This window comes from Lampetra fluviatilis, chromosome 9 (genome assembly GCF_964198595.1).
Source record: "Lampetra fluviatilis chromosome 9, kcLamFluv1.1, whole genome shotgun sequence".
In the NCBI taxonomy this organism is placed as follows: domain Eukaryota; kingdom Metazoa; phylum Chordata; class Hyperoartia; order Petromyzontiformes; family Petromyzontidae; genus Lampetra; species Lampetra fluviatilis.
The window spans coordinates 16,266,752-16,410,930 of record NC_136283.1 but is presented as its reverse complement, the minus strand read 5'-3'; the positions used below and the strand labels follow the sequence as shown (position 1 = coordinate 16,410,930).

The following is a 144,179-nucleotide window of genomic DNA, read 5'->3' as shown; positions in this document are numbered from 1 at the left end:
CCTCCTCGCGTTGCGTCGTCGCGTCGGGGATGCTGGGCGGGGGAGGGGTGATGCCGACGCATGGGAAATGGTCACGGGTCTGCTGATGCATTGGGACAGGAAATCCCATCGACACCGGCTGGTGGTCCCTTCTGGGTTACGGGGTAAGGTGGTGTGGGCCGCTCATGAGCGCCTCCTCCACCTGTGGACCCAAAAGACCCTCGCCTTGCTCCAGCTTGATTTTTTTTGGCCGGGCATGACAAGGGATGTCGCAGATCTGTTGGGGTCATGCCCTCGGTGTGCGCAACGGAAACCACCAGCACGGGAGTCTAACCCGCCTTTGCAGTCTATTAGAGTCTCCAGAGTCAACGAACTTGTCGCGCTGGATATTCTGGGCCCATTCCCCGCCACCCCCAGGGGCAATAGATATTTGTTGACCGGGGTGGAGTACTTTACGCGCTGGCCTATGGCCTGGCCCCTGGCCAACCAGTCGGCGGCAGTCATCGTGGAGTCCTTTGTCCAGGGATACGTCCTGGACAAATGTGCTCCCGAGCGGCTGCTGACCGACCAGGGCAAAAATTTTTCCGGCAAACTGCTCCAACAAGTCTGTGAGCTCCTGGGCACGAAAAAGATTCGTACCTCTCCCTATCACCCGCAAACTGACGGGATGGTCGAGCGTCTGCAGCGAACCATTACGTCCATGTTGTCACAGCAGGTTTTGGACTCACAGACCGATTGGGACCTGCAAATTCAAGGGGTCCTGGCAGCATACAGATTGGCCCCCCATGCGGCAACGGGATTTTCCCCCTTCTTCCTCATGTATGGCCGCGAACCTGACCCACCTGTTCGGGCCCAGCTGCAGATCCCCGCGCCGCAGGGTAAAACTCAATTGGCCGACCATGTTAAATTTAACCTTGCGAAATTAACAGAGGCACGGGATGCTGCCATGCAAAATTCAGACCTACGTCAGAAAGCTAATGAGCAGCTCAGACTGGGTCGCGCGCACGTGCTACAGTGGAAGCCGGGGGACAAGGCATGGCTGCACTGTCCCCAGGTACCACTCGCGACCTCCTCTAAACTGGTGCGGCCGTGGCGGGGCCCCGTCGAGGTGGTTGAGGTTTTGCGGCCTCAGTGCGTACGCATCAAATGGGGGAAGCGCCGGTGGTTTGTGCACCCCTCCAGATTGAAACCCTTCGTTGCGGTGCGAAGTCCCACTCCACACACGCGTGGCCAAACATGTGGGGGGTCGACCGACTCAAAGGGTCCGTCTCCGCTGCTCTCACCTGACGTGTTGCCAGCTGTCCCGCCCCCAGGTGCACCAGGAATGACGGGCTCACGCCCGACAACCCCTACGGGGGATGCCGAGGGTCTCGCGACATCGAGAGGAGACTCACTCGGAAATGGACAGTTGCCACCCGACGGCCCGCCATCCGGGGTTGCCCCGTGTGACGGGCCTGCTGCGAGGACACCCGCAAGAATGCGCAGACTCTTGTGATGCACAAAAAGAAAAAAAAAATTGTTATTTTTCACATGTTATGTTCACTGTGTGTTGCGTCGGTGGTGTGTTCCTGGCACATTGGATTGTACGTATGTTGTGTTCACTGTGTGTTGTGTGTGTGCTGGGGTTCCCTGCAAATTGTATATACGTTGGTTTTACGGAATTCGTATTTATTCGGGGGTGGGGTGCGTCGGGTTATTTTCCCTTCTTGCTTTTCTGGTTCTTGTTGTTGTTCTCGTTCGCGTTATTGTTGAAAAAATTGTGAGGCACACGCGGGGTCGAGGGGTAAATAAACTTTTATTGTCATTGTTGCAGCCGGGACGGCTGCGAGCTGTACAGGGGGGGGGTGATGTAGGGGTGTTACGGAGGGGCTGTATACATAGGATCACACGGGAAACAAACACAGTGGGCGGGGCTTCGTGAGTGCACGGGGAGGTGCTCTCAACGACGTCCGCACAGGGCAGCCTGGGGGGCTGGCCCCACCCCTCAGCGGGGGGGTTTTGGTATAAAAGGGGATGAGCCGGAGAGCTGGGGGAACAATGTTAAAGCTAAACCAGTGAAGACCGAAGATCGTCTAGCTAGAGCCCTGGACTCCCCTGGGTCGCCGCCCTTGTCAGGGCCTCGCAGGACCGAGCCAGCGGCGTGGTCCCGAGAACCAGAGCTAGTGCTCTGGGACTCCGGGTACCGTAGCCCGACTTACCAGTGTCGGGCCAGACAGCCTCCCCTAGCCCGTTAGTGGAGGACTAGGAGGTAGGTCAGAGATAGCTAGCAGTGTATTCCCAGCTAGCCGGGTGAGGGGGCCGATACCCCCTCCAGTGTTGTATGTCCACGGTTGTGACAACTGTTGCGAAATAAATACGTGTGCCTCAACCCCGTCGTCCAAGAGTCCTCAACGATATTACAATCGCAACAGTATCAACCGGGGCTTATACAACATACAACATATAACCTCATCCAACTGAATAGCAATCCGAATATAAATGCACTTACTGTCATTTAAATTGGGTTTCCTACTCCTCGGCTGTCTGTCACTGACCAGCACGGGAAAACAGCAGGCAGCCCCTCCAGAGATCAGAGATCACTCTGTTATTACCCCTCTATCATTTACTCAGCGGTGCGTGTGCTGGGGATCTACATCCCCAGCACACAGGAATATCACTGGGAGTGGAGCCGAGGGGCAAGTGAGGGAGCTGAGGGAGGGAGAGCCAGTCAAGCGCAGCCAGGGGAGGGCTGGCAGCCTTAGGCCTGGGGGGCAAGTCCAGTCAATTGGCCCATTGAACCATTCACCAGCGCAGCCCAATGAGTGCCCACCGCTGCAGCTCAATCAGTGCCCACCGCCGCAGCTCAATCAGTGCTCACCAGCGCAGCCAAATCAGTGCTCGCCACCGCAGCCCAATCAGTGCCCACCACCGCAGCCCAATGAGTGCTCACCAGCGCAGCCCAATTAGTGCTCACCAGCGCAGCCCAATTAGTGCTCACAAGCGCAGCCCAATTAGTGACCATGGGCCGGATAAATGTCCTCGGCGGGCCGCATGTGGCCCGCGGGCCGTAGTTTGAGGACTCCTGGGTTGGAGGGATGACGTCCTGCTCCGCCTCATCGTCCGACGACACAGCAGGTGGGTTTTTTTCGTTTCGTCGCCGACTAAGACATGACAACTAAGGTTCGTTGGGACTTCTAACACCAAATGTAGTGTCTTGAAAAATCACTCAGTCGGACACGTTGCTACAGGTCACCTGCTTACACTGTATTACTCTTGCACCAGTTGTAGGCACTCCTGTCTCTGTCTATATGGTCACTTTTGTTAACTAATTTCCCCTATCAGGCTGGCGCCTGTCAGGCCATCAATCACCTCTTATAGCACGTCTCCCTAGTAACACCTCCGGTGTCAGCGTGCAGCCCCGGGCCGACCCCATCTGCACCCGATTATCCCCTTGATGAGGTGGAGGTTTGCTCATGCAACCTCATGTTGCACACGCGCACCTGCCTGCCCTCAGTTGCCATCAGCCGACAGTGCGCACCGCGTATTTTACTACACTACATATACATAACACAGCCAAATACTGAAACACCTGTATTAAGACTTGATCCAGACAGTCAAACATGAAGAATGATTTGTTGGAGTCAATCTTATTCTATGCCTAAATAGCTTTTGATATGTATTACATGTTAAGTTCAATAAAAATGTATATATAAATGTGTAATGAGATAGTGACATCTACTGGTTGGTAAAGGGTAGCACGGGTACAGGCACCATTATAAACATTATCCAATCCCCAAAGGGGAAGGTATCTAGGCCAAAGGGGAAGGTATCTAGGCCAAAGGTGAGGGGTAGGGCCAGCCGAGAAACTCCGAGAACTGGCTGGAAAGTTCCACGAGAGGGCATGGCCAGAGGCGGAGCCTAGGCGCGCCTGCGAGAATATAAGCGGAGGAGGACTCGTGGTCGGTGTGTGAAGTCTTGGGTCCAGACTGCGTCACTGCTCGCCATCATCTCTCTCTGTCGTTCGGCCACGTGGCGGATCTCCGGCAAAGCTCCACCACCCTCCCCGGCACGCCGTCAGCCAGCGGCGAGACCGAGAGCGGACGGGCGGAACCAGCCATGTGATCAACCGTGTGTGTAGTCTGTAGAACGTAACATCTACATGTGTGCCAATAACGTTGGCCTGTTCCGTGCCATACGTGGAATAAAGAAGAGTACCCTCTACAAGACGAGTGATGGAAGTCGCTCATTACAAATGGATTGTCTGTCAATACATTATATGTGTAGTGATTTTATTTCATGTGGACAACTTCTTATTTTCCTCCTGTGCCACTTGTTATTGAATAGAACTCCTCGCATTCGACACCCTGTAACTCCGTCGTGATTTTCCCGCTTGCGCTGCTCGCCTGCTTCGCTTCGCTTCGCTCTCTCCGCTCCCCCTCTCTCTATCAGCCTCTCCACGGCTTGCCTTCTCTCTCACTCTCCTAGCCTCTCCACTGCTAGCCTGTTCTCTCACTCTCCTAGCCTCTTCACTGCTATCCTGTTCTCTCTCACTCTCCTAGCCTCTACACTGCTAGCCTGTTCTCTCTCTCCTAGCCTCTCCACTGCTAGCCTGTTCTCTCTCACTCTCCTAGCCTCTCCACTGCTCGCCTTTCTGCCACACTCTGATTTGCTCTTTCCGCTGCTGGCCTACCACTACACACTCTGCTAGTCTCTCCACTGTTAGCCTATACTATACAGGGCAACAAGGCGCAGATGAGTGATGGGAATGAAACGACCAAGTCCATGATGCGTCGCGACTCGCCTGTGGTCCTCGGGACGAGGAGAAGTTGACGCCGTAGGTCGCAGGAGCTCCCGGCGGACCGCCAACGCGCAGCCAGCAGTTCCTGGCGATGTGGCCCATCCTCACGCAGTTGTAGCACCCGCGCGGGGCATATCACCTCAGTGGTCCGCGACGTGGTGACCACCCAACCAGCGATTGATCACCCCGCATCTCTGCACGTCGTGGACTTGAAGATCCGGTTGCGTATCCCATGCTGTTGTTGCTGGCCATCGAGTTTCCTTCCACCGTTGTGCATGCTATCGCAGCTGGCTCTTCCCTGAGGCCCAGATGCGCCTGAATGTTCTTTGCCACTTGGAGGGACGAGAGATCGTTGGCGACGGAGAGGACGACCCCCAACTCCTTCGCCACCGTCAATAGCCGTTCCAGAGCGAGCGAGTCGAGAGTTGCCCGATCCATGGAAGGATAGGCCGCCTACCTGAGGGCTAACAGAGCGCTGCGGAATGCCAGGGGCGACTCCGTGTCACCCCGCTTTCTGAGCTGGAACTTCCTTCGGATGGTCAACGATGGTTCGTAAATAGCCGCCATCGCAGCACAGGCACCGACGAGTGATGATCGGTCGGCCTCGAGGATGGAGTAGAAGACGGCCAACGAGTCATCATCGAGGGCCGTCGGCAGGACCCGCAATGCCTCGTGCTCCGACCAGTCGACGGAACGTATGATACACAGCCTTGAAGCGGAGATGAAATGCCATTCAGTCGCCCTCGGTCGCGGATAACGCGCGGACCTGCGGCAGCCAGCACAACGAAGCTGAACACACCGCCGGCGGAGTAGATGCAGAGCCCGACGCGACTGATGTAACGGCAGGCCCCGTGACCGCTCGCCCGGATGCGATCGGCGCTGTTGATGCGACATGAAGAGCAGCCGCATCCGTCACCACCCCCGTAGACGTCGTCCGGCCCGCCGCCATCAGCATGTTGAACATGTATGTAACCGCTGCCAACGTGGTCTCCAAGTGCACAGCAACGTCCCGCCAACTTCGTCTCGTTGTGCTGGCCGGAGGTTCCTCATGCTCACTCCCTTGCGCCGAGGGCAGCCGGTCCTCTGGTTCTGCCGGCTGAGCAACATTCTCGGGAGCCGTGGCTGGAACAACCTCATCATTCTCATCATCGGAAGAGTCAATGGGTAAGTTCTTCCGTTTAGCGGCTTTTTTTGACATGGCTGCGTAGTTTTTTTACTGCTTCGACACCAAATTTAGTGTTTTTATTTCACACCGACAACTTCTTCTCTTCCTCCTGTGTCACTTTTTATTGAACAGAACTCCTCGCGTTTGACACCCCGTAACTCCGTCGTGATTTTCCCGCCTGCTTTGCTCCGCTCCGGGGCAAAGGTAGGTTAACGACGAACTGGGAAATCTCTAGATTGTCAAACAACTGCATGACATGATCTCCCCGGACGTTTTGGACAGTTCAGAAACAATTCTGCAGAGCCGTAAAACACAGGCACATAGCAGGGACAATCGGACGTTACAACCGGCATTTTTTTTAATAGTTCGAAGCTTGTCTATAAGAATAAGTCGACATTATAGACTGAAGTATTACTTATTTTATTTCTTATTGTATATTTATATCTACATGACTTTACCAAGAGAACCAGGGAATATGAATTCCGGCAATCACGAAAGCTTAAGTCCAAACTATGCTATACAGTGAGGGAAAAAAGTATTTGATCCGCTGCTGATATTGTACGTTTGCCCACTGACAAAGAAATGATCAGTCTATAATTTTAATGGTAGGTTTATTTGAACAGTGAGAGAGAGAATAACAACAACAAAATCCAGAAAAACGCATGTCAAAAATGTTATAAATTGATTTGCATTTTAATGAGGGAAATAAGTATTTGACCCCTCTGCAAAACATGACTTAGTACTTGGTGGCAAAACCCTTGTTGGCAATCACAGAGGTCAGACGTTTCTTGTAGTTGGCCACCAGGTTTGCAAACATCTCAGGAGGAATTTTGTCCCACTCTTTGCAGATCTTCTCCATGTCATTAAGGTTTCGAGGCTGACGTTTGGCAACTCGAACCTTCAGCTCCCTCCACAGATTTTCGATGGGATTAAGGTCTGGAGACTGGCTAGGCCACTCCAGGACCTTAATGTGCGTCTTCTTGAGCCACTCCTTTGTTGTCTTGGCCGTGTGTTTTGGGTCATTGTCATGCTGGAATACCCATTCAAGAGGGAAGGAGGTTCTCACCCAAGATTTGACGGTACATGGTCCCGTCTGTCTCGCCTCACGGCAGATGTGGAGCGTACGTTCACAGGAAGTTCCTGTTTATTTATGCTAATTTTGGTCACGTGACCAGGAAGTTACGATTTTAGATTTCCACTGTACCACGCGGGCGTCGGCCATTACACAGATAAGTCAAGATGGCGGCACGCATCGCATCTCAGTGAGACCACAGCCGCACTTGTCTATTGTGGGAGCTTAAGAAGCATTGTCTGTAAGTTGTTTATATTCCTATAATATTGACAATGCTGTTGTAATGTTGGAATGACCGTTATAGTGATGTAAATGCCTTTATGGTGCCGTTAAGTTGTTGTAGTAAATACGAGGCCTAGTTAGTAACGAAGCCTGCGACTTTCCTTATTGTGGATGTTACTTGTGATTTAGTAGGTCGAATCAGACTTGTGCCTATGTTGCGATCCTGAGAGTAAAGATACGAAGTATCTCATCCACAGTTTAGTGTTATGTGTAATGCTGTACATTTGGGGTGCAGTGGGATGAATACACGATGTGCCTGTATGCAACGCACCGGCTTGTGCTTTTGTCTAGTTGTTCAGTGGTAATGTAGGGGCCTGGTCCGTCCAGGATCTATTGTTATCTAAGACAATGTTCTGATGCTGTGGTGTTCATTGTGTTGGTGTTTCCGGATTATAACAGATGCTGTATCTGTGTTTTCTCACCAGTTTTACCTTGTTACAATCAATAAATGACGATTGGAGTTGGACGTTCATCCTGGCTCCGAGGGTTTATTGAACGCAAGGTTATCTACTCGACTAGTGGTGCAACGCAGCGCACAGCGAGGCCGAGATAGTAAAAAGACAGTCTTCTTTAAGCTCCCAACCGGTGCTGCAGCCAGCCCTGCAGCGAGTAAAAAGACACTCTTCTTGGAGCTCTCAAGCAGTCAGCCTGCAGCAAGCAACCAGCTCTCAAGCAGTCAGCCTGCAGCAAGCAAAGGCGCTCTCAAGCAGTCAGCCTGCAGCAAGCAACCAGCTCTCAAGCAGTCAGCCTGCAGCAAGCAACCAGTTGTCAAGCAGTCAGCCTGCAGCAAGCAAGGAGCTCTCAAGCAGTCAGCCTGCAGCAAGCAAGGAGCTCTGCAACGAGTCTACATTAAAATCGTGCTGCAAGCATCGCAGCATGGAAAGCCACAGTTCAGCAGGGAGAGATACTGAAGAAGGTGATTTAAGCAATCCAGGACCTCCCATCCTGCCTCAAGAGGACCAAGGGAGTTCAAGGCCCCAAAGAGAGGTCAGGTTGACACAACGGGCCTTGGAAAGCTATGAGGCTGAGAAACAGGACCTTGATGCCAGGATACAATGGGCATGGGACCGGGTTGAAGCAGATTTATCTGAAGCTTCAAACGCCTCAGACACAGTGGCCTCAATTCAGCGGGCCATCCAGCGAGTGAAGGTGAGCAGCTCAAGCTACAAGCTCCTGGCAAATAAATACATCTCCCTCCTGATGAAGGTGAAAACAGATGAGGGCATTGAGGGAGTGCGCAGACAAGAGCACTTCCTCGAACTGCTCGATGATAATGTGCAGGCAGTGATACAAGATGCAATGGACCGTGTGGAGGGCTTAAGAGAGACACGATCTCAGCACTCTGTCTCATCCAGGTCCACCACAAGATCTAAAGCCTCAGCACACTCACATATATCATCTACTAGTATGACAGCAGCTCAGGCACGCGCCGCAGCAGAAGCAGCAAACGCCCGTATCTTCTACATGGCTGAAGAGGAAGCCATGCTAATTGAAAAGGCTCGCATACAAGAAGAAGCAACCATAGCGACTGCTGCCGCACGGAGGAAAGCAGAGCAGGAAGAAACAAGCATAGCAATTGCTGCCGCACGGAAGAAAGCAGAGCTTGAAGAGCAAGAGGGTATATTAGTGGCTACCGCCACGCGGAAGAAAATTGAGCTGGATGCTAAGTTAAGCACCCTCCAACTCAAAAGGGAAGCAGCTGCTGCAATGGCCCAGGCAGAGGTGCTCGAGGCAGCAGCCAACCTGGATAAGGAAGAGTTGGAGTGAGTTTGGCATGCAGATACCTGTCAAGGACCGTGATCAACTCACCAGAAAAAAAATTTTGGACTGGTCTGAAGGAGCATCAATGCTCCTCCACCAAACGATACTGAACAAAGGGTGGACGTTCAGGCATCGCCATCTCCACACCGAATGAACATGAATGCTGTCTATGGGAATGGTGGAAATGCATATCCTGCCCTGAGAGTTAGTCGCCGACTCAGCATCATGCACGTGGGGTCAGACGTGGATGCACCAAGTCAGACCCACATTCCAGATAGTCACATAAGGGGATCCAACCAACGTGATCGAAACCCTTTGGGCTCACAGTCCAACGCCATCGCGAATGACGGCATGCAAGGCAATACAGCCAATAATGCCACCTCACAAGCGCCAGTATGGACACACCCTGGATCAGCAGGACTAGGGGACTTTGCTAGGTACCTGGCTCACCGCGAACTAATCAACACAGGACTCGTTAAGTTTGATGTCCACTCTGAGAACTATCGAGCCTGGAGATCTACCTTCAGGAATGCAATCCGAAATGCAGACATCTCTGCAAGTGAAGAACTCGACCTGTTGGTGAAATGGTTAGGAAATGCGTCTGCAGAGTACGCAAAGAGGATCCGGTCAGCAAACATTGACGACCCCACCTCAAGCCTGCATGCGGTGTGGGAGAGGCTCGAGGAGTGCTATGGTAGCCCAAAAACCATTGAGAAGGCTCTCTTCAAGAAGTTGCAGAACTTTCCAAAAATCTCTGGTCGAGACAATAAAAGGTTACGGGAGCTTGGAGATCTTTTGATGGAGCTTGAATCAGCCCAGGCTGACCCCTACTTACCAGGTCTCATTTTCTTGAATACCTACCATGGCGTGAACCCCATCGTAGAGAAATTGCCATTTGACGTGCAGGAAAAATGGAGAACAGCGGGTTCAAGATACAAGTCAGAGCATCAGGTTGCATTCTCCCCATTCTCTTTTTTCTCAAAGTTTATTCGCAACCTGGCTAAGACTAGAAATGACCGGAGTTTCATGTTTGGCACCACGGGGATTTCCAGTCCAGATCTCCCAAAAATGGAAAGAGCAATGGCGAAACGAGGAACAGCGAGAGTGCCAATTTCCGTACACAAGACTGAGGTCTCTCCTGCGACATTCGCAAACTCTGTCCAGGCAACCACCACAAAGAAAAAGATAGAGGATCCAGAGAAGCAATGCCCATTGCATGATAAACCTCACTCCCTCCAGAAATGCCGTGAGTTCAGGAGGAAGCCATTGGAAGAGCGGAAGAACATGCTGAAAGAATTTGGAGTGTGCTTCAAATGCTGTGCTTCTACAAACCACCTTACAAGGAATTGCAAGGCAAATATCAAGTGCGAGGAATGTGGCAGCGACAAACACGCAACTGCTCTGCACACATTTTACTCGAAACCCAGTGGCACTAAGGCTTCTGATCCCGAAGCAGAGCACGGCGGGGAGCAAGGCGAGACCGCCGCACTCACTTCGTCAATCACAACCAAATGCACAGAAGTCTGTGGAGAAGGCTTCAAAGGAAGATCTTGCTCAAAGATATGCCTCGTCCGAGTCTATCCCAAAGGACATCCTGAAAGGGCAGTAAGGATGTACGCCATAATGGACGACCAGAGCAACAGGTCTTTGGCAAGGTCAGAGTTCTTTGATCAGCTAAGTGTAGGTGGGAATTCCTTTCCATACACGCTCAGAACATGCTCAGGACTGATGGAGACAGCGGGAAGAAGAGCGAGCGGCCTCATGGTGGAAGCCATAGATAGCACCATGAAGCTAGCCCTTCCTACGGTGACAGAGTGCAACGAGATACCGGATGACAGGAGTGAGATTCCCACGCCCGAAGTCGCACGTCAACACCCACACCTGAAACCCATAGCAGAGTTCATCCCGCCATTGGATCACACGGCACAGATTTTACTTCTGCTCGGCAGGGACATGCTGGGAGTCCACAAGGTTCGCAATCAACGCAATGGACCTCACGACGCTCCCTACGCCCAGAGACTCGACCTAGGATGGGTCATTGTAGGTGACGTTTGTCTCGATGGAACACACAAACCAGACCACATTAGCACATTCAGAACGAGTGTGCTCGTGAATGGACGCACGTCGCTCTTCAAACCGTGCCCCAACCACTTCACGCTGAAAGAGAAGCTCGGAGACAGAAGCGAATGCTGTACCGTGCAGACTTACAAAGAAACCACCATGCTGACCACAACTTCGCACGTACATCCACCATCTTCGCTGGATTTTGTTCCTCCACGTTTCTCCAATCCAGTCCTCACTGACAAGAGGAAGCCAAAGATGAAGCCGCTGCTCGTCGCTCTGCTGGTGGTCGTGGCGGTGGTGGCTGCAGCCGTGGCCTCTTTGTTCCTAGACCTGGAGCTGTCATCCGAGTGGGAATCCTGGAAGGAGTTCCATGGCAAGGCCCCACAACCGGAACATACCATCCCAAGGCTTGAGCTGTGTGGAGCGGTTCTTGCTACAGAGGTGGCGGAACTGATCTTAGACGAATTGGACGTCAAACTGGATGCGGTCAAGTTCTACACAGACAGTAAGGTCGTACTAGGCTACATAAACAACCAAACCAGAAGGTTCTACACCTACATCAGCAACCGGGTCGAGCGCATCAGGAGATCGACGCAGCCGGAGCAATGGAATTACGTTCCAACTGACCAGAATCCAGCAGATTTCGCAACTAGGTCCGTCCGTGCATCTCTGCTGAAGCAAACCATCTGGCTGACGGGTCCAGCGTTCCTTTAGCGACGTGACGGTGGCCCATGTACTACCAAAGAGACCTTTGGACTCATAGAGCCCGAGTCAGACAAGGAGATTCGTCCTCAAGTGACAACTTTCGTAACAAATGTGCGACCAAGAAGTCCACTGAGTCCACACCATTTTGAACATTTCTCGAAATGGACGACGCTCGTGCGAGCGATAGCACATTTAACGCATATCGCAGACTGCTTCCATCGCCCGATGAGAGGCACCACTGGTAGCTGCAATGGATGGCATCACTGCACAGTGCCACGCACTGAAGACGAGCTTTCCAGAGCAAGGAAATCAATCTTCCGCTGTGTGCAACAGGCAGCTTATGCAAGTGAGATCAATGCCATCAACAAGGGAGAAGACCTTCCTAGGGTCAGCACCCTCAGGAAGCTAAACCCCAGGATGGACAAAGACGACTTGCTCAGGATCGGTGGTCGGCTAGGAAATGTAAAATTAGATGAGAATGAACGAAATCCCCTCATAATCCCAAGCCAGAGCCACATCGCAATCTTACTTGTGCGCCACTACCACGAGAAGGTCAAGCACCAAGGTCGGCACTTCACAGAAGGAGCAATCCGATCTGCAGGGCTGTGGATCGTTGGAGCAAAGAGGTGCATCGTCAGCACAATCCACAAGTGTATCCGGTGTCGCAAGCTACGTGGAAAACAGGAAGAACAGAAAATGGCAGACCTCCCAGCCGATCGACTCAGTGTGGAACCTCCCTTCACCTCTGTAGGGATCGACGTGTTCGGACCATGGACAGTCATCTCCCGCCGCACCAGAGGAGGGCTCGCGAACAGCAAACGTTGGGCAGTGCTGTTCACCTGTATGAGTACACGAGCAGTGCACATCGAAGTCATTGAGTCCATGGACTCTTCGAGCTTTATAAATGCACTCCGGAGATTCTTCGCCATCAGAGGGCCAGCCAAGCAACTCCGTTCTGATTGTGGAACCAATTTCACTGGAGCATGTAAAGAGCTTAAGATCAATACGGAGAATAGCGAAGATGATTCTGTCAGGAAATACCTTAGTGAGCAATGCTGCACATGAATCTTCAATCCTCCCCACTCTTCGCATATGGGTGGAGCCTGGGAACGCATGATCGGGATTGCTCGACGCATTCTCGACTCCATGCTATATGATGTCGGGTCCACACGGCTCTCTCACGAAGTCTTGACCACTCTCATGGCCGAGGTCTCAGCCATAATTAACTCAAGACCCCTGATCCCCGTCTCAACCGGCCCAGAGTCACCATTCATCTTGACTCCTGCTACACTTCTTACCCAGAAGACAGATGTGCTCACAGCACCTACCGAGGAGGCCAGCACTGCAGACCTCTAAAGACGTCAATGGAGACAAGTGCAGACCTTCGCGAACACGTTCTGGCGTCGCTGGAAAAACGAGTACCTTACGACACTCCAAGTGCGCAACAAGTGGCAGTCTAACAGACCAGACATCCAAGAAGGCGACCTCGTCCTACTGAAGGACAACCAAGCCAAACGGAATGAGTGGCCAAAGGGCCGCATCCTCAAGTCAATTCCAAGTGCCGATGGAAAAGTTCGAAAGGTCGAGGTTATGATTGCGAAGCAAGGTGTCGCAAGAACTTTCATCAGGCCCATAGTCGAGATAGTACTACTTCTCTCTCGCAAAGATATGGACAAATAAGTCGACCCGTTGAAGTTGTTATACACTTGTTTATGAGATAGGAAATAAATGGTGGTATCTCGTAGATACCAGACGGGGAGTGTCTTGCCTCACGGCAGATGTAGAGCGTACGTTCACAGGAAGTTCCTGTTTTTTGATGATAATTTTGGTCACGTGACCAGGAAGTTACGATTTTAGATTTCCACTGTACCACGCGGGCGTCGGCCATTACACAGATAAGTCAAGATGGCGGCACGCGCATCGCATCTCAGTGAGACCACAGCCACACTTGTCCATTGTGGGAGCTTAAGAAGCATTGTCTGTAAGTTGTTTATATTCCTATAATATTGACAATGCTGTTGTAATTGTAATAAGGGATTCGATCCTGGTTCTGTCTCCGTCGTCCTTTATTCAGGTTCTTACACCTTTCCCGCACGGCCCTCACTCAGAGCTCTCCCCTTGGCAGCTCCATAACTGCTCTCACTCCCGTAGCCTCCACACCTCTGCAGCTCTGCTGCAGATCCCCGGTGCAGTCCTCCGGCTGCCCTCACTGCAGCTCCACCGCTGCCCTCACTGCAGCTCCACCCCTGCCCGTCGCTCCTCCGTGCTTGGTCACCGCTGGCCGACGGTGCTAAGTCTTATCCTCCGTGTATGTGGCGATCTCGCCACTCCTCGACCTCCGCCCTGCGTGGCCTCACTCTAACTCTGTCTCCCACACTCTCTCTTCCACCCCGCTGGCTGGCGCCGTCATGAGCCCCTCAGCCACCAGGCTGAGGCACGGCGACCACCCAACGTGTTCTCCACTCTTCACTCCCCCGACTGCCCCAGATGTCTTCCTGTCTCCCCGCTATACCATCTCCCCCCACGTGACCCTGACTCCTCCCTCTCGGATCGTCACATCCGGCCCGTCCATTTACGCCCGCATTACACCACCCTCCCCCGTAGAGAAAATTCCAGCCGTCCTCGGCTGAAACAGAACAAAATAATGCGGGCGAAGGCATCACAATCAGGACTCCCCCAGACACAACGGAGATTATAACAACACAAGTAACGAAAGGGGAGGGATCAGGAACCGGAACAGAACAACAAGAATAATAATAGCACAAAGCACAACAACGGCAACCGACACGCAAGAATGGCACACGCGCACAACCCAGAAATGCGGTGTCTTAGAGCGTGTCCATGTTGTTGTTCCATCCGCTCGGCTCAAGTCCAACATCAATAAGCAAGTGGTAGAGCAGAATGACGAACGGGCGCTCAATTGCTCCTTTAAGTCCTCATCCAGTTAGCACACCAGGTAACACCCAGTGTGGCAGGCGCCGAAGATCTGTGACGAGAAGGAGAATCCAATCCCCTGAAGCACAGCACAACAACGCACATCCGCATGTCGTACACGACAGCCACCCGGCCCCAGGGTAGTGGAGATGATGTAATTCCGGCCCGCTTAAGAAAACCCCAATAATTACCCAAAATAACGCGATGGATGCCCCAGTATTTACATTTTAACAACAATATTATTTACACGTGACAACAACAACAAAAAAAAATTCTGCTCTTGCCCACCAGCAGTCCTCCCTTGAGGACCAGCACAGACATCACACGTACACAGCATGTACCCACAGTCACTCTCAACAAAACCCCTAGTCGCACACCCTAGCGTGGAGAGAGCCACGCTCCCCAGCGGTAACGTTTAACTTGCCCTAACCCTCACCATGGTCGTCAAACCACAGCAACATCCACTGATCAAACTCTCGGCTAGTGCAATTTCGGGGATGAGCAGCAACTCGGCCATGCTCCTCCCTTACTATCCCATCAGCGATGGACACACACCAGCCTCTTATAGTCTAACGCTTTATAGCCAAGGGAAGGTTAATCCCTCGGCAAGGCCAGACACCAACGACCCCCCCACGGGGTAATGTTCTCTTATAGAGACAATAACACCCTAACCCAGATCCCCGGCACACCAGGTTCAGTCTGCCACCGCACAACTGAACCATGACTCCCCGAGCCATATGAGCACACGGCCCATTAGTTTGAGACATACCACGGAGGTTTCGCCTCCGGGCCGTCAGGTCAGCCATCAGCCATAGGCCGATGTGACCACAGCTCGTGCATCACCCAATCAACAATGGCAGGCATAACAGATGGAATATTTGCCCCACCGAGGTTTTTCTCGCGCGCTCCAAAATGGCGGCCCCCTTCGCCAAGCGTGTTCTCGCAATATCTTGCGCGCATTCAAAATGGCGGCCCTTTGCGCAAAGCGCATCGTCGCCATACCCCGCGTGCGCGCAAAATGGCGGCCCAACGTGCGAACACGTGGCCAGTTTTCTCCGTGCGTGCACCCCAGCTTCCCTTTGCTGGGGGTCACAAGACGCATCCCCCGTCACGTTGTAACAACCCCACCAACGATAGACGCACAGCCCCAGCTTGCTGCGTACAGCAGTCATATCGGGGAATTTTTAACCAATATTTTACCAAAACACATTGGTTACACACACCAACCCGCAAAGCAACTCCTGGCTGCATGCAATCAACCGAATGAGCGACGCCACTTGGCGCCAATTTACGGCCCCATCACCCTTAACATCTGATCCACCAACAACGGCGTCATCGCGCACTCTCATCGCGCGCTCTCTCTCTCAAAAAGCGCAATTACCTATAATATACATGCAATCTCGTGTGCATAAACACCCATACAACCAGAGTTTTGGGTCCCCCTCGAATTTGTTACCAATTTCCAAACAGGTACGCACAATTAATAAGAATCCCAACCCCAATAGTCAACCAATGCATCGCACCCCGTAACCTTACAGAACAGTGTAACCAGCACATGCAGTCAGCATATCGCAATCACACGCGTAAATTTAAGCACAATAGCAAGCAGATCTGTAGGCAACCAACACACCATTAATCCAGTCGTAACATTGCAGCAACAACACAATTATTCTCTCTCTTACAAACAACCACATCGCACATAGCACCTCGCAGCACAATACACCAAAAAAAAATATTTTTCAATTAAGCCCGTCGCACACGGTAACCCACGAGATGGTACAGCGCAGGATACCCGACGCTCCCGAGTTAATAATTAACTTCGCCATCAAGATAACAACTCCACACCGCAGCGCACACACACTATTTGACACTCAGCAAGCACAGCAGACTCGCCGTCCATCCTCAACAAACACACACACTAATTGACACCGAGCAACAAGCAAATAGCGCGTTCATCCAGAACACACACACACACAGCCCGAACCGCGCTCGAGACATGACAAAAATCGCCCCCCGGCACACGAAAGATGGGTGAGGTGTGTGTTAAGGCCGGGTGCGTATCGTTACGACTCACCCGGGGCTGCAGCAAGCAGAGGACAGCAGGGTGGTAACTTGAGACGCCTCGCAGAACTCGAACGATGACTTGACTGCTCCGTTGTCTCGCACCCGAGCCAGGGCGGGAGAGCTCCCGCCCCAGCAGCTGCAGCGTCGGCGTCCTCTCCTCGCAGCTCCTCCTCAAAAACAGCAGCTCACAGCAGGCTGCTCTCCCCGCGGCACCTCCAGATGGCAGCGCAAGGCTGCCTCTCCGCCGCGATGTTGAAGATGGCGGCGTCTCCCTGCCGCGGTGAAGACAAGATGGCGGCTTCCCGCCGTTTCTCCCCTACCACGCCCAAGATGGCGTCTTCGTGCCGCGTGGCAGATGGCGCTGGCAGCGCAGGCAAGGCGGCGGCCTGCAGACCACCATCGGCTCTCCCCACCGCCGTCCTCGGCGTGGTGAGCTCACACAGTTGCGCCAGCACGATTTTCAAGGTCTCCAGCTGCGCCGCCATCTGTCTCAATCGTAAGTCGGATGATGTAGCAGATGATGGCGCAGGAATATTCTTTCTTCTGAGCTGTTTTGACATGCCGTTTCACTTCTGACACCAGTGTAATAAAGGACTCGATCCTGGGTCTGTCTCCGTTGTCCTTTATTCGGGTTCTTACACTTTTCCCACACGGCCCTCGCTCAGAGCTCTCCCCTTGGCAGCTCCATAGCTGCTCTCGCTCCCGTAGCCTCCACACCTCTGCAGCTCCGCTGCAGATCCCCGGTACAGTCCTCCGGCTGCCCTCACTGCAGCTACACCGCTGCCCTCACTGCAGCTCCACCGCTGCCCGTCGCTCCTCCGTGCTTGGTCACCGCTGGCCGACGGTGCCAAGTCTTATCCTCCGTGTAGGTGGCGATCTCGCCACTCCTCGACCTCCGCCCTGCGTGGCCTCACTCTAACTCTGTCTCCCACACTCTCTCTTCCACCCCGCTGGCTGGCGCCGTCATGAGCCCCTCAGCCACCAGGCTGAGGCACGGCGACCACCCAACGTGTTCGCCACTTTTCACTCCCCCGACTGCCCCAGATGTCTTCCTGTCTCCCCGCTATACCATCTCCCCCCACGTGACCCTGACTCCTCCCTCTCGGATCGTCACATCCGGCCCGCCCATTTACGCCCGCATTACACAACCATAGACAACGAAGTCGAGGTTTAGCATAATTACACCACACTTGCATAACTTCATACAATTCATTGTATTATTCCGATTGATAATACGACCCTAGACAACGAGGCAGAGAATAATTATCATAACCACCTGCATTAGCATGATTACATACATTTACATAACACTTACACCTCCCTAATTCAAATAAATACTGTGCATAATTACATAAATAAGCATTATTTCGGATAATTACGTATTTACCCATTTTTCATTTACATTTTATTATTTTTATTTATTTTTCAAAACCCGACATATGCAACACCACCTCCCCATCCCCGCCCCCCAAGAAAAAAATACAAAAGCCTCGTTTTATACTTGTTGCATTGTGTACAGTCTGGAAGCTACCCACATGCCAAATTTCAAGTTTGTTGCATGTCGGGAAGTATGCTAAACATTTCGAACACACATACATATTCACAAATTTCCCTTTAATATATAGATGAAAAAACAAACAAAAACTCTTCGATTGGGTTCAGCTGAAGCCGTTTAGTTTCGGTTCCGCATTACTGCAGTACACAATAACAGGACCCTGCGGGGTGGGCTGCTAGGAACGAATAACCAAAGAATACAAACATAATGTATTATTAAACTTGTTTAGCCAGGAAAGCCCCACTGAGTCTAAAGGTTTTTGTAGGGTCCTGCCAAGTGTTTGCAGTAGGGGGCGATGTTGCTACACCGAATCGGACGATACGAAGGGAGAGTGTGAGGCCTAGTTCTAGGCTTGAGGCCTAGCTGTAGGCGTTAGGCCGCTGTGAGTTAATTTTTAATTTAAATGTTTTAATTATTTATGTAAAAGCTTAAAATGTAAATGTTTCTATTTAAAAACATCAGGGAATGTAACATTGTTAAACATTAACTCCCTTTCACACACGCGGGGGTACGATACGAAGGGAGAGTTTGAGGCCTACTTCTAGGCTTTAGGCCTAGCTGTAGGCTTTAGGCCGCCGTGAGTTAATTTTAAATTGAAATGTTTTTATTATTTATGTAAAAGCTTTAAATTTAAATGTTTATATTTTAAAGCATCAGGGAATGTAACATTGTTAAACATTAACTCCCTTGCACACACGCGGGGGTACGATACGAAGGGAGAGTTTGAGGCGTAGTTCGAGGCTTTAGGCTTAGCTGTAGGCTTTAGGGCGCTGTGAGTTAAATTGTAATTTAAAAGTTTTAATTGAAAGCTATCTCAGTGAATTATAAGGGAATGTTACACTTGTTTAGCCAGGAAAGCCTAATTAATGTAAATGTTTTAATTAAAAGCTATCTGAGGGAATTATAAGGGAATGTTACACTTGTTTAGCCAGGAAAGCGTCACTGAGTCTAAAGGTTTTTGTAGGGTCATGCCAAGTGTTTGCAGTAGGGGGCGATGTTGCTACACGGACGGACGGACGAACGATATAATCTATTGTAGGCTGGTCCACTTCGTTCCTACCAGTATAAAGCATCTAAATACTGTAGATAAGTAATATATTGTGCTCTACAGCACAGTAAATGTATTTATGCGCAACGCAAAGTAGTTTGTGTACAGGGTTCGTGCAGATGAAGGCCGAGGCGACAGATGCACGGAAGGGTGGATGATGCTGTGTGAGCGACGTAGGTATAAGTTGAGGCGATGCAAATCGGGTCGTGATATTAATAAAGTGACGACATTTGCGAAATTACTTAAAAGGGAGAGACGTACATCGGGATATGACTATACTATTAGACCCATATTATTCAGCAGCACGTGTTTAAATCAGCAAACTCTGGACCAGTGTCATCCTTGAGGGTCTTATCAGAGGTGAGGGTCGTTAATTTCTGAAAAGTTGCCATATCTTGTCAACAAGAGCACAAGTCAATGTAAAAAAGTGATGTCTAAAAAACTCTAATAATTTACACTTTAAAGCACCTTTTACCCATATATAACAAGGCACTGTACAAAACACACATACATGCAGACTCGCATCAATAAAATGCAACTCCAAAACAAAGGAATCAATAAATAGGAAAGGCCCTTAGATATAAGTCCATCTTAAGGCGAGATTTTAATAAAAGAGGTGGGAGTCAGCAGAGCGAACGTCCAGTGGAAGTGAATTCCACAGCCCGCAGGCCACATGAGACAAGGCCCGATCACCCATCATCATCGTAGAGGGGCGTCACCTCAGCACACATAATAGTTCAGACTCAGAGGACCAAAGTACCCTTGTTAGAACATCATGGAGCATTATTATTGGTAATATAATAAACCTCCGATTTAGTATATCAGCCAAAAAGCTTATAAATCTATGGATTGTCCTTAAACCATTTTTACAATTCGAGTTTACTCTCCAACACACTGGTGTGCTGAACTAGTATCTAATTTGCATATTTTGTTTACGTGACAAAACCGTACTAATTCACTGTCGGTAGTGTTTAACAACAAATTTATTTTTAATCGATCTAACCCAAAAAAACCTCCATTATGGACATTGGTCGTGAAAGCCTGCGAGATAAACAGACCTATGGACTAAACATTTTAATGCGGAGACAAAGTCTATTTAATTTCCCATAATATTCCACAGTAGCATGTGATGAGTCTTTATACAATCTTAAAACTAAATTTTGAGAACAATAATTATTATAAAAGCATACAACAGGCTAAGGTTTATGGGCGGTGTTGGTGTTGGCCACAGGTGGCAAGTAGAGTCTAAGATTTGACTGGTTGGGGGTGGAAGGAGATAATAACAGCTGAGACGAGGACCACTCTGCACTGGTTGCCACTTGTCCCCTTGTGTTTGCACTTGTGAATGTGCCTCGAGTGTGAATGTGTCTCATATTAATGGAAGCCATCTGAGATGTGAATTTCACCCCTCAAGGGTGATGTACCTCACACAATTGTGCACTAATTGCACCTTGTTATACAAGAACTCCAAACTATTTTGTGTCAATTCTCACTAGGTCCTTTAAAACTGTATAAATGAACTTATCAACATCGTTATCTTTGTCCCAATATTATTGCAATTGCGGTACAGTATTTACTCGTTATTCACGAACTTGCTATCCGCGATTTTGGCTATCCACAATTTGCATCTGGAACTCTACACGATTGCATCGAGAGAGAATGTGATGAGATAAAGTGAGAGAAAATGTTATGCGAGAAAGTTATGAGATAAAGATATGAGATAAAAGTAAGTTAATTTATAAACTATGATTTAATAATTCTAGATTTGAAGCTTTCGTGACTGCAAGGAATCATCTTCTTAGGTTTTTTCGGTAAAGTCACGTAGAAAGTAAAATAAAATAAAAACAAAAATCACGACGTTTCGGAGGCAACACAAGTCTCCGTCATCAGGTGGGACCGTCACAGCCAGATTAGCTGTATCAAGTGAGGCAATGATTCAAGATGTAATCCCTTAAAAGCGAGTTGAGGGGGGAGGGAGAGGGAGGGGGGAGCTCATCAGACTATGGTAGCCAATGATAGCTTTATTGTATTTAATATCTTATTGTGTATTTATTTAACGTAATTAATACAAAATATCGATTTTCCTATCATTGGAAAGTAACTATTTTTGCTGCAGTCAAGTTGTGTTGGATCGTAAATGGGGCAACAAGGTGACGAGACGTTAATTACCTCGGCTGGTATACAGGAGCTCGTGGGTTCTCCCCGTCATTGCGTGGACTTTTCTCCGGGTCAACTGTTTTTTCCTCCACATTTCGAAACATGCGTGAGAGTATTTGGCTGCTGTAAGTTTCCATGTGATAAGCCACTTCGTTGAGCTATCATTTGTGGCCAGGTAGTTTCTGATATAGAGCTGTATAGCTTAGTGGGCCTTATCTGGTTCATTAAATACATGTAATTCATGTATGTTATTTCATCACGTAAATGGATGGTTCTTGTCAATATCACCTGGAAATACAATACATACAGTTTCAGCAATGTTAGGCATGATTTTGCTCATGAGACTCAAAGGCATAACTAATCAAAACGAGCTCAGTTAAAATATTGGGTCAGAAGACCCACAGGCTGATGGATTTTTTTTCCTATATGCAGGTGGTTTGTGTCTTAACGTATGTGATACTTGATAGTTGCTTTGAAAAAAGAAATTGATGTGAAATTTTTTTCTATTAAGTTATTTCATATTTGCGATGGAGCGTTCATTCTGTGTAACAGCAGACGTGTGACAACACTGCCATCTGAATACAACTATAAATAAGAGTCCAGTGCTAAATAGTCATAATCACCTACAATTTATTGGGATACATGGCATAAATAAGCCATATGTTCGACTAACGGGAAGCAAATTGTTGACATCCATTGCTGTGCACAGCAGAGGAAAATTGCACCCATGCATGAAATGTATTAAATGGTCAGTGTCCAATTCACGAACCAAAGGTGAATGCAAAAAAACACTGCTGTAATTACAAGAAATTGGCAAAGAATGTTGATTGGGTGCTGGGCTTCCCCTGGGTAGACTCAGCCTCAAATGAGTACCTGGTGCGGTATGTAAACATCACCACTGGGAATTAAAGTCGGCCGAGCATGGTTTTGGCCACCCACCCCTCCTGTGCCGTGCCGGCCTCCATAGGTGCTTGCTAACAGCACTTGCTCCATCAGTATGTTACGTTTACACAGGGGATCATTGTCTTTGTGTGTGCGCGCGCGTTCCCGCGTGTGTCTGTGCAATTGTGGTGACTCGCCCCTTTTGACAAGCAAGCCAGCATCGGGACTCAAGGTAAGTGAAAATAAAACTGATTTTTAATACTTATTGTATTTTTTATTTTATTTATTGAACAGTATTCATTACAGTATTGCATGAAAATATACAATATTTCTTCTTATTTATGAGTTTAATAATGCTTCCCTTTTTGGTTAAACCATAACAAATTTTACAACACTTAACTTATGCGCATTCAAATACAGCACAATGTTGTGTTCCGACTTACGAACCGTTTGACTTACAAGGACTGCCCGTACTGGACAAAAGGGTCCCATGAATCAAATATGGCTTGGTGTTGGAAGGAAAATGGATTGAAATTTATTTAACTTCATTCACAAACAAGGACACCTTTACAAATACCTTTTTAATGACACAATTATTGGAGGCCATGCTAAAGAAAATTGCAATTGAATGCGCATTCATGTTGTGTATGCGCATTCATGTTGTGTATGTGCATTTGGGCAATGGAAATGGTTCTCTGTGTCAGAATGGCAATTACCGGATATATATTGGGTAAATTCATGTGATTGCCAATATTCCTTTTTGCCAGACGATTGGTGAAAATATCTCAATGTCTCCACCACCAACAATGCGGAAAATCACAAAGGTGATGAGTGTTGGATATTTTTAAGTGATGTACATTTAGTGGCAGAAAAACGTTTTGCGATTGTGTTTGCTGCTTTGTGTGAGTTTGTAATTTGATAAGCTTTTTTTCTAAAAAAATAGTTGTTTTGTATATTTCAAAATAAGTTTTGTTATGAATTTTAAACATTTCAAATTGTATGCGTTTATTTTTGTTATGACAAAGGCTATTTGTCATGTATATTACAAAGAGTTTTAGATGAACTGACAATATATATTTTTTAATAGCTTCATGTAAGAGTTAAGGGATTGCATGTGTAGTGGTGTAAACTCACACGGAGACGAGATTCTCTGTAAGGGCTATTGCCAGTTTATTAACTACTACACTCACGTACAGAATCACCGGATCACACCAGAGGTAGACACTTCTACACTTGGTCCTTCCCGTGGATCGTCCTGGTACCCGCTTAACTCCTCGGCCTATCCTCACCTAAGCTCCCCACTAATCCTACTTTTTCCTCAGCCTAAGATCTCGGTGCCGAGCAGCGTGTCTTCCGTTCGGCGTGTCTTCTGTTCCCTCGAGACCTCCATTCCCTTGGCTCCCCACAACGACCCCGCCCCTCGGCCCGGAGTCCCCCTTAAGTACACCTCCCCTCTGGGTAACATGAAGCAGAGGTGTGGACTCGAGTCATGTGACTTGGACTCGAGTCAGACTCGAGTCATGAATTTGATGACTTGCGACTCGACTTGGACTTGCATAACAATGACTTTGTCCCACCTATGAGATGTGGACTCGAGTCATGTGACTTGGACTCGAGTCAGACTCGAGTCATGAATTTGATGACTTGCGACTCGACTTGGACTTGCATAACAATGACTTTGTCCCACCTCTGACATGAAGTCACTCTATGACGTAATCCAGTTCTTTCTTTCCAATGCCCTCACTTCCTCCCACTACTCCTCTACATCACCCCCCCCCACCCCATAAAAAACCACAGCCGTCCCAGCTGATAACACAACTTTAGGCCCGGCAGACAACCCGCAACGCCAGCACCCCGCAATTGGTAATTATGACCAACAAGAGAAGGAGGTCCGGGGTGCCAAGGCGGAGGTGATGTCTGAAACGGGGAACAACACAGAAGACAGGCAGGATGGCGGGGCGGGAAGGCCCCCTCCCCAGGGCGGCTGGCGAAACAATGTCTGCGATTGCTGGCGGCCGGCCGGCCGGACGACCTCTGGCGGTCAGCGAAAACGATTGGCTCTGGAGCGCGTGTGCGCTGCATGTCCGCTACCATGGGCGGCATCCGGTATCGGGTGTGGCGAGGCATCTGCTGGTGCGGTCCCGTTGTCGTGGGCCCCATGCGTGGGATGGCGGGACTTACTTGGAGAGGTTCTGTGGGCATACAGGCAGGTGAATTATTCCGCATAGCATCCTGGGCCGGGCGACTCGGCTCGTCGGACGCATCACAAAACGGCCGCTCCATGAGTGGAGATGGACTAACCGAACGAGGTGGCACATACCTCTTTAACCTAGAGGGGTGGACTATCCGTTGGCGGCGACCGAATCGAATGCGCACACATTGTGGCCTGTGGGCCTTAATTACATTAATGGGGCCTTGCCAAGGGCAATGAAACTTAGGCGATGTACCGATGGGCACTTGCGGGCAATGGAGCCACGCCTTGTCCCCTGTGACCCATGGAACCCCTGAAGCCTGATGCCTTGGTAGGTGTTCGTTAGCCGCTTGGCGACTGGCCGAAATGTTGATGGCTGCCTGTCAAGCATCGTGCAGTTTGTTGAGCGTGCCCCTCATTGGTGAAAACTGATTCCAGCCACAGCAAGTGTTCATCAAACGTATGGCTGAAAACAATGACGTCGTCTAAATAGATCAAACAAGATTCCCACTGGAGACCTGCCAAAACCATCTCCATAAGGCGTTGGAACGTGGCAGGGGCCCATAAGAAGCCTATTCAAATGGAACAACCCCTGAGGTGTGTGGAATGCGGTTTTGGGTTTGGAAGCCTCGTCCAATGGCAATGGCCAAAGCCCGAAAGCAAATCCAGGGTCGAAAAGAACCGCGTGCCGGAGAGGGCGTCAAGCAAATCATCCATCCGAGGCAGGGGATAGGCATCTGCCACGGAAATCTTGTTTAACTTACGGAAATCAACGCAGAAACGGAGACTCCCATCCCGTTTCTTGACCAGAACGATAGGGGCTCCCCACGGGCTATTGGAAGGGGAGATAATGTCCGCCGCCAACATGTCATCCACGGCTGAGCGGATATGCTCCTTCTCCGTTGGGCTAAAGCGATGGGAATTTAAGCGAATGGGGGCTGCATTCCCCGTCTCTATGTGATGTTCTAGCAAGGACGTGCGGCCGATGTCGAATTTGCTGTGACTAAACACGTCAGAGAATTTGTTGATGAGTGTTCGAAGCTGGCGCCCAGGACGTGTCGGACTTCCCCTCAGGCTGCACAGCCGCCGCCAACCGGCGTTGCCTTGACCGGTGGGAGGGCCGGGGACGTGTGTGCCACAACAGTGCCCGCCAGGACTGTTACCTGCGAGGGCTCCGCATTGAGAATTTGTAGGAATGGCTCTTGATTTTTTGCCACAACCGTAAGGGCACCCACAAGGGAGGGTGTTTGTGAGAAATAGTTGGAGGGCATTAAGAGGATGCCCACCTCCAGAGTCTGAAATGTTAAGTTCCCGCGCATCCTCAAGGGTATTAGCATTTGAGATCCCGGCGGGATAGTCAAGGAATCTCTAGCCAAGGCACGAACACTGGTTACACTGGCCGCAAGAGGGGTCAACACCGTAGGAGAATTCAAAAAGGTAAAGCGCTGGCCAGATGGTAACTCGACGCTACCCTGGTCCATGAGTATCTTCATGGGCATTTTTGCTAGGAAGTCTGTGCCCAAGAGGCATGGCACTGCGAGCGTCTTAGAAACCAAGACGGGACCTTCCAGTTGAATGTCCCTAACCTAAATTGATGCCACAATATGGCCCAATATACCCAGACTGCCCCCATTTGCGGCAACACACGCCCCCTGCACAGCTCTCAGTGGACCAACGCTGCATGGTAGCAACTTGAAAATGCATTCTGATATAATGGTGGCTGACGCCCCCATGTCCACCAAAATGCGAACCTCCACCCCTTGTATGTACCGTGCGACCACGGCGGAACCCGCCGCGGCCGCCACTACACGATGTGCGAGCGTGGCCCACTGACGAACACGTCTGGGCCACCCAGATACCGAAGGCGAGCGAGTACGGCGCGAGACAGAACTTTTGTAGGTGACCCAGTGAGTATGAGCCCTATCCCCACTGTGTGCGTGAGGTGGAGGGAGCGGCCAGTAGGGTAATGCGTTGCGACTTGCCTGCGGCCCTGAGGACGACACTGGTGTAGAGACGGAGGATTACGAAGATCCACCGAAGGTCCCCGGAGCGTTGCAGCAGCCCACCGCAATGTGGCCCGCCTGACCGCAACAGAAGCAGACGATGGTTGCCATCCGCTGTGGAAGGGATGATCTTATTATTAGAAAATAATAAAAAGGTAAAAAACCATGACGTTTCGATCGCAACACAAGCGATCGTCTTCAGGTGAACAAATACAGCTGGCGGACCATTGAAAGAAATATAGCGAGAGAACTGCTTGAGCCAAATGCAGAGCCACTGCAACCAAAGGTTAGAAATGCTTGGAGTAGGCGGGGCTAGAGATGGAATTTGCAAGTAAATACAAAATCGCAGAGCTAGGAATACCTCGGCTAATTATGTCTGTATTAACCACTATACTTGTTGTCAGAATGCAACTAAAAATAAGGCGATTGAATATGAATTCCTTATGTCACGAAAGCTTTAAGTCAATATTTAACTGCCTCTACGAGGAGGGTTTCCACACAACCATTAGATATTTTAACAAATAAATGTATTATTTGATGATTCGCTTCCACACAGCACTAAAGCGGTAGCTATCCGAACGGTTAAAATTAACCAACAAAACTTCCTTATATAGTCCACCTTTGCTTCCCGCCTTTTTACCTTTCAAATATTTCCACCAATCCCTTCCAATCTTGCCTCCCAACCAATCACTGTAGAGGCCTCTCTGCACCAATGGGAGGCCTTGGCCTTCTTCCTGATTGTCTGACCGTACATTTGTGTCAGATAAGGGGTCTGTTCATAATGTAATAAAGGACTCTGACGACACACAGCTTGGTCTCCGTCTCTGTCTTTATTCTTGTTATGCCGCTCACACTCCGCCGGTCCCGACTGTGGACCGGCTGTTCCACTGGCGCGCCCCGCGCGCTCTTCCCGTCAGTTGCCCTGCCGCACACCGTTGGCTGACGGTGTGCTTGGAGCCGTCTCCAGCTACGTGGCCGATGGCGCTGGAGACCTTCCACGGCTCGACGTGGTCCCACTTCGAGTCTATGCCAACTGCCCCGAGCCTCTTCCGGATCCCCCTTATATTCCCCTCTCTCGTCATCCCGTCTCCACCTTCCACCACACCCTTTCCAAACCTTCCAGATCACGGCCCTTCACTTAGCGCCCCCCCCGGCTCCGCCCCTAGGCTCCGCCCCTGATCATCCGGGCATCCGATTGGACCGGAGGTGGGCGGCGGACCTCCCCATACGCCTACCTTACTGGGCCCCGCCCCCAATACTTCGGGTCGTCTGATTGGCCCAGAGCTGAGCGGCGAAACCTCGCTTACGCTCGCATTAAATTAATAAAGGGGTCTGTAATTTCGGTTTATTACACATCCCTGGGCATTGTGTGTATGATCATCTCCAGTTTGACAGCAGAGGTTTCACTCCAAATCAGTCGAGTAGCATGTTGTCTCGCTTGTATCACGCTGTATGGAAGCTATCTGGCCTGTCACTCCACATGAAGCTTCGGGTCTTCTCGGCCAGTCATGTGCTCCCTTATTTTTGTTTGCAACACGTGGACCCCCCTCATGGAACATCTGTATTTTTTTGAAACATTCAGGTTGGCCTGCCTACGATCCACCCTGGGGTTAACCAGGCTGGATTGTGTGAGGAGCTCACAAATATTTGAAAGATCAGTGAGCTCCTCCTGCAGGCAAGGCTGCGTTGGCTGGGGCATGTAGCCTGCATGCCCAGCCACCGCGGGCCCAAACAGCTTTAGTTCATATCATATAACAACATGCTTCGGAAGTAGCCCTTTGACATTTAAAGCAATGGCACTGCAATTATCTGTTAACATAAATACATAATTAAACACATCTGAGCACTACTCACTTTTATGAATGGTCAAACATAATAGTGTTGCAACTCTTTTGCACCATTACCCCTTATTCGACGATTGTAACATGCCTAGGAGAGCAAAAGCACACGTTTACTGTTGCATGCCCTCCGATTCGATTAAAATCTCAAAACAGCAACCCCCTCCTTTGCACAAACGCTTTTCTTTGCCTTGTCAAAAGCTATTTTCTGTCAACCTTGGTACAGACATGAAAGCACTTTCAAAATAATTAACGTGAATTTTTCCTTTGAAACCTAAATTCCAGTCCCTATTCGCCTCTCGGACCACAGATGATTTTAATAATGCACTGTGTTTAGTGTTTGATATCTTTTTATATTCTTTCTATTTACTCCCAAGATACAATTAGTAAAATATGACTTTTTTCCGTATGATTTTTTTACACACTGAAATTTTCTGTTTTGCTGTTCATTTAAACTTTGGTTTCCCTTGAAATATTATAATTTGTATCTCATTACACTCTTACCTGGGCAAATTAAACAATCTACCAATAATATAAATATAAGATATCACCTGTCATAAGTTGCCACATTCGTTGTGCGGCACATACATTGCTAATTAAACAGGGAACACATTTCTGGTACAAGTGTAATGTTTCGCATATAGGCCGCGGCAGAGATGTAGCAAGTGGTGTGCTGGTCTTTGGCGTTTCATGAATGCTCGGGGGAGCTGGGAGGAGTGAGCCGAGTTCAGGCAGAGGGTGGAGCAGGGTGCGGGGCATGACGCGAGCACCCACCCCGGGAGAACGTGTTGCTCCTCGGGTTGGAAAACCTGGGAATAATATACTCACCAGCGAGGCAGTGGCTTCTAAATATTTGGAAATAGGAGTGATAAGCGGGTGATCCTCACTGCTCTACCAAGATGAGAGGGTTGCTTGTTTAGCTGAGTCCTCCTGCGACAATCGATGAATGTGCTGAGGCATGGCCTTTTCGCCACGTGGCCAGCCTGTCCTTGCTTGCACGACATTGCCTCGGAAATGTCTTCTCAACGTCTCGACGACCGAGGCTCTGCTCTTTTAGTGTAGACCCTGTCCTGCGCAACACGGTTTGTGCCGAGTGTGCGCCGCGAGCCTGCAATTTTGTGGATTTAACTTTGTTTTACTATTTTGCCCAGTTTGGGCCCAAGTGAGACGAGAGACACGGTCAGACAGACACAGGGACAGGAGATGCAGAGACGGTGAGACAGCGAGATGGTGGGACAGAGAGGCGCAATAGACATTACGATACAGAGACAATGCAAACAGGGTGAGATAGAGAAACAGAGCCACACAGACACAGGGAGACACAGGGATACACAAAAAGACAAAACAGGGACACAAGGAGACACAAGGTGACAGAGATCTGGGTTACAGAGATACAGGAGTAACAGAGGGCAGTGTTCCAGTTCGACTTGATGTCCCGGGGCGGCTCGCTAAGCACTCGACATACCTTGTGACATGACCCAGTGTGACAAGGAGCAGGCACATAAATACAAAGTGGCGTATCGCTTAGATTCAGTGGGACAGTGAATAAGGAATCCCAGGAAGAAACATACCGTATAAAGCAGCATAATATCGCATAGTTAAAGTTTTGGCATAACAGTAGAAACCTAGGCCGGGAAATAGCAGGTTGTTAGCCGTTCTTAGTCACTGCGTTGCTCCCAGTGTCTCTCCTCTCAATCATTGTATGCAGGTGACAACACGGCTCACCTTTGACGGCTATGGTCAGCTTCGGCACATGCAACCCTGGTGTCTGACTCAGCATGGTACTGACCCCCTATGCGCCGGTGCCAATGCCATGCATCTCGGTGGATGGAGTCCGTCTTGGCTCTGCTCTCACACATCCACGACCTGCCCCGGCCTGGAGCTCACGGCCACCGGGTACCCAGGGTGCTTGCGTGACCCAGTGCTCGTGAACCCAAGCCCTTTGTGGGGGCCAACGTCCGCCCCACTGCCCTCGCTGGGTAGGTGGGATTCTACGTTCACCCCCTCCACTCCCTCCTCCACCGCCTCGCTCAGCTCGTACTTGGCCCCCGCCGATCGGGTGATCGGCCCTCCTGCGCTTGCGACCTCTCTGAGAGACATGGCTGACATACTGGCTTACCGCCGTACAGGATTAGTCCTCACTCACTTGCACACACCACCCCTAATGCTCACGCGGTTGGCGAAAACGCGCGCGCTCCTGCTGGCGATTATATTCTAATATGCGCACGCCCCACAGTCAACACTACAGCGGCTGCCCGAACACGCGCGCACTCCTGTGGGAGATTATATTCTAATACGCGCACGCCCCACAGTTAACACTACAGTGGCGGCGCGAATACGCGCGTTTCTGCGGGCGATTATATTCTAATATGTCCACGCCCCTCCAGTTAATACTACAGCAGCTGCGTGAACGCGCGTTCCTGCGGGAGATTATATTCTAACACCCGCACGCCCCCACAGCTAACGCGACAGCAGCTGTGTGAATGTGCGCGCACCTGCAGGCGATTATCTCAACGAGCGCTCGTGCTGCAGCTCTGCCCTCACTCTTTCCGCGCGTCTGCCCACGCAGCCGCTCCACGCATAAATTACTCACACCACACCGAGGCTCTGTGTTAACGTTTATTCACGGCGAAAACCCTGCCTTGCCCGGAGGGAATATTCTGCGATGAAAGCCAAGTCCCCAAACTCACACGCCCTATCATGTACCTCGCAGCTGTACTCACGGCGTCACACGGACGCTGTGAGAGTCGGAGGGAGGATGACAAAAAAAACCTTGCTTATCACTGCCTCGTAGCTGGCATCACACGGATGCTGCGAGCGGCTTTAGGGGGCAGGACGGCAGGGGGGGTCTTGGCGACCAAGCTGTTGAAGAGGAGAACTGTCCTGGACCGTTTCTGGCAACCCTTTTAATGCCCCTTGATAAAAAAAAAACATCCGGGTTTACGTTATCCTGCGCAGCCAATCGTGATTTTCAAACGTTTTTCTATCCTTATGTAGAGGTGTAATTGTGTATGGGCACGGATGGCTAACAAACACAAGGGGCGTGGTTAAGGCCGTACACAGAGGAGGTGCTCACACCGACGTCCGCACCTGCATCCCCCACGGGCCCCTCCCGGGGGCCGAGTACTATAAAAGGTGGTGAGCCGGAGGGCTCGAGGTCGAGTATTAGCTTAAACCAGCTAGAATAGGCCCCGGAGCTCCCCTGGCTCGCTGTCCTTGTCAGGGCCGACCAGGGCAAGCCGGTGGCGTGGCCCCGAGAGCCCAGACTGACGTTCTTATAAGAGCCGGTCTGGAGACTCAGGGTGCCGGGATCCCAGCTTGACCAGGGCTGGGATAGGTAGCCTCCCCTAGCTCCGTAGTGGAGGACTTGGGCGTAGGTTAGCGGGGTTAGATGTTGTGTCTCCCTGTTAGCCGAGTGAAGGGGACGATACCCCTTTAAGTACTGTGTGTACCCATTACTGTGCACAAGTTGGTGTTAATAAATAAGTGTGCCTCCGACCCCGTCGTCAAAGCCTTCTGAATACTTACTACATCTGGGGTCAGAAGTGAACGTTCAACGATGGACACACGAGGGACGACACGTACCAGGGAGTCAGAGATGGAGGACACCGCGGCCGAATCGCCACCAGAGATGGCCGAGGTCGGATCGGAGCAGCCGGGGACGAGTACACCCGCGCTGCTACGACAGAAAGGGGGGGATGCGTCGGCAGAGGGACTTCGGCTGGCTCACTCCCGCCTGGCGGAGCTGCTCTACGCTGCGGCCGCCACGTTGGAGGAGATCACGCGGCTGGGGGCTGGAGGGGCTGCGCGGGACGACGAAGGCAGCCGATGCGCGGCGACATTTCCCGCCACCCCGACGCAGCTCGTGGTTAAATTTCCCACCATCACTACAGTGCGAGCAGAGGGCGGGGCCGGCCCGCGTCAGGTGACTGCTGAGGGCCAAGCACAAGCCGTGACATCATCAACACCGGCCAGCGCGTCAACAACGGAGCGACCGGCGATGCCATGCTCGCAGCCCGCCCACACTGTAACGTCTGCTGGGAACGACGGAGCGCGATCCGCAGCCACGGACGTCGCGTTACAGCAGCAACTGCCGCCTCTCAAAGAATTCGTGGGCGCGGACGGGGACTGGGGCGGCTTCAAAAGGCGGTTCATCGCTCATCAGGAGATGGCGAACTGGACGGACGCCGAAGCACTACGCGCGCTGCCGGCGATGCTGGACAACGACGCCCTGGCTACTCTCACCTCGGCGCCTAAGGAAAAGCGCGCCACGCTGCACTTGGCGCTGCAGCTGCTGTCAGCTGTCTACGGCCCGCCTTCGGACTGCAGGCAGCGGTTCCACGATCGTCATCGGGGCGCCAACGAATCGCCTCTGGCCTTCCGGACGGCTCTCCTGGCCCTGGCGAAGGCAGCTTTCCCGCGGATGGACGAGGAGGGAGTGGACGCTATGGTGGCTGAAAAGCTGCTGCTACTCGCGGACGAGCTGGACGTCGCCGTCTTGGCTCAAGACGACGCAGAGATATCGTCCTTGCTGGTCGCGCGCCACATCCACGGGGGCTTGCGGTCCCTGCGTCGCAAGGCCGCCAAGGGGGTGGCCGGCCATGCCATGGCGGCCACCACCCTCCCATCGGAGGAGGTCTGCGGGGTGGAGCGGCGGGGGGAATGGAGATCGGCGGCACCACAGGCTCGGAACGGACCGAGCCGCCAGGAGCAGCCCAGGCCATCTGGGGCGCTCACACGCTGCTACAACTGTGGCCTTCAAGGCCACGTTGCTTCAGGATGCCGGGCTCCCCGTCAGCGCGGGGCGACACCTCGTCAGGACGCCGCGCCGTCTCCACCCAAGCTCCAGCAGAGAAATACGGCGAGTCGTGGCACCTCACACGTTTGGCCCATGCACACATCCGACACACACTCACGTGCTCAACCGAACAGGGCTCGCAAATCGACAGCCGTTGCGTCCGATTGTTCTGAAATGCGGCGAGCGCTCCAACCGGGTCAGTGGTCGGAGCTCGCCCATCGTGTCTTTGCAGCGTCGGCGGGATCGTCGGTCGTGGTCGGTCATATTGATGGGGTAGAGGTGCGGATTTTAATTGACACAGGAGCATCGGCGACCATTATATCTGATTTGATTTATAACATTCTTCCCGTTCAAAGTCGTCCCTTGCTCCCTGTTGACGTGCCATGCTATGCTGCTAACGGGGGCTCGCTAGGCATCATTGGGCAAATCCGCGCCAAAATTTGCATTGGAGACATTAAATTATCCGGCCCTGTTTTGGTTTCCTCCTCACTGGCGGTTCCGTGCCTGTTGGGGACGGATTTCTTGGCCAAAATGCCCATTTGTATCTTGATCGACCAGGGGTGCATCGAGCTCCCGTCGGGTCGACGTGTAACGTTTTTGTCTTCCCCTGCCACGGAGCGTCGGGCGTTTGCGACCGTGCAGGCGCTCGTGGCAAAAACTGTGCGCGTACCCCCGGGGGCTCAGATGCTCGTCCCTCTTAGGTTGCGTCGGCCGTTTGCTGAGGGGGTTGCGGATCGGGGGGTCTTGTTGGGACCATCTTGGACCGGGGTCAATGGCCCCGATTTACAAGCGGCTCAGACCATGGTGAAAGGGGATGGGGACCCCTTCATTGCAGTCCTTAATGTAGGATCGCGAACGGCCGTGGTTCCTCAAGGGACCGTGCTTGCACACGCAACGCCGGCACCCTATGAGGAACCACTCGTGGGTCAGGTAACCACCGATCCTCCGTCGCGACCGCATTCGGACTGTGATGACGGATGGCTGGATGCACTTTGCGCGGGATCAGTGGACCTGTCCGACTCGCAGCGTGCGCAGCTGCGAGTTCTCCTGAAAGAATTTGCCGACGTTTTTAGTCAACACAAATTTGATATTGGTTATACTAAATTGCTGCGACACCATATTGACACGGGTGACAGCGCGCCAATCCGCCAAAATCCCTTTCGGCTGAGTCCCGCTGAAAAGGATCATGTCAAATCGGCCGTTGATGACATGCTAGCCGCCGATATCATTTCCCCTTCCAACAGCCCGTGGGGCGCGCCGATCGTTTTGGTGAAAAAACACGACGGCTCACTGCGGTTTGGTGTCGACTTTCGGCGATTGAACAAAATTTCTGTGGCAGATGCGTACCCGCTTCCTCGAATGGATGAGTCGCTCGATGCCTTGGCGGGGGCGCGATTCTTTTCCACCCTGGATTTACTTTCTGGATTCTGGCAGCTTCCTCTGGATGACGAATCCAAACCTAAGACTGCTTTCCATACACCGCAAGGTCTCTTCCAATTTAACCGCTTGCCGATGGGCTTACATTCTGCACCAGCAACTTTTCAGCGGTTAATGGAACTGGTCTTGGCAGGCTTGCAATGGGATTCGTGTTTAATTTACTTGGACGATGTCATCGTCTTTAGCAAATCATTCGAGGAACACCTCCAGAGGCTGCGTGCTGTTTTTCTCAAAATGCGGGCTGCCAATTTGAAATTTAAACCGCAGAAGTGCCATTTGCTCCGCGAATCGGTGCGGTATTTGGGTCACATTGTTGGGCGCTCGGGGATATCCACTGATCCCGCCAAAACGGAATGCGTCAGCTCCTGGCCAACTCCCACCTCGGTGGGAGAGGTCAGGAGTTTCATTGGGTTCGCGTCGTACTACCGACGGTTTGTGGCTGACTTCGCTACGATCGCGAAACCATTGCATGCCTTGACGTCCAAGGGAGTCAGATTTCATTGGGGGCCGGAGGAGGAGGCTGCTTTTCGCGCCCTCCAGAATGCCCTGGTGGGGGCTCCGCCGTTGAATTACCCCGATTTCTCACAACCCTTCTTGCTGGATACAGACGCAAGTAACACGGGCATTGGGGGCGTGCAGTCCCAGCTCATTGGTGGCGTAGAGCATGTGGTGGCTTACGGTAGTCGGGTACTGTCTCCGGCGGAACAACGGTACTGCGTTACCCGTCGGGAATTATTGGCAATTGTTTATTTCGTTCAGCAGTACCGCCCGTATCTGTACGGTCGACGTTTCACCGTCCGTACAGATCATGCGGCTCTGCAGTACGCCCTGCGGGTTCAACAACCATCCGGGCAGTTGTTTCGATGGTTGGAGATTCTCCAAGACTACGACTTTGTCACCACATATCGTAAGGGCGTCCGCCACACGAACGCTGACGCCCTGTCGCGGTTGCCACCCACTTCGGAGTGCGCTTGCCTCTTGGGTTCGGGGCGTTGTAGGCCCCCGAACGTGACCACTGATTCGGTCCTCGTGGCCACCGCCGATGCGCCTTCGGCTTCGGGTCCTATCGAGCAAAAAGAGAGGGATTCGTTGCTGGGGTTGTCGGTTGCGGAGTGGGGATGCCTCCAAATGGAGGACACCTCCCTCCTCGCTCTGCGCCGTCGCACCGGGGGTGGCGAACGTTGACTCGTGGGGGTTGTTCCAGGGGCTTTTAATGCACTGGGACGGAAAATCCCGCCGCCAACGGCTCGTGGTGCTTGCAGCATTGAGGGGTAAGGTGGTATGGGCTGCGCATGAGCGGCTCCTACACTTGGGGGTTCACAAGACCTTTACCATGCTCCAGCTCGATTTCTTCTGGCCGGGCATGGCAAAGGACGTGGGGGATCTCCTGGGGTCGTGCACGCAATGCGCGCAGCGGAAGCCACCAGCGAGGGGGTCCAACCCTCCGCTGCAGTCCATAAAGGTTTCCCGGGTTAACGAGCTCGTTGCTCTGGATATTCTCGGGCCATTTCCCGCTACACCCAGGGGAAATAGGTATTTATTGACAGGGGTCGAATACTTCACGAGATGGCCCATGGCCTGGCCCCTGGCCAACCAGTCGGCAGCAGCCATCGCGGAGGCCTTTGTCCAGGGCTATGTCCTCGACAAGGGTGCTCCGGAACGGCTGCTGACTGACCAGGGTAAGAATTTTTCGGGGAAACTCCTCCGCGAGGTGTGCGACCTCTTGGGTACGGAGAAAATTCGGACCTTTCCGTATCACCCACAAACTGACGGGATGGTGGAACGGCTGCATCGGACTATCACGTCCATGCTGTCCCAGCAGGTATCGGAATCCCAGACAGATTGGGACCTTCGCATTGCCGGTGTGTTACAAGCCTACAGGATGGCTCCCCATGTGGCCACCGGATTTTCCCCTTTCTTTTTAATGTATGGCCGCGAGGCTAATCCCCCTGTGACGACCCAGCTGAAGCTCTCGGCGCCTCAGGCGAAGTCTACATTGTCCGAACACGTTAAATTTAACATCGGCAAATTATCTGAGGCGCGGGAAGCGGCCGTGCAAAATTCTGAACTCCGCCAGAAGGCGAACGAGAGGCTTAGGCTGGGGCGGGTACATGTGTTCAAATGGAAACCGGGGGACAGGGCATGGTTTCACTGTCCCCAGGTGCCGCTGGCGACCTCGTCAAAGTTGGTACGGCCGTGGCGGGGGCCCATGGAGGTCGTACAGGTCTTGCGGCCGCAATGTGTTCGCGTCAAATGGGGGAGGCGTCGGTGGTACGTGCACCCCTCAAGGTTGAAACCGTTCATTGCGCCGCCCCATGGTTCGCACACACACATGCATGGCCAAACGTGTGAGGGGTCTGCCGACTCCCCGACGTCGCTGCTTTCGCCTAACCTGACATCAACTGTTCCATCTCCAGGTGCAACAGGAGTGACGGATCCACGACCGCCAACCCCTCCCGGGGGGGTCGGGGGTCACTCGGCGGCGAAGCCAGACTCTCTCGCACCCGGACCGTCAACAACCGCCACTGAGCGTGCCGGGACGGGCCCTTGTGACGGGCCCGCCGCGAGAACGCGCGCCAAAACGCGCAGACTTTTGTAAGGTCGGCCGTTGGGGGGCCCTTGCGGACGGTGGGGGGAGGCGTCCGGAGCGCGTGTATATATGTTGGTATTTATTCGGGGGGGTGCGTCGGGTTATTTTTTTTCTTCCTGTTTCCTGTTGTTGTTGTTATGGTTGTCATTGTTCTTGTTAAAATTACGCGAGGCACACACGGTTTTGGGGAGGGATGCACCTTTATTCTGATTTTTTTGCAGCCGGAGACGGCTGCGAGCTGTACAGGGGGGGGTGATGTAGAGGTGTAATTGTGTATGGGCACGGATGGCTAACAAACACAAGGGGCGTGGCTAGGGCCGTACACAGAGGAGGTGCTCACACTGACGTCCGCACCTGCATCCCCCACGGGCCCCTCCCGGGGGCCGAGTACTATAAAAGATGGTGAGCCGGAGGGCTCGAGGTCGAGTATTAGCTTAAACCAGCGAAGACTGAAGACCAGCTAGAATAGGCCCCGGAGCTCCCCTGGCTCGCTGTCCTTGTCAGGGCCGACCAGGGCAAGCCGGTGGCGTGGCCCCGAGAGCCCAGACTGACGTTCTTATAAGAGCCGGTCTGGAGACTCAGGGTGCCGGGATCCCAGCTTGACCAGGGCTGGGATAGGTAGCCTCCCCTAGCTCCGTAGTGGAGGACTTGGGCGTAGGTTAGCGGAGTTAGATGTTGTGTCTCCCTGTTAGCCGAGTGAAGGGGACGATACCCCTTTAAGTACTGTGTGTACCCGTTACTGTGCACAAGTTGGTGTTAATAAATAAGTGTGCCTCCGACCCCGTCGTCAACGCCTCCTGAATACTTACTACACTTACATGGAGCGTTACGTTATTTTTCGGCCCATTGTCTCTGCGCCCGTACTCATTAATCCCTGACCCAGCCGGTTTAATCTGGGAGGGCGTCCGGCTGGCGAATACACACCCGGCTAGTGTGTACTTGGTCAGTGGCGCTGGGGTCCCCTGCCCTCATCGTCTGCTCTGCTCGCCTAATATTTCACCCCAGCCCTCTCCCCGATGTCGTGCGTGACTCATTGCGGCTGGCCCGGTGAACCTTTGTACGCCCATAAAATGTTAAGCCAATTTACGGGCTCCGCAATGTGATTTGTCCTGGGAGGGTCGGCCAATTTCCTGGCACCGGGAAACCGCGGGACTTCCCACCTAGGAGCCATTCGGATGAAACCCCTTTGTGCCAGGTGATCCCCTGCTGGGACACTACGTGTATGTGTGTGCTGCGTGTGTGCCTGTGCTCGGGGGGGGGGGGGGGGGTCGCGGCGCTTGCGGAGTTGCTCCGCGGTCGTGGCACCATACCTGTTTTGCTTACGAGATGTCCCCTGGTAACTTGTGTTCTCCTAGAGTGAGGAACCGTTCACAAGGACCTAGGACTTGAATGGCAGATGCATACAAATGTGCAGGTCTGTTGTGATTTTTTTTTTGTGTTTGCCCCTGATGCACCTTTGCCATTCAGGATTAGGAATTCCACACTGACACGTGATACACTTAGTTGTGGTTGTTGGTTATTAATAAAGAGGTGTTATTGCAGCCAAGCTTGGTGAGCGCCGGGAGGAACCCTGTGATTGGATGTGATGGAACAGAAAGAGAGGGGAGGGAGACTTGCACCTCAATTTCTGCCACAAAGTGGCAAATGCTCGCTGACATGAGGTCAAAGGACAGACCCATGCGCTTTCTACCCTCTACCAGATTATGCAGCTGCTGCACAGCAGACACGTGACCTCGAAGATCTGTCCAAACTTGACGAGGGTGACTGACTGGCAGGTACACTGCCCACAACTAATTGTATGTGTTGTAGCTGCCTGGCGCTGTATGTGTCACTTCACCTGTTGTTACTGCAAGGGAGGCTCCCAGCAGCCGTCCTGAAGCCTCTAATTAGCTTTAACGAGCTGTCTTGTAGCGTCGATTTAGGTGTTCATTGACGCCAATAATACCGCTCTTTGGCAAGACCAGTCAGTTCCTGTTGTACCACAGCCAATATTTATTGCTTTTCTCCAGCCTGCCATTTGGCCACACACACGCACTGACATCCTGCAAGCAGCTCGAGCCCCCATAAGAAATAACCACCATTGATAGTTGTCTGTTTTTTTGTTGCCCTCCACTCCCTCTGGAATTGTCTTTTTCCACATAACATGAACAAAAAAAAGGTGCTTCTTGTAGAATAACTACTTGGAGAGTGTCTTTCCAGCCTTGGCTCCAAAATTGACAAAAAGTTACCACGATATGGATTTTATATTCCCCATTCCTGCCACTGCCAGAGCTCTACTCTCACCGATGGGGCACGTTTCCTGTTTGTACTCCTGCATGATCTTTGTCGTGGATAAGATGCTTGGTATATTTGTGTTTATACTCAGTACCAACAAAAGCTCCAGGGACACGACGTACCCTCTCGCAAACATAACCCTTCTGAGTCTACCATTACACTGCTCATCCATCTCTCACCTCTAACCCCGCAATAAAATAGTCTTGACCCATGCATTGTACTGCTTCTGCTTGTGTTGACATTGCAAGGACAAGGAAGTGGTAGTGCAGTCTTTACATTCCTTTGCAATGTAACAGTGACAGCTGAACATATAGGTCAAAAACATATTTCAGTGGTATTTATCTCCATAGGTAGTCTTCAGCGAGTGATTGAAATATCTCATTCCTGTGGGGAGGACCATTTTTTTGTCCACAGTACAATCACCATTAAATTTCCACCAAGTGATTGCTACCTGGTCCAGCTCTTTTATGAGCCCCAAAGAAAAAAGAATGATGATCCTGAGTTGACCTTGGCCAGTATTTGTTTTTGGACAATGCCAGCAGGAGACTTGCTGCTCTCAACTGACTTTCTGCCCCATAAGAGCAGCAATATTAACATCCAAAGAAAGCCTTATTTCTCTCTGCAAATTTACCAGCTCTGGAAAAAAAATCTGGCTGTTATAAAATGAAATCTAAATGATTTGTGTGTAAAAGTCTCACCAGAGTGCTGCCATCAGGCCTAACGAGAGAGGGAGAATGGGAGCACAATTGTACTTCGTGCCCAAGCACAGGAGGGAGCACCCATATTTGCACAATTTTTTTTACGTAATTTACCGGCTAATTTATTGTGTAAATCATTGTAATCCAAGTACCGATATCTGCTGACAAGGCCGTCCATAGGGGAGGTACTGGGCCCAGGGGAAAATAACACTGTGTGGGCCCTGTGACTGATGCCTTCAAACTAAAGCGGAAGTATTATATCTGACACCGTGATGTTGAAGCGTGGGGCCCGGGGTGGTCGTCCAGATTCCCCGTACCATAGGGATTGCTCTTTTTGCTGGAAATGGGAGTCCCCAGCCAACATTCCCTAATGTGGCCCCAAATTTCTCCTGATGGACCTGGCTACCATGGGGTGTTTCGCCAATTCCTTTTTGAGTATTTTTTTTGTTATACGCTTGGCATTGAATGATAATTGTTATAAATAAGTGGTAAATTAAGGTATAATGACAGCTGTCTTCCAAACAAACTCATTCTCATAAAAAATAAATAATATTTCAAGATCCGCATTCATTGCATGTGAAAAGAAGACAGCCCTTAATACGTTCGGTGTGAAAGACATTCAACATATATACTTATGCCATGAAGCAGTCCTTGGAGCCGCAGGTTGCCGACCCCTGATCTAGGTGTTTTAAGCAAATGTGGAATCGTTAATTATGTTATATAATTTGGCATCAAACTAGGACCCATATCTTAAAGAAATAGTTCTTGCTCATAGCATCTGGCAGTTTGTCAGCTCTGATCCAAACAAGCCGGACTGCTGATGAGACACCTGCGAATCCAGTCCAGAGTTTGCTCATACTGAATCAACGCTGCTGAAATTATGCACTCCTAGAAGATTGTGGAGATGTTATTGAGACAGTGATATGAAAGAGACAGTTTTCTTATATAGTTAATTTTCATTATGCTAATAGAAATAGGAAATTTGCCATTTAGCCTATTCTGAAACAGTATGTCTTACTCCTGGGGAACTGCCAGATGTTACAGGCAAATACTAATTAATTCCATATAAATGTATGTATTAATTTACTAAAAATTCCATTAATGTGCATACGATTGTATTAACAGCATGTCAACATTTGGTCGTAATTTGAAACCATTTTACTTTTTGGACATATGTTAGTTATTATAAATTACAGTCCATGTTATTTGTCCACACAGCAATAAAGGGAAACATAATCAAATGACGTGCGGTTCATCTCGGATCATAATCTATAATCCATAATCTGCATGTAGGCATTAGGCATGGATTACAGCTCTTTATAACCTTGGGCGCACAGGCATGCCATTGTCTCAAGATTACAAAACAATGTGAAAATGATAAAAGACTGGTGAAAAACAGTTAAACATGACACCTGATTGCATAGACCTCCAAGGTGACCGATAAAATGTAATCTTCACGCATGTTTGCTGCATCTGCATTCATCAAATAATCATAGAAGCAAAAACCACTGTTACCAGATGGAAGCAGCAATAACAACTTTAAAACTGCTGTCAGAGCATCCAGATGAATGAGACCCCTGACCTACTGGTTCTTAAACCTAAGCAGTTATCGCCCTGCTCTCGTCTTCTACAGACATTGGTAGAGCGTGTTAATCTATTTCACAAATCACTGATACAAGATACTGAATGTACAAAACTGCCGTTTCATCAAATTACTGGATTGGCTTTTGGGAACATACATTTGTTTCTCATGGTCTGATCCGATAAGCATTTTGGATTTTTTCTAAAGTTGCAATTCACTTATGAACCAACATGTATGCATGTGGAAATGGAGAAGCTTGGAATACATCTGAAGTTCATCTTCTTGGTTCGGAATGACGCTGTCTTTCCGACAGACCTGTTCTTCACCTGAGGACGGCTGCTTGCGTTGTGGCCGAAACGTCGTGAGAATTGTATTTTATTATGTTTTATTTTTATTATTTTATTATTTCCCTTCTACGTGACTTTACAGAAAGAACCAAGAAAATGAATCCCTGCAGTCACGCAAGCCTTAAATCGAAATTTTACATCTGAAGTTGTTTTGTGCACGACCATGAATACTTTATTTGAGTACTAAATGTATTGCCAAATCCAGTCCTGAGAACATTCAATAAAGAAAGACAAAGGCTGAACATAAATTAATGCCCAATAAAACTGATCCTCTACCAATAACCTGATACATTTGTATCTGCCATTGAACTCGTGTGCAAGTTTTACCCACTACACTCAAGCTCACGCTACAGCCGTAAAATTAGGTTAAACCTGATGAATACATGTTTAACGATCACTGTTATAATTATTTAAGTGAACATTGTAAAATGATGTATGAAATAATTTTCACTAGGGGGTAGTGCTTGTTACTATATGCAATTACATTTTTACGTATATATGTGACATCACAATGGGTGCAGGAGCATAGTCTCATAAAAGCAGTTGAAAAACGCACAATGTTACCTTCAACTTTTTGCAACGATGTAATAAAGCACAATTTACTTTCAGTTGCAAGGAAATTCCAATATCAATTTAAATGGCATCTTTAATTCATATAGGTTTTTGTGTGAATGGCCATATATGTGTAAGTACAGTACGGGGTGATGTAGGGAAAGTACAGCTCCCCGGGACCATGGTTACTAATTAACGTAACGGGAACAGACAGGATCATGTTAGGGTAATGTGGGACCTAAGTGGTTGCTAATAATGATTGATGGGACAAGCATTGACAGGGTCTTGTGAGGGGAAGCACGGGACCCAACGGTCGTAAATTGTAATAAGGGCGGAGAGAGACAGGGCCAGGTGCAGTGAACGAGAGTTCGGGAACAAGGGCGTGGCCGGGTCGTGAGAGGGATAAGAGCCAGTGCAGACCGGACCTGGGGGCTGTTGTGGGGAATCGCCGTCGTCACCTTGGAACGGGTCATCTTCATCACCCTGGAGTGGGCACCGTGTAGTCTTGAAGGGTTGGAGTTACGTTGTCTCAGAATAGAGTATCTAAATTGCCCAAGCGTATATACTCACTCGCGGTTACTCGTTAAATTGTCAGCGGACTTTATTCATAATAAATATATATTAAAACAAGACAGTGTCTCTGAGAGCTACATTACAGTGGCGTCAAAAGTGGCTATTGCAAAATGTCTAAGAAGAGGAGGAGCACTTCCAAGGGGCCCCCAGACGGGGTCCTGGTGACAATCCCCACGGGCGCAGGGAACACAGTGCCGAGGATGGAGATGTCGGTTGCCTCGCCGCCCCAGCTACATGCTCTGGTGGAGTTGCAGGCGCCGCCGGTGAGGGGAGAGGCGGGGGCCGCTTCTCCCCAGCAACACCTGATGGAGGGATGGCGAGAGCTGGTGGCGGAGGTGGATCGGCTCCGCTCGACCGTCGCTCAATTAGTGGCTTCAATGGGTGCGGCGACGTCGAGGGCGGAGGTGGCCGTGGATGAGTTGCTAAATTCGCAGGGATGGTGGAGTGGCCGCCTGCGGTTGGGATTCCCGCTCTGGGGACCACGCGGTCGGGAAACGACACGACCGAGGGCCGCCATTTTGGAGCCTGCGCAAGAGGCAGTAGAAGCGGCACACTGCCTCGCCGCCGATCGACCACGAAGATTGCCCCCGGTGAAAGAGTTTACAGGGGCAGGGGGAGATTGGGGTGCCTTCACCCGCCGGTTGGAAGCAGCGTACCGGTCAGTTGACTAGATCAGGGGTCCTCAAACTACGGCCCGCGGGCCACATGCGGCCCGCCGAGGACATTTATCCGGCCCATGGTCACTAATTGGGCTGCGCTTGTGAGCACTAATTGGGCTGCGCTGGTGAGCACTAATTGGGCTGCGCTGGTGAGCACTCATTGGGCTGCGGTGGTGGGCACTAATTGGGCTGCGGTGGCGAGCACTGATTAGGCTGCGCTGGTGAGCACTGATTGAGCTGCGGCGGTGGGCACTGATTGAGCTGCGGCGGTGGGCACTCATTGGGCTGCGCTGGTGAATGGTTCAATGGGCCAATTGACTGGACTTGCCCCCCAGGCCTAAGGCTGCCAGCCCTCCCCTGGCTGTGCTTGACTGGCTCTCCCTCCCTCAGCTCCCTCACTTGCCCCTCGGCTCCACTCCCAGTGATATTCCTGTGTGCTGGGGATGTACTGCGATCTGTGAACAAAACTGCAGGTGTAATTAACTTTTTAATGGCACCCGCACCAGTGTGAGCCTGGGGTAAAAGCGGAGTTCCCCCAATCAGACTGCATTGATGGGCAGTGCAGTCTGTATGTCTCTGTGTGGGCAAAGTTATTGCTGGTATATTGTTTTTGTAGCGCTGTACATATATATATTGGTATTTTACTAATAGCAATTTTGACTCCCTAGGAAACTGATGTCAAGAAAGAGAAAAATTTACTCGGAGTGTAGGATATTCAAAGAACAGTGGACTTATGATTACTTTTTCATGCAGTACAAGGAAAGAGCTGTGTGTCTGATATGCCAGAATATAGTTTCTGTGTTCAAATAATACAATTTACATCGACAATATGAAACTCAACATAAAGATAAATATGATTGTTTGGTTGGAGAAGTGAGAAAAGATAAAATATTAAAACTGAAAAATACATTAACAACTCAGCAAAATACTTTTGTGAAGCAGAAGCAGCTAAATATTTCATCACTGCGAGCAAGTTTTCAAGTTGCCAAGCTAATAGCGTGCACTGGCAGACCATTCGTGGAGGGAGAATTTGTTAAAGAATGCCTTCTTTCTGTTGCCAAAGAGATGTGTCCAGAGAAGGCCGATTTATTTAGTACAGTGAGTCTTTCAGGACCTACAATTACACGGAGGATTGAAGAAATGGGAGACAATTTGCATCAGCATTTGCAAAACTTTACAAAAAAACTTTCCTATTTTTCCTTGGCACTCGACGAAAGCAATGATGTTCGTGATTCTGCACAACTTCTAATTTTTATTCGTGGGATGAATGACTATTTCGAAGTCACAGAAGAGCTTGCTGCACTGCAAAGCATCAAAGGAACAACTACAGGAGAGGATATCTATGAAAAGGTTTGCCAAACTGTGAATGGTTTGGAGCTGAATTGGGCTAAACTAGCCAGTGTGACAACTGATGGTGCTCCTAGCATGGTGGGGTCTAAGAAAGGAGTAATTGCTCACATTAACCAAGAGATGGACAAACATAACCATTCTCATCCAATAGCCATACACTGCCTCATCCACCAACAAGCGCTGTGTAGTAAATCACTGACGTGGAACTCTGTTATGAAAATTGTGGTATCTTGTGTTAAATTCATTAGAGCTCATGCACTAAACCACAGACAATTTCAGGAATTTCTGTCTGAACTAAATGTTGACTATGAAGATGTTCTGTACCACACAGAAGTCCGTTGGCTGAGTCGAGGGAGAGTTTTGAAACGTTTCTATGACTTACTTCCACAGATTACAGCATTTCTGCTTTCAAAAAACAAAGTACCAGAGCTCAATGATGCAGACTGGAAATGGCACTTTGCCTTTCTGACAGATGTAACAGAGCAACTCAACAGTTTCAATGTGCAACTTCAAGGAAAGGGGAAGCTCCTCTGTGATATGCAATCACATGTCAAAGCATTTGAAGTAAAATTAGGCCTCCTCATCAAACAAGTTAAGGAGGAAAACTTCTGCCATCTCCCCACAACTCAAAATCTGTTAGCGAAAAAACCATTGGTTGCAATTCCCAAACAAAACATGTGTGGATTCACTGGAAAAATTGCAAAAGGAGTTCCAATTTAGATTTAAAGAGCTTCATCTCCATGAACAGGACATACAGCTTTTCCGTAACCCATTTTCTATTGACATTGAAAATGTGAATACAATTTACCAAATGGAACTGGCTGAACTGCAGAATTGTGACTCTCTGAAAGACGCATTCAAGTCAAGCAGCCTTCATAATTTCTATGCATCTCTCCCCTCTGAGACATATCCTCATCTCAGGAACCATGCACTCAAAATGGCAACCATCTTTGGCAGCACTTATGTCTGTGAACAGACTTTTTCCAGAATGAAACATTTGAAATCTCCAACCAGATCTAGACTAACGGATGCACACTTGCATCACTTGTTACGACTAGCAGTGACAAATATGGAACCGGACATTGACCATCTCATTAGCCCAAAGCAGGCCCATAGTTCCCATTGAAATACTGGCAAGTTTGTTGATTGAACTTTACTTGTTCTTCATTTTAAATATTGTATTTGTTCCCGTTTTGTTTCTTCACTTCAAAATAAGATATATGCAGTGTGTATAGGAATTTGTTCATAGTTTTTTTTAACTATAGTCCGGCCCTCCAACGGTCTGAGGGACAGTGAACTGGCCCCCTGTTTAAAAAGTTTGAGGACCCCTGGACTAGATGGAGGAGGAGGCGTTGAGAGCTTTACCTATGGCTCTTGACGATGATGGCCTCGCGGCGTTCCAGGCCATCCCTGTAGAGATAAGGGCTACTCTTCAGGATGCCTATAGAGAGATGGCCGCAGTATACGACCCACCGTCGGCTACACGGAAGAAGTTCCTCCAGCGGTGTCGTGGGGAAGCTGTTGACAACCCTCACCTACCGCGGCGCGCCGATGGCATTGGGGTTGGCGGCCTATCCATGGTTGGATCAAGCAGAGCTCAACTCTCTCGTGATGGAGAAAATGTTGGAATTGGCCTCGGAAATGGGAGTCGTGTTACCGGTGATCGACGAAGATGCTCATACATCCTTGTGGGCCGCCAGGTGCCTGCAAGCACACGAAACCCTGCGAAAACAGACTCGGGTGGCTGCATGGACCGGGAAGCCGTGGACTGGAGATGGATCGAACAGCTGACCATCACGGGGCATAGAAGAGCCGACGGAGGATGGCGTTGAATCTACGGGGGAGGTGACGGCAGCAGTTCATGGTTGGGAGCGGTGGCGAGTCGAGATGCCATGACGGAACCGGGAGTGGCGATCCCAAGTCGAGGCAGCGCCGTTGCCACGAGTGCCCAAGCCCGCCTGCTTCCATTAAGGCCAGCTTGGACACTTTGCGCGGGGATGCCAAAACATCGCTCGGACATCGACGGAGTTCCACACATCCACTGCCTCGTCGACCACCACATTCCAGCCCCCCCAGGCAAGTCACGATGCACCAGACACCTGGCTGCTAAAAGCATATCACGCATCGGGGCCACGGGGACAATTTCCACCCCCCATTCTCTGGTCAGGGTGGACGGCCAGCTAGCATGGCCGACACAGGGGTGGGCAAACTCGAGCACGCAACGGCGAAAGCTGTCGCGCCGAGTAGTAGCAGCGGCGGCTGGCTCATCGGTAATAGTCAGGTTTGTACAAGGAGTGGAAGTTCGTGTGTTGGTTAAATGGGTGCCTCAGCTACTATCATATCTGAGGTTATTTTTTAAACGTTACCTTTGAAAAATCATCGTGTAACGCCGGTGATGAATGCCTGTGTGGCGGCAAATGGGGGAAGTATGGGAATTGTAGGACAAATAAAAGCTCGCATCAATTTGAGGGAGATTAAGATGTCAGGGCTGGTGTTGATTTCAAAAAAACTGGCTGTGCCCTGCCTCTTGGGCACACATTTTTTTAGCAAGATGCCCTTACAATTTTTTACCGACCAGGGTTGTGTTCAGATGCCGTCAGGACAACTAATGTTTTTCTTGGACTCCCCGCATCGGCCTGCAAAGCAAGGGATGTCGGTTCAGGCTCTAGTCAAGGAATCTCTAGAGGTCCCACCCAGTACGCAGGTATTGGTCCGGTTGCGTTACCACAGACGGTTGGACCTAACAGATCAGGAGGCAGGGGTCTTCCTTACCCCGTCTAAAGCAGTGACCCAGGGGCTCACACTGGTCGGTGCGCTGACGCTGTTGAGAGGAGATCTGGAACCATTCCAGCAAGTACTCAATGTGGGAGTGGAACCGGTAGTGGTTCAGGCGGGAATGATGCTGGCCCATGCAATGTTAATGGGGAGCGACGCGCTCGATTCCACCATGGAGATGGTGGTAGGAGGAGTGGTGCATGCGGTGGAAGCTGATGAAGCATGGATGGATAAGTCGTGTGAGGAGAACCCTAAGTTTTCTGTGGCGCAACGGGCAGAGTTAAGATCCCTCTTATGGGAATTTTCAGAGGTGTTCAGTAGGGGCAAATTTGACATCGGGCACACTTCCCTACTGCAACACCGTATTAACATGGGCACGGCAGCCCCCATTTGACAAAAATCCCTATAGATTGAGCCCGTGGGAAAAAGAAAGTGTACAACTGGCGGTAGAATAAATGTTGGCAGCAGACATTATTTCCCCCTCCACCAGCTTTGGGGTGCTCCCGTGGTGTTGGTGAAAAAGGCTGATGGCACGATGCGGTTATATGTAGACGCCTTTTGGCGTCATCTGGTCCAACCCATGTGAGACTAGGCTCTAAGGAAAGCTGTCTCGGGTGTGGACCAATCAACTTCAAGGACAGTGCATACATTATCAGAGTTATGTTTTTGTTTGCATTATGACTGCAGGTATTGTGGTCTATGCAAACATGACTCCTTGTAAAAAAGGTGTCGGTTTTGTTGCCAGATAGAAGGGTAAAAAATCAATTATCAAGTTAAATAAAGTTTCAGTCGTGGACTCGTACCCGCTCCCTGGACATGCTGTCGGGTGCTCGATTTTTTTCTAGCATGGACCTTTTGTTGGGGTTTTGGCAACTTCCCCTGGATGAGTCGTCCAAACCAAAGACAGCATTCAGAATGCCTCAAGGGTTGTACCATTTTAACTGCCTTCCCATGGGCTTGCATTCGGCCCCGGCCACCTTTCAGAGATTGATGGAATTAGTCCTAGCTGGGTTGCAATGGGACTCTTGTCTCATTTACCTCGACAATATGATCATGTTTGGCCGCACCTGTGTTGTCAAGGTACGGTCAACCAATCTCAAATTGAAACCTGCAAAGTGCCACCTGATACAAACCTCCGTGCAGTATTTGGGCCACATCGTAAGCAATTCCGGGATAATGACGGACCCCGACAAAATGGCGTGTGTGCGCAACTGGCCAACTCCTCAGTCGTTGGAGGAGGTGCGCAGTTTTGTCGGTTTCGCGTACCATTACTGAAGGTTCATTCCGCAATTCGCGAAGATTGCAAAGCCTCTCCATGCATTGATGGAGAGAGGGGGAGGAGGCCGCCTTTGTTGTGCTGTCCGAGAGCCTTGCCAACACGCCTCCCCTAGAGTATCTGGATTTTTCCCTACCGTTAATTTTAGACACAGATGCCAGTGCACGGGCATAGGGGCTGTCCTGTCGCAGGTCAAGAATGGTATTGAAAGGGTGATGGCGTACAGGAGTCGCGTCTTGTCAACTGCGGAACAACGTTAATGCATAAACCAGGAGATAACTTTTGGCCATGGTGCACTTTATGCAACAATACAGGCCCTACCTTTACAAGAGGGACTTCGTGGTCCATACGGATCATGCCGCCCTCCAGTTCTCATTGCGAGTGGATCAACCCTCCGTCCAGCTCTCACGTTGGTTAGAAATATTGCAGGAGTACTCGTTCCGGGTGGTTTACCGGAAGGGGTCACGGCACAGAAATGTGGACACACTATCCCGATTGCCGTGGCGGGAACGCTGCACTTGTTCAACGGGCGTGGGGTGGTGTAGGCCGCAGGGTGTGAAACTGCCAGATGTGGTGGCAACGGTGGAGGGCACGGCACCGGTTGGTGAAATCGCGCTAGAAGAAAGAACGTTGGGCTTCACGCTTGCCGAATGGGGTCGGTTACAAATGGAGGACACGTCCTTGTTATGATTGCGGTGGCGTGCGGAGCGGGAACACAAGAACCCTAGTCTGGCGAAGGTCTCGAGAATCATTCTTAAGGAAGGTCTGCTCATGAGGTGGGACGAGGGGTTGCAATGTTATGGCATTGTGAGGTGCATTGACTCGGGTGGTGCATGAAACAAATTGTTACACCTTGGGGTTCGGAAAATGTTGCTAACACTGGAAAGGGATTTTTTTGGCCGGGATTGTCAGAAGATGTGTACCACCTAGTTAAGGGCTGCACCGGTTGTGCACGCCGGAAACCACCAGCCAAAAAGTCTCAATCCCCCTTGCAGTCCATCGCTGTGTCCCGAGTTAACGAGCTGTTCGCGCTTGACATTTTGGGGCACTTCTCCTGCACACAGTAAGGCAGGGGTCTTAAACTGGCGGCCGCGGGCCAATTGCAGCCCTCGGGACGATATATTGTGGCCCCCACCTTAATATGAAAGTTTAATGTTCGTGCGGCCCGCGAGTTTTATATTGTAGCAACCCCGCTGTTAGCTGCTGTGTGGGACAATGTTATGATGCTCTGGTTTCCTACTGTGTGCATGTCCAGTGAATGCGGAATGCATGTGAGTGACATGGGGGGCGGGGTCGTGTGTGTGTGTGTTTGTGTACGTGTGAGAGTGAGTGAGAGAGAGAGCCGGAAGAGAAAAGAGTGGCTTTGGATGTGCGGAAAGCAGGAGGGTGAAATTCATAGTTTTCCGCCCTCTTTCGCGTAGGTCATGATGTATCCAGTGCTTCATTTGTAAATCACAAGGTGCCAGAACGCTAAGTACATATGACAGCGCAGGTACGACGAGCACAAGTCCTGGAATGCACATAAAACGACGCTTAAAACAGCACACACATGCCACTTACAATGCAGTGGGACTTATTTAGGCTATACTGCAGTGACGGTATCAGTCTTTGTGTCAGTGATTAATAAAGTGGCATCTTGAGCAAAGGCGACTTCTGTGTCCAGCGGAGAAAACGAACGGAACACACACACACAATTTGTTAAATTGAAGGCAAATTCAAGGGACACCACGGCTCCTTTACGCACACGCTGCGCTGTGAGGTTTTGGGAGCTTCTTTACGCAGACGGATTATTCTAAACCGCAGCAGTTTATAACACGTCATTGAGCTAATATCTACATTTTACAGTCTGGGCTGTTTTACATTATTATTTACACCTGATATGTGTGGATGAATTTTAATGATTTAAATTCCCTCATCCTCTGGTGGTGACATTTACGCACCGAGCGTATGAAATTGTGATGCTGTTGTTAAGAAAGCTTTATATATAACTTATTAGATTATCTTGTTATTGCGTGGCCACAAATTAGTAATTCATCCACCGATGTCAACAGGGGCTCCGTAATTTTCTAGTGATTACATTATATTGCTATATTTTATTCTAATCATTTCTTAAAAAAACTTTTTTAATATTCATATTTTTTTCGATACGAGAGGTACCGGATCTGCTCAAATAAGTCCCGGAACGCAGGCAAGCCAACACGCCGGCACAAAGTAAGCACAAAAATGTATAGAAAAATGTGATGATGTGACTGAAGGCAGCGAAAGCCCCGACAGTGGCCAGCAGCATTTGAACCCCGTGGTCACACAATGACGCTGCCTTAAATAGTCCTCTCCTCTCCCTCTTTCGGCTCTCCACTGTGCGCGCACCGGAGCGCGTCAAAGCGCAGATCCACAGCTCATCCCGGCTCAGATCCCCGTGCTTTGAACAGAGAAGCCTGTATAGTAGCAGCTGCTACAGCTGTGTCTGCCTGTGACTGGGGTGTGGGGACGAAATCTGATGGGAACGCATTACCCCCCCCCCCATAATCTACGCACCTGTTGTTACCGGAAAAAGCGGAAATGACGTGCATTTGCGGAAATTACGTCTCCGTGCGTCGCTGGTTGGCTAAACACTTGACTGAAACTTTATTGCGTGAGCGACAGCAAGTGGAATGAATATATATCTTGTCACACAGCCTCAATCATGTCTTTTTCAAAGCCTGCAGTGAAGAGAAAGGTTGGTGACGAGCACAGACAATTTCAGGAAAAGTGGGAGATGCAATATTTATTTGTTGAGCATATGAGCACCCCGACGTGTCTTATTTGTACAGAAAAAAGTTGCAGTGCACAAGAAATACAACCTCAAACGTCATTACTCAACTAGACATGCTGAGGAGTATGCAAAATACCAGGGAGTTGAGAGCCAACCGGGTTGCCAATCTTAAAACATGTCTACTGAGGCAACAAAATGTCTTCAAGAAAGCAACCAAAGAGAATAATGCAGCAGTCGAAGTAAGCTACGTGGTTATCTCCTGGTTTACGTGAGATGATTGCTAAGGCAGGAAAGCCATTCACAGAAGGCGCGTTTATCAAAAAGTGCATCTTACAGGCTGCAAGTATAGTCTGTCCAGAAAAGAAAGGTCAGTTTAGCAACATCAGCCTTTCTGCTAACACCGTGGCAGAGCGCATTTCTGACCTGTCAAGTGACATTTATGATCAACTGCGTGAGAAAGCCACATTTTTCAATGCATACTCAGTCGCTCTTGACGAGAGTTTAGACATCACTGACACTGCCTAGCTCACAATATATGTCCGTGGTGTTGATGACAATTTTGAAGTGATGGAGGAGTTGCTCACAGTAATTCCAATGCATGGCCACACCACCGCTCAGGAGATATTTTGCCAGCTGTGTGATGCCATTGTGAATGCCGGTTTGCCATGGAAGAAGTTTGTTGGAATAACAACCGACGGAGCGCCATCAATGACAGGGAGGAAAAATGGACTGGTGGCACTTGTTCAAAGAAAACTAGAAGAGGAGGGTTTGGAGGAGGCCATTGCTCTGCACTGCATCATCCATCAGCAGGCCCTTTGCAGCAAATGCCTGAAGTTTGGCAATGTGATGTCTGTTGTTGTGAAATGCATCAACCAAATCAGATCCAGGGGCTTAAAGCACCGGATGTTCTGTACTTTTTTAGAGGAAATGGAGTCAGAATATGAGGATGTGCTCTGTTTCACCGAGGTACGTTGGCTCAGCAGGGGAAACGTCTTGAAGAGATTTTTTGAGTTGAGAGCAGAAGTGAAAGCCTTCATGGAGAAGGATGGGGTGGCTGTTCCTGTGCTAAGTGATCCCAAATGGCTCATGGACTTAGCTTTTTTTGTTGACATCACGCATGAGCTGAATGTACTGAACAAGAAGTTACAAGGCCAGGGGCAGCTCGTCAATGCTGCCTATGACAACGTGAGAGCATTCTCCACAAAACTTGTGTTATGGAAAGCCCAGCTCTGTCAGACAAACCTTTGCCATTTCCCAGCATGCAAGGCACTCCTGAATGCAGGCACACCATTCAGTGGTGAGAAGTATGTTGATGCCATTTTGAGGCTACAGGAGGAATTTGATCACAGATTTGCAGACTTCAAGACGCACAGAGCCACTTTTCAAATTTTTGCGGATCCCTTCTCCTTTGATGTGCAAGATGCCCCTCCTGTGCTTCAAATGGAGCTCATTGTTCTGCAGTGCAACTCTGACCTCAAAGCCAAGTTCAGGGAGGTGAGTGGAAAAGAAGACAAGCTTGGGCAATTTTTGCGAGAATTGAACCCCAGCTTCCCTGAGCTTTCCCGAATGTTCAAGCGGACCATGTCCCTTTTTGGCAGCACATATTTGTGTGAAAAGCTCTTCTCCACCTTGAACTTCAATAAGTCCAAGTACAGGTCCAGACTTACTGATGATCATCTTCAAGCCATACTGAGGGTCTCAACTGCTTCCTCCCTCAAGCCAAATGTGGCGCAGCTATGTGAGAGGAAGCGCTACCAGGTATCTGGCAGCAAGAAGTAGGCAAGAGAAGCCATGTTCAAAAGAACCGTTCATGTTCTTTAATATTCTATTCATGTTCAGAAGAACCCCTTGAAGTTAAATAACTGCTAGTATTCTTTGGTTCTTTCGGTAAAGTCACGTATGAAGATAAAATAATAAATTAAATTAAATACTAGCATACGACGTTTCGATTGCAACACAAGCAATCATCATCAGGTATAAATTAAATAGAAACACAAATCTAGTATACTTAGAAATGTAATGTAATACAACAGAGAGTCGGATAACATAATAATCAACACCCTATCTGGTTGATTACGTTCTTCCTGAGAATGCTAAATTTGAGAGAGAGATTAAACACAGAACCAGAAACATAGACAGACATATAAGCAGACAGATATCACAGAGATACATAGAGAGAGAGCAAACATAGGCACAAAGAGACACTACGCCTCTGTGCCGAGGCCTTAAATAGAGAAGGGGGGGGGGGGCGGGGGCGGGGAGAGAGGGAGGGGTTAGAGAAATTAGCATGTCCATGAGTGGAAACGGTGAGTGGCAAGGTGTAAAAAGCTTGAGAGAGGGGGGCAGGGGCGGAGAGAGAGGGGTTAGAGAAATTAGCATGTCAATGAGTAGCACGATGAGTGGTACGGTACGAAAGCTTGGAAACATTAGGAGGCAGGGAGAGAGACACACTAAATTAACTAACCTAGCAAAAATTTCGAAATGTAATGCAATGCAACACAGAGGGTCGGTCAACTCACAATTAACGCATAGCCTGGTTGATTACGTTCTTCCAAAGATTGCTAAATTAAAAGTTAAGTGTGAAATTTGAAAAAACACAGACACGAAGACCGATACACAAGCAGAGAGAGACAACGAAAAAACCCAGAGAGAGAGAGAGAAAAAACTAACTTTAAACTTCCCCGTAGAAGTGGTTCAAACTTGATTTGGAGCTTTCGTGACTGCAGGAATTATTCTTTGGTTCTTTCGGTAAAGTCACGTATAAAGATAAAATAATAAATTAAATTAAATACTAGCATACGACGTAATGACATTTGAGAAGTTTGGATTTTTTTGCAAAGTTTTTTTTGTGGAATACCTGATGCGGCCCAGCCTCACCCAGATACTGCCTCCAGCGGCCCCCAGGTAATTGGAGTTTGAGACCCCTGCAGTAAGGTAATACATTCCTTCTGGTCGGAGTAGATTATTTCTCCCAGTGGCTGGTGGCTTGGCCCCTACCCGACCAGACGGCAGCGTCTATAGCCGACGCGTTTTTGAACGGGTATGAATTAGATAAGGGAGTTCCCGAGCAGCTCTTTATGGACCAGGGTAAGAACTTCTCATCGAAGTTGTTACGTGAAGTGTGTGATGTGCTAGGCACAAAGAAGATTCGGATGTCGCCTTAGCATCCTCAGACAGATGGCATGGTAGAACGCCTTCACAGAACCCTAACATCAATGCTTTGCCAAGCAGTCAATGAGGAGGAGACAAATTTGGACCTATGTATCCCTGGGTGTCCTGGTGGCATAGAGGATGGCCCCTCATGCCTCCATGGAATTTTCCCCGTTTTTGAATGGCCACGGAAGTGAACCCACTATTGATGTCCAATTGGGTCTGTCCTCCAGAAGGAAGAGGCATTCTCTGCAACAGCAACCTTGCAGGTCACACTGGATCGAATTTTTGGAAGCACGCAAGGCAGCTAAAGAAAACACTGCCAAGGTGCAGGCCGCTAACGAAAAGAACGTGCGCTTTCGTGAGCACGTATTGCCATGGGTGGTAGGGGATAGAGCATGGCTGCACTGCCCACAGGTGCCATTGCACACGTCCCCCAAATTGCACCGGCCATGGCAAGGGCCGGTGGAAATAATTGAAGTTAGACGGCCACAGTGTTTGCGAGTGCAGGTAGGGCACCGCCGCTGGTTTGTCTGCACCCGTGGAAATCACGTTGGAACGGGTTTCGGCAGCCCAAGAAGTGGTGAAATTAAACACCGCCAACGAACGGAATTTGGGAAGGAGGGACCACGAGTTGCATTGGGCTGTGGGGGATCGGGCATAGTTGCGTGGACCGTAAGTGCCATTGGGAACGTCCCCAAAATCGTATCGCCCATGGCAGGGTCCTGTGGAAATGGTGGAAGTCAAACAGCCGCAGTGCATGCGCATACGAGTTGGCCGTCGCCATTGGTTAGTTCATCCATCACCATTGAAGCCTTATATTCTTCCTCGGACTGACACCTCATCCCCAAATCGTATACGGCCAGTGTTTGTTGTGTCCGACGAGCTGGGGGAATTGCATGTGGAGAGTGTGCGTCAGGAGGTCTGTATTGTGCCGCCCGCAGCTTCTGAAACCCTAACCGATGGGGCCCATGATCTCGCCGAACACGAGGTGTCGCTGACCGAGATGGAAGCCGCAACACCTGTGAAGCCAGGAGTGGGACCACCTTCCTTGGAAGTTCAGGCGGTACCTACATCTTCTGTCAGCATTTCCAATATGGACGGACCGGCAGTGGGAACTCGGTCCAAATGTTGCTAAATTCGATTAAACCATTGGTTGTGGGGTTATGTGTGGATTAAGGGGGTTGCATTGCTTGGTTTACAGAAGGGATTTTTTTACATTTTCTTCTCTGTTCCTTTTGTTGTTCGCCTGCCTTTCTAAGTTGTTGCTTAAATTCCCCCCTTTATTGCAGATCGCTCTGCCCTACTCAGAAACACATCTTGTTATATTGTTCATGTTCTAGGGGTGCTTTTATGCTTTCTTGCGCTTCAGTATTATTGGTAGCCGGGACGGCTATTTTTTTCACCATGGGGGGGGGGGGGAGTGATGTAATGACAGGGTAACACCTGCCGGCCTGTAGGGGTATTTACAGTTCTAGCTGCATTACATAATGCCTTCTTATGAAGGGGCGTATCTGGGGTAAAGGTCAAGGGCGGAGTCAGTCGAAAAGCTCCTGTAACCCAACCCGAAGGTTCTGGAAAGGGAGCCTGGCCAGAGGTGGAGCTTGGCCACGCCGGGCAGATATAAGGGAGATCGAACCAGAGGTCCTGGTTGCGTCGCTGCTCGTCATTATCTCTTCGTCTTCGACCACGTAGCTGCTCTTCTGCAAGACCAGCTCCGTCGCCGCCGCTATGCTCATCGATCAGCCAGCGTATCGCAAGACGGAGATGGGCTGCGTGTTTGGACAGCCTAGGTGTAGCCGCGTTATGAAGTGTATCGCCCTGTGTGCTCTTAATAAATAAGTAGCCTTCTACTAGGCGTGTGTCGGCAGTCGCTCACTACACATGTATGGAATGTGTGCATCAGCACGTCCTTTTTAAAAGCCAGGCAGTTTACAATGGCATCACGAGCCATTTCAACACCCACTCACATTGAAATAGAACCCGTACATTTAACGTATTTATTCTTTTGTCATACCTATAAAAACTGAAATAGTTGTAACTAATTATTGTTCAAGATCCATTTATACATCTTCTACATCGATTATCATATAGTAGCTTTGTCATTGCGGGCAGTGGCTTCCATGGAAAGGGCTCTTGCCGTAATGAAAGTGAACATAAGAAACACTTGGTAATAGTCTCACTGGAATGCAGTCATTGGAGGTCATTTAACTTCACTTGCAGTGGTTGCTACAACTTTACTGTATTGGAAAAAAGCAAAGCAATTACTACAAGCACATTTATAATTAATTCTTAAGACTCTGTTGCTGTTATGAGATGTACAATCTCAGAATATTTTGCTTAGTCACAATATTTGTATGCTGACTTCACACCGGTTTTTTTTACTATTATTTTGCATGTTTGTTATTTTGGTTGCTTGGTTTAAGAAGTATGGCTACATTTACCCTACAAATTTGTGTAATTTCTTTGTTTTGCTACAATTTTGACGTTCTTGCAAAACAGGCCACAGTAGTTTTCTCAGTGGGATCCAATCCAGCTGTGAATAATTTATTGGATAGAATTTTAATATCTGGCAAATTATGCCCATGACACATGCACGCACACAATTTTACATTATCACAGACACTGACTGAATGTTCATATTCATTTGCTGATAATGACTTTATGGACAGCCAAGGCTGACATGGGATTTGAGTGACTCGATAAACAGGGTTAATGACACGCAAGACATCTTGAGATGCTAATACAAAAATCACGTTGAGAATGTTCAGGACTTTGGCAGATAGTTGAGGGGAAAATATTCCACAATACACAATAATGGCAGAAAACATGTTGTAAATGTTAACCATATTTGGACGTGAACAATTGAGTGTGTGAATAGAGAACTGAGCAATGAATCGGGGTTTCTTCTTTTTCAATCATCATGACAATCACTGGTGAAGGCAGCAAGGCCACTGGTTGCCATTAAAATGTTGCATTTTACAACAATGTAATTTTAAATTTCCTTGCCATGATTGCACACATTTTTCCCCAGTAGATAAAGCGTATTGACAGGCATGGGGCTTACAACTGCATTAGACATGGACCATTCAGCATTAAAGAATAATGAGTGAATGATGTGGCATTGCCTTTGAAGAATTTTTCCAGCACATGCCGTAAATGCTGTAGATTGCACCAATAGGAGCTCACAAAGGCAACATAATGTGGTCTGGTGTGTTCCAGTAAAACATCTTAACTATATATTAAGAGAGGGAAATAAAGGAGAGGACATGTTCCTTCCTATTGACCTGCTTACACGTACTGATGATTTAATGTAAAAGTATGATTTCCCGTATTCATGTTCCGTATTTTTACGTATAATTACCATCAGTATCGGGTCTACTGGACATATGCCCCTTCATCACTGGACACAAGAGTGTGCAGTGGTAGAGCTGGCCGATTGGGCGCCCTGAGCCAGGCAGACACAGTAGATCATCGATTATCTGGCGGCTTTGGGGGGAAAGGGGCGCCGGATTTTCAAAAACGCCAGATAATCGCATCATTTTCTTAGGTTTCTTCGGTAAAATCACGTAGGTAAAAAATAAAAATTAATAAAAGTAAAATAAAATTAAAATCACGACGTTTCGGAGGCAACACAAGCCTCCGTCTTCAGGTGGAACCATCACAGCACGATTGCTGTATCAAGTAAGAGAAATTCCAAAAGAACCGTCCTTGTATATATACTGGTTGAGGGTGAGAGGAGCCAAGGCAGGCCCCTGGATATTATTATTAGTGTGAGGTTCGTGCGGCTGAAGCCGCTGCTAGGAATGAGCCTTTGTTGTGTAGACTGGTTGAACTGGGAGGTTCCAAGAGTTGTTAAGGTGCGGATGCTGTAAAGGTGCGGCTGCTGTAAATGGGACTGAGCCTTTGTTATGTAGAGGTTGAGCTCATTCCTAGCAGTGGCTTCAGACGGAGGGATGGCAGTTCCTCACCAGCCAGCTCGGCCAACTACTGCAAGCAGCTGCGTGCCTCGTCTCCCTCATGTCGGAGGTGGGAGCAGGAACGGGCACTTCCTGCCATTTCTCTGCCCACCACGTTTGAACTTGGTGCTAACTTCTCAACGGACGCAACGCAGCAACCGGGCGCCATTTTAAGTGCGACGCAGCAACCGGCCGCCATTGACTCTGCTGCAGCGACGATGCTGTGCGTGCTGTTGTATATGTCGGTTCTTGAAAGATTAATAATGAAATAAATTTCATTATTAAAATGAAAAAAATGCGTAAATTACCACAAGTATGTTAATTTATGTAATTATGTACATACTTTATGATAATTAGGGATGTGGAATTGCAAGTTGTGTAAAGGTATGCGCTTATGTTGATGAGTGCAGTTATGATAATTAGGGTCACCCTCAGTGTTTAGGGTTGTATTATCAATCGGAATAATACAATTAATTGTATGAAGTTATGCAAGTGTGATGTAATTATGCTGATTAAGCTCGGCTTCATTGTCTAGGGTTGTATAATCAATCGGGATAATACAATGATTCTCGCTTTAACATTTACTGATTGTGACTTAGTGTTTTTATGTCAGGTCTCCAAATTCAAATCTCACCGCAGGATACAGTTGTCATAATTAAGATTATTATGCATGAACTTAGGAAGGCACCACTCAGACACTTCTGTGTTAAGCAAATTTAGTTTCTAAACAAAAACATAACACTCTAGTATGCAAACTCTTATGCTTGGAATTATCAACACAGTACTCCTGGAAATGTTTTCGTCATTGATCCGTACATTTAACCCTCAATGATTACGTTTGTCAAACTGGGTAACAGAACAATCGGTTAATTCCTCAATGTAAAAGCGAGCGTCAATAAAGAAACATGTCCCGAAGGCAAAAGTAGACCTCAATGAATTCATTGATAAGATTATACAATTGACGAAATGTCTTGGAATAATGGTGTGCGTCAGTGTGCCTGCTTCAGCAAATGCTTATCAATTGGCTAAAGCTTCAATAAATTCGCGGGAAAGATTCTGTGATCAAAATAAAGGTTTCAATACAATAGTCTCCCTGTGAGTGGGTGGATTCGTAAAGTAGGTTTCTAAACGTTTACTTTCAATAATGAATTCATTGGTAAGTTATGCAATTAACTAAAATACTTCTAAACGACCGTATCCACGTAACTCAATGGGCAGCAATGTTCTTCATTATCAGCTAATAGTTGAAGCACTCATCATTGGTCTTCTTATTATTAGTCCCGATATGTGTGTGTTGGTGGTTGTCTCCTTGATCAATTCTTAGCGTTAAGCAGACGCCGAGCGATGCGTTGTGAGTGCGTGAGTGTGGGGGAGGGGCATCCAAACAGCTTCCTCGCTCTCCCTCGGCAGCAGCTGGAGCTGCTTGTCCACTGTTGGATGAAGAGTCGGCACGACGCTCGCCGTCGGCGGTGCGCGATGATTCCGTCGTCAGATAGCGCCCGCAGCTCGTCCGTTGGTCGCCGTTCCTCACTCTTGTCTTGGTTCCCATCTGGTTCTGGTCGGTGTGTGTGGGTCGAACCCACGGGGCTCTCGCCGGCGTTCTCCTCTTCCTCACGGGCGGCTGGTCAGGCTATTACCACTGCTGGATGAGCTGAATCGGCACGACGCTTGTCTTTGATGGTACTTGATAGCGTTCGCCGCTTGTCTGCTGGCAGCTGACACCCTTGCTCGGTGGCGCTGGTGGCGCTGCTGCGCTCTCTCTCCGGCTCCGTGCTCTCTGGCGATGCCCGATGGCGTGTGCTGATGGTTCTCTGCGATGATGGCTTGTTCGATGCTTGGCGCTTTCCGCCCTTTCTCCCACGATCAAGGAGAGATAGCTCTCTCCTTGATCGTGCAGCTGGCACTCATATTCTTAGGTTTTTTCGGTAAAGTCACGTAAAAAAAACCCCCCTAAGAATATGAATCCTTGCAGTCACGAAAGCTTCAAATCTAGAAGCTGGCACTCAGTGTAGAATAACTTTGAGCGATACTTCTTCTGTCAGCTTAGAACTCGTACTCGGTGACACATCGCTACTCGGCAAGCCTCGCCATCCTTGTTCGATTGCATAGTTCCACCCCAGAGCTTGCCGTTTGCAGTACTGCTCGCTTGGTCGATGCTTGGCGCTTTCCGCCCTTCCTCGAGGTTGATTGCTTGACGTTGCTCGTCACTCTTTCTCTCGGGCTGCATCTGCTCGTGGGATCCTTGACTCTGCAAGCGACTCAAAAGATCAGGATAACTGTAAAATAAAACTTTCAGCGATACTCTGTCGGTCCATACCGAACTCAGCACCGAGCATCACCTCGCCCCTCTTTTCTGCGAGACACAACACCCATTGTTGATCTCGAGGCTTTGCCCCAGAGTCTGCCCGTCGCAGTACTCTCTTGCATGATCTGTGTCGTTGATTAGATGTGAAATTCTCTCCCCTCTGCGCGTCTCTTGCGAAAAAAAACAAACAGATGCGCTCTGTTCGTCCTCCTCCCGTGGCTGCCTGGTTGCCCCCCCTTTTTCGATCTTTGACAGTTTATGTTTTTGTTTGCATTCCTTCCCCCCCCCTTCATAGTGTTTGTTATCTCGAGGGAAGACACACTTCATACGTATTTTATGGCTACCATGTGTTGTGTCAAATTGTTGGAAGACAAAGGTGGCCGGGGAGGCTCTGATTCCATGGAATACATATTATCTGGTCTTGTGTGTTTGACCTATTTTTCTTGTATCTCTTTTGAGTTACCCCCAGTTCAATATCTCGTGGTTATTATTTGGTTTATGTTTAACCAAGATTTGTAATGCCCCTCGTTGTTACTGTAATGTAGTAACTCGGCGGGAGACGACTTCACGGGTAGCACACTCTTTATTTCACCAACTTCGTTTCACAGGTGACTAACACCCACTGTAGTATCTCGGGTGACTAACACCCACTTGGTTACTCGGGTGACCAACACCCACTCAGCTACTCGGGTGACTAACACCCACTGAGCTACTCGGGTGACCAACACCCACTTAGCTACTCGGGTGACTAACACCCACTGAGCTACTCGGGTGACCAACACCCACTTAGCTACTCGGGCGACTAACACCCACTGAGCTACTCGGGTGACCAACACCCACTTAGCTACTCGGGTGACTAACACCCACTGAGCTACTCGAACACGGGCTCTTACGCCCCGTAGCCTCTCGGAACACACCCAGCCGGGGTGTTCCTCTCGACCCTGGGTCCCACAGTCCCGACCCACATGGGCGTCGGACCACGGGTCCCACAGTCTCGCCTCCGAGCCACACAGGGCCCCGGTCCCAACAAGGACAGCGGGACTAGGGGTCTCAGGGCACTACCTGTTCCCTCCGTCTTCGATCTTCAACTTGTTAACAACCTCCTCAAGTGCTCTCGCGCGTCACCCTTTATACACTCCCTGCGGACGTCGCTGAGAGCACTCATCCCATTTGACCAATCACCGGGCGCTGGCTACGATCCTGTTTTCCCACAGTGTCAGCGCGCCTCACCACTCACGCCGCGCCGCCCCGTGATCTCTCACTCCCGGCGCGCGCGTCCACACCACGCCCCCAACGCGTGCCCAACCCCGCACCCCGTGCCGCCCCGTGATCCATCACTGTCGGCGCACGTCAACACCACCACTACATCACCCCCTACCACATAGCTCGCAGCCGACCCGGCTGCTATAAAAATATACAACACCCCCTCCCATGTGTGCCCCGTAACACAACAACAACATAACAACATAACACAACACGAACACCGCCATCCGCAAAAACCAGCAATGCCACCACAACAACAGAACACTATTTACAATCCGGCGAGTGACAACAATAAATGTGTATGCAAAAAATATATATATATTTTTTTCTTTCTTCTGACTCGTGCAGCGTCCCATTCTTCCCGAGCGTCCCTTGAACGGGACATTACCCCGGCAGAGGGGGAACACGGCGGTGAGCCCGGGTTTAAAAATAGTATTAAAATTTTTTTCTTTTCATGAAGAGTGTTGTGTCCTAGCCCGAGTCCGCCTTGCCGGTCCGTCGTACGGCACCAGACGCGGTTGACCGTCCGGTGGTGCCGGCAGTTCAGGAAGGCACGGGCCAGGCATCGGGATCCGCGCGTGCCGCGGGGTTCCGGTTCCCGACGGTCAACCGCCGTCAGGCCCGAGACACCTGGGGGTGGGTCAGGTGGAGACACGTGAGGATCAGCCTGCGACACATCCCTCCCCGAGTCGACGGTCACATCACACGCTCGGTCGTTACGGCACAAAACGGGGTCACACGGTGCCGCTTAGGGTTTCAGTCGGGAGGGGTGCACGTACCAACGGCGTTTTTCCCATTTAATCTGTATACTCTGGGGTCGTGCAACCCGCACAATTTCCACCGGTCCCCTCCATGGTCTCAACAATTTGGGGGATGTAGCCAACGGTGCATGTGGACAATGCAGCCAGGCCTTATCGCCTGGTTTCCAATCGTGCGTATGCACCCTCCGTCCATGCAATCTCTCGTTCGCGATCTGCCGAGCCTGAGAATTCAATCTCGCAGCCTCTCGCGCTTCAGCCAATTTGGCGATATTAAACTTGATGTGGTCTGCCAATTTAGATTTTGCACGTGGCTGGGAAATCCCCAGTTGGACGTCCATGGCCGGATCGGCCTCCCGCCCATACATAAGAAAAAATGGGGAAAACCCCGTCGCCGCATGAGGGGCCATTCGATAGGCCGCGAGCACCCCCGGTACCTGTAAGTCCCAATCAACCTGATCGTCGCAGACCTGTTGGCACAGCATAGACGTAATCGTCCTGTTCAGACGTTCAACCATTCCGTCAGTCTGCGGGTGGTACGGGGAGGTACGCACTTTCTTTGTACCCAACAGGTCGCACACCTCGCGCAACAAAACGCTAGAAAAATTCTTCCCTTGGTCCGTCAGCAAGCATTCAGGGGCGCCCTTGTCCAAAACATAACCTTGGACAAAGGCGTCCGCCACTGCCGCAGCCGACTGGTTGGCGAGTGGCCATGCCATGGGCCAGCGGGTGAAATACTCTACGCCAACCAGTAGGAACTTATTTCCCCTAGGTGTAGCGGGAAAGGGCCCCAAGATGTCTAACGCAACCAATTCGTTTGTGCGCGAAACCTGAATGGATTGCAGCGGTGGGTTAGCCGCTACTGGTGGCGGCTTCCTTTGAGCGCACCTCACACATCCCTTAAGAATGTTCGCCACGTCGTTGCCCATCCCCGGCCAATAATAGTCTCGCTGGATTAGGGCGAGCGTTTTGTGAAACCCCAAATGCATGAGTCGCTCATGAGCAGCCAGAACGAGCCTACCCCGCATAGCAAATGGCACAACGAGCGCGTGACGCCGGGACATGTTGTCCCACTTCATCAAGAGGCCCTGTCTGCACACCCAGGAACCGACCCGCGCTTCCCCCCCCTCGGGAGCGTCAACCTTCCGACGTAGCGTGAGTAGGGAGCTGTAGGCCATTTGGAGACGGCCCCACTCGATGAGAGGCAACGCTAACAGCGAGTCCCTCCCCGTGGGAGCGTCGACCCCCGTAGTATCAGTGGCGGTGAGCACAACTTCCGCGGGGACGGCGACAGGGGGTTTACACCGCGCCGATCCCAGCAGACATTCGCATTCCGTGCGCGGCGGCAACCGCGACAAGGCATCCGCGTTCGAGTGGCGCAATCCCTTGCGGTAAATCGTCGTGAATTGGTAGTCCTGAAGGACCTCCAACCAACGGGACAATTGGCCGGATGGCTGCGCCACCCGCATAGCGTACTGGAGAGCCGCATGGTCCATACGAACCGTAAAATGACGGCCGTAAAGATACGGCCTGAATTGCTGTGTAAAAAACACAATCGCCAGCAATTCACGACGTGTCACACAGTAGCGTTGTTCCGCAGGGGACAGAACCCTGCTACCATAGGCGACCACCCGTTCAACCCCCCCGACCACCTGTGAGAGCACTCCCCCGATACCCGTGTTACTGGCATCCGTGTCGAGTAAAAACGGTTGCGTGAAATCGGGGTAACACAAGGGGGGAGCCTGCACCAAGGCGTCACGAAGGGAGCAGAACGCAGCCTCCTCTTCCGGCCCCCAGTGAAACCGCACACCTTTAGCCGTCAAAGCGTGCAGGGGCCTGGCTATGGTGGCAAACTGCTTGACAAAACGCCGGTAATAGGAGGCGAATCCTATGAAGCTGCGGACTTCAGTGACCGAGGTTGGCGTTGGCCATGAGCTGACGCATTGCGTCTTAGCAGGGTCTGTCGAGATCCCTGAACGACTAACGATATGGCCCAAGTACCTGACCGATTCCCGAAGCAGAAAACATTTAGCCGGTTTAAATTTAAGCTTAGCGGAACGCATCCTGAGGAACACCGCTCTCAGTCGCTGGAGGTGCTCCTCAAAAGTCCGGCTGAAAACGATGATATCATCAAGGTAAATCAAACAGGTGTCCCATTGGAGGCCTGACAAAACCAATTCCATGAGCCTCTGGAACGTGGCGGGAGCGGAATGTAAGCCCATGGGCAATCGGTTGAATTCAAATAGGCCTCCCGGTGTCCGGAAAGCGGTTTTTGGTTTCGACTCGTCATCGAGGGGCAATTGCCAAAATCCCGAAAGCAGATCGAGCGTCGAAAAAAACTGTGCTCCCGCCAAGGCATCCAGCGACTCATCCATCCTGGGGAGCGGATACGCATCGGCCATAGAGATTTTGTTTAGGCGGCGGAAATCGACACAGAACCGCAAGGACCCGTCCTGTTTTTTAACTAGGACGATAGGAGCACCCCACGGACTGGAAGAGGACGAAATGATGTCGGCCGCCAACATGTCATTAACCGCCGACTGCACATGCTCCTTCTCGGCTGGGCTGAGCCGGAAGGGATTCTGTCGAATAGGAGCCGCGTCCCCCGTAGCTATGTGGTGGCGCAACAGGTCTGTGCAGCCAATATCGTACTTGTGACTGCTAAACACGTCAGCAAACTCGAGTAGCAAGCCCCTCAATGCTCCCAACTGCACACTGGACAGGTTACTAGACCCGGCACACAACGAGTCCACCCAATCTGTCCCCTCCTTACTTTGAGGATGCGTCTCGGCACTCAATCCCGCGTGAGCAACGAGCTGTTCCTCGACGGGTAGCGGCGCGGCGTGAGCCAGCACCGTTCCCTGTGTAATTACGGCCGGCCGCGACCCCGTATTCAGGACCATAACGAACGGCTCACTGTCCCCCCTCACCATGGTCTGAGCTACCGCCAAGTCGAGGCCCCCTTTTGCTCTGTTAGACGGCCCCAACAAAACTCCCTGTGCCCCCGCATCCACCCCGAGGGGTTTTCTCAACCGAAGGGGTACCAACATTTGCGATCCCGGGGGCACCCGTACAGTCTGAGTTGCCAGCGCCTGCACCGTCGCACAAACCGTGCGTATTTTAGTAGGGCTCGTCAAAAACGCAACCCGCCGTCCCGATGGAAGCTCAATGCAGGCTTGATCTATGAGAATTTTGATGGGCATTTTGGACAGAAAGTCCGTACCTAGCAAACAAGGAACGGCCAGCGATGATGATACAAAAATAGGACCCGCCAATTTGATATCGCCAATACAAATAGTCGCCCGAATCTGGCCGATGATTCCCAGGGATCCCCCGTTCGCCGCGTAAAATGGTACGTCCACCGGCAGAAGGGGTCGACATTGGCCGGGAAGAATGTTATAAATAAGGTCCGAAATGATAGTGGCTGACGCACCCGTGTCTACAAGCACCCGGACCTCAACCCCGTCAATAAACCCTGTTACCACGGACGACCCGGCCGACGCAGCCACCATCCTGTGGGCCAATTCGGACCATTCGACTGCTTCCGGGCCGTGTACGAACCCCCCTCGCCAAACCGAACCCCCGGTACCCTTATGCGGTCCCCGCACCGCCAAGCGGCGACCCAAACGTGCCGTGTATGGGGACCGAGCGCGTGAGGTGCCGCGACTTGCCGGGTTTAGTTGTGATGACTTGTGGCCCCGGTCGTCGTCCGGACGTGGTCCCGTGGCGCGCTGACGCGGAGCCCGGCACCCGGCTGCGACGTGACCCCGAAGGCCGCAGTTGTAGCAGACGACGAGGGACGTCGTAGGTTTCGGTTGCTCCAGCTTGCGGGATGAACGTGTAGGCGAACGACCTCCCGTTCTCCACTCCCCCGGTCTCGATACAGTGAAGGCCTCCTCCCGAGCCGCAGCAGGCTGAGGCTCGGCGACCGTGGCAGCCACTGCCCCGTTCCCCGCCGATGCGCAGATGACCGTTGGCTTGCGCTTGAGGACCTCGTATGCGTGAATACTCGTGGCAATCCCCAGGGAGCAGATGTCCATTTCGTCCGCCACATTGATGGGGACTCCCAAGCCGTGAGCCAATGCCAACAGCTGCTCCGTCACCATGGCGTCCTTCCCCTCCTTGTCCATGCGGGGAAAAGCTGCGTCCGCCAGGGCGAGCAGCGCCGTGCGATAGGCGAGCGTTGTTTCTCCAACCACCTTTCGCCGATTGTAGAACTGGTGGCGACAGGTCGAGGGCGGCCCGAACACTTTAGCCATTAGGTGTAGCGCGGCCTGGAGCGTTGAGCGGGACGACCTAGGGGCCGATGTGAAGGCCGCAAGCGCGTCGTCGTCGAGCATCGCCGGCAGCGCGCGCAGGGCAGTGGTGTCGGACCACCCCGACATTTCTTGATGTGCGAGGAACCTTCGTTGGAAGGCTCCCCAGTCGCCCACGTCTGCCTTGAATGCCGACAGCGCGGGCAATCGTTGCTGGAGGACCCGGTCGTCGTCGTTGTCGAAACGATTTTCCCGCGCGCCGCTGTGGTTGTAGAAAATGTCGGCTCCGTCTGCAGGCGCATAATGGAGGGCTCCGGCGCGCGCCGATGACGCGGGCCGCTCCGAGTGGAGCTCTCCGCCCACGTGGTGTCCGCGCTTCCCGCCAATTAATGGCGGACCCTCAAAAACGGCGCCAACTTCAAAACTTTTGGCGCGAAGCGCCTTCTGGTGGGATCCCTCCAGCCGCACCGCCTCCTCCAACCCCGCAGCCGTCCCTCCGCCCGCTGGAACGGAGATCTCCGCCAAAACAGCAGCGGCGGCGAGCAGCAACTCCGCCAGGCGGGAGTGTGCGTCCTGCAGGCTGGCGTCGGAGGCGAGCGGAGCGTCGCCATCGCCGCGAAGTGCTGCATCGGCGGCAACTCCTCGTCCTCTCCTCCCGAGGTTGGTGTCTCCGGTACGCCGTCGTCTTCCCGATCTCGCTCGTGGGTACGGGTTGTCTTCCTAGTATCCATTCTTCTTGAAGACAGGTTTACTTCTGACGCCAGTTGTAATGTAGTAACTCGGCGGGAGACGACTTCACAGGTAGCACACTCTTTATTTCACCAACTTCGTTTCACAGGTGACTAACACCCACTGTAGTATCTCGGGTGACTAACACTCACTTGGTTACTCGGGTGACCAACACCCACTCAGCTACTCGGGTGACTAACACCCACTGAGCTGCCCGGGTGACCAACACCCACTTAGCTACTCGGGTGACTAACACCCACTGAGCTACTCGGGTGACCAACACCCACTTAGCTACTCGGGCGACTAACACCCACTGAGCTACTCGGGTGACCAACACCCACTTAGCTACTCGGGTGACTAACACCCACTGAACTACTCGAACACGGGCTCTTACGCCCCGTAGCCTCTCGGAACATACCCAGCCGGGGTGTTCCTCTCGACCCTGGGTCCCACAGTCCCGACCCACATGGGCGTCGGACCACGGGTCCCACAGTCTCGCCTCCGAGCCACACAGGGCCCCGGTCCCAACAAGGACAGCAGGACTAGGGGTCTCAGGGCACTACCTCTTCCCTCCGTCTTCGATCTTCAACTGGTTAACAACCTCCTCGAGTGCTCTCGCGCGTCACCCTTTATACACTCCCTGCGGACGTCGCTGAGAGCACTCATCCCATTTGACCAATCACCGGTCGCTGGCTACGATCCTGTTTTCCCACAGTGTCAGCGCGCCTCACCACTCACGCTGCGCCGCCCCGTGATCTCTCACTCCCGGCGCGCGCGTCCACACCACGCCCCCAACGCGTGCCCAACCCCGCACCCCGTGCCGCCCCGTGATCCATCACTGTCGGCGCACGTCAACACCACCACTACATTACCACCACTATTCCGAGGGTTTTGCTAAGCTTTGTTCTCAGTCCGTGTCGCCAGGGATCGGTGTTTTATTCTCGAGTTATATTTCTATATCCGGATTTTGGAGATATAGCATAGTTTGGACTTAAGCTTTTGTGATTGCCGGAATTCATATTCCCTGGTTCTTTTGGTAAAGTCACGTAGATAGCAAGATACAATAAGAAATAAAATAAGGAATACTTCAGTCTATAATGTCGACTTATTCTTATAGCCAAGCTTCGAACTTTTACCGTATAAAAAAATCCAGTTCATCCCTGCTATGTGCCTGTGTTTTATGGCTCTGGAGATTTGTTTGTGAACTGTCAAAAACGTTTGGGGAGGTCGTGTCATATGGTCATCTGACAACCTGGAGATTTCCCAGTTCGTTGTTAACCTCCCTTTGCCCCGGAGTTTATTATTTAATGGTTGTTTTATGGCCTCCTCCCTCGAGTGGCTTTTAATGCGGTAAGGCAGTTGGGTGTGAGGGGTGGGTTGTGCCTCACCGTTTCATGCCCCATGCTCACCCCAGTTATACAAAAAAAGGCATTGGAAGAATTATTCTTAATATAAAATTTTGGAAAAAGGCCTATACATACAACAATGGCCGGTGGGGCGGCTGCGCCGATCGTCACCTCGGACTTCTTCAAGCTTCGAAACCTGCCTCCTGTTCGTCCCTTCACCGCAGCTGGGGCCGATTGATCATCCTTACAGAGACGGTTCGATGCGGCTTACGCCTAGGTCGGATGGCCTATGGACGAGGCGTGCAAGGTACTTCCGATGGCGTTAGATGATGATTCCCTGGCCGCATTTAATTCGATTCTACCTGGGGATAGGGCGACGTTTCCCATGGCGTACGCCCAGATGGCTGCAATTTGAGCTGCCCTCCAGTGGTCACCGAAAATTCTTGCTGTGGAGGCGAGGGGAGGCGGAGATGCCTCTCACCTTCTGCAGCGCCTTGCTGGCACTGGGTCAGGCAGCCTACCCCGACATGGATGAGGCAGCGCTCGACTCCTTGGCATTGGAGCGGCTGCTCTCTCTCGCACGGGAGCTCAGTGTCGTCTTGACCATAGCAGAGGAAGCGGATATTTCTTCTATTAAGGTGGCGCAAAGTATTCAAGCCCACCTCGGCTTGCGTCAGTGGCCAAATGTGGCTGTGTGTACTGGGGACCTGGGTCCAACGAAGGCCGGCACGCCATGCAAAGAGGATCATCTCGCCACCTTCACTGCACGCGACCAGCGCTGGAAGGATGCTGGAGGTCGTCGGCCGGAACAGGGGTGGCGAGAGAGGGCTCCTCTCTCGCAGGGGCCGGCATCCACAGCATGCTTCCGCTGTGGCTAGCCTGGCCACATTGCAAGGGGCTGCTGCAACGCTCCTGGTGCCTTCAGTGGGACCTTGTCTCCCTCCCCCTCCACATCGGCATCATCATCAGGGCCCCAGGCAAGTCGCGACGCATCAGTCACTCGGCCGCTCCCTTCACCTCACACATCTAGTGGGGATAGGGCTCACAATCACCGGGTCACTGCTAACGTTCTTCGGCCGCATGATGTTTGTTCGCTGTCGGCCGGCGGGTGGCCAAAGCAGGTACAGCAATGGGATGCGCTCGCACATCGGGTTGTAGCGGCCGCGGCAAGCTCCTTCGAGGTTGCTGGTTATGTGTAAGGTGTAGAAGTCCATATCTTGGTTGATACGGGTGCGTCGGCCACCATTATATCAGAAATTATTTGTAGCTTGTTTCCACACAGCGTTGGTCGATTGAGGCCTGTAAAGGAAGCTTGCCTTGCTGCAAACGGAGGTAGTTTGGGCATACTGGGTCACATCATAACCTCCATTCCAATTGGCGATATTGAATTGAAAGGCCCCATGTTGGTCTCAAAGACGTTGGCTGTGCCATGCCTTTTGGGCACAGACTTTTTGCCAAAATGCCCCTTAAAATCTTGATCAACCAAGGTTTTATGGAGTTGCCGTCGGGCCATGGGTTGATTTTTTTACACTCCCCTACCTTGTTGACTCCTCTTGCGTTCAGTGTACGGGCTTTGGCTAAAGATTCAACAAATATTCTACCTGTTTCCCAAATGTTGATACCCTTGAGGTTGCGCAAACCCCTGCAATTGCACATGCCTGAGGCGGGAGTTCTCTTAACTCCCTCTATTTTTCACGGACTTCCTGTTTGGTGGGTGCTCTGACAATCGTGTCGGAGGACCAAGAACCCTTTTTGCTGGTTTTGAATGCGGGTCCTTCGCACGCAGTCATACAGGCCGGTACCGTTTTGGTGCACGCGACCCCAGCTCGCCCACCAGAAGATGCCACGCCAGTTGACAGTTTTGTGACTGGCATAGTACAAGATGAGAAATGCAGCAATTCCTGGATCGACAAACTTTGCCAGGAGAATTTGCTCTTATCCCTCTTGGAGCGACAGCGACTCCGAGCGCTTATTGAACGATTCGCCGATGTTTTTAGTCACAGCAAATTCGATATTGGACACACGTCCCTACTATCCCATCACATAGACACGGGGAATTCTCCCCCCATTCGGTTGAACTCCCATCACCTCAACCCTAGAGAGAAGGATCATGTCCGCTTGGCTTTTGATGAGATGTTGGCGGAGGACATCATCTCTCCCTCTAATAGCCCTTGGGGAGCCCCCATTGTGTTAGTCAAGAAACGGGACGGGAGTCTCCGTTTCTGCGTTGACTTTCGTAAACTAAACAAAATTTCAGTTGCAGATGCCTATCCCCTGTCCCAAATGGACGATTCGCTTGACGCCCTCTCGGGTGTGCTGTTCTTAAAGACCTTAGATTTGTCTTCTTGGTTCTTTTGGTAAAGTCACGTAGAAAAAAGAAAAGAAAAAAATATATAATAATTCTCACGACGTTTCGGCCACAACGCAAGCAGCCGTCCTCAGGTGAAGAACAGGTCTGTCGGAAAGACAGCATCTGAATGAAACACCACCAGGCTTGGAGCGTATATTTAAGCTGGGTTGGAGGGGGAAGAGCGCCTTGCCAAAATAATTTGCATATCAAGAGGAATTTAGCATATTTATGGGAAATGCAGATATGGGATTAGTCATTACTTGTGGAATGCGTAGGAGGTGGGCGGGGGGTTTCAAAGTCATAATATGCCCGTGCATTATGCAGGATTAGCAGCATCAAAGGGAGGAAGTAGGGTTAGCATTAATAAAGGGAAGGAATGTTAATAGTATGGAGCTGCAGCAACAAAAAGGCGGAGCCAGCAAGGTGCTATGGGGAGGCCGGATCTGGAAGGTTCGGAAGGGCGTGGTGAGAGGGAGGAGACAGGATCACGTGGTGAAGGGGATATAGGGGGGAACCCGGAAGGGCTCCGGGTCAGTTGGGATAGTCACGAAGCTGGGCCACGTTGGGTGGCCGGAGGGAATCCGCGCCATCAGCCACGTGGCTGGAGGAGCTTCGGCACACCGTCGGCCAGCGGTGTGCGGAGCGGAGGAAGCGAAAGGACTGACGAGAGAGCGCGTGCGGGGCGCGCGCGAGGAGCAGCTGGTCCGCTGTCGGGACCAGCTGGGTGCGAGTGTCAACCAGAATAAAGAGTGACGGAGACCAAGCAGTGTGTGGCGAAGTCCTTTATTACACATGTAAGTCAAGGAGCATTAACTTTTCATCAGCTGCGTAACGCTGTACGGAAGCTAACTGGCCTTCCACATAAAGCTCCAGGTCTTCTCGGCCACTACTCTCCTGATACTCAGCGGTTTCACTACCCTACACCACTACATGTTTATGTTTGCACCACTACACTGCACAACTATACCACACCACTAATACACTGCACGACACCATTAAATCGCACCCCTACACTGCACAATACTACTACACTACACCCTTCACAACACCACTATCATACATACGACACCAATTAGGTACACTACCACACCATTTCAGTGCAAGACTTAACACGATATGACACAACTGCACCAGCCTACTAAACGTCACTGTCCCCTTGCTCACTTATTTCTCTCGCATTCATTCATTCCTTCCTTATATATATATAAAGGGAAATTTGTGAATATGTCTGTCTGTTTGAAATGTTTAGCATACTTCCCAACATGTGTGGGGGCTGACTCCCTGCTTCTCTTCTCCCCCCTCCTCCTCGGCCACTTCTCGCCGGGCTGCCACCGATCGGGTGATCGCCCCCCCCCTCACACCAGCGTCCTCTCTGAGGGACATGGCTAAGTGGCTGGCTCACCACCGCCCGGAGTTATCCCACACACTCCCCACGTACACCACCACTAATGGGGAAGTGGCTGCATGCTCACGGGTGCCTGCGTAGGCGCACCTTCGCTCACCACGGCTCGCGCTAAAAACAGCTGTATGAATATGCACGCGCCCCTCCCCCCTCCTGTTGGGTCGGCCTTAATCCGCTGTGCAAACACGCACGCGGGCGCAACGACAGCCGTATTGATGATAATATATGCGCGCCCCACAGTTGATACGATCGTCGCTAAGTAAACACACTGCATAAAACGCGCTGTGGAAACACGCACGCGAGCATCAGCGATCGTTTATGATTGAATACACGCGCGCTTCACACGCACGCACGTACTCAAACCACACCTACGCTCTCCCCACACACACAGAAATCACGCGGCTTCAGTGCCCTGTGCTAAAGTGTATTACTGGCGCGTCTATAGCAAGCCCTGTGCGGACTGGAGTAAATACTCAACGAGCAGTGCCTAGCCTATCCTTATTCAATCCCTGAGTGTACCCTCTCTCTACTTCTCACCTCGCGAACGTACTCACGGGGTCGGACGGACGTGGTGGGAGTCGGCGGGACGAGGGTACGAGAGGTCTCTGCCTGGGGTCGAGTTGTAGCAGGACTCGCCAGCGTCGCTCGGACACTGCGAGCGGCTGGGAGTCGGACCGGGCAGCTGAACGGCTGGAGGAGAACTGCCCAACGTTTTTCCCTTCCCTCCTTTAATGCCCTCGGAATCCAAACATCCAGGGTCACGTGGTGTTATCCTGCGCGGCCAATCGGGCGCTTACATTTCGATTTTAAACCGATGCCCTGCCCCTACCTGGAGCGTTGCTTCCATTACGCCTCGATCCATTGTCTACGCCCCCATCCTCCCCACCACGGACTCAACCGGTTTGATCGGGGTGGCTGGAACTCACAGCTGCAGTCAGCCCAGGAATTTCCCTCCCACCTCCTCGTATGTGCTGCTCGCTGAGTGTTTGCCCCCGAGGCCCTATTTCTCTGTGCTGTGAGTGTTCTCATTGCGGTTCACTCGGTGAGCTTCGTCGTGCCCATACAATTTTAAGCTAATGCAATTCGGCCTGGGGGGTGGTCGGCCAATCTCCTGGCACTGGGAAACCGTGGGACATCCCCGCTAGGGGCCTCTCGGGTAAAAACCCATGGTACCAGGTGACCCCCCCCCCCCACGACGTGGGTGCATGTGTGTGTTTAGTGGGGGTGTGCGTGCGTTCGTGTGGAGGTGTGTGAGGGGATAGCAGTGCCGGCGTACATGCTCCTTTGCTGTGGCACCACATATGCAACAAGCTTGAAATTTGGCATGTGGGTAGCTTCCAGACTGTACACAATGCAAAAAGTATAACAATAGACTTTTGTATTTGAGGGGGGGGGGTGGGCGCAATAATGGATATATTTTGCACGGCAAGTGAGTGGTGATGTCACATCTGTGATGTCACCCGCATGCGGCAGCATCATGCAGTGTGCCTGCTGACGTCACGCATCCCCCCCCCCAACCCTCCGTGTAGGCCGTGTATTAATCCAAGACAAGAATCCAAGTCTCGGGCGAAGCCGGGTAGTAAAGCTAGTTTACTCATATAGCTCTCATTAATGTATGCATATTTTACTGATTTCGCACCTTACATAGCCAACCGTGTTAATCTGTGATAATTAAGTCACTAATTCCGCTCATCCATTCACTCAATCATGCATTCTCGCCCATTTTCTCATTCCTCACTCAAACCCCTGAATCATTTAATGAACTTATTTATCAATCATTTACTCACTAATTTTCTGATTTATATACAGTATGTAGTATGTACACACACGCACACGTGTGACGTCACTATGTGAGACAGTCACTACCACGCGGGCCTACACACACACATGACGTCATCCCGTCTGGAGGCGGGAATGACGTCAGGGACGGGTCAAGGGATCTGGAGGCCGTGGCACTCTGAGTGAACCCGGCTGGACACGTGACCGGATAAAGGTGGGGGCCGGGGGCCCCGGGGCCACCATGGGAGGCCACGTGGAGAGCCGAGCAGCTTCTCGAGAGGCGCATAGCAGCCTCCTCACCAGGTTCGAGGCTGCTCGTGTCACGAAAGTAGACGCCTCATAAGGAGAGTCAAGCCTCCAGTCAGCGGACCAGACAGCAGCCCTCCTGGCTGGGTCACGCTAGTTGTATCCGAGAATCTGTGTTAGAGAGTGATGGTGTGTGTTAGCCAGAATAGGACGGTGGTCACTACCCTATGTTAAGTGTTACGTTGAGTTAACAATAAATAGTGTTGCCTCCCAAGAAGTCCTGTGTGCGCCTATTTCGAGTCCATTACATATACATTTTGTTAAGGCGAACAGTAAAACATTGTTTTTACAAAACACCTTAACCTTAATTTCACAATGCATATAAGGAAAATTGTGAGATTAAAAAAAGTTTGTCAAATAAATGTATCTCATTCCTCCCTTATTTAATAACTTAATTCTCTCATTCATTCTCATTCTTACCTATGTATGGTATGGTTCATTCGCAAACAGTGCAAATAAAAAAGGTAAAAAAGGTGTGCAGGTGAGGTTGCAATCCCAAGAGGGCTTATATGAAAACCACACCAAAAAAAACTATATACAAAACTGATTGATCAATTAAACATGTTAAACTGAGTGTTCAAAAAAACATGTTTGTTTTTCTGTGGGTATGTATGTGAGTGTGTGTGATGTAGCCCACATGCCCAGCTACCGCATGCCTAAACAGCTTTTGTTCGGCCGGATCGAGGGGGCTAAACGGGCGTGGCACGGGCTAGAGAAGAGATGGAGTGATGTGGTACAGGAGGACGTGGAGCTGAGTGGACTTGCCGATGACTGGTACCAGCGGTGTCAAGATCGGCCTCAGTGGAGGAGGCTCGTGAAGGACGCTACTGGGCAGTTGGAGGCAGTCGCCCTCCAACAACAACGGAGGGCGGAGGAGCGACGCTCACAACAACGAGCGGAGCGCCGGGTGGCTAAAGAACAGCAAGTTGGTACGGTAGGGGGCACAGGTGGTGCACCAGCCAGTCATCTCGGTCATCTCGGTCAGTCGACCCGTGGCACCTGCTGGGTCTGCCCCGTGACCTGCCAGCGGGCGTTCGACACTTCACGTGGCCTCAAGGTGCACTTGGCCTGGCACAAGCGTCGTGGTGACGTCACCGCCACTTAGTGGCGAATGGCGGTTGTGGTTGTTGTGTGTGAGAGTTAGGCTACATGGAGGAGACGACTGGGTAGTTCGGCTCATCAGTCTGTCCCGTATTCTATGTTAATGAGAGATTATATTTTGGCAATATAAAAATAGGAATTTCAGAGTATGCATCCTTTGTATCTGATAGAGAATTGGCTATGCGTGGTGCCGCAGTGGAGATGGTGAAGGTTATCTGAGTGTCTCGTGTTGTATGCATGGATTTGGGAATTAACTTGGAAAAATACTTTGAAGGGTTTCGGTACGATGTCGCGGAGGTACGTGCATTTATCGATAAAGGTGCATATTTGGAGTATCTTAATGTTGTAAATGGATGTGATATTGAGTTTCTTAAACATCGGGGCAGATGGAGCAAAGCACTTTGAGGAGTTGGCCAGTCTTGCAAATTTATTTTGGATGATGTGTAATTCATGTAGGTAGGAAGCATATGTACTGGCCCAGAAAATATTGCAGTAGTTGAGATATGGGTAAATTAAGCTGTAGTGGAGAGTTAGGAAGCAAGTCTGATGAACCAGACTACTCATATTTCTGATGAGACCAATGGTCTTCATCACTTTACTGCAGACAAAGTGAATGTGATCTTTCCAGCGCAATTTTTCATCAACTAAAACTCCGAAGGAATCTAGTGGATGAAACCTGAGCCATTTCATTCCCACTAATATAGAATCTGGCTGTTTTTTTACAATATTTCTTGTAGTAAAGTTAGATTTTTTTTCACATTTAAAGATAATTTGCTTATCTGGAACCATTCGGAAAAAAATGATATGTCTGTGTTGGCTTCATTGATTAGTTATAAAATCAAGATGATATCATCATCAAAAAGTATGGGAAGTTAGAAGACAGAACAGCAAGGTCATTGATATAGATTAATAACAAGGGTCCAATGATATATTCTTGTGGGACGCCACAGGATATCCTGACCCTGGTAGATGCACAACCATTTGCAAATACACCTTGTTCTTTATCATATACATAATGACATAGCCATTTACATGTATATTCATGAAAACCGTAATAATGCAATTAAGCAAGTAACATTTCATGATCAACCATGTCAAACACTTTGGATTAATCTAGAAAAATGCCAAGGGGGTATATATTGTTGTTCAGGGTTGAAAAATGTTATCCACAGGTTTTAAAAGAGCCATATCTGTGGAGTAGTTTTTTTTACAAAATACATATTGGTGCTCATATAAAATACAGTGTTGATTTTAATGTTTCAACATTATTTTATACACCAGTTTCTCTAGGGTTTTAGAAAAACATGGTAGTAGAGATATTGGGCGATAATTTGTAATCACTCATGCCTCTCATTTCTCAAACCTCTCATTCTTACCTCAATCACACATACCACTCATTAATTATTACCTCATTCAATCATTTACACATCTGTTATTATCATTCCCATCTCATCAAATCACTTATTCATCTCATTCTCATTTTACCTCATTCAATCATTCATGCATATATTACCTCATGCACTAATTTCATTCATTCTAAATTTTATTTTGTTTACCAGGTAAGGTTCACTTCATTCTCGTTCTTCTATCATTCAATCATTTATTCCCTCCAGTACCACCCACCAGGCCCCTTGATATTCTCCCCTGACTTCCTGACCCAGCCGTTGCTATGGGCACTGTTGCTCGGATGACGCCTGTTGCTAAGGCTGACGCCTATTGCTAGTTACACCGTTGCAACGGACGTCTGTTGCTAAGCTGACGGCCCTTGCCGCCAGCAGGGAAACATTTGATATCTATAATCTTGTGTGGTTTTTGTGTTTTGTAGTCCACATTGTGCTTTTTTAGTTTTTCGCTCGGCACCGAAAGTTTTGTAGAATTAGTTTGATTGTTTTTGCTCACATATCATCAGACTACGGACTTTCAAACGATGGCAAATTTGTGCCCGTAACTATAATGTTTTGGTTTGTATAAAGTAAAAAAAAGTTCCTACAGACAAACCAACAAACGGGATGGGATGTTATATACAGCATACTGTACAGAGATAACCCTCCAGCGTTTGGGGAAGGGGGCGTTGGAGAGGGGGGTGATGGCTCTCCCGCAGCTTTGATTACATCACATAATTGAACCTTATGGCGGGACCCCGGCGTCCCGAATAAACGGAAGTCAAAATCATAACAAATTTATTTATTTTTGGCGATTCCGTCCCACCGCGCACATAAACGCCGCGGCCCACCCGGCGCGGATAATTCTGTTGTCAATGTCGTCCAAGCGCAGCGAGGACGAATGTGCAGAAGAGCTGAACAAGCGAATGCACTCCATGCTCGGGTATGGGCAGGATCATAAGTCTTATCCAAAGCTGCTTAAACTGCCTACACTTAACTGCCTACATATAAGTCCTTTGTTTGTCATAACGGTATGAATAACACAGTGAAACTGCTCTCTTATGTTCATTATTATTTGTTACCTACCAATGTCTGCAGTCAGGATTAATCGATGACAATCCTATTACCTGCAGATATTTAACAGATGAGATGCGTTGCACCGTTAATTTCACCTGTTTGATAATACTTCTCTTGTCCGTATGCATCTATACAGATCGGTTTTTTTTGCGGTTAAGCCATACCGCTCGTATCAATGTAGATAAGAGGAGCGGCGACCCACTCTGTAGAGTAACCTTGGTATAAACGCGTGTTACAATATGAACAGCGCATTGAAAACACGTACTATTTTATGGTCTGTTTACAAAGTGTGTTCACAAATCCACACTGAGAAACACAATGATTGACAGAGGGGTGTAAATATTTTTTTCTATAGTGGATTTAAATAGAGGTACTGCAGGAAAGTCGTTTTCAGTTTTAAAGGCATAGTTTGTACAAGACAACACTTTCCACCATCCTTCAAAACCATTGGTGAAAAAGAGCAAAGTTTTTGTTTACATTATAATATAAGGTATATGCGAGAGCCGGGGGCTAATGGGACCCCGGGTCCCGCCATAAGGTTCAATTGCACAACTGCAATAATTAGAATTAATTAAATTGTGCACCATGTACGACAATATGCAGACTTTACACTTAACACAAGTTCAGGACCTAACACAGTTAACGCAGCAATATCTTATTCCGCTTGTCTTCATTTCCACGAGTAACAACGTGCCGTGCACTATTATTGTAGCAATTTGCAAATATCATTATTACAGAACCTTGCAACTTTCCCCCTACAATTCAATGGAACAGTACGTGTCTAATGTTAATTATCTCGATTGTTGTACATTTTTGGGGAATTTGCGCCAATGCTGTACGTGTACATTCCAGCACCGGGAAGGCTGTACTGCATATTATATGCGCACCACAAAGTGAAGTGGAAAACGCGTGGGAAACCGAGGCCGTCCGTTATGCGAAGAGCTCGTGACGTCGCTGGGTCTTGGTTCTGTGGCTCTGCAGCCAGAGCGGCGGTAAGGGTGCCTTTTTTGGTCCAGCGAACAACATTATCACTCCAAAAAAGAAGTGGGATAACGGCCTTACCATCAGTCTGTACCTGTTTGATTATGATGCACGTCTTGAGTATTGTAAGAGTGCGTCTGTGTGTCTCTGGTGGTGTTTGTGTGCGTCTGTGAAGTCTGTGTGAGTTATGTGTCCCAATTATATGCGGCCTTTGAGTATGTACGTCCTAAATGATTGTGGGCAGATGATTAGGGATGCTGAAAGTGTGAAGAATATCCCAGAGCCCTGGCCTATTCATAATATCATAGGCCTTGAACCAGGTAAAGAAATCAGAAATGTTGGTCCTGTTGAAATTCCCTATATCTTTGTTGTAGCAGACAGACAGAGAATATGGTGTGTGTGCAGGACTGCCAATTCTGAAACCAATGTGCCTGGTAAGGCGACCTTGAATAATCCTTGCCAGTATCTTTCATGGCATACTGATGTGAAAGATGCCCCTCTATTTGTTCCAAGCAGTGCAGTCCCCCTTCTTGAAAAGGGGAACCACCAGGGTATCCTTCCATTCCTAAGGAACCTGACCTGTGGTCCAGATGGTAATAAGTATTCCACATAGGACAGCCTGCACAAAATCGCCACCTTCCCTCAGCCGTTTGCTTGGAAGGTTAACTCTGTCCAGTGTGTTTCCTGGTCTCAGGGGGTGGCTAGTTCCTTCAATATATGAGGTGTATCAGCCCCAGCAAGGTCAACCCCACCTTACATTATAGTATCTGGGCTGAGGGGTTTCAGAATCAGCATATTTATACTGGAGGAATCCAATGAGCTATAAATTAATTTTTTACAGGTCAGAACGTTATAACAACAAACAATACAAACACAAGATAAGAGTGCAAAGTATAGAAAAGGTAAACAAATAACTTTAAAAAATATACAAATATAACTAAAGATTTTATACGTTAACAGGTAAAGCTCACTGAGCTATGAGTTTTTTTCAGAAGCGACCTGTGCACAAATGATAGCGCAATGAAGTGGCTTATGTGTACATTTGTGGTGGTGATGTTGGAACACGCACACACCAACCCGGGTGACTTACGTTACTTACCGGTGCGGGGTGATTGTGTCATCCCTGACCAGGGCCTCCTGAGTGGTGGGGGCTGTGGGGTGAGTGTGATCCCACAGAACCCCGCCCCTCGGTGGGAAGCAGTACAAACCTGTTCAGGGCGGTTGTGTTATCAAGGACCAGGGCCTCCTTAGGGGAGGGGGGCTGGGGGTGCATGTGATCCCACAGAAACCTGCCCCTCAGTGGGGAATCGTATAAAAGGCGGGACCCTGAGAGCAGAGAGGCAGTTCGACCAAGTCAAGACGAAGAACCAGCTGAAGACTGAAGTCCAGCTAGATAGACCCTGGGACTCCTCTGACCCGCTGCCCTTCTAAGGACCGGGCAGAGCAAGCCAGTGGTGCGACCCCAGAGCCGCGAAGGCCGATGTCCTTTTCAGGGCCGGATTCGTGTGGCTGGTGATCGAGACCTGTGCCGAAGCTGGGCCAGGTCAGTTGGCCTCCTTGAGAGGAAGATCGTAGAATAGAGGGAAGTAGAGGAGTTAACTTGGAACGGGTTAAGAGGCCGTTACCTCTTCAAGTGTCAGGGTCGCTACATGCTGTATTGAAGTTATTGGTAATAAATACGTGTTGCCTCAAGTCAACCGTCTCTGTCGTCAAGCAAGCCACTACAACTTGGATCAGAAGTGGTTCTAACTGCACGCTATGGATACGAGGAGGACAGTTCGTGCGCACGAACCTGGTCAACTTGACGACTCTGCGGGGACGGGTCTGTTGGACTCGGAGACAGAGTCTGAGGCGATGCCGGCGCTTCAACAACCACCGCAGCCGCCAGACGCACCGCCACAGTCGGGGGGTGGGCTCCGGGATGCTCACTCCCGCCTCGCTGAATTACTCCTCGCCGCCGCCTCCATACTGGAGGAGATAACTTGGGCAGGAGGGGCGGTTGCTGGAGAGCGCGGAGAAAACCGGTGGCAAACAGCTGTTCCCGCCACCGGGACCGCGCCACAATTTGAAATTGCCGCCATTTCTGAAACGAGCTCCGGGGATGGCGGGGGCCAGGCGCACCACGTGGGGGGCACGGTCCAACCACCGCCCGCCACGTCATGTCCAGGCAACCGGTGCTGCTGAGACCAACCAGCGGCCTCCGCATCAGATGTGCTGCGACCTACGGAGGGAGCCGCCACTGCACTGTATGATGGCGCTGCATGGGAAAATCAGTAGCCGGGGATGGAGCAAACATTCCAACAGCATTCGCAGCAGAGGGAGGCAACTGGGGAGCGTTTCAGCGATCGTTCCTCGCTCACCAGGAGATGTTGGATTGGACTGACGACGAGGCGTTGCGCACTCTCCCAGCGACTCTTGACGACAAGGCTCTCGCGACTCTGAACAAGATGGCGACAGTGCCGCAGCTGGCTGCAGTCCCGGATCGCTCTCACAGTTTATCAACCGTAACCACACCTCGTACCTTACCCACGTCCTTCTTCACTCACCACCGCTCTTCTTACTTTCATCTTCCATTACATTTTTTATATTATTTATTTTGTTTTATTATTTTCATTATTACTTTGGCGTCGCCCGAGTTTTGGGTGGTGGCAGATCCCTGCACCCAACCCCGCCCGCTTCCGTATTCACTGCACACGCCTCGCGGCGCTATAACAGGTGATAAATGCCGTTTACTGCAGTGTCACACAACCCGTCTTAACTGCCGCATCGCACAGCTGTAGGGCAGTGCGAGTAAACGAGGCCTGCTGCTTCGACTCACGAGGCTGGAGGACGCTGGCTGTATTGTTCATGCAGCGTGGCTTAACAGCCGCCCTGGGTACGGTTCCTGCCAGCAACGTCCTCACAAGGCACCTCTTCCGGCACTATCGGCGAGTGTGAGCTTGGCGTGCCCCAGCATCGCCAGCAAGTTGGAGCTCGACGTGCTCCGTCCAATGTTCACCACCATCAGCGAGTGGGAACGTGAAGCAGACTGTCATCTCCTCAAAACGAGAGAGTTGGCTTGCCTGCTGCCCAGCACCACCAGTGAACGGGAGCTCTGCGAGGTTCGTCCACCCTGCTGCATCACCTGCGAGCTGCAGCACAGCGCGTGGTCAGCTACTCCACTGGACCTCGTGTTCTTCTGGCTGCTCCATTGTACGCCCCGCCTGCGTGGTTCTGTACGCCCGTGTACGCGCTCAACGAGTGTTTACACGGGCGTGTTTGCATCTGCTACGTACGGGGAAGTGCTTGCTGACAGCGTGGAGCTTGGACAACGCCACCTCGACTTGCTGCTCAGGGCAGCAGAGCCGCTGATTGGAGTCCACCCGAATCCGGGCCCCTTCATCAGCACCATCGGTGCAGCACGGGCTGATATAATAGGGCTACGACATGCACCATCTCTTCATCATCTGCACCTGGAACCTGCGCTCTCTGTCCTTGGGCTTCTCCGAGGTCAATGTCGGAGACTGCATCGGCACCGTGGTTGCAGAGGTGGTAGGGGCCGCCGTTCACAGGTCGACCTCGAACCAGCCAACTCCTCTATTCTCTCGACGCCTCACCTGCACAGATCTTCACATCTACCTCCACACATCCGCCTCGGCCTATTCAACGCATGCTCCATCACCAACAAATCAGCCCTGATTCACGACACCATCTCGGACCACCACATCGACCTTTTGCTCATCACTGAGACCTGGTGCAGGCAAGACTCCCCGCCAGCCATCTCTCTGGAAGTTGCGCCCCCAGGATACAAGGTTCTTCATAAACCTCGCGTAACTAACCAGCGGGGTGGTGGCTTAGCGGTCGTTTACAATGCACACTTGGAAATTAAAGAGCTTTATTTACCGATAGCTCCTGCCACCTTCGAGGTCCAGTCCGTATCCCTCACTACTAACAACGAGTGCTTTTCCATAATTTCCACCTATCACCCTCCAGATGGCAGCATCAACACCTTCTTAAACGAGCTTTCGGAATTCCTATATCTGATTCCTAACTCATCTCACAGGCTCGTGCTTACAGGTGACTTTAATTGCCCCAGCAATACCCTAGCCTCCATCGATAGTCACCTTGAGTCAACTTTGGCCTGCCATAACCTGGTCATCACAAACTCAGGCCCCATCAGAGCTTCGTCAATAAACGTTGAGAGCATGCTCGACCTGGTTCTGGAACCTGACCAGCACCGACGCATCACTGTACTGGGAGTTTTCCAAACTGGTTACTCCGACCACCGCCTCATACTTTCTTCCCTCCAATTTTCCAAGCCAATCACCATCAAATTCACCCGCAACTTGCGTAATTTGAAGGGTATCGAGTTTTCTGCTTTTCGTCACCACCTTGCAAATTCGCTTTCAATGTTATTCCCATCATCGGATCCAACCGTCTGCGCTCTCCAACTAGAAGCTGACATGAAAATCACGAACCGCTAGGCAGTCTTCCCACGACACTCACTGGCTCTCAAGAGATGCCATCATTGCTAAGCGAACCAGGAGGCGCCTTGAAAGTATCGCATCCCGCAGTGGTCTACTTGCTGATCGACTTGCTTACAGAGTCGCCTGCAGGAAAACTAACAAACTGATCCTAGTCTCACGTTCCTCCTACATTGAGGAACGCATCAAAAAAGCAACCGGAAAACCGCGCATTCTATGGAAAACCCTCAAAGATCTTCTACATCCTGGTAGCACCATGGTCCCTCACCTTAGCGATCCCCTTGCCTCACTGAAACTTGCCACCTCTTTTAATACTTACTTCACCAACAAGCTAATCACCGTCGCAAACTCGTGCACGTCTACCGACACATCGCACCAATGTACCCTGCTCATGGTACCTAAAATTGTAAGCACTAACCCAGACACTCTTCTAATTACGCTAAAGCCGGTGTCTACAAAAGACGTTTTCTCTTTAATTGAATCACTTAATTTGAAGTCATCTCCACTCGACGTGCTCCCAGGTTCCTTGTTCAAGCAATGTGCTCCGGAACTCGCCATCATGATCAGGAACATCGCAAATGCCTCCTTCTCTACGGGGTGTTTTCCGTCCAATCTCAAATCTGGCCTGGTTTCTCCCTTGTTAAAGAAACCAAGTCTAGACCCGTTTGACCCATCTAGTTATCGTCCCATCACTCACCTCTCGAACCTCTCTAAACTCCTTGAACGACTAGCCCTCGCCCAGCTAAAACCACACATCACCTCCTCCACAAACTACTGCTGCTTCCAGTCAGCTTACCGTCAAAACTATTCCACAGCAACAGCACTCACTAGAGTGCTCGATGACATTTTAACGATTTAAAGCTTTCGTGACTGCAGGGATTCATCTTCTTGGTTCTTTCAGTAAAGTCACGTAGAAGGGAAGTAATAAAATAATAAAAATAAAACATAATAAAATGAAATAATTCTCACGACGTTTCGGCTACAACGCAAGCAGCCGTCTTCAGGTGAAGAATGAGACACTACCAAGCTAGGAGCTTATATATAAACTGGGTTGGAGGTGGAAGAGCGCCTTAACAAAAAGAATGTGCATATGAAGAGGAATTTAGCATATTCATGGAAAATGCGTAGGAGGTGGGCGGGGGGGGGGTTTCAAAGTCATATTATGCCCATGCATTATGCAGGATCAGCCGCATCAAGGGGGGGTGCAGGGAGTAGCATTAACAAAGGAAAGGAATGTTAATGATATGTAGCTGCAGTTACTAAACAACCACGTAGAAAACTAAAGTATAAACTACATAAAAAACTAAAGTATAAACTGCATAGCACCATCAGTATACTTACTATACTCTACAATAAGCTGAGTTACTAACAGCAAGTAATACATTACAATTCTACGTCGTAAAAATTATATAATATGCTTCCATCTAAACTTTATTCTCTTACATCACACGAGCATATACCGTACTATATACTGCCATAGATAAACCCAACATTAAATTATATACTGTATTACTATAAACCACCCTATACCTTATACATTTCAACATAACACTATGTATTATTCTACCCACCCTAATGTGTATCGAAATGGTTTATTACGTCCTTCCAATGATTGCTAAGCCAGAATCCATCTTCTCGGTTAAAATTGTCTCTGTGTTTGTATATGTGGATCGCCTCATGAACGAATCTCTCATGATAGCCAGATGGCTTGCAGAGAACCTCTGTCTTGGAGAAGTCAATGTCATGTGAGCCCACTGAGTTGTAACAGTGATCTGCCACGGCTGAGGTGTTAGTCCTACCGTGTTTCAGGTCAGCTTTATGTTCACGGATGCGGTCCGAGACATGTCGTTTGGTTTCCCCAATGTAACTGCTACCACAGAGGCAACTTAGTTTGTAGACACCAGGGTACTGTATGTCTGGAACCACATCTTTTACAGACGGTACCTGTTGAGGAGCCTGTTGAGGAGCCTTTCAAGACCATCACCTTACCCTACATTGCTGGGGTCACAAAAAAGATCTCCAAAATCCTGATTAAACACAAGATCCAGGTCCGATTCAATACAGTACATAAAATCTGTGATCTGGTACCGTCTGTAAAAGATGTGGTTCCAGACATACAGTACCCTGGTGTCTACAAACTAAGTTGCCTCTGTGGTAGCAGTTACATTGGGGAAACCAAACGACATGTCTCGGACCGCATCCGTGAACATAAAGCTGACCTGAAACACGGTAGGACTAACACCTCAGCCGTGGCAGATCACTGTTACAACTCAGTGGGCTCACATGACATTGACTTCTCCAAGACAGAGGTTCTCTGCAAGCCATCTGGCTATCATGAGAGATTCGTTCATGAGGCGATCCACATATACAAACACAGAGACAATTTTAACCGAGAAGATGGATTCTGGCTTAGCAATCATTGGAAGGACGTAATAAACCATTTCGATACACATTAGGGTGGGTAGAATAATACATAGTGTTATGTTGAAATGTATAAGGTATAGGGTGGTTTATAGTAATACAGTATATAATTTAATGTTGGGTTTATCTATGGCAGTATATAGTACGGTATATGCTCGTGTGATGTAAGAGAATAAAGTTTAGATGGAAGCATATTATATAATTTTTACGACGTAGAATTGTAATGTATTACTTGCTGTTAGTAACTCAGCTTATTGTAGAGTATAGTAAGTATACTGATGGTGCTATGCAGTTTATACTTTAGTTTTTTATGTAGTTTATACTTTAGTTTTCTACGTGGTTGTTTAGTAACTGCAGCTACATATCATTAACATTCCTTTTCTTTGTTAATGCTACTCCCTGCACCCCCCCTTGGTGCGGCTGATCCTGCATAATGCATGGGCATAATATGACTTTGAAACCCCCCCGCCCACCTCCTACGCATTTTCCATGAATATGCTAAATTCCTCTTCATATGCACATTCTTTTTGTTAAGGCGCTCTTCCACCTCCAACCCAGTTTATAAATAAGCTCCTAGCTTGGTAGTGTCTCATTCTTCACCTGAAGACGGCTGCTTGCGTTGTAGCCGAAACGTCGTGAGAATTATTTCATTTTATTATGTTTTATTTTTATTATTTTATTACTTCCCTTCTACGTGACTTTACCGAAATAACCAATAAGACATTTTAACGATCATTGATTCCGGCTCAACTGTTGCACTTGTAAGTCTAGACATTTGGTCAGCCTTCGACACCATCAACCATTCGCTCCTTACTTCCCTCCTGAAATCCGACTTCGGTATATGCGGCTCAGCACTCAAGTGGATAGTTTCGTACCTTTCTGACCGGCAATCTTCAGTCAGGGTGGGCATGTCCACATCGCCTGAAACAATAGCATTATGCGGGGTTCCCCAGGGCTCTGTACTAGGTCCCCTGCTCTTCACAGCCTACACTTCCCCGATCGGCCGGCTCATCGCAAGCTTCGGTGTTAAGCATCACTCATACGCGGATGACACGATTATATTCACCGTCATCGATTCTAGCAATGCATCTGGATTCGAGAGGCTCTCGGAATGTACCACCGCCGTGCAACAATGGTCACTACATATAACCTAGCCCTTAATCCGAAAAAGTCAGTGGCCATCATGTTATGTACCAAGCAACGTCTCAATTCAGCACCACTCCCCACACACATACACATCTTCGGTCACAGCATAAAGTTCACCGACCACTTCAGCTACCTCGGTGTCATCCTAGATTCAACTTTATCCTTCGACCGTCAAACCAACCATATCATCAGCTCATGTAACTCATCTCTACTGAAATTGCCAACACACTGGCATGTTGCATAGTTGGGTCTCGTCTTGACTATTGCAACTCCGTCCTAGTCCGGACCTCCGCTGGCAACCTAAAGAAACTTCAAAGACTACAAAACAACCTAGCACGCGTCGTCATTGCCCACACTCATCCCCGTTTCGACTCACTAGCTTGTCTCCGTGCTCTCAACTGGCTACCCATCGCCAGTAGGGTCACATACAAGACCGCCTGCCTCTGCCACAATGCCTTCATATCTGCTTGCCCGCCGTACCTTTCTTCATTATTGACAACTTGCAGCTGAGCACACGGCAGATGCCTGCACAGCGCGACTCACGACCTCCTCTTGATACCAAGATCCAGGATGGTCATGTCTATGCACCGCTTTTCGGTGGCAGCCCCAACAGTCTGGAACGATATCCCTCTGCACATTCGCAGCATCACCTCAATCGCCTCCTTCAAGAGAGACTTAACAACTCACCTCTACAATCATGCTTTCGAGCGACTCTGAGCTTGGCTCTGCGCCTCTGAGTTGCGGCCACTACGTCTGCAAATTTGCGCGCATTACAAATTTAACTATTATTATTATTATGTCAACTCCAAGATCGAGCTGCTCTACACTGCCAGCGGCGCTTCGTCTGATGGCCACTGTCTATGGACCGCCGTCTGCCAGTCGCCATCACTTCCACGACCGGTGGAAGGGTGAGAAAGAGACTCCTCTCGCTTACCGCACAGCTCTTCTGGCCCTCGCTAAGGCTGCTTTTACGCGCATGGACTGCGAAGGCATTAATGCCATGGTGACGGAAAAGCTCTTGGCGCTGGCACAAGAGTTGGGCATCGTGGTCCTGGCTGCAGACGAGGCCGACATATGCTCCTTGCATGTCGCAACGAACATTCACCAGCATGAGGTCTCAAATGGAAACGGCCTCTCATCGCCAGCGCTTCGACTTCGGCGTCCAGCGGATCACCAGACGCTCAACCATCGGAGGAGGCCTTCGCCGCGGCTCGATCCGGGGATTGGAGGTCGGGTGGCCGACCGCCCCAGTACCCGGCACGCAAGCAGGAGCAACCAAGGCCGGCAAAGGCCCTCGTGACTTGCTACAACTGTGGCCTCCGGGCGGCACGTTACTTCAAGATGCCGGGCTCCACGCAGCGCGCATTGGGACCTGGACCGGACAACGCCCAAGCTCCTAAGTCATCACAGCATTCTCTGGCAAGTTGCGGCACCACACATGCTCGGCTCCCACACACATTACACACGACTCACCGTGCCTCGCTTGACAATTCTTGTGATTCGGGTGTCGGTTCGGTGAGGGGAGGTGGGTCTATACGGGCGCTCGGACCAGGTCAGTGGTCCGAGTTGGCTCATAGGGTGATTGCTGCGTCGGCCGAGTCGTCCGTGGTTACGGGATCGATCGAGGGTGTCGAGGTTCGGGTGCTAGTTGATACAGGGGCATCGACAATGATCATCTCCGACCTCATTTATAACATTCTCCCCGTTCAATGTCGGCCGTTACTTCCAGTTGACGTTCCGTACTATGCGGCAAACGGAGGATCATTGGGCATCATTGGTCAAATCCGGGCAAGAATTTGCATTGGGGATATTAAACTGTCCAGCCCAGTCTTGGTTTCATCCTCTCTCGCAGTCCCATGTTTATTGGGAACGGACTTTTTGGCTAAGATATCGATTAAAATCCTCATTGACCGAGGCTGTATAGAGCTTCCTTCGGGCCGCCGCATAGCGTTTTTGGCCTCCCCTAGCAGTCTACGTACGGCCTGCACGACGGTACAAGCGGTGGTTACCCAGACAGTACATGTACCACCAGGGTCACAAATGTTGGTGCCCCTGCGGTTGCGGAAACCTCTCGGTGCAGGTATGATGGATCACGGTGTCCTGTTGGGTCTGTCTAACGCAGCGGTGAAGGGATTGGATTTGGCGGTGGTACAGACGATAGTGAGGGGAGACAGGGACCCCTTCATCATGGTCCTAAATGCGGGATCACGGATGGCTGTGGTCCCACAGAGGACCGTGCTCACTCACGTGGCGCCAGCACCCATGGGGAGCCGGTGATAGTGCATGTGAACACTGATCCTGTTCCGCATCCGCATTTGGGCCGTGATCAAGGATGGCTGGATTTGCTTTGTTCCGGATCCAGTGACCTGTCCAGTTCGCAACTTGCTGCGTTGCGCACCCTGTTACTTGAATTTTTGGGCGTTTTCAGCAAACATAAATATGATATCGGCTGCACTAACTTGTTGCGCCACCACATCGACACGGGTGATGCCGCCCCCATTTGTCAAAATCCATTCCGGCTAAGCCCCGCCGAAAAGGAACATGTCAAATCGGCTGTTAATGACATGTTGTCTGCTGACATTATTTCCCCTTGCACCAGTCCATGGGGGGCTCCCATCGTGCTCGTTAAGAAGCACGATGGGTCCCTGAAATTTTGTGGGAATTTTCGTCGCCTTAATAAGATCTCTGTGGCCGACACAAATCCACTCCCTAGGATGGACGAATCACTGGACGCCTTAGCAGGGGCACAATATTTTTCCACATTAGACCTGCTCTCGGGATTTTGGCAACTCCCCCTTGACGAGGAGTCAAAACCCAAGATCGCTTTTCGGACGACATTGGCCTGTTTCAGTTCAACCGGTTGCCTATGGGACTTCACTCAGCTCCCGCGACATTTGGCCGGTCTCCAATGGGACACCTGTTTGATTTACCTGGACGACGTTATTGTCTTCAGCAGGACGTTCGAGGCACACCTTTGTAATATGAAGATGCACCTGGGGGGTAACTGGGCCATAGTGATAGGCTCTGCCGGCCTCAGCCCGCAGCCAATGGGATGTCGAGCCAGGGGCGTAGCCTGTGGCTGCATAGCAACATCTGGAAGGTTCCAGGGGGCGAGGCTGATGATTGGCTGCGTGGTATCACGTGGGCCAGGTGTTATAAAGGGTGGAGAGAGACAGCTCCGGGTCAGTGTGGAGAGGGGCTGAGGAGGAACCACGACTGTGTCACCGGCACGCCAGCGACCACATGGCGGGCCGGAGGCTGTCTCCGACACACACCGTCAACCAGCGGTGTGAAGGAGTGAGGCAGCGAGCGGACGCCACGCTCGGGGAATGGAGTAACGGGGGAAAGAGAAATCCAGCCTGTGAGGGAGCTGTGAATGAGGAACGAATAAAGAAAAGACAAAAGACACGATCTCGTCTGGAGCGGATTTATTACACCTTGAACGTCTGCGGGCTGTATTCCTGAAGATGCCTGTCCGCTAATTTAAAATTTAAGCCGCAAAGTGCCACCTCCTCCGGGAATCTGTGCAGTACTTGGGGCACATTGTGAGTTGTTCAGGTATCTCTACGGATCCCGCGAAGACACAGTGTGTCAGCTCATAGCCTATGCCCACTTCGGTCAGTGAGGTCCGTAGCTTCATTGGGTTTGCCTCTTACGATCGGCGATTCATCGCAAACTTTTCCACCATAGTCAAACCCCTCCACAATTTGACAGCAAAGGGTGTAACATTTTGTTGGGGTTCGGAGGAAGAGGCCGCTTTCCGCTCCCTTCATGATGCCCTGGTGAGTGCTCCGCCCTTGAGTTACCCTGACTTCACCAAGCCTTTTCTGCTCGACACGGATGCCAGTAACACCGGCATTGGAGGAGTACTCTCGCAGGTCATTGGAGGAGTCGAACGCGTCGTCGCGTACGGTAGCAGGGCTTTATCACCGGCAGAACAGCGGTATTGCGTCACCCGCTGCGAGCTGCTGGCTATCGTTTTTTTGGTTCAACAGTATCGGCCGTATCTCTATGGGCGGCACTTCACCATCCATACGGACCATGCGGCGTTACAATATGCACTTCGTGTTGACCAGCCATCGGGACAGCTGTCTCAATGGTTGGAAGTCCTCCAGGACTACCAATTCACGACCACCTACTGCAAGTGCATTCGCCATACAAACACGGATGCCCTGTCACGATTGACGATCGGCACGGAATGTGTATGCTTTCTTGGGTCGGGACGCTGCAAACCACAAAGTGTCGTCCCTTCCACGGTTCTGGCTGCCGCTGCTGAGGCGCCAGGTCCCGAAATCCCTCTCTCACCGGAGGGCAGGGATTCATTACTCAATTTGACCCTTGCCAATTGGGGCCGGTTCCAAATGGGGGACGCGTCCCTACTCGCATTGCGTCGTAAGGCTAGTGGATCCGCAGAAGGCGTGGTCGGGGTCGATTCTTGGATAATGCGGGGGGGTCTCCTCATAAATTGGGATGGTAGGTCCTTCGCTATAGAATCTTTGTGCTGTCCGCCTTGTGCGGTAGGGTCATTCTGACCGCGCACGAGCAACTTTTGCATTTGGGGTCTCACAAGACCCTTGCCATGCTCCAGCTTGATTTTTTCTGGCCGGGCATGGCAAGGGATGTGTCAAACGTTCTTACGGGGTGTGTACAGTATACCCAACCGCCTTCTAAGGCATCCATTCCACCGCTGCAATCTATTCAGGTCTCACGCATCAACGAGCTTGTTGCGTTCGACATTTTGGGGCTGTTCCCGGTGCCACCTAGGGGTAATAAGTACCTGCTGGTTGGCGTGGAATATTTCACTCGATGGCCCATGGCCTGGCCACTCGCCAACCAGTCGGCAGCAGCCGTTACCGAGGCCTTTGTCCAGTGCTATGTCCTGGACAAAGGTGCACCGGAGTGACTGCTGACCGATCAGGGAAGGAATTTTTCTAGCTCCTTGCTGCGTGAGGTGTGCGACCTTCTGGGCACTAAAAAGGTGTGTACCTCCCCGTACCACCCACAAACGGATGGGATGGTGGAGCGGCTCCACAGAACGCTCACGTCCATGTTATGCCATCAGGTGTGCGAATCACAAGTGGATTGGGACCTTCAAATTCCAGGAGTTATTGCCGCCTATAAGATGGCTCCCCACGTGGCAACTGGGTTCTCCCCCTTCTTTCTTATGTACGGGTGGGACGTTGATCCACCCGTGGATGCCCAGTTGGGGGTTCCCACACCCCGCGCAAAGTCTGAATTGGCTGACCACGTTAAATTTAACGTTTTGAAATTGGCCGACGCACGGGAGGCTGCAGCACAGAACTCGAACTCTTGCCAAAAGGTGAATGAGCATTTGCGCGCGCACCGGACACACACGCACGAGTGGAAGACAGGCGATAAGGCCTGGCTACACTGTCCACAGGTACCCTTGGCAACATCGCCAAAACTGCTGAGGCCGTGGAGAGGGCCTGTCGAGATTGTACAGGTCGCACGCCCACAATGTGTCCGGATTAGGTGGGGAAAACGTTGTTGGTATGTTCACCCCTCAAGGCTAAAACCGTTCGTTGCACCTCATACCTCCCCTACGTGTCCCAAGGGCCAAGCATGTGATGTGTCCGTCGACACGGGGAATGTGATGCCGATGCCTGATCCTGACCTGCCACTGACTGTTCCACTTTCAGACGCCCTGGAATTGACGGCTTCCAAAGAGCGTCAGCCACCAGATCCCGATGGCGAGTGTGGAACCGGGCAGCCCACTTCTTGCCCTCAGGGGCTGCCTGCCTCAGCCGCCGGACGACCATGCCCTGCCCCGTACGACGGGCCAGCCACTCGGACTCGTGCTAAGTCACACCGTTTTCGTGATGTATAGGCTGGATCTGCCACACCCACTTGCACGTTGCGGCGACCGCTTGACTGTCCATATGTTCCTCTTCTCGTCACGGAGTGTGCGTCGAGTCGGGCGAGTTGCGTCGCCGGTTTGGGTGGGGGGGGTTGGTGTGTATAATTGTTCATAGTGTTTATTTGTACAGGTGGGTTGGGGTAATTTTTTGCGGTTGTTATTATTGTTGTTATTGTTATAGACGCACACGGAATTCCAGTTCTTGTTAGGGTTTGTTTATTGTAAAAGTTGTTATTGCAGCCAGGACGGCTGCGGGCTGTACAGGGGGGGGGGGGGGTGATGTGGTGGTGATGTTGGAACACTTACCATACTTACCGGTGTGGGGTGATTGTGTCATCCCTGACCAGGGCCTCCTGAGGGGAGGGGGCTGGGGGTGCGTGTGATCCCACAGAAACCCACCGACCAAGTCAAGACGTAGAACCAGCTGAAGACTGAAGTCCAGCTAGATAGACCCTGGGACTCCTCTGACCCGCTGCCCTTCTAAGGGCCGGGCAGAGCAAGCCAGTGGTGCGACCCCAGAGCCGCGAAGGCCGATGTCCTTTTCAGAGCAGGGTCAGAATTTAGCTCGATAACGATGAGGGGGGGGGGGTCTAAAGCAGATATAATTGGACTTGCTGGTGGCATGTCAACGCGCACACACAACCACATAAAAAAACAACACGACAACATGAATAACGCTCACGAAATTCAGTCATTGATCACTTAAGAACAGTTTTCATGTGTTGGTGTATATTCTTTTATGCATCACGATAGTAAACATTTATTTGACCTGCTCTGTTTCATGACCGTATGCATTGAGCACTAATTGGTATCCTGTGCCTAAAGAGACAGGGAGAAAAAGCAATAGAGACAGAAACGGGGAGAGACAAAGACATTGAGAAATGGAAAGCAAAATCACATAGACAAAGACGGGGAGAGACAGAGACGCAGTCACAGAGATGCAGAGAGACGCACACAGAGATTCATAGAGACAAACACAGAGTGACACGGTGAGATAGGTTCAGGAACACTGACAGAGCGACGCGGAGGTGCACGTAACACTGATGGAGAACGCGTGCGGTACGGAACGCCCGCCAGAAGCGCATGAACAACCGTCACTGCGAGCGCTCGCCCTCCCCTCCTACTGCTGCACTCTCTCTCCACTCTTTGGTGTTCTCTAACCCACTTTCGATCATTGATCTTGCTCCTGAAATTGCTCCCGGGCGCTTAATTACACTGCGTGCCGTCGCTGTGCGCGCATGCGTCTATTGCTCATGTACGTATACTGGCGTAGCGTGCGTACGTGTGCGTAAGTGTGTATATATTTATTTATATATGCAAGACCTATATAAGTTACAGATTTGAAGCACACGCGCACAATCGCCGAGAGGCTGTCCTCTATTGCTCCGAGGTGCGCCAGTGGTGGATTCAGTTGGCGTTGGGTTTTTTTGTGAATGGATCCGTTGCGATGAGCGTCGTCGCACCAGGGAGCACATGTTCCCTCTCCCTACATGGGCACGTTCTCGGGATGTGTTGCACTGTGGTTGTTATGCGTGGGGTATGTTTTGTGTAGAGTGGAACAGCGCAACCAGTGTTGTTGAGGCTTCATTGTGTTAATTAGCGTTTCATGTATCGTGCAGAGCTTAAACACTCGGCGGTGTGTTGTTGATGGTCTTGTTTGATGTCAGTAGTCACGAATGTGCATCTCGAGATTTGATTGCCTTCAGCAGACGATTTGGGTTGTTTTACGATTAAATAATTGCGACGAATGACATAATATGCGTTAAATGTGTTTTGCCTTGTAAAAACACGTAAATTGTCATCGCGTTGTAGTACAGTAGTCGAAGGCCGAAGTGGTCAATGATGATTTTTGTGTCATCCTTAAACCAAATAGGTTATGATTGAAGTTTTGAGTATTACTTCGTGTATGATAGCGATGGGTTTGCTCATCATTTAATCAATAATAGATATGTCATTAATGGTGATGATGACAATTATTTTAATGAATAACATTGTATTTGTGATGCATGTTGAACTTCTTTCGCACCATACTTAGCCAACTGTGTTAATCGGAGGTGCGGGGGAAAGACAACAAACTACACACAAAAAGTAGTTCTAAAGAAACGAGTTTTCAATGTAGATTTAAAAGTGCATAGCTCCAGTGGCTTCCGAATATCAGAAGGAAGGGCGTTCCATACTATTGCAAATACACGTCCGAAAGTGCGCGATGCGGTGACCGTGTTTATTCGCTGGCTAGCCAAAAGCTGATGCAATGAGGATGAGCGGAGTTCGCGTGATGGTAAACAATATATTGTGATGTTAATTTGACCGATATGTAGCAGCTGCCGTCACTCGGACCTCATGGAGGAGGGATCGATGCTTTTCGGGGTGCATGCAGAACCGGGGAACTACAGCTTGGTGGACCCTGCTTGGGATGGGGGCTCTGCGTTGGGGGGCCCTTCTGCAGATCCCCAGCTCTCTGACAGCAACGGCAGCGACATGAGCGACCAAATGGTAAGAAACGCTCGCTCGCTCGCAAACGGTGTCCAAGCGGAGTGTTGCTGTGTCCTGCCGCGGCAGTTCCACAGCCGCTAGGGAGGGAGCCGGCTCGGTTTGCGCACCGGGACAACGGCGTGGAGTACTTTCCAGTGGTTTTGCAATGAAGCTGAATACACGTTTATGATTGGTAACAGATCGAGTCAATGCTTGGTATTATGTGGCAGCACAACGCCACTGAATGTATCCATCAATGCTTGCTGCTGTAAATGCCTATCCATTACAATCCATTGTCTGTTTTACTTAGTATGCTCTGACTAGTTTGTTTTCTTCTTGTGATATTGTTAATTTATAATGTATGTCTTTCATTACATTTTGTACCTTACATCTATGTTTAGGATAACTTGTAATACCTTGTCTTCTTGTGTTACCTCTCCAATTCACTCGTATCACCAGCTTGATCAGGTCGACCTTGTAAAAATAAATCCTCAAGTTCTTGCCTCGTAAAAAAAACTTTCAGACTCTATTTTCATTTGCTGGGAATAACTTTTAACTGCATTTTTTAAGCAATGATCTAAAGGATGAATGTCCATACCCGATACTCACTCCTTAGTTATAATGCAGATTTAAAGATGTGTATAATAGGTGGTGAGCTTACTATGGTTGGTGCTAACATCTGGTATTTATGCCACTAAGTGAACAGTATGAATTCATCATATGAGCTGACTGGCACAGTAGAACCTCGGAGAAAAAACGCACCAGAACTCGTCGAACAAATCGGTGTTCGAACAATAATTCCGAAAAAAAATTGCCCCGGAAACCGAACGAAATTCGGAGGTCGAACGGGCAATCGCGACTTGAAAGAACCTGTCCGGCTGAGACGCGTATGGCCAGCGTGCATGACGCTTGCCCAGACAAAGGTTTTGCCGTATGAGAGGCTCAGTTAAAATATCACCCAGATAAGGCAGTAGCCAACCGAGTGAGCAATGTTTTTAGTCAGAAAGAGCTCAAGTGACTCACAGTGGCAGAAAAGAGGCACAAAAGAGAAAGAACCCCAGAAGGGCAGTTTACCCGACGTTATTATGGAAGGGGACTCCCCTTCCTAACAATAACACCACCACCTCCTCCTCCGCACCACCTTCCACTCAAGCCATCAACTCTCCTTACTACAGGTAAAGTGAAGTGAAGTTCTATGTTCATTTATTTCATTTATTCCATATATTTATTCATTTATTCCATTTATTTATTGTGTTTCTTGTTATTTTGTATTGATTTTATGCATGTAATTACTGTAAACTTCGTGTAAAAATGCTTTATAATGAGATATTTCTTGTGTCTGGAACCAATTAATGTAATTTACATTAATTATTATGGGGAAAATGTAATCGTTGTTCGAACAAATCGGTGTTCTAATGGCCTTCTGGAACAAATTAAGTTCGATCTCCGGGGTACCACTGTATTTTCATGAATGTGTATCTATATATACAAGAGTGTTTGCATGCTTATATGTACGTCATGTATATATTGCGTTAAGTCATGCCATAATGTTTTTTGACTAAGCTAACATATTGGGTTTTATTCCTGGCTAAGATTCACGTCGTTGGCAGCCGTTGATGTAGACACCTAAACTGTGCCTCCCCTAGGTTGACTTAGCCCAAATAAGGCAGACCTATCCGGTCAATCGTGTCAACAAAAAAATGGGAGACAAAGGGAGAAGAGCATAGTGATGACTTAATCAAACTTGTATACCGTGTTGTCCATAATTCGGTGGGCACAAACAACACTTACTCACGGGTTCTGTGTGATCAAAGTGATCTTTCTCTTTGTGTACCTATATATATAAATGTTTAGCAATGTAGTTTGCTGGTTTTACTAGTCAGTAGAGTCAACCAAAAGTTATAGATTGCTTCAAATGTATTGCTAAACACTTGCGGATGTACAATATCCTTCATCAGGCATACTAAGAAATTCACCTCTCAAAAATTGTACTTTAATCTTGTCATGGGACCTACTTTGCCAGTACCAAAATAATAGGGTTTTCCCCTTTTTCCGGCAACAAAACAGGTGTTAAGATGTTAAAACACCAAACTGAAACCTTTTACAAGGAATCATGTCTGCATTAACCACAATGCTTGTGGTCAGAATGCAAACATTATATGAATGTCCTTGAAACTGATTGGTCCACACCAGTCATCTTTCTATTGAGCCTCGTCTCAAACGGTGTTAGACCAGAGGACGCCAAAAGGCGTACAGCCCAAAGATAATGCACTATCAGAGTAATGAGAGCTCGGGGTGGCATCTACATCATGGGACCTCCTTTGCCAGTACCAAAATATGATAATAGGGTTTTCCTCTTTTTTTCTGGCAACAAAACAGGTGTTAAGATGTTAAAACACCAAACTGAAACCTTTTACAAGGAATCATCTTAACACCTGTTTTGTTGCCAGAAAAAAGGGGGGAAACCTATTATCATTTAATCTGGTCACTTAAACACATTCTAGGTAGTTTGAGCATTCATAACAGTTGACTCTTCTTGCCAGGTGGTATTTCCCAAAAAAAATTCTGCATAAAGTTGATGTTAAACATCCTATGAACATCCTAAAATCACCACTTAAAAAAAAAGTCTTACTCAATTATTATATAAAGCATGTATATTTAATGCTATTTATTTGTCTAGGAAAGCTTCATGGAGTTTGAATTCCTTTCCAAAAAGAGTCTTACAGCTAGATGACTCGGTAATATATTGTTTTAGATAATGTGTGTTGATTGTGTGATAAAACCAGAGTGGCAGGAGAAAACCCATGATGCATATGGGAGTGTTACTGTACAGGCAGTCTTCGACTAACAAACACTTGCATTTACAAGCCAGCTTCCATGAAATATATATTTTAAAAACATACATTGACTTAAAACGTGAACTCACGTTTGAAAACTGAACCATGTAACCATTTTCTTCAGTGCAGCGATCCTCCTCGAGATGTGATGAGTCAGCCTCGCACTGGGAGTGAGTGTGCATGTGTGTACATCCACGTGTACATATGTGTAGTGACATCGGGGATGTCACTGTATGGTGCCGGCCCGAGAGGGCTGTGGCGAGCGATGTCCCTACATCGCGGACAGCACCGGGTGGGTTGCTGTGTGAGGCCGGCTCTAGCATAGCACGGCGTGCGATGCACTGTCATTGCGTACACCCCATAGGCGGGTGTAGCACCAGCCCTAGCGGGGCTTGGTGAGCGCTGGGATAGCGCGGGCACCACGCATGGCGCGTAGTGTGGGCTCCCACCAGGGGGAGTGGGAGAGTGTCAGCCCAGGGTCAGGGTTGCCCTGGGCCATGGCACTCTTGTTGACCCCGTAGGCACGTGATCCGGAGTGTCCACAGAGAGGGCCCCAGGTGGGGGCGGGAGAGCTCTCGAGAGGGATCAAGAGGGAGCTGGAAGGCTCGAGAAGGCAGGCAGAGCCAAGGGCGGAGCGGCCCCAATCCGGGAGGATATGAGGTGGGTCCCTGAGAGGGACCGGGGTCGCTGCATTCTACAAGTTCGAAGCTCTACGTCTTATAAGCTGGAAGCTCTGCAGGCATCAGCACGTAGCCAGGACCCAAGTGAGGGTCAGACCCTTCGTAGCTGTAACTCCTCCATATAGGGTAGTTAGCTGGGTGGTCACCACCCTAGGCTGTATCTGGTAAAGGGGCAGTTACCCCTTTGTGTTTACGCGTCGATATTATAATAAATGTGTTGCCTCTAAAGAACAATGTCTGCGACTCAGTTGGACTCACTACATATGTGTAGAGCAGTGAAATAAGTGGTGCGCACAGTTAACCGAGGGAAACTGAGGGCAAATAGGTGCTCGTGAGGTTTGCACAGACGAACCGCCAGTTGTAAGGGGCGAATCAGGTGCAAACGGGGTCGACCGGTTGTGCACGTTGAGACCGGAGATGTTGCCAGGGAGACAGGAGATAAGGGTTAATTGATGGGCCAACAGGCGAGAGCCTAAAGAGATGCACGAGAGGTCTCGGATAATTAGCAGAGGAATATAAGGGCGTGTGCGTGCGCGGAGCGGGGAGTTGTTGCCGGGGACCAAGTGTGAAGACATCTCGCCACTGCTGCTCCAGCCGTCAACGGGACCTCAACCCTCACGCCGTCGCCAGGCAGGTGTTGGCTGATCCCCCTGCCCAGGACAGACGGGTGAGCGGGTCTGAGGGAGCGTAGGTGAGGGCAGCAGTGGAGGTGTAGAGTCGCTGTGTGCGAAGACACTGTGGGCGGAGACGCTCTGTGCGCAGACGCTGTGTGCAGTGACGCTGTGTGCGAAGACGCTGTGTGCAGAGTCGCTGAAAGCAGAGCTGCTGAGTGCAGGATAATGGAGGTAGAAGATAGATAAGAGTAGGGAGAAGTAACCATAAGTGACCGTACAGATAGTTATAGGAGTGCCTACAACTGGCGCAAGAATAGGTTAATAAAGTGTAAGCAGGTGACTTGTTACAACGTGTTGGTGTGACTAATTTTGAAGACACTACATATGTGCGAAATTGTGTGTGTAAGTGAGTGTGTGTGAAAGTGAGTGTGCGTGTGCACGTGCCGCTGTATGTGTGTGGGGAGCGGTAGATTCCTTCTCACGAGAAACACCAGTGACTATTATCTGAATGGGTTTTGGGCCTCCCCTAGGTCGATTAATCCTCAAATTAGTATTAGTACCTGATTCGGTTTGTGTACATCGCCACTGGGGAGTCAACGATGGTTAATCGTGGCCTGGTGTGGTGCTGTATCGGCCTTCATAAATGCTGTTCTCCAACAGTCTGTTCAGGCTATATGTCGTTGGAGTGTGTGTCTTTGTTTGTGCGTGTGCCCCGTGTGTGTATCTTTGTCTTTGTTTGTCTGTCTTTGTGTTTTGTGTTTTTTTCGGTGTGTATATGCATGTCCCATGTGTGAGTGAAATTGTGGTGACTCATTATGCCCCTTTAGACAAGCAAGCTAGCATCAGGACTCAAAATAAGTGGGAAAAAAACGGATTCTGTTTTTTTTAGGTTACTTTCTTTAATGTTTTTTTTTATTATACATTACTTTTTTCCAGTTTTACATGAAAATATATGTTTTATTATTGATGAGTTTAACAATGTTTCCCTTTTTTGCTGAACCGTGGCACATTTCATAACACTGACCGTATGGGCATTTAAATAAAATACATTGGTGTGTTCTGACTTACGAACCGCTTGACTTACTAATGGTTCTCAGGATCTACCGGTAATTGTGTTCTTAAGTCGAGGACCGCCTGTACTCCCATCTCCTGGTAACCTTGCAGCTCCACTGGTTTGGGAGTTTCACAAATATTGACGTGATCCACTAACCCTTAATTCTTTGCTTCCACGGCACAGTCATGCAGCAGCACATAAAGCTTTCGTAAATATAGGCGCCGCGTGCGCACACAGACCACCGCTCTTGGCTTGGGACTTGGCTTCGGTTGAGTTTAAACGCAATGACATCGCTCGCAATGTTCCCTTGCAGGGATTCTCTTTTAATTGTAATATCCGTCTTGAAAGGTAGAAGAGAACACAGGAAACCAATGTCTAAGTTTAATCTTTAAAATAATACGTTGATATTAAAAATATATCCCACACGTGTTTGTCTTGAGCGCTGTGCGTAAATGTGCGTCCAAGAGGTGTTGCGCACTGCAATACAGTCCCGGCGACCTGGGTTCGCTTCCCAAACATGGGGGAAAACATCAGATATTAGTCTGTATTGGGCTTTATCTAGGTTTGCTTAGCCATAAATGAATACCTTCTGCAGTGCGTCTACCATACCACCTCTTCTGTGTGCCAAAAATGAGTTTCTGCCAGCCTACAGAAGTTGTCCAAAATCCCTACGTTTCGCCCCACATTCGTTTAAGGGTGAGATTTGTATGAATCGGTGTGTGTGTGTGTGTGTGCGCGCGCGCGTGTGAGAGAGAGGGGAGACGGTCACGTGTAGTGGGGAAGGTTCAGTGCGCATGGCAGCACAGGGATAAATTAAGTCAAGCGACTCATGCATGCATGATCTGTGCACCCGTTACTGCGTGTGACTGCCTGCCCGCTGTGCTTATGCGACTCTCTCGCTCGCGGCTCTCATTAGCGAAGCGCAAAGTCTTTGTGTGTCCTCACTGGCGGCGAGAAAGGCCATTAGCACAAGCAGGCGTAGTTTGCTAATTAAAGGAATTACTCATTCTACAAATTAAACTCTCATTCATATCACAACTCGTGTGTGAGTGGATGTTTTACAGCATAACTTCCCACTTTGAAAGTGATGTCATGATTTAGCATGTTCCCTTGGCTTTAGAAAAAGAAAATCAAACACATTGCAGTTCGACAAGCACACGGGCGAGCGTTGGTCAAATGCATGATAGCTTCTCGCCTATTTTAAACCCCGGGTCAGAGTTTGATTCATTCGTAGAACATCACAGACAAGATATGGAGCTGTGGAGTATATGGTCAGGGCAACACTGGTGCAAGCCTCCCCTCACGGAGATTGCAGACACGCTTCATCATTTGACTAACACACACACACGTTCATTTTAACACGCACCATTCTTTTATGTAGAATAAAATGTGCACCATGAACACAGCAACCCGAGTTCGATTACTGGTGACGTCTAACATCAGTGGCGAGTGATATATGAATCTGTCCTGGCCCCCCTTTACGAAACTCACATTGACCAGTGTGGTGAAGTATGGTCAAACTCCTATTACTGCCACAGAGTGCGTTAAGTCTTCATCCAGCAGTGGATAGATAACGTCTGTAAATTATGACTGTATTATAAACATAATTATATAATTTACCTGATCGGGTGGTGTTGGTAAACATTTAATTTACAATCAGCACACCATCTTTCTCAAGTCAATAAAATAAATACAACTTTCTAGAAAGTCAACCACGGCCCATTCTAGGGTTACGATCCCTGACATTGGAATGTGGAATGCACACCGGTTTCGAAGAGCAGCCACCCCAACGCCGCGCGTTTAATCAGAGAGACTACCATGACAATATACAGCGTGCGTCACGGGTGGTTAACTTCAGAGCCGTTGCGATTGCCAGGGTATTAAGTTGATCAACAAGCTCTTATCAAACACCTATGACCCGCAACTGTATTGTAAAGACGTGCCAGCTTTATGTTTTGCTATTACAATCACATACATCGCCATTTGCTTCACTGTGAATAGGCCTTATTCACGGTTCAATGTCTCTTCTCACCAATAGCAATTTTATTGACGGACAGGTTGTGGAATGGTGGTTGATGCATTTTGTGCTATGAACACAGTGACCTAAGTTCGATTATCGGCGTTGATTAACATTGGTGTGCGAGTGATATCTGAACTGGTCTTGTTGGGCCTGAACTTCACCGATTCGGATTGACCAGCGTGGTGAAGTGCGTGCAAATCTAAATTATCTGCAAGGCGTGGGGATGCCTTAATCCAGCAGTGGATTGGCACTTTGGGGTTTATTATTATCATCATGATCGATTGATATTTGTACAATATGCGGGAGTGATTGTGCAGTGGTTAGTGAACTATGAACCCAATGACAAGTTCGATTCGCAGCCATTGTTAACATGAATGGTGAATGACATCTGAACAGGTCCTCGACCCCATTTCCCACATCTGCACTGACCAGTGAAGTGAAGTATGTTAATACAGCAAACCACAATGATAGACAACAGGTGTGAAATTATATATCAATTTATTTTAATATCATCATCATCCATGATCGAGAGACTGCTGGAAGAAGGCCTTCCCAATACATCATCCCTCAGGGAGTCGTGATGCAACAGTATTGTTCCTGAAAATGAGGCAATCTCATTGCTCTTGTTCCATGCTAGACATAGTTTCAGGCATGTTCATTAATTTGGCTGCCACTCTGTTCATCTCAACCACCCAATCTGACGCGTCTAACTTGTTGGAGGGATACATTTGGAAAACACATTGGAGTATGTGTGGACCAGTTATTGAAGGCGGCACACGATTTATATGATTACATAGAGGGGCAGAGGAGAACAGGGTGAAGTGCTTTTATAAAACTGAATTTAATAAAGAAAGGCAACAGAGCTACATGTGTGTACCTAGAGAAGGACGCGTTGAATTACTGTATATTACCTGCTATGACAAACGAATAAAAAATACAGACATCGACAAAGTGAAACATGCTGAAGGGTGCAGAGTGAATCATGGGGAGGTACACGCTTGGAGTTATACCGAGAGACATTAGAGGAACATGTGGATTCGAGAACATACTCAAATTAAACACATAAGTATACATAATGGTGAGTGCACTTGGACGGGACACATCGTGAAAAGGAATTATAGCTAGTGGTCGGGACTAATGAACTAACGTGCCCGAGAGGACGACGCTCACCACACATGTGGAGCAACAAAATTGGCTCTTGTGCAGGCGCTAGATGACTGTTGCATCGGATGACCGTAAGATGGGGATGGCTTGAAGATTCCTTCATCCAGCAGTGGATAGATTATGGCTGATAATGAACGTATCGGCGACATTGAACCGTGGTGTGCGGTATAAGAAAAAAAAATCGCAATTATTATTTCCCCACGAGTCGCAACCATAGTCAGAAAATATTGTGGGGTGGTGGGGCGTCAAAATCAGTTATCCAGATGTTGAAGCAGTCGGAAGACGGATGTCATTTTAAATGTTAATTTTATAACTGTTTTTTATGAGAACCGGTGTGTTATGCTGCACCGGTGTACTGCCAATACGTACGTTTTTTGGGTCCAGTTGATGGAATGTGTCTTTCTTGCCACCACAGCGAGAGAAGTTCCCAATGTTAGATATCCCTCACCACGTGCACCACACGATCGGCTCGGTGGTCATCGCCATCGGCTTCACAGGGATCATCGGCAACTTCCTCGTCATTTACGTCTTCTGCAGGTATGTGTCTTAGCATCTGGGGAGTCGTGCTGGGGGTAGGGGGCATGGGCGATAGGGTGGCGCAGTGATAACGCTTGTTCTTCACAGAAATAAACCTTAATTCCATTCCCCACTCGTGTGCCTTTCTGTGTGTAGTTTGTGTGTTCTTCCCCTATCTGCATGGGTTTTCTTCGGGTTCTCCGGTTTTCTCCATAGTTAAACAAACACAATTTAACTGGTATTAGTAACGGAGTATAGTATAACCGTATATGCAGTGGCAGCTGCTCTGGAGCATTGGAGGCGTACCCCGCTTGAACATTTAATTTCATTGAAATGTTTTAGGGCACAGCCAGAGGAATAAAGGTAGGTCTTGAGCCTAGAATTCGACCAGGGCCAGGGATGAGAGAGAAGAGGTAGGCAGGGCTAATCCATAAGTGATCTTGAACATGCCAAAGGGTAACTTAGAAATTTCATTTGAGTGGATTGAGAGCCAGTCGCGGGCTCGGAGTATTGAGACTCCGAGCCCACGAGGGTGAGAATCCTGGCAGTAGCATTTTTATCATCCGGAATTTAGAGGTGAAAGGTTTTTGAATGTTTGCACAGCAGACAACTTTAGTGCTGAGTTTAGATGTGATGGAGGCATGGGTGTGAGCGTCTAACCAGCAGCTGGGGCAAGGAAGTGGCAGGTGTAGATATTGCGCAGATGCAAGTAGGAGGTCCTGTAAGGTATACTGGAAGAGAACGAGAACCCAGCATCAATGATGGCTCAAGGGTTTAACGCATTCAGTCTCACGGCATAGTTTGGAATTTTGATGGAGTAATACGCTGCCCTGGTGGATAGACTGCTAATTGCGCTCATATCCAGAATAGTGAAGATAACTTACTGAGTTGGTGGTGGATATTCCATGTTCATATGGCAAGGACCAGTATATCTCAATGAAATTGTATAACGGCCACTTATCTACCAGTGAGTGGTTTAGCTAGCGGGTGCTCTTTCTTATAAATTTAGGAGTAACAAGGATCGAATTAATAGATAATTATGATGAGGATGATTATATGAAATAATAAATGATACATTTATATTTTTTTGGTGACAATTGAATAGCTTGATACATTATGAAGTATTCAATTGGAAATAAATTATGATAATGGATACAATTATTATGTTGACAAAAGTGATGATGATGATGAATTATGAAATAGTTGATTCAATCATGGTCGGCAAATGAACCCACTACCCCTTGCTGAGTCCGTTGAGATGTGTCCCGGCCATTTCATGCTCCCTGGGAAGAGTCACCAAGCACTAGAGTCTTTTGATCGCACAGCACATATGCTCGTTTCCTCGTGAACACGTTTCCCACGAGTCTTATGAAGAGGAGGAGCACTTATTTGCGTCTCTGTGGATTCCCACAATATGGAAATGGAATGAAATGTCATCGATTAAAAAAAGGTCAGTGCCATCAAAGGTGTTAAAATGAGTGATTGTGTATATTGCCCATGGGTCTCAAATGCATTTGCACTATCCCTCCAGAGCAGCAGGCTTCACGTCTCTACAGAAGGTGCTGCTGAACTTAAAAAAACGTGCACCTTTATCATGATTATTTGTAGTCTTCTCTGAAAAAAAGCATTGTTATTTTCACCGCTGAGTTCCCAGATGAAAGGCATTGAAAGATCAATTAAGAGCATGCTTAAGGGTGTAGTGGTTCACATGAGTTATGCTAGGTGCACGGGCAGAGTAATAATTGATTTAAAGTAAATGTATTTTGCTCCCACGTGCTATATTATAATGTTTAAATCTCACAAATGACTTATTTTGAGTGTTATATTTTAGATTTGTTCGCCTAATTTAATTTAAAGATGACTTGTTACGGACATTGGACTTATACTAATGACTTATAAAGCATGACACTAGATGCATTTTTTCGTTTGGCAAGGTGAAATTACCAAAAGGCTGTGTGTCTAGTGATGTTATTGAGCCATTTAATTGTCCCTGTGGAGGCTGGCTGGATGTCGGTAATATTGCCCACGAATCGGCAGTATAGGCAGTGCTGGATCATGTGGTCGATAGTCTGGCTGTGGTGACATTGCCGGGTGTTCTTCATGTCCATCGATGAAGGAGGTGGATCGCATCTACTGTGCCCTGCTCTCCCAACGATTCAGGGCTGACCACTTCCCTGGGTAGGATTCGAACCCTGGGAGTTATTTTTTAGGCCAGTAACGAGCTCCTTGTTCACGATGGTGTTATTGCACTAAGATTTCTGGCAATGTTCTTCCGGGGCGGAAGGAACTCGCGTTGAGGACTTTGGCCCTAATTGCGAGCTCCAATATGCGCTGTGAAAGAGTGATGATAATCATTCTTTCACAGCCCTGATTTATATTGGCCCTCATTTAAACACATTGGAACTAATATTGATACTGCAGCTCATGTGTACCTGAGTGTGCTGGTTTTGTTTTCAGTTTGCTTTAATATTTTTCTACTCTGCCTCTTGTTCCTTTTTAGATTTTTATAAAATAGGTGGGAGGAGTGCGGTGGTGGCAGTGGTTAGTCGACTGAGTTAGGCACTCTGATACCTGGGTTACATTTATGGTCACGGCTGACATCAGTGGCGAGTGATACCTGAACCGGTCCCGAGGCTCCCTCCCCCCCTTTACCAGCCCACCCTGACCAGAGTGAAGTATGGTCAAACACCCCCATGACCAAAAAGGTGTGGAAAGGGCTTCATGCAGCAGTGGATTGACGAGCACATTTAATTTTACAAATATGATGATGATGATGATTATTGGAGACTATGTATGTGGCACGGGATGAGGATGGTAGATTGCCAATCATCAATATAATAATTTGTAATTTCACAATGCAGGCAACTATAGCAACGTCCCATCTATTACTGGTAGGAACGAAGTGAACCAGCCTACAATAGATTATATCGTCCGTCCGTCCGTCCGATGTCCGATTAGGTGTAGCAACATCGCCCCCTACTGCAAACACTTGGCATGACCCTACAAAAACCTTTAGACTCAGTGAGGCTTTCTTGGCTAAACAAGTGTAACATTCCCTTATAATTTCCTCAGATAGCTTTTAATTAAAACATTTAAATTAATGAGGCTTTCCTGGCTAAACAAGTGTAACATTCCCTTATAATTCCCTGAGATAGCTTTTAATTAAAACTTTTAAATTAAAATTTAACTCACAGCGGCCTAAAGCCTACAGCTAGGCCTAAAGCCTAGAACTAGGCCTCAAACTCTCCCTTCGTATCGTACTCCCGCGTGTGTGCAAGGGAGTTAATGTTTAACAATGTTACATTCCCTCATGTTTTAAAAATAGAAACATTTAAATTTAAAGCTTTTACATGAATAATAAAAACATTCAAATTAAAAATTAACTCACAGCGGCCTAAAGCCTACAGCTAGGCCTAAAGCCTAGAACTAGGCCTCAAACTCTCCCTTCGTATCATATCCCCGCGTGTGTGAAAGGGAGTTAATGTTTAACAATGTTACATTCCCTGATGTTTTTAAATAGAAACATTTACATTTAAAGCTTTTACATAAATAATTAAAACATTTAAATTAAAAATTAACTCACAGCGGCCTAAAGCCTACAGCTAGGCCTAAAGCCTAGAACTAGGCCTCAAACTCTCCCTTCGTATCGTCCGATTAGGTGTAGCAACATTGCCCCCTACTGCAAACACTTGGCAGGACCCTACAAAAACCTTTCGACTCAGTGGGGCTTTCCTGGCTAAACAAGTGTAATAATACATTATGTTTATATTCTTTGGTTATTCGTTCCTATCAGCCCACCCCGCAGGGTCCTGTTATAATTTTTGATGGATGGCTTTAGGCGACCATGTTTCTTGAATGGCATATGTTGTATCAGACCTGTGATACTTTTTATATTTGTGTGGAATCTTATAGCTTTTACCAATATATTTTTCAATTGCTAAAGTACAATTCATATATAGTTATTGGGAAATGTATTACTTTTAAATGATTGATTTTTAAGATTGTGTTATTTCTTTATCTGCAGTATTCTTTATATTGTTTTTGTACCCTTGCAAAAGAGATCATCTGGGTATACCGATCAGGAATGTATTAATAATGGATAATGATGATAATGATGATGTCATTGTTAAAATGTTTATAATGTCATCACAAGAGTGTGCTTAGATAATTTCTCAAATTTAATATTTTTAAGTTAGGCAGATTACAATAACAATAACCGCAGCAGTCGTAATAGTTTATATTTGCTCTTACTCAATATGTACTGCATCTCTCATCGAAGCGGTCGCATAGTTAAGGTAAAGAACGTTCAATCAAGTTAGTCCTACCTGTGCCACCTACACTCACGTGTGTGTGACCGGTGTGTTCAGGAGCAAGAGTTTGCGCTCGCCGGCCAACATTTTTATCATCAACCTGGCCTTCGCTGACTTCTTCATGTCCATCACACAGACACCCATCTTCTTCGTCACGAGTCTTCACAAGCGCTGGATTTTTGGGGAGAAGGGTGGGTGACGCAAACTATGCAGAGTGAGCAGCATCGGTGTGCGAGTATGTGTAAATGCTAATCGGAGGTGCAAATGTGTGTGTACATTACTGAGTGGGGAACGGTAGTGTAGTAGTAAGCGTTCTCTGCTATGAACCCGGTGATCTGAGTCTGATTCCTGATAACGGCCAACACCAGTGATGATTATATGAACCATACATGGGCCTCCCTTAGGTCGACTCAGTCTCAAATGAGTACCTGGTGCACTGTGCAAATATTGCCACTAGTGAGACAAAGACAGCCGGGCATGGTGCTGACCACCCACCCACCCCCTTGTATGCCATACCAGCCTTCATAGATGCTCGTACAGAATTTTGCCCAGAAGTCTGTTAAGGCGAGATAGGGGATCTTTGTCTTTGAGTGTATTGTGGCAAAACAACCCTCACCTCCTCGGTAGTTGCTAGTTGGTAACGCTGTTGTGATGTGAACAATTCCATTGGATGGAAGATTTATACTAATCAGCTGTTACCCTCATGGAGTGTTCGCAGCTGCCACAGTGGCCAATGGGGATCAAGATGCGTGCCAGGGGCTGGTAACCCCTCTGCCTTCAATTAAACTACCAAAAAATACAGAAAGGATGAAACTAAGCTTATGCGGGAGGTCCCGGGGGCACAGGCATATGTGACATCTCCTGGCGAAACCCCTATTGATGGGGCCAGGAGACTTAACCCCCCCCTCCAGGTTTCTCCAGAAATGGCAGGAAACCACTGCGGTTGGACACGTGGGATGTTGAAACACTCACTAGGGACGAGAGCCTATCATTCTTCCAGTGCCGGCCCGAGCCTCTTGGGGGCCCTAAGCAGAATTTGATTTGGGGGCCCCCCTCCCACCACGCAGACTCATCTGTGCTAGAAGATTATTGACACAAATGTCACACTATAATGTTATAGCGAATATTATAAACGAATACAGTGAGGTTATGTATTAATAAAAAATAAAAAAATTCCTGGAAAAAAAAAATAGCATTGCATAAATGCATAGTTGATCGAGCAGAATGAGTTTATTTTTCCATCATTACTAAGCAATTCCACACCACACCTAACAATTCATATTCTATTGGCAAATGAGGCATAATTGCAGTATGGTGAAAAATTAACATGGTGATCTACTGCAGCCTATAAATATGAGGATAGCACTGCTACATCAGTTGCCACCATATTAATAAAATTGAAGTCTATTTTCATTACAGAAGTCTCCCCACCTAACATGGCTTTGGTATATTTTCTCATAAAGATCAATACCATCGCTTGCCAAAGATCTTAAAGCAGAGACCGCACGTGCTTTGCCTATGAAGCTGGAATATTCACTTCAACACAAACAGCAATGCTAGCTAAGCTTGTCATCGCTGTTTTCTCCAACTTAAACCGATATCTATCAACGTGAAATACACACCTACTACCTAGATAAATGTATATTAATAACATTTCACTGTTGTGGCGGGGATTTAGCTCTGGTGCGTTATATTACCACTTTTATGGCTTATAAAAATATCATGAGTCATGACTAGCTAGCTGCTTCCTCAAGTGACGTGAGCACAATTTGTGCTGCTGCTGCACAAAACATACTGTAAATAATAATGCAAACATACCTTTATCTCGCTCTTTTTTCTCCTCCTCGGTCCTTTTCTTTTTTCTTTTTTCGGCACCAGAGGGATACGTCCTTTTTTGTGACATGGCTTAGGCGTATTTATTATCGTGACGTACAATTGCGCGCACCTGCCCGCGCCCGCGCCCGCGCCCACGCGAATTGTCAATGAGCCGTGACATCCGTGAGCCGTGACAAAGCAGCAGTTGTCGACAGAATTTTCTTGTCTTGAATCATTTATTCATTCATTCATTAATTCATTTATATCACTTGTTTAAGTTATTTAATTGTAAAAAAAAATAAAAACGATTCGGGGGCCCCCTGGTGGCCAGGGGGCCCCAAGCAGCCGCTTAGTTCGCTTATGCCTCGGGCCGGCCCTGCATTCTTCTGTCAGGAGCTGGACCAGTATTGCCTCGACTTCTGCGGAATACACCCCGTATGATGAATGGCTTCAGTCACGATAAGGGGTGGACAGTCTTCCACTCAGGGCAGGAAACTGCCAAACAACAGGGAGTGTCTCTTTTTCTAAACAAAACAATGAAGGGGGCATGGGAGCTTGGCAGTGAGGTGTTTGAAGCTGCGAGTCTCAGGCTACTGTGGGCTCGCTTCCTCATCAATGAGAAAATAAAAATGGTGGTGGTGGCTAACGCCCCCACCGAAAATAAACATCAGTTGAGGGATGAAGGCAAGGCTGATAAGTCGGATGCCTATTATGATCTCCTGTCCCAGGTGTTAGTCGCTTCGGGATAGAGTCATCCTGTTGAGGGACTTTCATTCCCAAGTTGGTCATGATGTATGTATAGTGGCGTATTCACACGGACACTTTTAGCTTTTCTCCTGTGTCACTTTATTACTTCACATCCCGTATGGATGCTCCTCACACTAACACAACCCACCCTTGCTCCGAACTCCCTCTCTCTATAATCTGCTAGCCTGTCACTCTACACTCCGCTAGCCTGCCACTTAATACTTCGCTAACCTGTCACTTAGTACTCTGCTAGCCTGTCACTTAATACTCCGCTAGCCTGTTACTTAATATTCCGCTAGCCTGTCTCTCTTCTCTCACACCTCCAACTCGTCCTTGTCCCCAGTGGGGGATCAGCCAACACCGCTGGGGGGGACGAGGTGTAGAGGGAGAGGTCCCAGTTTTCTACTCTCCAGCTCTTGTCCTCTTCGTTCCTTCAGCTTCAACTAACTACCCTGTGTTGCTCCGCGCACACCCCTATATCCCCCTCCTCATTAAGGGTCCTCAGTTACCCCCCATTAAGCTGGCGCCTCAGCGGCGCCTCCTGCACGTGCTCTCTCTCTTATCATCTCCATCTCTCGCCTCTCTGGCGTCTACTTCGTGTTTCCACACTCGCACCTGCCTATCCCCAAATGCACCCGGTTAATTACTGCTTCTCCGCCTAATTGCTGGGGCCTCTCTGGCGGCTACTCCATGTCTTCACGCTTGCAGCTGCTCGCCCTCAAATGCACCCGCTGTTTGCAAACCCCGCGCGTTACGCCACTACACATGTACCTGGGCTGGACTGATTAGAAGGCAAGGGCCAGATCAGCTCAATAAAAATGGGAGGAAGCTGTTAAACTTCTTTGGAGCCGATGGGCTTTGATCACCAACACGCTGTTCTTCCATCAGTGCATCCACACAACATCATGAATGCACGCCGAGCCCAAGCAAAAGCATCTGCTGGACTATATAGTGATGAAACAGTGAATGCTGGCCCTTGTCATTGACAACAGGGCCTACTGTGTCAAATCTTTCCACTGATAATTATTGGCTTGTTACATTTAACATGTGCCTACTATTCTTCCACTATTGGTGGTGGGCATCTTCCTAGGATCCCATTCAAACCCACAATAGCCTAGTTTTGGCTAACAAATGAAAGACTACAACATTCCATTTAGACACCGCACCAGATACTCATCTGTGGCTGAGTCAACCGAGGGGAGGCCTAGGACCGGTTCAGATAATTGTCACTGTTGTTGGCTGAGAGCGAGAATGAACTCGGGTCTCCAGGTTCGTAGTGCTGCATGCTAACCACTGCACTACCACATGTACAAATGCACACACACACATGCAGGTTGTGAGCTGTATGCTTTCTGCGGAGCGCTCTTCGGCATCGCGTCCATGATCACCCTCGTGGTCATCGCCACTGACCGCTACCTGGTGCTGACTCGGCCCCTCGCCTCCATAGGAGCCATGTCCAAACGGCGTGCAATGTACATCACGGCGGCCGTGTGGTTCTACTCGCTCGCCTGGAGCCTCCCACCCTTCTTTGGCTGGAGTGAGACACAAGCTCCAGCCCAATTCCTTTTATGGGCACCACCACCACAAGTTCAAATCCCACTACCACCGCTGAAGCAGCCCACTACCAACACAACCCACCACCAACACAACTCATTACCAATGCTGATACAGCCCATAATCAAGGTTTTTGGGTTAGATCGCGTTATTTATAAATGTGTCGTAACCCTCCACCACCCGACACGGCCAATCAGCAAAAAAAGTGTCACGTTGACAAAAGACAAATATTTTAAATTGTAAATGTTGTGGTTTCACGCTTCAACACACCGGTGGGCTAAAGTAGTGAACTTTTTGTCTTTTGTCAACGTGATACTTTTTTTGCTAATTGGCCGTGTCGGGTGGTGGAGGGTTACGACACATTTATAAATAACGTGATCTAACCCAAAAACCTTGATTATGAATAATATTGGTCGCGAAAGCCTACGTGTTGAACTGATACAGCCCACTATCAACAAAGCCCACTACCAAACACAGCTCACTAACAACACAGCCCACTACCAACGCTGACACAGCCCACTATCACCACCAACAGCGCCCATTACCAATGATGATACAAGCCCACTACCAACACAACCCACTACCAAGGTGATATCTACTAGCAGATGCCACTTTAGCACTCCTGAAAATTACAACATGCAATTTTTAGCATTATTTTTCTTATTAACAAATCTTAAGGCGAAAATGCTTGCGCTGGGTTGGATGTGTGCAGGATGGGAGAGGATCAGTTGCTGAGACAGCAATTAGAATGGGTCTCCAGGAGTACAGCAACCAAGGGGAAGACTGCTAAGACCAAATGCGGGGAGACTATGAGGACAGATCCTGGAGGTCGCTGTGCATCTACTGTGCACCAGCTGCAGGATCTGGCAGGGGGGTAGGAAGTGTTTGACGAGGAGTTGCGGTGGTGGCATCATTGGCTTTGGCCATGACGTCTTGACCTTGAACAAAGCTTCAAACTCTAGTCAGACTTCCTGGGACACAACACGGGATGTATATCTACAAAGTTGAGTACTGTTGTTTGAGTTAAACACTAAACTGTGAATAATTATTATTTTACCAGTTAAGGCACACTGAGCTTTTTTAAGAAGCGACCTGGCCACAAATTATAGCTCAACGAAGTGGCTTATCATGTGGAAATTTATAGCAGCCAAACACTGTAAACGCATGTTTCTAAATATGGGGGTAAAAACCTGAGGATTCCTAGAAAAATCCACGCTACCACGGGGAGAGAGAAATGCAAAATTCAAATACACGGAAGTCAGGTTCGGGATCGAACCCACGACCTTCTGTATACCAGGCGAGGGAGTTAACATCTCGGCACCATGTCTTTAGTCCGGCTGTTTATGCTTCTCTTGGTATTTGTAGGTGCCTACGTCCCAGAGGGACTCATGACGTCGTGCACATGGGATTACGTGACATTCACACCAGCCGTACGCTCCTACACCATGCTGCTCTTCTGCTTCGTCTTCTTCATCCCGCTCATTGTCATCATCTTCTGCTACGTGCGCATCTTCGTAGCCATCAAGAACACCAACAGGTGAGGCATTCTCGCGAGTTTGTGTGCACAGTCTGTCACATGTTTGTGCGCATGGTCTGTGACGTGTTTGAACGCATGGTCTGTCATGTGTTTGTGCACAGTCTGTCACGTGTTTGTACGCATGGTCTGTCACGTGTTTGCGCGCATGGTCTGTCACGCGTTTGTGCTCATGGTCTGTCACGTGGTCTGTCACGCGTTTGTGCGCATGGTTTGTCACGTATTTGTGCGCATGGTATATCACGTGATTTGTCACGTGTTTGTGCGCATGGTCTGTCACGTGTTGTGTGTACGGTCTGTCACGTGTTTGTGCGCGTGGTCTGTCACGTGGTTGTGCTTGTGGTCTGTCACGTGTTTGCGCGCGTAGTCTGTAACGTGTTTGTGCACACGGTCTGCCACGTTAAATTTTGATTTAAAGCTTTCGTGACTGCAGGGATTCATATTATTGGTTCTTTCGGTAAAGTCACCTAGAAGGGAAATAATAAAATAATATAAACATAAAACAATAAAAACAATTCACGACGTTTCGACTGCAACACAAGCAATCATCATCAGGTGTGGTCTCTCACGTGTTTGTGCGTGTGATCTTTCACGTGTTTGTGCACGTGGTCTGTCACGTGTTTGTGCGCATGGTCTGCCACGTGGTCTGTCACGTGTTTGTGAGAATGGTCTGTCACGTGTTGTGTGCATGGTCTGTCACGTGTTGTGTGCATGGTCTGTCACGTGTTTGTGCTTGTGGTCTGTCACGTGGTCTGTCACGTGTTTGTGAGAATGGTCTGTCACGTGTTTGTGCGCGTGGTCTGTCACGTGTTTGTGCGCGTGGTCTGTCACGTGTTTGTGCTTGTGGTCTGTCACGTGGTCTGCCACGTGTTGTGTGCATGGTCTATCTCCCGTTTGTGCACGTGGTATGTCATGTGTTTATGTGCACGGTTTGTCACGTGTTAATGCGCATGGTCTGTGACGTGTTTGTATGCATGGTCTGTCACGCGTTTATGTGCATGGTCTGTCACGTGGTCTGTCACGTGTTTGTGCGAATGGTCTGTCACGTGTTGTGTGCATGGTCTGTTACGTGTTTGTGCGCATAGTCTGTCACGCGTTTGTGCGCGTGGTCTGTCACGTGTTTGTGCTTGTGGTCTGTCACGTCTTTGAGCGCGTAGTCTGTAACGTGTTTGTGCACACAGTCTGTCACTTGTTTATGCGTGTGGTCTTTCACGTGTTTGTGCACGTGGTCTGTCACGTGTTTGTGCGCGTGGTCTGTCACGTGGTGTGTGCACGGTTTGTCACGTCGTTGTGCGCGCTGTTTGTGAAATATCAGACCCACGTTGTGGTGGCAATATACACTCGTACACAGCATGAAACAGTTGCCTTACAATTTCACAGTACAGCAATATACACCATGAAAAATATCCTTACTGTCACCACGTTGACTAGATGAATGGACGTGTTAATTATCTGTATTGTGGACTTGGTAACGTGAGTTATTGGTCATCATCGTCAATTCAAACTTGATATTTATAATTATATATTATCAGTCAGCATTTACAACATCTATAATTCGCCGACACTTGCTGGCCTTGTTCAATTTGCCCCTGGGGCGTGACTGTCCGCACAGGGCTGTGAAGACTCTGGGGGATGCCCATGATAGTAAGGAATCACAGAAGCAGCAGCAACGGATGAACGCCGAGTGGAAGCTTGCGAAGATTGCCCTCATTGTCATCTTGCTCTATGTGGTGTCCTGGTCTCCGTACTCGTGTGTGGCGCTTGTGGCCTGGGCTGGGTACGTTTGTCCTGCCGCTCTCCTGCCTAACTCGCCACCTCCTGGTTGTTTTTGCTCTGATTTATGATTATAGTTTTTATTGTTGCTTTGATTTCTATTAACTTCATTGTTGTACTTTGTTTTATATTGTTTTAATGTTGGTGACCCAGGTCACTTCCAAATGGGATGTATCCTGATATCTTGAGTCCTCTACTAGTTAAGCAAAATAAACGTTAAACTTATTTACAATGCTCAGGTGGGAATCTGTCTCCAACCTCTCCACCTCCTGCTCTCCTTTCCACCATATTCATCTCCCTCACCCCGTTTAGATCACTTTAGACCACCTTTGCTCCCCTCCAGAAAATAAAAAAACGCTTCGACCCGGATTATTTTTAATCATCCTCACCACACCCATTCCTCTGTTCTCCTTGTCGAACTCCATAACTCCATTAGCTTCCCATCTACTACCGATGTTTATTAATAATTCCTTACCCTCGTTTAAAAATCACGCCATGGTTCTGCCCCACCCTATCCCGCTTCTCTTATTTCTTATTACGTCTCATCTCGGCCCCTGCGTTCACAATCTCTGTTGTCCGTCACTACGCCCCCCCTCCCTGTGCTCAGTCACGTTACCGCTCCTCCCTCCTGGCTCCCCTCCATTTAAATACACTGCCACTCCACATCAAACAGGCAACTTCACTCAACCATGTTTCATTCCTCCCTTGATATTACTCTTTTTTTCAATAGCATATACCTATACTGCTTCCTATCCTCGTCCTTAAAACCTTAACCAGCCTCCCCCTTCCTAACCTCGCCCTCCCTTTCCCTATCACCACCCTTCCTTGCCATCCCTTCCCCTCCCCAACACTCAAACCCCATCCCTTTTCCCCATCAGCCAATACTAATGTGTCATTTATAACTCTTGTAAAGCACTTTGACAAAAGCGCTATACAAAATCCTAGAGATAGGATAAGATTATATTGCTCCATGACAAATGACTTGCAGTGAATAGCAATAATAAAAAATGTCCACTATTTACCAAGGAGAGGTTCAATGAGCACTCAAGACTCAGAAGGGTCCTGCATTGGAGTGGTTGGCCCATTCATTATATGTGAGTGTTTGGCATGTGGGAGGAAACCAGAATTCCTGCCGAAAAGTGACACACACAAGCTCAGTACAAATAGATTGAGTAATCTGTTGCTCTATTGCCAGCCTCCATCCTGTTTAGCTTTTGAGATCTTACAAGCCCCAGCACGATCAAGGTAACTTGATTGTTCCACATTTGTATGAGTGCAGAAGCACATAATCCAGCAGCATTGTACGTTCAGACCCTAATGAAAGTTTTAAAGTATTTTTAAACTGTTTTATTCATGACCATAGCTTCAAACTTCTGTCAGAGAGCCCGGGACCCATGACCGAGGTACAAGGCTAGTAACGATGGATTATGTGCTCATGGAATGTACAATGAAGTGCAAACAGGACGTAAAATACGAGAAACAATAGAGAGAAGATGATGAAGCAAGTTAAGAAAAAGATCTTGGAACTGAATTGCAAATCCAGATTCGTGACAATTTATTGCACCACCAGAGGAGTGAATCACTCCTGAGCTACTTGGTGCATTTCTACAGGATACGAGCCGCTTCTACTCTTCGAGTTGTTTAACTTGGCTGCTGCCTGTCTCCACAGTTACGCTGACATGCTCACGCCCTACATGAACTCCGTGCCTGCCATCATCGCCAAGGCATCGGCCATCCACAACCCCATAGTGTACGCCATCACACACCCCAAGTACAGGCAGGCGATCGGCAAGTACGTGCCGTGCCTTCGCGCGCTGTTCGGCGTCGTCCGCAAGGGCTCGCGGACTCTGTCGGGTGGCAGCTTCCAGTCGACACGACACTCCACGCTCTCCAGCCAGATGTCGTGTAGTGGTGACACGGTGCGATGGCATCGTCAGCCGACCTGCACCTCTGACTCAGAGTCGGTAAGGAGCCAGGACAGAGATGGCCGGGTGGTTCTGGGGAAAGGGGGGGGGGGGTTTCACGACGGTGACGTCTGCACCGCTCTGAGGCCCTCTCGTGCAGTGCAGGCGGCGTTAGCCCAGTCGCCAATGCCAGTACAAAAAAAAAATAACATTTTCTTATTTTCACAATGTGATATCAATAGTTCTTAGAATTAGGTCGGAGAAAAGTATAAAACATACACCCATTCAAAAAAATGTAACTATATATTTACTGTTTGTTATATGTAACTGTAAGTAGTAGTGTGCATTTACATTCAATTCAAACAGCTTCTTATGAGGCTTAAGAGCCCTATTTAAAATATCAAAATAAGTAATTGGTGTGATTGAGAGTGTAAAGGAGTTATATATATATTAAGCTACATAAGCCAAATACCTCTTTCAGCGGTTAATAGATTGGCATTGTAAACTGCTCGTTCATGTAGAGTAAATAGAATGTATAACATCGTGATTATTCAAGTTTCCACTGGGTTTCCAATTAGAAAGAGGGGAAATTATTCCACTGTTACATTTTTTTATTCCTCCTTCTTACTCACTGAATCCTGATTACAAATATACGTAAATAATTTATCCTGACCTTGAGTGGTATAAACAGGAGACACATTTACATTCCTTTAACAATTTATTTTTACTTAAGTAGAACTTTGAGGAGAAAATCTGACTGTACACCCCGTGTGAGGACGGCTTGTCACCCGCTCTCACTAGTGCTGGACGGACATGGAGGGGGAGTCAGGGATCCGGACCCGGCCAGCCAGCCGTCAGGTCTCCTATGACCTTCCTCGAGATACCATCGAGGGCCAGGACCTGGGGAAAGCGAGGTGCCATGACTCCGGCATGTTCGAAAAGGTGTGTGTTTGAAGCAAATGAATACGGCTACTGATTACCTATTAAGGCTTTCACAGCGACACGATGGAGTGGTACGGCCACGACACCATGGCCTGCTGCCCGTTTACGTGATGACTAGCACTCGCCGTGTATTTCCATGAGATATAACCGAAGTGAAATGCAAGGGATATGGATTTCGTATGATCCTCTGCAATAATTAGTGTCTACATACCTGTATGCTTTAAAGTAATTTATAAGATGTCCACATAGACACCACGGGAGTTAAATACTCCTCAATGACCCTTGATTTCCCCTTACCCTTTCGTGTTAAAGATGTCGACGTTGGCATCCTGTAGTCTGCTCACTCTTAGAGAGTGCGACGTGGAATTCACTGTTTGTGAAGACGGCTTGGGGTTAGCACAACCCAATGTTCGTAAACTTCTGAGCTTTGTTGATGGTCACAGCAAAACGCCGCACGGACTGGAGGCATTGTGTGGTCAAAAGGTGCCAACTCTCTTGATCATTCAAGCTGTTCCCCGTTACACACTACACGATATATATGTAGTGGCATAGAATAGTAATGTAGTAGTATAGCGCTGGCTGCTGGCAGGGAAGGGGATCTGTGGCTTACAGCAGCCCTGACGTTAGCAGGCCAGGTTATACACCAGAGGGGGGTATAGGGGAAAGGTCACAGAAGGGACACACCAAGAACCGCTGGTAGGTTCTAGAAAGGGGGCGTGGCTGGGAGCGGAGCCATGCCACACTGACAGTATAAGAGGGGCCCCTGTAGGGGACCTCGGGGCTGTTGTATGGAGTGGGATCCTCATCGTGCTGCTGCAGTTTTCACCATTCTTCTGGTTGTCTTCACCATCCTTCATGTCATCGTCTCTGTCTTCACTATCTTGGGGCGTCACCAGTCAGGCAGCCTACCAACTGTCCTGACTGAGTAACGTTGCCGACCATAGATGGACTTATTGTAAAGTGTTAACCCCGATGGTGCTTGTTAATAAAGAAGTGCCTCCAACTCTTAGTGTCTCCGAGTTAGTTACTACATATGTAATAAACAACTTCCACGATGACTCTGGACTGGTGTCGCTTAATTAACAGAATGTCTGCACACCTCCACACTCTCTCTCTCTGGGTAGTTCTCTCGCTTCCCCCGCTGCCTTGATGATCCATCTCTGTCCACTGCCGCGGCATGCCTCACTCTCTCTCCGCTCACGCCACTGGCTGGCGGCGTGCCCGGAGTAGATGCTACTTCGCTGGAGGTTCTCCACGTGGTCGTTGGCGAGAAGAGGTAGAGCGGCGATGCAGGCTGGACCCGAGGCTTCCCACACCGACCTCGAGTCCTCTCCTGCCTCTGCTTATATGCCTCCTGGCGGAGGTAAGCTCCGACTACCGCAACGCCCTCTTGTGGAACCTTCTGGATGGTTCCCGTATATTCCCCGTAGCTCCGCCCATTACCTTTGGCCTCGTTCGAATCCCTACTCCAGATTGGATAACAGTTACCCAGCGGTGGCCATGCAGATGTCCTCTGTAACCCCCCAGGTAGCGCTCTCTCATTACATCACCCCCCCCCCCCCCCGTGATGAAAAAACTAGCCATCCCGGCTAAGAATGAATTTGGACGAGTAATGGAGAGACGCAATTAAAGACCTCGCAGCAACAGCAAGGGTGTGTAACAGACATAAAAGCAACATGAACTGTACAAGCCGGCATTAAAAGGCGAGTAACCAAAGTGAAGATAAAACCAGAACATCAGCAAAATCGAGGCGTTTTAGAACGGGTCTGCTATGCCGGGCCCTCCATGGTAGCTGTATCCCGTTCCGCATCGATCAGCGCAGCTGGAAGTGGAGCGGTCGGTGGAAGAGCGGAGGGGTCCGATGTAACAGAGCCGGACCGGGCAAGGCCATCGTCCGCGACGGCAGTCAAGGGTTCGGATGCTGTGGACAGCAAAACAGAAATTTTCGGAGGATCAACGTGCAACCGCACCCCCTCTGGCTCAATGGACACGCCAGACCCCGGCAACCCAATATGTGGAGATGACAAAGCAACACGTGGAGGAACGAAGGATTTCAGCCGTGATGGATGAATGATACAACTACGCCGACCCGCCCGAATACGTACACACTGAGGGCGCTTAACCTCAACCACTTCAAACCGGCCCATGCTACGGCTTGTGCAGTTTGGGAGAGGTGCCAACAGGCACCTGAGGGCAAGTCGTGGCCGGACTTGCACGCACAGCGCTCATTGCGTGCCTGCGTTTTTGTGGTGTTAACTTGAGCTGCCTCCCGCACCTCGGATATCCGGCGCAGGGAGTCCCGCACATGGTCAGGCAGGGTCAGTTTAGCGCCCCCAACAGGCGATCTCAATTGAGCATCAATAGGCGGCACATTTTCTCTTCCGTACATGAGGAAAAATGGAGAAAATCCCGTCGAAGCGTGCGGAGCCATCCTAAAAGCGGCGAGCATGCTAGGCACGTGCAAATCCCAATCGGCCTGTTTGGCATCCACAGTCTGGCAGAGCATAGCTGTCAAAGCCCGATTTAGACACTCGACCATCCCATCAGCCTGAGAGTGATATGGCGATGTCCTAATCTTTTTGGTGCCCAAAGCATCGCAAACATCGCGTAGCAACTTGGAAGAGAAATTCCGGCCCTGGTCCGTAAGCAATGGCTCCGGGGCACCTTTGTCCATGACATAGCCATTGAAAAATGCATCAGCGATGGAGGATGCGGATTGGTTAGGTAAGGGCCAAGCCATCGGCCACCGGGAAAAATATTCCACACCCACCAAAATATATTTGTTACCCCTGGGAGTGATCGGGAAGGGCCCCAGGACATCGAGAGCCACCCACTCATTGATGCGCGTACCAGAAATAGATTGCAGCGATGGATGGCATTTGAGGCACGGCGGCTTCCGCCGAGCACACTCATGACAGAAGCGAATAAGTTTAGAGGCATTGGCTGTCATACCAGGCCAATAATAATCCCGTTGCAATATTAGCAAGGATTTTTGAACACCAAGGTGCAACAACTTTTCACCGTACAACACACGAACCATCCTGTCACGGAGAGCAACGGGAACTACAATGCGCCAACGGTCCACTATATCATCCCTCCACATCAAAAGGCCCTCCTGAAAAGCCAATCGACCATCTTCCACTGACACAGAACCCTCACGTGTCTGTTCCACCTGACGCCGCAGAGCCCCTATGGAGTCATCCAACAGCTGCTTGCGCATCCATACGGAGTGCGGCAACTGCAATACATCGCCAGCCGGCACATCCGCCCCATGCAAGGGAGACTCGCTCACCGCGGACATGACAGTATGCGGCAGCGAAGTGACAGGAGAGCAACGACTTGTCCCAGAGGAACATGCGCAACGAGTCACCGGCGGCAGTCGAGACAGTGCATCGGCGTTACAATGCCTGGAACCCTTACGATAAACGACATCGAACGAGAACTCCTGTAATATTTCGAGTCAACGAGACAGCTGGCCGGCTGGCTGCTCAACCTTCAACGAGTATTGTAGACACGTAGGTAAAAAATTAAAATAAATAAAAGTTAAATAAAATAAAAATCACGACGTTTCGGAGGCAACACAAGCCTCCGTCTTCAGGTGGAACCGTCACAGCACGATAGCTGTATCAAGTGAGAGAAATTCCAAGAACACAGTAATTGTATATATACTGGTTGAGGATGGGAGGAGCCAAGGTAGTCCCTGAATTTTATTTTTGTGAGGTTCGGTGCGGCTGAAGCACGCTGTTAGTAATGAGCCTTTGTTATGTAAACTAGGTGCGGATGATGTAAAGGTGCGTGTAAAAGGGACTGAGCCTTTTTGTTATGTAGAGATGATGCGGCTGAAATCGCTGCCAGGAAATTTGTCTTTTTTGTGTAGAATGGTTGACTGAGCCTATTATTATGTAGAAATGGTGCGGCTTAAATCGCTGTCAGGAAATGAGTCTTTGTTGTGTAGAATGGTTGACTGAGCCTATTATTATGTAGGGGTGGTGCAGCTGAAATCGCTGCCAGGAATGCTCCAAATATGTGTAGTTAAATCTTTTTTGCATGGTTAATAACATCTTTCCAATGATTACCAAGTTTGTACCCATCATCACGGTTGAAATTATGTCTGTGTTTATATATTTGGATGGCCTCGTGTACTAACCTTTGATGGTAGCCAGGAGGCTTGCAGAGCACCTTAGTCTCGGAAAAGACAATTTCATGAGAGCCCACAGCGTTGTAGCAATGATCGGCAACGGCGGAAGAATCAGTTTTGCCGTGTTTCAGATCTGACTTGTGCTCGCGGACACGATCAGAGATATGACGTTTCGTTTCTCCAATGTAGCAATCACCACAACTGCAACTCAGTTTGTAGACTCCAGGGTATTGTAAGTCAGGAATGACATCTTTCGCAGATGGAATTAGATCACGGATTTTATGTACTGTACTGAATCGGACTTGAATCTTATGTTTGTTTAGAATTTTGGAGATCTTTTTGGTCACGCCTGCTATGTATGGTAACGTGATAGTTTTGATCGGAGTTTCATGTGGCTGTTTCTGTATGGTGGGAGAAACAGCTTGGCGGATGGTGCGGTCAGAGTATCCGTTCATCCTGAGGGCCCGATGTACATGTCTTAATTCACTGGCCAGGTGGTGTTGGTCAGAAATGCCATGAGCTCTGTGGTATAGCGTTTTGATGAGATACTTCTTTTGAGATGGGTGGTGGTGGGAATCGGGTTTCAAGTAGGAATCTGTGTGGGTGGCTTTCCTGTAGACAAAATGTCCCAAGGATCCGTCAGGTCTCCTCTCAAACAGAATATCTAAAAATGGTAGTTTACCATCTTTCTCCACTTCCATGGTGAATCTGATGGATGGGTGTCTGGAATTGATGTGGTCCAAGAAGTGGTTCAATGCTGGGAGGCCATGTGGCCAAATGACGAAAGGTCATCCACATACCTCTTCCACAGGGAAGGACGCAGGGTGGATGTCTGGATGGCGTCTGATTGAAACTTTTCCATGAACATGTTGGCTATCACTGGTGACAAGGGGGACCCCATAGGGGTACCCTCATTCTGTTTGTATAAGGTGCCATTCCAGGTAAAATAAGTGTTGGTGAGGCAATGCCTAACCAGCGCAGGTACATCCGAATTCAATCCATGTTGGACCAAGTCCTCAATTATTGTTAGGGTGTCAGGTACTGGGACCTTGGTAAACAGAGATACTTCATCAAAACTGACGAGGATATCATCAGGAGATAATACCATGTCCTTGACCATAGAGACTAATTGGGTTGAATTGAGTACTGCCGAAGAGGTCTTGCCTGTGAAGGGAAGCAGAATATCTGATAGAAACCGGGCCAGTTTGTACGTAGGAGAGTTGATCGTCGACACGACGGGTCGTAGCGGGGTGCCTTCTTTATGGATCTTGTGAAGACCATAGAGTCTGGGAGGTCTTGCCGCCGATGGTTTTAGAGAGGGACGTTTGGTTGGTTCGATTAGGGAAGTCGAACTCGTGATGATTTTGTAGTTTTTGTCGTTAGGCTGTTAATAGGATCGTTTTTAATTTTGGAGTAACTCCCATCATTAAGTAGGTCCAGGATTTTGTTGTTGTATGAATCTTTATCCATGATGACCGTAGCATTGCCCTTGTCTGCCGAGAGGATGACAATATCATCTCTCTTTTTTAGGTCCGCGAGTTCAGAGCGTTCGTTTTTGCTAATGTTACTAGTGGGTTTCTTAGCATTCTTAAGAATAGTGGCTATTTCAGCTCTTGTTACATCCACATGGATGTGTCCAATGCCTCTGAGGGCTATATCAATCTGAGAAATCACATCCTCTACTGGTATATATTTAGGGGTGACAGCGAAATTTAGTCCTCTGGCTAGTACCGTTTTCAGATTGTCAGAAATTGGGATGTTACTCTGATTAATAACGGTCTTGTTGTTATCCAGCTTTGTGATATGTGGCTCTGGTGTCTTCTTAGATAGGAGGTTGAATTTAGAAATCAGGTTAGCTTTGCTTTTGGCTGACATTGAATCAGCAGAAGCAGAAGTCATGTTGTCAACGTGGTTCCAATCGGAAGGGGACATGTGTTCTTGGAATTTCTCTCACGTGATACAGCTATCGTGCTGTGATGGATCCACCTGAAGACGGAGGCTTGTGTTGCCTCCGAAACGTCGTGATTTTTATTTTATTTTTACTAATTTAAATTTTTTTACCTACGTGACTTTACCGAAAAAACCTAAGAATATGAATCCTTGCAGTCACGAAAGCTTCAAATCTAGAGTATTGGAGAGCCGCGTGATCAGCGTGACAATACACTTTCTGCTGTAAAGGTAAGGCCTATACAGCCGCACAAAATAGACAATGGCCAACAGTTCCCTCTAGGTGACGCAATAGCGAGTTTCTGCGGCCACCTTCTCCACACCGTCTTTTGAGTAAGATAAAACGGTGCCTATACCCGTATCGCTGGCATCGGTGTCGACGATAAACGGCAATGAAAAATTGGGATATTGGAGCGTCAGCGCGTTGGACAAGCGAGCACAAAGTGCTATGAACGGCGCTTCCTCCTCAGGACCCAATTTGAATCTCTGATTTTTGACAGTCAGCGCGTGCAAGGGCTTAGCGAACGTAGCGAAATTTGGCACGAATCAACAGTAATACAACGTGAAGCAGACGAAACTGCGAACATCACCCTCACACGTAGGAGTAGGCCAGTCATGGACACAAGCAGTTTTCGTCGGATCCGTGGCGACACCATCGGAACACACCACGTGGCCCAAACAACGCACCAAATTCTGCAGCAGATGACATTTTTTAGGTTTAAACTTGAGGTTGGCAGAGCGCATTCTCTCAAATAGGAGTGCAGGCGTAGGAGGTGTTCATCGAACGTACAACTAAACACAATCACATCGTCTAAATAAATAAGGCATGTATCCCACTGCAAGCCAGCCAACACGAGCTCCATCAAACGTTGTAAGGTAGCCGGAGCCGAATTTAACCCCATAAGAAGGCAGTTAAATTGGAAGAGTCCCTGAGACGTGCGGAAAGCGGTTTTCGGCTTCGATGAGTCATCCAGCGGCAATTGCCAAAATCCGGACGACAAATCGAGAGTGGAAAAGTACCGCGCCCTGGACAACGGATCAAGGGAGTTATCCATATGCGTCAGTCGATACGCATCGGCCACTGAAACCTTAGTTAATTTACGAAAATCCACACAAAACCTGAGGTTCCCATCTTTTTTCTTTACCAGCACAACTGGCACGCCCCAAGGACTATTAGATGCTGAAATGATATCTGCAGCCAGCATGTCTCTGACAGCACTCTGAACACGCTCCTTCTCCCCTGGGCTCAACCGGTGTGAGTTTTGGCGAATAGGGCTGGCTCCGCCCGTGTTAATGTGGTGAGACAAAAGTGATGTGCGCCTCAAGTCGAAATCGTCCTTGCTAAAGACGTCAGAAAAATTACGCAGAAAATCGCGCGCAACCCATTCCGTTGTTTGGGCGACAATGCGGAATTCTCACGACACAACTCCGTAATCCATCTTTAATAACAGCCATAGAGGGTTCACGTGGGGATTGGCTTGCCGGTCCTGCTTGTAGCCAATAAGGGTTGAGATAGGGACCATGGCCCATGCGTCATCACGACAGGTCATCAGGAGTGATTGGCCTAGCCATTCGGGGCCCCAGCCAATGGGGAGCCGGATGAGGGGCGTGGTCCCGGGATTGACAGGGAACCATCGAGAATGGTCGAAGCTGTCCATGTACGATTGGCTGGGGGAACCACGTGATGAAGGTATTAAGAGCGAGTGGAGGGGAACGATCGTGAGCAGACTGGAACGGACGAGAGCAGGGTCACGCGCGGACGGGGGCTGGGGTTGCCACGTGCGCGGTGGGGACTTAGTGCGGGGTCTGTCCTCTCTCCGTTGTCTGCCAGCAACGGAGAGTGAGTGAGCAAGTGTATTGTGGAGTGGAAAATAAAAGGACCGATTCCGAAGCCGTCTCTGGAAGGATTATTACACTGGTGTCAGAAGTAATTCTGCGACTGTTTGGACGATCGTCAAGATGTCTAAACACCTCAGAAAAAAGAACCTGCCCGTGCCTCTGTCGGAGGAAGAGGCCGAGACGGAGGAAGATGAGCTGTTGGGAGCTACAGCCCTGGTGCCGCCGACTGACGACGCTCGCCTCGACGCCTCTCAGCGTCGACCGCGGGAAGATGCGACCGCCGCAGGACCGAGAGACGAATGGCGGCTGATGGCGGAGCAGATTGAGTCTTTGCGCGCAATTCTGCTAAGCCTGGTGACCGCGGTGGCGTCCTCACCAGCCGTGGGTCGCCAGATCGCCGATCAGCTGGACGCCGCGGGAAGGGGTCCTGCTATGGAAACGGGACCCGCCATTGCTCCTGCCACGCGGGAGGACGCCGTCGTCTTGGGTGGGGCGGCTGCGCCGGAGTCGTCGGCCGCCATTTTGGGCGTGCCTGCTACCACGCGGCCGCCGGACGCGATTTTGTCTGTACCGAGCGGGGAGCGGGAACGGCGGCCGGAGACGCCCGCGGCACGCGCCTGCCACCGCGGACATCGCCTTCCACAAATAAAAGAATTTATCGCTGGGGGCGATTGGAGTGCTTTAACGTGGCGCTTCGAGTCGGCTTTTAGATCCGTCAACTGGACGGAGAATGAAGCGCTGGGAGCGCTACCTACGCTGCTCGATGGGAGTCTTCCGCTCCATTCCAGCGTCCAAGAAGAAGACACTGCAGGATGCGTTCACAGAGACGGCGGAATTTTACGACCCGCCGACATCGGCCACCAGAAAATTTATGTCGCGTCGCCGGGCACCGGAGGAATCGCCGTTGGCCTATTGGGGGGCGTTGATGGCGATGGCCATGGCCGCCTACCCCGACGCAACGGCCGAGCATTTGGATCCACTCATCCTTTCCCGCATGCTGGAGTTGTCTCAGGAGCTCAACATCTCTCTACCAGTGTGCGGCCACGAACTGCTTTCATCGCGGTGGGTGGCGCGCTGCCTGGACGCCAAGTTTAATCTCAAGCGGTGGGACCAGATGGCGGCGTGGACGGGGAAACCCGAGATCGACGGGCCGCCTCTGGGGTGGTCTCCGCGACTGGTTGTCCACTGCTCTGACGACTCGGGCGACGACGACATGCTGGCTGCTGCTGTCCCGCGTAGGATTCCGGGCCGGCGGCTGCGTGACCAGCGGGACGACTACACGGCCCGACCGCGTGCGAGGGCCGGGTCGTCCGACCACCGGCCGACGTCGGCCGCGTGTTTTAAGTGCGGCAGACGGGGCCACTTCGCCCGTGACTGCCGCTGCCGACCTCTGCTGTCGCCTTCTCCGCCAAGGGGACATCCATCTCCTCTACCTGCCGTGGAACTGCAACAACCTCGGGCGAGTCGGCACAAATCGGACACCCGGCAGGTCGTGTCACAACCCTAACGCCGATTTTACTTCTCCTGCTCCATTGACACGCTCTGCTACACAGTGGAAGAAATTGGCTCGCAGGATTGTGGCTGCGGCGTCGGGCTCGTCGACGGTACGTGGTACCATCGACGGCGTTGACGTCCGTATCTTGGTGGACACTGGCGCATCGGCTACCATCATTTCGGATGTAATTTTTCATTTGTTGTCCATTCCTGCGTCGAGAGTACGCAAGGTTAATGATGCGTGTGTTGCCGCCAATGGGGGGAGCATGGGTATCTGCAGACAGGTGGATGTGCGCATCGCTATCGGAAATATTACCGCCGCAGGACCTGTGTTAATTTCTCGCTCGCTAGCTGTTCCATGCTTGTTGGGGACAGATTTCCTGCGCCGGATGCCGTTGCGAATACGGGTCGACCAGGACTGTTTGGAAATGCCGGGGGGTCGTAGGATGGCGTTCCTGCCTTCTCTGCTGGCCAAGGCGCCTACAGGTAACGCAGTTACTGCTGTAGTTGCGGCTACGGTGGAAGTTCCATCGGGAGCGCAAATGCTCATTCCGCTACGTTACTGAAAACCGCTTCAAATGGGAAGGGGTGCGAAAGGCGTGCTATTATCCCCATCGAATTCCGTATCGAAATCCTTTTCTTTGGCGGCGGCACAAACGATTGTGCGCCCAGGTCAGGCACCTTTCATACAGGTCTTGAATGGGGGACCTGATCGCGTTGTTGTTCCGGAGGGATCGGTGCTGGCTCACGCCACTACCGATTTCGCCTCTTGTGAAAAACCGCCGCGCGCTCGGATGCCTGCTGATGGGTCTCCGCATGATCGTTCACAAGAACGCTGGATCGCGGATTTATGCGGAGAGAATTCTTCCTTGTCAAATGAACATAGGAACGGCTTGCGTTCGCTGTTGCTGCAGTATGCTGATGTATTCAGCAGGAATGATTTGGACCTTGGACGCACATCGCTTTTGTCGCACCATATTGAAACCGGTGCATCGCCACCTGTCTGTATGCACCCTCACCGCATGAGCCCGGTGGAAAGGGAACACGTGCGTGGGGCGGTAGATGAATTGCTGGCGGCGGATATTATCTCGCCATCCAATAGTCCTTGGGGCGCACCCGTCGTTTTGGTTAAGAAAAAAGATGGTGGTACGAGGTTTTGCGTTGATTTCCGCCGGTTGAACAAAATCTCGGTAGCGGACGCGTACCCCTTACCGAGGATGGATGACTCATTGGATGCTTTATCGGGTGCTAAATTCTTTTCCACCCTTGACCTGTCCTCGGGCTTCTGGCAGCTTCCCCTCGATGACGAGTCAAAACCCAAAACGGCATTCCGCACGCCGCAAGGCCTCTTTGAATTTAATCGGTTGCCGATGGGCCTGAACGCGGCTCCGGCCACGTTTCAGCGGCTCATGGAGTTGGTGTTGGCGGGACTGCAGTGGGAAACGTGCCTCATATATCTAGACGATATAATTGTCTTTAGCCGCACGTTCGAGGAACACCTCCAACGCCTTGAGACAGTTTTTCAAAGAATGCGGGCGGCTGACCTTAAGTTTAAACCGAAGAAATGCCACCTCCTGCAACACTCCGTCCGTTATCTGGGTCATATTGTCAGTTCGAACGGCGTATCCACTGACCCTCTGAAAACGAAGTGTGTACGTGAGTGGCCCACACCCACTTCGGTGGGTGATGTTCGGCGGTTTATTGGATTCGCTTCCTATTATCGCCGCTTTGTTAAGAACTTTGCGACGTTGGCAAAACCATTACACGTTCTGACTGGCAAAAATCAAAGGTTTAAATGGGGGGCGGAGGAAGAAAGTTCCTTTATGGCACTTCGGGACCACCTCGCCACGGCGCCTACGTTAGATTACCCAGATTTTTCACAGCCGTTCATCCTTGATACAGATGCTAGTGATATCGGCATTGGGGCCGTTTTGTCGCAACGTAAGGATGGGGTTGAGAGAGTGGTGGCGTATGGCAGCAGGGTTCTGTCCCCTGCGGAAACGCGATATTGCGTGACAAGGCGGGAACTTTTGGCAATTGTCCATTTTGTTCGATTGTACCGACCATACCTGTATGGACGGAAATTCCTGGTCCACACTGATCATGCGGCTTTGCAATATTCCCTCAAATTGGATCAGCCGTCAGGCCAATTGGCCCGGTGGTTGGAATCGTTACAGGAATTTTCCTTCGATATAACGTACCGAAAGGGAGCCCGTCATGCGAACGCTGATGCGCTCTCGAGGCTGCCGCCCGTTCCTCCGTGCACTTGCCTGACGGGCACGCACCGCTGCGCCACACCGCCCACGTCGCCCTGCCCGGTTATGGGGGCGATAGCGAATGAGGACGACGCAGGGGCGAAAGCGAAAGAGGAGGACCAGCAGGAGTCGGTGGACACCGATGACACCTTACGGCTGCCGCACGCGGTCTGGTTGCGCGAGCAGGAGGCCGATGCCTCGCTGTCTCCACTACGTAAATTGGTTGGGAAACAGAAATCGCAATTGGCGGGCTGGAAGTGGCAGATGTTCCGGGGTAAGTCGGGATTGCTAATGTGTACCGACGGGGTGTCTGACCGACCACGCTTGGTGGTGCCTACTTCGCTGCGCTACGACCTGCTCCGTGCTCTGCACGCTGATAAGTTGATGCACCTTGGCGTCCAAAAGACTGTGGCCGCGATGCAAAAGGATTTTTTCTGGGCCGGTATGACGGCGGACATCAATGATTTTGTCCGCTCGTGCCATGACTGTGCGAAAAGGAAGCCGCCTCGGAGCCGCTATGTACCACCGTTGCGTTCCATTGAAGTGTCCCGTATTAACGAATTAGTGGCTCTCGACATTCTGGGGCCGTTTCCCCCGTCGGCTAGCGGCAATAAATACCTTCTGGTCGGGGTGGAATATTTTTCTCGATGGCCGATGGCCTGGCCTCTGCCCGACCAAACGGCAGCGTCCATCACCGACGCTTTCTTGAACGGGTATGTCATGGACAAGGGGGCACCGGAAAGGCTGCTCACAGATCAAGGCCGGAATTTCTGCTCTAAATTGTTTAGGGAAGTTTGTGACGCGCTAGGTACAAAGAAAGTTCGCACCTCCCCATACCATCCACAAACAGATGGTATGGTGGAACAATTCAATCGTACCCTTTCCGCTATGCTTTGTCACACGGTCAGTGAAAAGCAAACCGATTGGGACTTGCACATACCAGGCGTCTTGGCGGCATACCGCATGGTTCCGCACACGTCCACGGGATACTCACCGTTTTTTTTTTTATGTATGGCCGTGAAAATGTTCCACCCATCGATGTGCAACTGGGTACGCCGAGTAAACAACCGTCCCGCTCCCTGCCTGACCACGTGCGTGACTCGCTTGAACGAGTAACGGAAGCGCGAGAGGCTGCCCGGTGTGCGACGGCCCGTGCTCAGGCAAGGAACGAACGGTACGCGCGTCGATCGCATACTCGCATGCCTTGGTCAGTGGGAGACCTGGCGTGGCTCCACTGCCCCCAGGTACCAGCGGGCACATCCCCTAAACTGCACAGGCCATGGCGTGGGCCTGTGACGCTCGTAGACGTTCGAAACTCGCAAAGTATCCGCGTTCAATACGGCAAACGTCGGTGGTATGTTCATTCCTCGCGACTTAAACCCTATGTTGACGCGCGTGTCGGTCCTTCATCCCCAATAGCTGACCTGCCGGGTTCTGCTGGGCCGACTACGCCGCTGGACACGCCCGTTGATCCCAGGGGGGATTGTGTTGTGCCTCCTGCAGATGAACAGGTTCTGAGGGCTGAGGAAGCCCCCGCTGCCCCCCCTCCAACGGGGCCCGCCCTGAACGTGACCAAGCACCACCAACCGACTTCTTCTTCGAGCCTGCCACCTCCTGTCCATCCGGAAGCAAAGCGACCTTGCGCTAGGAGCGGAGAGGGTCCCGCGTCGCGTACGCGGTCGAAATCTCTTCCGTTTCGTTAACGTTTGATCGTTTCGCTGATTCCCTGTCGTTACCGCGCTGCAGGGGCGCCCTAATGTATGTTGTGATTTTATTATTATTATGGGTGACTGTTTTAAATGTTGTTAGGCGCGGGAACGCCGGTTCACCCTCAAATTGTTAAACGCACCTTGGTGCCTTAATAAGATGTTGCGGAATTGGTTCTTCACCCTTTTCCCAGCCGAGACGGCTAAATTTTTTCACCGGGGGGGGGGGGGTGATGTAATAACAGCCATAGAGGGTTCACGTGGGGATTGGCTTGCCGGTCCTGCTTTTGTAGCCAATAAGGGTTGAGATAGGGACCATGGCCCATGCGTCATCACGACAGGTCATCAGGAGTGATTTGCCTAGCCATTCGGGGCCCCAGCCAATGGGGAGCCGGATGAGGGGCGTGGTCCCGGGATTGACAGGGAACCATCGAGAATGGTCGAAGCTGTCCATGTACGATTGGCTGGGGGAACCACGTGACGAAGGTATTAAGAGCGAGTGGAGGGGAACGATCGTGAGCAGACTGGAACGGACGAGAGCAGGGTCACGCGCGGACGGGGGCTGGGGTTGCCACGTGCGCGGTGGGGACTTAGTGCGGGGTCTGTCCTCTCTCCGTTGTCTGCCAGCAACGGAGAGTGAGTGAGCAAGTGTATTGTGGAGTGGAAAATAAAAGGACCGATTCCGAAGCCGTCTCTGGAAGGATTATTACACATCTATTGTCTGAAATAGGAGGAGTATGAGTCGCCCCCACCACTCGGTGCGGCTCCACCTCGGCCCGTTCCATAAAGGCGGTGGTGGCATGGGCCAAAACATTGCCAGTGGGAATAACAACCTCATCCGGACCCCAGTTGAGAACCTGCAGAAACGGTGCCTGTTCAGACCGAATGATCGTCTGAGCGCCGACCAGCGTCAGACCACACGTCGCGCCATTAGATGGGGTCAGGAGCACCCCAGCCGCCGAACTCTTGCAGCGACCCCCTTTTCGATAGCGCAGCGGCATCAACATTTGGGAACCTGGCAGGATCTCAACCGTGACATCAACCAGCGCCTGCACGTTGGCACCCCGGGGTGAGCAACCCAGCGATGAGGGCAGAAATAAGACATTACAACCTGAGGGCATTACCAAGCAGCCCTGGTCCACCAAGATCTTTATAGGCATTTTCCCAAGGAAATCAGTACCCAACAAGCATGGCCAAGGACTTGGAGATCAGAACTGGCCCCGACACGGCAACCTTCCCGATCGCGATATGAGCATCCACCTAACCGATGATGCCCATGCTACCCCCGTTAGCAGCAACACAAGCGGTAAAGACCGGATGAACAAGTGAAAGATCAAGTCCGAAATGATCGTAGCGGAAGCCCCCATGTCAACTAAGACGCAAACATCCACCCCATGAATGGAACCAGGTTCCGATGAGGATCTCGCAGCCGCCGCAACCACGGGACGTGCCAATTTTTTTCCATTGGGTCACCGAAACAGGCCAACGTGGCCCCGAACGCAACCTGTCAGCCCCCGAATCGCGATTTGAACAACCGTGCCCCGTGGTATGAGATGCATGAGGTGGCGAATTTGGCCAGGTGTTCGACGTGTACCGACTCGCCTGTGAGGGATGATGGTGATCCGTCGGAGAAGCAGCAGGAGCCGGAGCAGCAGGCAGAGTCGGCAATCGAGGGTGGCCCCTGCACTCCTTTGCAAAGTGGCCCAAGCGGCCACACCTGAAGCAGGTCACAGCCGACCGTCGGGCACCCCCATCCTCATGTTGATGCGGGCCGCCGAACTTCCGGCGTCACGAAGGGTCGTCCCGACCCCGACCCCTACGAGGCACAGCAGCGGCCAGATCGCCATTGATGGTATATATGTATGGGTATTGAACCAAGACCACTGGAATTTGTAGCACATAATGTGAACCACACAGAAAATAGACAATATTTACCTCCTAAGTAGTGATGACATCCCCACACTGCTTTCCCCACGCTAGATGGACTTTGAGGCCATATTAAGTTGCGAAAGATCACTGCCACGTAGTCATGAGGCAGACATGTGTTATAGGATAACAGACCATGGTGACTGGGAGCTGTGTGAGGGCTGGCGTCCACCCCACCGCCCTCGCCGGGCAGGTGGGGCGCGACGTCCGCCCCCTCCACTCCCTCCTCCACTCCCTACTCCACCGCATTGCTCCGCTCCCGCCGGGCCCCCGCCGATCAGGTGATCGGTCCTACTGCGCTAGCGCCTTCTCGGAGAGACATGACTAAAGCGCTGGCTTACCACCGCTCGGGGTTACTTTACACACGCCCACGTACACCACCACTAATGCGAGGGTGGCTGCGCAAATACGCGTCCCTGCTGGCGCTTGTACTTTAATACGTGCACGTCCCACGACTAGCGCTATAGTGGCGGCGCGAACGTGCGCGCTTCTGCGGGCGGTTTATCTCCTAACCCGCGCACGCACTATGACTAATGCTACAGCGGCAGCGTGAACACGCGCGCACCTGCAGGCGATTAATTTAATGAGCCCTCGTGCTGCGGCTCTGCCCTCGCCGCTCGTCCGCCAACACAGCTGCTCCACACACACACACACAAATCACACTGCACCGATACTCTGTGCTAACGTTTATTCACGGCGCAAAACCCTGCACTGCCCGGAGGAAATATTCTGCGAGCAGAGCCTATCCTATCACTACCCAATTCCCCCAAACACTTACGCGCCCTGTTATGTACCTCGTAGCTGTTCTCACGGCGTCGCACGAACACGGGGAGAGGTGGAGGGATGGAGATGGGAGAGAACCTTGCCTAACGCATGTCTCGTGGTGGCACTCACTGGCGTCTCACGGATGCTGTGAGCGACTCGAAGAGGCTGGGAGTCGGTCTAGGTCGCCAAGCAGCTGGAGATCACAAGAGTCTTGAACCGTTTCGGGTTCCCCCTTTTTATGCTCTAGGATTTCGAAAATCTAGGGTTACATTACGTGATTCTGTGCAGCCAATAGATAGTTCAAACGTTTTCTGCCGTTACCCAAAGCATTATGTTCCGTATTTTTTTCGGCGCATTGTCTCTGTGCCGTACCCATTAATCCCTGACTCATCCGGTTTATTCTGAGAGGGTATCCCGGGCTGGTCAGGGGCTCTAGGATCCCCCCGCCCTCATTATCTGCCCTGCTCGCTTAATATTTTACCCCAGCCCTATCCCTGATATCGTGCGTGACTCATTGCGGCTGGCCCGGTAAACCTTGGTGCGCCCACACAATTTTAAGTTAATTTATGGGGGCCGCAATGTGATTTGTCCTGGAGGGATCGGCCAATCTCCTGGCACTGGGAAACCACGGGACTTCCCACCTCGGGGCCCTTCGGATGAAAACCCGTGGTGCCAAGCGATCCCCCGCCGGGACATTACCGTATTTTCCCCCATATAGCCCGCATAAGCAAAAATAGCGTTTTGTGTAAAACAAATTTCAGATAGTCCGCATCGTCATATACCCCGCATTCATTCATATCTTTAACATCATTACTGCAGCTTAATTCCATCATATTAATACAAAGTTTACATTTGTAATACATTCCACTATCAATTGTTAACATTCAAATCATAAAGTGCACAAAGAAAACAAACTAACCGGAAACGAGTGAACTTAAAACAGTAAATAAATAACAAAAGTAAATATCCATTAAATAAGTAACACATAACTGGTAGATAAGTAAGTAAGCGTACTGTTAGGCTTACCATCATTCGACCTCATCATATGACCGGTAGTTACCCCTGTACAGTTTTAGCACTGGTAGATTGCGCCTTGAGCAGACAATAGGGGCACGACGGTAACGCCATTGCCTCCTGGCAACAAAGCCATTGGAAGTTTGAAACAAAGCTCATGGTCGCGACTCGCGACTGTATAGTGCTCAGCCAAAAGCAGCAGCCTAAGGAACTCAGCAATTATGATTCCGCGTCTGGTAGATGCTTGTTAAGGCCCTTCCCATTGTGCAATCCATAGCCTCAGCTGACACTTTCGCACCCCCCTACAGCCACTGAAAGTATTACGGTAAACAAAGTGCGCCCACTTCAAACATTGTCGTTTCATTGTACAAACAATTCGAATCATTTAAAACGTGATAACATGTGCAATTTGAGTGTTAGTGGTTTATTCAGCAGTGTTTTAGTCAAAGGTACGTGTTGCATCGTGGATAGTCCTATCATGCAAAAATTTAACGAGTTATGACATGTCACACGTGTAAAATATTTTTGGGATAGCCCGCACCTCCATATACCCCGCAGGGTCTTGTTTTGGTTGTAAAAAGTGGGTTATATGCGGCGTGTGTGCGTTTAGGGCGGGGGTAGGGGGGGAGTCGCGGCGCTGGCGGATTGACTCCGCGGTCATGGCACCACAGCTGCACTACAGTGTGTCTGACACAGTGAGATGTGGGCTACAAGCTGGGACGATGGCAACACTGCTTAAAGTCACGTGATTGTGTCTTCTTTACCTTGCAGACATCGCTCGACATCGACAATATCTCACTCGTTGAAACTGGTAGCACTCAGGTATGACTGTAACACATCATTAAAATAAGCATTTACGACGCGTTTATTTTTTGTATTGATGCTGCCATTGTTTAATGATTAACGGCACCGGGCGAGCAATCCAGGGTTCGCAGGTTCATTGTCATCTCAGCAGTTGAAACAATGGGGGGCAAGTTTCGTAAATATCCTCCGCGTCTGTCCACCCGCGGTTTGAACGAACTTGGCAGGCACACTGGCTAATGCTGTGGGTGTATTATCCACAATGTACGCCACCGTCTCCTTCACTGTTTACGTTAAAGATTCCCCGACTTCATTCAAAGACAAGTAGGCCAAGTAGGCCATTAGCCAGTGCCATGGTCCAAATTTGCTAATATTTTTTTTGCAAAATAGTTAGTTATTAAACATACCAATCGTCACCCCCTCGTGTAAAAACTTAGCAGGACCCCTCCACAAAAAGTATTTTGACCCAAGCTATCCTTTCCTGCGTAACCAAGTGTGTCAAAATCAGCAGGAATTTTGGTACCCTGGAAATGGCTCACTTCCCAATTGCATTTCACTGCCATTAACACTAAATCGCAGCTGTTGGCAAATGTAAATCCTTTCATAAGTTATGTTTTTACTTTTAAAAATACATAATCATTGTCTGCTATTGAAAATGAGTTAACCCGATCCAAGACGTCTGAAAGTTGCATGGTGGGTCCCGTTTACCGATGAATCTCAGAACGCGCAAACGGTTCACGTTAAATCTATTTAGAGAGGTGTAGCGCCGTAATTTTTAAAGACATTGTACTCACCGCAGAGAACTGTAGAAACACGACCGCACTCTATGATACCTGGCACCAAACTATGCCACACACCCTCCCGCATGGCCGTGTGGGAGTCTTGGTACTGATAAAGTCCACGTTCGGAATCGGAAAGGATTAATGTGTAAATTTAAAACTATCGGTGTCAGCTTGGAAAAATAGTTCCGTGGCATTTTCAAGGCATTTAGCTGTGAAGTGCTGTCCTCAAATTATGTCACTCATTCTTTTGCGCAGTTATCGTCCAAAGCATTCGCCTCCTCCTTCTTGTGCTTTCATAATGAGGCAGTGAGTTTAACCTGTTCTCTTAAATCATCTTATAATGTCTTTTGTTGCCTCCTCACATGTTTCCTTATTGTGGATAAAGAACTGAATCAATTATAAATATATTAATTCATTAGTCTTTTGCGAGGCTCTTTAGAGTGCATTTGTATTTTTGTATTACCATACTCTCCCTGCACAACATTATTTTAGACTGCCTTAAATGTTCATCTTCAAAATTGTGTCCTTCTGTGCCAAGTCGAGGTGTTAAACAGAATTGACTGAACCCGAGTATCAAAACCAGAGGGAAGAGCGCTTATGTTTTCGGAGTGTTTGCTTGTTGCACTTTTGCTTTGTCAATATGTGTGTGTATGATGGGACTCATGGGAGGTGGTATTTTTACCTCTATATTGAAGTCACGTATGAAAGCAATAAACTGTCTCTACATGAATGTAGTAGCATATTTCACATCTGCCAGATCTGAAGCATCAATTTCAAATATAATGTTTCCATTTTACCAAAGATATGGATACCAGATTTGAAGCTTTCGTGACTGCAAGGATTCATATTCTTAGGTTTTTTTCGGTAAAGTCACGTAGGTAAAACATTAAAATTAATGAAAGTAAAATAAAATGAAAATCACGACGTTTCGGAGGCAACACAAGTCTCCGTCATCAGGTGGGACCGTCACAGCCAGATTTGCTGCATCAAGTGAGGCAATGATTCAAGATGCAATCCCTTAAAAGCAAGTTGCTTTTAAGGGATTACATCTTGCATTTAAGAGATTACATCTTGAATCATTGCCTCACTTGATGCAGCAAATCTGGCTGTGACGGTCCCACCTGATGACGGAGACTTGTGTTGCCTCCGAAACGTCGTGATTTTCATTATTTTACTTTCATTAATTTTAATGTTTTACCTACGTGACTTTACCGAAAAAAACCTAAGAATATGGATACCATTAGAGGTCCAAACATAATCCTATACTGTCTGTCTATAATATTGTCTACATTATTATTATTATTGTTATTTACCTGGCACAAGCATATCGATAATAATTGTGTTTTATTGGTAGGGAAAGTACTTAACTCATATCGTTATTGCCTTTCCAGTTTAATTCGGGCAGTTTTCAGATGTGTTATTTGTAAAATGAAACTTGAAAAATAACTCACCAATAACGTATTGATGATCTGTAAGTCATAAAAAATAAATACAGGGCAGCATGCATTCGTAATAGACTCAATTCATGAGAGCGCGCGAGAACAAATGTTCCAAACGTACAGCACACTGGCGCTTTTCTAATTCTTCGCAGATTTTACTTGGTGGGTACCCTCCATAAACTGTAGAATACCAACTGACTTGGTGGTATCCGTGAATCTTTTCAATATCCACTACAATCAATACAACGTCCACTATATGAAGCCACTTTCACTAAGTGCATTGTTTCTGCACCCGGCTAATATCAGAATTAGAATATTTATTTATACTGGAGGATCTGATGAGCTATAAAGCTCTTTTTCACAGATGTTAAGTAGTGGCGGGTAAGAACGTTACCACAAGAAACAGGACAAAAACATGATGCTTGAAGCATACACATGGTTATTTGCAGGTCACTTGACTGATATGTGCATCCTCCCTCCGCCCTCTGGCCCCGTGTGCCCACAGGGTCGAGAGAAGTCGCCACAGGGAATCCTGCGCCCGATCCCGTACACGAACGCGGCTTTTGAAGGCGGAGAGGAGGAAGGCGGGGCCAATCTTCTGTCCGGCAAGACAGGCCACAGCAGTGGTGATGAGCGTATTCAGATGGACGATCTGACACCCAGTCAGGGGCACAGGGTGGTGGTGCCCAGCATCTCCGTGGTGTGTGAGAACACCAACAGAAACTGAGATGCGATTGTAATGATTTTCTCGCATTTTGTTGTCGCCATCGCATTAATGCAAACCATCTAATACACACCGTGAACACACCAGAGGGATTGAAGTGGTCACAAAGAGCCAAATTCACATAATTAATTAAATAGTCAAAACACATCACATTGCAAGGGTGATTTGTCCGTTTTCCGTGATGGATATCTTACCAAGTTTTCACCAAATATCGGCTGAAAATTGACAGCCAGTCCATGAATCGGGCCCAACGTAGTTAACATGCCACATGGCCATGTGGACGGGGCAAGTCACATGCTGTGCCACCTCAGTAGCCCGTATGGGACCGTTGATTACACGACCATTGGGCCGTACGACTACAGTAAATCCTCTCTATCCGCGAGGGTTACGTTCTTGAAAACGCTCGTGAATGCAGAATTTGCGAATGCAGAAACTCCTCAAGAGATGCAGGCATTTGATAACGACGCACAGTTATAATTTTCCACACTCTGGGGAGCGTTAGCCCGCAACACTTTCCATGATTGCGTTCACTTTCTTTTTAATAATGGACCTCACGGTCGACTCATTTATACCAAACGTCAGCCTGCCGCGGATGCACTCTCATCAGCATCAAGCCTCACACTTTTACCTTTTCACTCAAACTCATCACTTTCATCTGCCTTTTTTCAGCAGACACACTTTCCTCTTTCATTGGACGCTTGGGAACCATTATTAATGGCAATTAACAAGCCTGTATAAAGTAAAAATGGACAATAGCGAGTTGAGAGTAGGATTACTGCAAGACTTAATGACAAGGCGGGGCAGCCGATGGGGCGTGCCTAATCTTCGCAGGCAGTTTCAAATGTTACAACATTCCGGTGTCGTTGGTCTGTAGGCACTACGAACACTCGCGAAGTCTCGAGACCGGCGGGTCACGAATAGGGAATTAATAAACATTTAGTAACTCGCGAATATGCGAAACTCGCGAAACCAAAGCTCGTGCATAGCGAGGGTTTACTGTACTTGCTCCCCAACTGCACTGATCTCCCACGTGCCTGACATGGCACCTGCATTCTAAATCTCAATAAAATCAGACACCGAGAGAGAAGACAATTTACTGCCTTTAAGAATGCTTCGAATAGGATCATCTTTCTCTCAGTTTGCTGTCGATCACCTAGTAATCATTGTATCCATGAGAATTAACCTTATTTAAAATACCTATCTGTCTGGTTTAATAGTGCAGTGCAACGTACGATTAATTATTGGTGGAGTCCGATGGTGATGGGCCTCCAGAGATGGGGTTATTGAATTGCAGAGATGGAACCAGTTGCCTGCCACCACCTGCAATGCAATGAGAGGCCTAGAGGAAGCATCACAGCAAGTTGCTTCCAGCGCAGGCTATATTTTATGCCGATGTTTAAGTATTATATCCCCTGATATGCATTTGTTTTCTCCAGCTACTTTAATCTTTTGTCCGCTTGCAAAATGTATCAAAGAGGAATTGGCCAAACATCCAAAGCAGGACCCTCCTGACGAAATCGGCCTGAGACTTGGTGATGTTTTCCTGAGTTAAACATGAAAACGTAAGAATGGCATGTCAAACAAAACACAAATCTGTGCTTATTCAGTACAATGGAACGCGCCAATGCATGGATACATCCATTCGTGGATAAAACAATATATTATTTTACTGAATGTAAGTGCACTGAATCGCATGCGTTGTAATATACCATTTAAAGTTCATGCAGATCATACACAAACTTTCAATGCTTACAAATGGAGTGAACCAAATTGTGGGAGGCAAAAAGAGAAACTAATAAACAAGTTGATAAAAGGAGACAAAATAATGTTAAAGAAAATTACCATAAATCCTGACATTTCATGACATAAACGTGGAGTAGTCAGGGTTTTAATCATTACATACATATTCATGTCCTAGTTCTCTAAACATTTATGCCACCCTGTGTACTTATGTTGAACTTCTTTTGCACCGGACGTAGCCCACCATGATAATCGGAGGAGCTGGGGTGTATACATTACTGAGTGGGCAGCGGTAGTGTCGCGGTTAACGTGCTGTGCTATGAACGTGGCGACCCGAGGGGCAGAACTCCACACAGATAGGCACTCAAGTCAGGGATTGAAACGAAGGTTTTCTTGCTTGAGGCACAAGCGTTATCCATGTGCCACCTGCAATTAGAAAACGCAAAGTGGAGCTCACTATTTACCTGCCAATATCGCACGTCCCAGATAAATTACGTGCACAACACCATGGCTATTACTATATGCCCCCCTGCGAACTAAACGCAAGTACAAAAGTATAATGCAATGACAGCTTATTTTATTTACCCTGCAGCATTTTGGTGACCTCATATGCCAGTGATATGGACTTGTAGAACAACGATTAGCAGTGTTGCCGTGCACTATGAAATTATCAAAATGCTGCTCGAGTGGGTTTTTAGAACAAGAGGAATCTTTGCATCAGCAAACTTTCCAGGAAGGCATTCAAAAACCAGTCCACAAGTATGGGAGTCACAGGGAGTAAACTTGTCTTTTAAATAGTTTATATAGTTTCAACTAGCTACATGTTGCTGAAGAGGCTCAACGAAAGTAAAACTTGTCTAAAATATTACGAATGGTAGAAGCTAATGGTAACCGAATGATTTTTTTCAAATGTATTTATCATTTTTTATAGTATTATCAATACTATCTTTCCTACAAGTGTGAGCATTCCCTACGGACAGTAGGTCAAACTGCCCCACACCGCCGGTGTCACAGCTTGAAATAATTGCGCACGTGTGCAGGCCTTGAGTGTCGTCTGTCAGTGAAGTCACCCCCCCGCTTGCTCTGGACGCTTTTCTGTGCGCGCACGGTAGGGTCCCCCCAAAATAGACGCGGGCATGCAGTGGGCCCAGAGTAAGACCCACGAGCTTGATATACACGGCATTCAATTATGACAGCCCCCATCATTGTGCGTGCCGATTTTCATTAACCACCTTCATTGGAACGGTTGTAGATTGGACACAAAGTAGCTCTTTCTATATGCACACCCACACGCTTGCTTTTTAGTTGTTGCCTCAATGACAACGAATCGTTGAATTTTATATTTCTCGTGTCTATTTTTGTGGAGTGAGATATGAGCCCTGGCAAGTGTCCCAATGTGGCCATGATGTCAAACAGTTGTTGGGTAAATAAGACATCGTGAGATTAACGTAGGCTTATCAAATGAGATTAGAGTCCATTGA

The 144,179-nt window shown here is 49.3% G+C and overlaps 1 protein-coding gene across 3 annotated transcripts; it reads left to right on the top strand.

Annotated features, from left to right (window-relative positions):
• The first annotated feature begins 78,990 nt into the window (after positions 1–78,990).
• Positions 78,991–141,103, top strand: LOC144934260 (melanopsin-A-like). 3 transcript variants are annotated; one of them, XM_078859941.1, is made up of 12 exons: positions 79,093–79,169; positions 80,156–80,295; positions 96,511–96,685; positions 105,449–105,570; positions 109,917–110,050; positions 113,755–113,958; positions 115,341–115,512; positions 117,122–117,286; positions 118,952–119,246; positions 119,988–120,128; positions 137,984–138,034; positions 140,740–141,103. In XM_078859941.1, exons 3-12 carry the CDS (start codon positions 96,533–96,535, stop codon positions 140,959–140,961), a joined length of 1,659 nt encoding a protein of 552 aa, XP_078716067.1. In that variant the 5' UTR covers positions 79,093–79,169; positions 80,156–80,295; positions 96,511–96,532; the 3' UTR covers positions 140,962–141,103. The 3 variants fall into 3 exon arrangements, with proteins under 3 accessions (XP_078716066.1, XP_078716068.1, XP_078716067.1); XM_078859940.1 differs by lacking the exon at positions 80,156–80,295 and having other exon boundaries at positions 78,991–79,169; XM_078859942.1 differs by lacking the exons at positions 80,156–80,295; positions 137,984–138,034; positions 140,740–141,103 and adding an exon at positions 129,292–129,446 and having other exon boundaries at positions 78,991–79,169.
• The last annotated feature ends 3,076 nt before the right edge of the window (positions 141,104–144,179 follow it).

Excerpts from the sequence above, each read along its gene's own strand:
- LOC144934260 (XM_078859940.1), top strand. The coding sequence starts at position 79,102 with ATGTCGTCCAAGCGCAGCGAGGACGAATGTGCAGAAGAGCTGAACAAG. Across the intron at positions 96,686-105,448 it reads GCGACATGAGCGACCAAATG|CGAGAGAAGTTCCCAATGTT; the intron begins GTAAGAAACGCT and ends TTGCCACCACAG. Across the intron at positions 110,051-113,754 it reads CTGGATTTTTGGGGAGAAGG|GTTGTGAGCTGTATGCTTTC; the intron begins GTGGGTGACGCA and ends ACACACATGCAG.